This window comes from Myxocyprinus asiaticus, chromosome 6 (genome assembly GCF_019703515.2).
Source record: "Myxocyprinus asiaticus isolate MX2 ecotype Aquarium Trade chromosome 6, UBuf_Myxa_2, whole genome shotgun sequence".
NCBI classification, from domain to species: domain Eukaryota; kingdom Metazoa; phylum Chordata; class Actinopteri; order Cypriniformes; family Catostomidae; genus Myxocyprinus; species Myxocyprinus asiaticus.
In genome coordinates, this window is record NC_059349.1 from 2111222 (window position 1) to 2255400 (window position 144179).

The 144179-nt window shown below is 41.0% G+C and overlaps 1 protein-coding gene across 7 annotated transcripts; it reads right to left on the reverse strand.

The window, feature by feature from the left end:
* Positions 1-28512: 28512 nt before the first annotated feature.
* LOC127442885 (gastrula zinc finger protein XlCGF26.1-like) lies at positions 28513-109375 on the reverse strand. Of its 7 annotated transcripts, XM_051701186.1 has the most exons (4): positions 48012-48418; positions 47663-47695; positions 34260-34325; positions 28513-33563 (listed from the first exon to the last, which is right to left on the reverse strand). In XM_051701186.1, exons 3-4 carry the CDS (start codon positions 34279-34281, stop codon positions 32194-32196), a joined length of 1392 nt encoding a protein of 463 aa, XP_051557146.1. In that variant the 5' UTR covers positions 34282-34325; positions 47663-47695; positions 48012-48418; the 3' UTR covers positions 28513-32193. The 7 variants fall into 7 exon arrangements, with proteins under 7 accessions (XP_051557146.1, XP_051557144.1, XP_051557143.1 ...); XM_051701184.1 differs by lacking the exons at positions 34260-34325; positions 47663-47695 and adding an exon at positions 109018-109375 and having other exon boundaries at positions 48012-48155; XM_051701183.1 differs by lacking the exons at positions 34260-34325; positions 47663-47695; positions 48012-48418 and adding exons at positions 108784-108927; positions 109018-109375.
* Between the last annotated feature and the right edge of the window lie 34804 nt (positions 109376-144179).

A 144179-nucleotide genomic window follows, 5' to 3' on the forward strand; every position in this document is an offset into this window, starting at 1 on the left:
ACAGGAGTGAAGACAATGACGATGTGACAGAACCCCCGCCACCCATAGGGCGACTCCTGGCACCCAAAGACAGATGAGGAGGGCAGGATGAAGAAGATGATGAAGAAGGATCCAGGGGATGATTATGAGGCCAAGGAGGAATTGGCGGATGATCAAGTGGCCAGGGAGGAGTTTTCAGGGCAGGGACTGGGTCAGGGGGCCTAGGAGGTGGCCTCAGGGCAGGAATAGGGTCAGGAGGCCTGGGAGATGGTCACAGAGCAGAGACAGGGTCAGGAGGCCTGGGAGGTGGCCACAGAGCAGGGACAGGAGGCTTAGGAGGTGATTTGGTAACAGGAGGTGGAGACTTAGGGGGCGGAGCCTTAGGAGGATCGGGGATTTGAGATTTAGGAGGTGGAGACCGTGGCAGAGCGGGCTGAGTCATGGGAGGTGGAGTTTCAGGAGAGGATGAAGTCTCAGGAGGCGAAGCGGATGGAACCGCTGGAGGTGGAGTTTCTGGGGGTGAGGGCAGAGCCATGGAAGACTCTGAGGGTGGAGCCGAGGGAGGCTTGATGGAGGCAGGCGGGCATAGCGAAGTCCTTCATTTGGAATTTGAAACGTCCCAGATTACATTTCAACAAATTACATTGGCCGATTGACAAAGGTGGGCAAGGCCTACCCAAGATTCTGTTTTATTATTATGCATTCGGTCTCAGACATTTGGCTCATTGGTCGCTTCCACCTGAGAGAGCCCCTCCCTGGTTTTGTATTGAACAGGAAGTTCTTGCCCCATTTTACCATTGCAAAGCCTTTCTATTAAACTAACCGGAGAAGTCACACCCCGTTATCTCGCATTTGCACACGGTTAGGGTTAGGGTTACAAACATTAATTTAAATGTTGCCTCGAGCACATGGATGAACCCACAATTACGTATTAATAAGTCCCCTTTCTGCTAGTCAGAGTGGATTGTGAGGGAGGTTAATACGCTCGGTGACCTATATGAGAGTGGAGTGTTGAGATCTTTTGACAGTTTTGGTTCAACATTTTAGGATTCCCAGATCTCAGTTCTTTAGGTATTTACAGCTGCGCCATCTGCTCTGTACTATTTTTGGGAGTATTATACACCCCCCCTAAAGCGGCAGATACTCTGGAAGTGGTGATTACTGCCTTTGGAAAAGGTCATGAAGCATCAGTGTATTATTCCCTGTTAATTCAAAGTCTGGGGGACAGAGCTTCAACTTCTCTCAAGAGATTATGGGAGAAAGATGTAAACTTGGTATTTGGAGGAGGGAGTGTGGGCTGGGATTCTAAAAAATGCCAAGTCTACATCTAGAGATGCAAGATGCAATTTAAGATTTTACATCGATTCTATTGGACCCCCTCTAGATTGTATTGATTTGGTCTCAAAGACACTCAGAAGATGGGGACACAACCCATGTTTTTTGGTGGTGTGTTAAGATTCAAAAATTTTGGTTGAGGGTTCAGAAATGTATATGTGAGGTGTTGTGTGCTCAGGTTTCATTTTGCCCCAGGTTCTGTGTTCTAGGCGATGGGATGGTTATTGATGTAGGGGATGGGATCGGAAGACAGGTCATCCTTAGGAGATGGAAGTCAGCTGGAGTGCCCTCGTTTCGGAAGTGGTGCACGGAGTTGGGCAGGGTGGCGGCTTTTGAGGGGATATGATATATAGAAGACTTAATAAAAAATGGGGTAGATATTTGGGTTTTTTGGAGGGCTCTCAGGGGGAGAGGGTGGAGGGAGATGGGAAATGTTGAACATGTGTGTGCATTCTTATTGTTTTTTGTTTTTTTTTGTGTGTGTGTTTTTTGCTTCTGAATACTTTCTGTTGATTTATTGTTTATTTGTGTGTCATTGTTGGTTTGCTGTCGGGTTGGGTTTAGGTTCATGTAGTTTGATTCCATGTTTCCTGTCATGTTTGTTTGATCTGTCATTGGAATAAAAAATAAAAAAAAAACATGATTTAAACAGAACTCCAATAAAGTTGTTAAAGTTTTAAAAGGAATGTCCATACAGGGTTTGAAACACCAAGACATGTTTTCCATTTAATTTAAAATGCATTTGAATGTGTCATGTTTCAGACAATTTTCCAAAAAACATTTACCCCATGGTTATAAATGACGGCACCCAAAAAAAAGGTTCAAAGGTCATTGATTGAAATTGATTTTAGGCTTAATTATAATTAAAACATAAAGGTAATTAATTTTTTCCAGCTGTGATTTCATAATTAGTCCCATGGAGGGTTAAGCTATCTGGCCCTTTAAGACTTCAATGTAAACGCCCACTGTTCTGATTGGCTAACATCATGCAGCCCTTCCAATACAGCTGAATTTGAAAAGCAATCCGAAGAAAATGAACAAACTCCACACTACATTTCATGGTTAACACATATACCCAACTCATTTCATCTGAATATATTAAACTGTTCACTCAAGCAGCACCATAAAATATTAAACAGTCATGACATATGAAATATTCATGAATAATATTGTTTACTTACAGATTTGCAGTCCAATACAGTTCCTTTGCAAAGCTTGAATCATATTGTGACTGTAATACAATCCATGATGTTGGGTACTTCAACAGGCCAAAGCAGAGACGCTGGTCTTCACATCTCATATCTTCTGTGTTTGTTTACACACAGGACTGCATGTGTTTCACCCATCCAGTGGCAGTAGCAGAATGAGATGAGTTTTTAAGAGTTGTGCTTTTACGCTCTTAAAATGCGGCGCACATCGCCAGTTTTGTGCGGAAAGGCACCAATACTTTTAAAGACATCCATGTTTACAAAAGGCCAACAATAAAAAATAGCACAGATGGGTGCAAAAATGGTCCAGGACGTCTTCAAAACAGCACAACAGCATGACAGCACAGAATGAAACTGAATGAAACACAATGGGGGTCTCCATTTTAGAGTTATAACTTGGCATTGCGTCTTTTAAAAGTGGCATCAGACATATGATAATGGTCAAAGCCGTTCATCTAGTGCACATTTATGTAGAAAAACATTTAAATCCAGACAGGCACATTAAGGTGTCCTGTTGTAAGTCCACTTTGGATGAATCTCCTATGACAGGCCTCTCTTCTCTTCACCTGTGTGACTGACTGAGCACCAGTGGGCGGGGCCAAGGGTGCAATGAAAGAAAAATAGGTGTTGCATATTGTTATGGCTCAGCTTCCTTGGTCTAGGGGTATGGGAAGGTGGGTAACAAATGTTTTGGAGAGAGAGCGCAAAAGTGATCCTGTCTCCAGGTCCCAGAGCAACCACAAATTACGTCAACACGTGATATGGCAAAAATATAACAATTTATTAAAGAAACAAACAAACAAACATAGACGTCATGAGTGGAACCGGCCAAAATAAAGACATTCTTCCTAGAGGGAAGAATTGCCATTGTGCCAAAATCATTCTTTGAAAATCTTCTTTCATAAAACGTTATAAATAATCAGAAGCTTATTTGTTAAAAAATAATGAAAGGAAACATTTTCATTTAACTTTTGTTTAGCATTTTATTCAAAAAGTTCAAAAATTTATTTGATTATATCAAGTGATTACATATCAACCGCTCAGCCTCCGACATTATTATAGTTCTGTCACAGACACAGTCACATGACCAAAATGGATAGAGGAGGGAAGCGTTCTGGGGTGCAGAACAGAAAAAGAAAAAGGGAAAATTAAGAACAATGCAATAAAATGAGGACATCAATGTCCAAGTGAATAAACAGAGATTGGTACACTTAACCTATCATTTTTATAACTTTAAGTCTTGAAGTTAATCAACATTTAACATTGTTACCTGAGAGGGCAAAGTGATTAACGTTAATATCAGTTCATTTCCGAGTATCTCCGTCGCTCAAAAAAAAAAAAAAAGAAAAAAAACCCGGTATTTTTGTAAATGGGCATTCGATTTACATTTGAGAGAAACTGAGGATATTGTTAAAATTGTTAACTGAGCCTCCCACCACCAAACACAAACTAGTTATTGGGCTTTTCACCTCATCCTCTGTTATTGCAGAGGAGCATGTTATGTCTTGTAGCGCGCAGTCAAACTCGACATCTATGGCAAGCCAAAGGGCTCACAATACGCTATAGACTAATGGTGTTTTCTTCTTCTTCTTTTATTTTAATGGCAGACTGGTGTCTTGAGCACATGCTGCCACCTACTGTTCAGTTTAATGCATCGTATTGCATGCCTTTCTCTTAATCCCTTAAAAAAAAAAAAAAAAAAAAACTTTACCTCAAGTCTAGATCCATCAGGACCCAGGTGTCAGCTGGCGCTGCGTGTTCAGCTCCTCCATCTTCCACAATGAGTCCCTCTGGATCCAGACTTACACATTACAACACAAATCTGTTCTTTGATATATTTAAATTCTATCACTCAAACCTGTACTGTACATATATTGTATTAAAACCCTGTATCCTAACCTATCTCTATTAACCTCTATTCCTAATAGATACTCCAACTCACTATCTTTATGTCCATTATTGTTTAAATATTGTATTAATTCCCTTCTTTCCTGTATATACCTTTTACAATCAAATATGACATGCTCTACAGTTTCTTTTCCTCTACAATATTCGCATAAATAATTTCCTTGGATTCCTATTAAAGCCAATGAAGAGTTCAATCCTGTATGATCAAGCCTTAATCTAGTTATTATAACCTCTTCCTTCCTGTTTCTGCCACATATATTATATTCATTTCTACCTGTTTTTTTATTTTATATAAATGTCTTCCCTTCTTGTCCTTATCCCATATTTCTTGCCACTCTTTCTTAATATTTTTATTAATAATAGATTTTATTTCCCCCTTACCTAGTGGTACTCTAATATCCTCTTCATTTCTTTTTAAAGCCTTCTTCGCTAACTAATCAGCAGCTTAATTTCCATTAATCCCTTTATGTGCTGGTACCCAACAGAATCCGACTGACCCTCCTTTCCTTTGAATACGATACAAGAGCATGAATATTTCATTTATCAAATCTTCTCTGGATGATCTTCGGGTAGCTAATGATGTTAATACTGATGCTGAATCAGAACATATAACTGCTCTGTCAGGTCTTATTTCCTCTACCCATGTTAAACCTATTATGATGGCAGTTATCTCTACAGAATATGTAGAGCAGCTTAAATGACTGGCGTCCTGTTGCTCTGACCCCCATCATCAGCAAATGCTTTGAGAGACTAATCAGAGATTACATCTGCTCTGTGCTGCCTCTCTCTCTAGACCCATTGCCGCAACAACCGATCCACTGATGATGCCATTGCATCTACAATACACACTGCTCTCTTCCACCTGGAAAAAAAGAACACTTATGTGAGAATGCTGTTTGTAGACTACAGCTCAGCATTCAACACCATAGTGCCCTCCAAGCTAGATGAGAAACTCCAGGCTCTGGGCTTAAACATCTCGCTGTGCAGCTGGATCCTGGACTTCCTGTCAAGCAGATGCCAGGTGGTTAGAATAGGCAGCAACATCTCCTCATCACTGACCCTCAACACTGGAGCCCCACAGGGCTGTGTCCTCAGCCCACTCTTGTATTCCTTGTACACACGACTGTGTGGCAACACATAGCTCCAATGCCATCATTAAGTTTGCTGATGACACGACGGTGGTAGGTCTGATCACTGACAATGATGAAACAGCCTACAGAGAGGAGGTGCACACTCTGACACACTGGTGTCAGGAGCACAACCTCTCCCTCAATGTCAGTAAGACAAAGGAGCTTGTGGTGGACTTCAGAAGAAAAGACAGAGAACACAGTCCCATCACCATCAATGGAGCACCAGTGGAGAGAGTCAGCAGCTTCAAGTGCCTGGGTGTCCACATCACTGAGGAACTCACATGGTCCATCCACACTGAAGTCATTGTGAAAGCGCCTCTTCTTCCTGAGACGGCTGAGGAAGTTTGGAATGAACCGCCACATCCTCACACGATTCTACACCTGCACTGTAGAGAGCATCCTGACTGGTTGCATCTCCGCCTTGTATGGCAATAGCACCGCCCACAACCGCAAAGCACTGCAAAGGGTGGTGCGAACTGCCAGATACATCATTGGAGGTGAGCTTCCCTCCCTCCAGGAAATATATACCAGGTGGTGTGTGAAAAAAGCTCAGAGGATCATCAGAGACTCCAGCCACCCGAGCCATGGGCTGTTCTCACTGCTACCATCAGGCAGGCGGTATCGCAGCATCAGGACCCGCACCAGCCGACTCCATGATAGCTTCTTCCCCCAAGCAATCAGACTTTTGAACTCTTGATCTCCCACGATCAAAATACATCAGCACTGCACTTTATTACTCTTACTCTTATATCTCACACCGGACTGTCATAAATTATATTATTATTATATTATATTCTCTCTTAACAACTTACTATCAACCGATAGCCTGAATGTCAATACAGTACAATACAACCTACTGTACATTCTATATATACTACTATATATACTTTTTTATTTTTATTGAATAATGTGTATCTATATTGTGTGTATTGTATACTGTACAGTGTATGTTATTATTTGTATATTGTTGTGTGTAATTATGTGTATATTAGACTTTAAATTGTGCTGTGTTAATTTGATATCTTTGGATCAGAATGTCCTAGACACGTGGGTGGTCTCATTTGACTCGGGCTAGCAAGCCGTGTTCAAATATACCCTGTGTTTGGGGGTAAAATGTACCCCAGGGGGTAAAAAGGGGGGCAAAAAAACGTACCAAAAAGTCCCATAGGGTACTATGGGAAGATAATTTTGTTCCTACTATGGCAGTATATGCAAGAAAGCTGCCAGATCATATCTCCCAATCAGAATGACATAGATACATGGGGGCGGGCTCATTTCAATCGGGATACCAATCACTCTTAAGTATCACCTTGGAAATGGCATAGCCATGCCCTAACAACCATTTATGGGACCCTTGCAACCACCCCCCATTAACTTCCATTCTAAATGTCTCAGAAGAATATCTTCAGAACAGAATGTTGTAAACACTTGGGGATTACCCTAGCAACCAAGTAACAAATCACATATCTCTGCAGCAACCAAGTAACAAATCACATATCTCTGCAGCAACCAAGTAATAAATCACATATCTCTGCACCAGAAAATCGTAGAGACTTCCGGGTTGACTTATTTCACTCAGGATAGCAAGGAGCCTTGTTCAGTATCACCCTGGTAACTACCTAGCAACCAGATGGGGTTACCCTAGCAACCAAGTAACAAATAACAGGATAAGCAATCTATCTACAGGAGTCTGCAGTTGTGTGTAAGTGTGTTTATTTCATTGTTTTACTTTGTTGAAGAGTGGTATTCATTGCTAGACTTGTGCTGTTTGTTTACTGTCTTGAACTCACGTCGCTTATACGTAGGTTGGTGTGTGTGTGCTATTTTGTTTTGACTTGTCCCAGGTTATTCACTGCTAGATTTAGCATTGGTTGTCCAGTGTGTGTAAAACTATCGTGGGTTTTAGTGTTTATAAACAGTGCTTCACTTGTTTTAGGGTATTATTTATTGCTAAAGTGCAGTATCCTGCTCTTTCATTGAACGGCTCATTATCATCACGTATATATTTGACTTGAATGCTGAAGTGGTAGCCCTCGTGTAAAGCCCTCCTCGTGCGAAGACCTACTTGTGTAAAGACCAACGAGTCTACCTGTGCGAGTCCACCGAACAAGGACACCGACAAGGCGACACTCAGCATAGCACTTAAGTATCTTGTTATTGTATCTCTTTTATTATTTTCCTTCTATATACTAACATGTCTACTTCACGAATAACACATGCCTTCAAACACATCCCTGTTATCTGTTACAGACCGTTTACACGATATCGATGCAAGACCAAATGCAACCCACACAACCTACGGCCACTTTGCACTTCAGCACCTGCTCCGCTCTCTTTCTCAGTGGGACTCTGGAACTGCCAGTCAGCTGTGAACAAAGCTGACTTCATTCCAGCCTTTGCCACAAAGTCCACCCTCAGCATCCTGGCACTGACAGAAACATGTATACGTCCAGAGGATACAGCAACACCTGCTGCTCTCTCCAAAAACTTCTCCTTCTCTCACACCCCTAGACACACTGGTAGGGGCGGGGGAACAGGTTTGCTTATTCATAACAACTGGACTTTTTCACCACACTCTTCGCTATGTAACAATACTAGTTTTGAATTCCATGCTATTACTACAATGCAACCCACAAAAATACATGTTGTTGTAATCTATTGCCCTCCTGGTCAGCTGACAAACTTTCTTGAGGAGTTGGATGTCCTGCTGTCCTCCTTGCCGGAGGATGGTAGGCCACTTGTGGTCCTTGGTGATTTCAACATACGCCAAGACAAGCCCCAGGCCACTGAATTGAATACTCTCCTGGCCTCATTTGACTTGGAAAAACTACACACCACAGCAACTCACAGATCGGTCAACCAGCTGGACCTCATCTTTACATGTAACTGTACCAACTCAAATATTCTTGTTACTCCTTTACATGTCTCTGATCACTACTTTGTTCAATTCAACATGACCCTCCCATCTACATTAAAACAGACAGACTCCACCCTCTCACCCTCTAGCCTTTCCACTTCTGTCTCTACCTCTCTTCCTACACAAAATGTATTTACCACGCTTAATGTAAACACTGCCACAGACACAATAAGCTCTACTTTAACAATCTGTCTAGACAACATCTGTCCTATCTCCTCTAGGCCAGCACATGCTACACCACCCAGCCCCTGGCTGTCTGACGTCCTTCGTGAACATCGGACTGACCTCAGGACAGCTGAGAGGAGATGGCAGAAATCTAAAGATCCAGCAGATCTAGGTAAATTTCAGTCCCTGCTTGCAACTTTTTCAGATAACGTTAAGTCTGCAAAAACCTCCTATTACCAGAACAAGATCAACAGCACCACAGACACTCGCAGCTTGTTTAGAACATTCAACACACTTGTCTGCCCTCCACCTCCACCGCCTGACACATCACTGACAGCAGATGTCTTCGCCACATTTTTTACTAATAAGGTTACAACCATCAGCAATACATTCTCAGCACCACACCCTGTTAAACACCTGTCTCCTGTATGCAACTCCTCTGAATCTATGTTCTTTCCTCTGACTGACACTGAGGTCTCTAAACTCCTCCTCTCCAACCACCCCACCACCTGTTCCCTTGACCCCATTCCTTCTCACCTTCTCCAGGCCATTTCTCCTTCCATCCTACCTGCACTCACACACATAATTAACACATCTCTACTTACAGGCACTTTTCCCACTACATTTAAGCAGGCTCGAGTAACCCCGCTGCTGAAGAAACCCACACCACAGACCAGTCTCTCTCATCCCATTCATGGCAAAAACACTTGAAAGGGCAGTTTTCAATCGAATCTCTGCCTATCTCTCACAGAACAAGCTGCTGGATGACAATCAGTCAGGCTTCAAAAGTGGACACTCCACCGAGACTGCCCTGCTGTCTGTCACTGAGTCGCTGAGATGGGCGAAAGCTTAATCCAGATCATCAGTCCTGATTCTGCTGGACCTTTCTGCAGCCTTTGACACAGTCAACCATCAGATCTTACTCTCTACCCTCTCCTCGCTGGGCATCACAGGAACTGTGCATGACTGGTTTAATTCCTATCTCTCAGGTAGGTCCTTCAAGGTAGCCTGGAGAGGTGAGGTATCCAAGCCACATCAGCTACTTACTGGGGTAGCTCAGGGATCAGTGCTTGGGCCACTTCTCTTCTCTATCTACACAACATCACTGGGACCCATCATTCAGGCACATGGTTTCTCTTACCACTGCTACACTGATGACACGCAACTCTACTTGTCTTTCCAGCCCAACGACACCACAGTGACTGCTCGAATTTCTGCCTGCCTGGTGGACATCTTGGCCTGGAAGAAGGAGCACCACCTGCAACTCAATCTAGCCAAGACTGAACTCCTTGTCTTTCCAGCCAACCCTGCTGTTGAACACAACATCACCGTGCAGCTGGGTGCAACTACAGTAACGCCTTCCAAATTGGTCAGAAATCTAGGGGTAACCATCGACAACAGACTAAATTTCACAGACCACATCACAAAGACCGCAAGATCATGTAGATTTACACTCTACAATATCAGGAAGATAAGACCCTTCCTCTCTGAACATGCCACACAACTGCTTGTCCAGTCATTTGTCATAACTAGACTGGACTACTGTAATGCTCTCATTGCAGGCCTCCCTGCATATGCAATTAGACCCCTCCAAATGATCCAGAATGCAGCAGCACGTCTGGTCTTTAATGAACCAAAGAGAGCATGTTACACCACTCCTTGTCTCTCTCCACTGGCTGCCAGTTGATGCACATATCAAATTCAAGGCTCTGATGCTGGCATACAGAACAGTCACTGGGTCTGCTCCAGCATACCTAAAATCATTTACGCAGAGCTACGCGCCCACTAGAAGCCTGCGGTCGGCTAAGGAACGTTGCCTTGTTGTACCAACACAAAGAGGCACCAAAACACTTTCCCAGACTTTCAGCTTCATCGTACAACGTTGGTGGAACGACCTTCCCAACTCCATCCGTGAAGCTGACTCGCTCTCTGTCTTCAAAAAACGACTAAAAACACATCTTTTCCATGAGCACTTAACCAGTCATTTAAAAAATTAAAAAAACAAAACAAATTCTGTTGCACTTTATTCTGTTTTGAATACTATTATGATGCTAGTGATACTTTGTAATACAGCACTTTTCATACCACTGTCTCCTAAGATGATTTGCTTATGTTTTCCTCTTTTGTGTCACTTTGGATAAAAGCGAAAATGAATAAATGTAGATGTAAATCACATATCTCTGCACCAGAATATCGTAGAGATTTCCTGTTTGGCTTGTTTCACTCAGTTTAGCAAGGAGCATTTTGAGTCTCACCCTGGTAACTGCTTAGCAACCAGATGGAACACCCTAGCAACCATAGAACAACACCAATATCTCTGCACCAGAAAATCCTACTGTCATGAGGGTTGCCTCTTTCAACTTGGGGCAGCTGGTGGGACATTTTGTTGAGAAATTTTGCCACGGCAAGCACCACTCACATTTTCTTCAGCAAATGTACTTATCTAGTTATTCTTTTTATTATTCCATACAAAAATTCGGCAACTAACTCGTTCCGCACCGTTTGTAGTAGACCCATGAATTAGGTGTCAAATCGACCGGCATATTGACGACACCTGTGCTATGACTTTTCTAAGGGATTGGGGGTACGATGCAACCCTGTGGGGCAAAAAACTTCCCAAAGATTTCCCATAAGCATACTATGGTAAGGGTCTCACCCATGAAAACATTTTTTTCCCCTACTATGGCAGTCTATGCAAGAAAGTTGTCAGATCATATCTCCCAATCAGAATGACATAGGCTCATTTCAATCGGGATACCATCACTCTTTAAGTATCAACTTGGAAATGGCATAGCCACGCCCTAACAACCATTTATGGGACACTAGCAACCACCCCCCATTAACTTCCATTCAAAACGTCTCAAAAGGATATCTTCAGAACAGAATGTCGTACACACTTGGGGATTGGCTCTTTTGAGTCAGGTTAGTAAGCAGCGAATAAGAATCACTCTGTTCACTGGCTAGCCACGCCCTGGCAACAATTTAGAACACCCTAGCAACCAACTCTATTGCTTTCAATTAGAGTGTGATATCTTCATATCAGAATGTCCTAGAGACATGAGAGTTGGCTTGTTTTAATTGGGAGAGCAATCAGTCTTCAACTGTCATCATGGGAACTACTTAGCCATGCCCTAGCAACCATTTAGAGCACCCTAGCAACCAAACACCATTGACTTCCATTCAAAATCACTAAGATGGGTATCTCAGGATCAGAATCTCGTACAGACCTCCGGGTTGACTTATTTCACTCAGGATAGCAAGAAGCCATGTTAAGTATCACCTTGGTAACTGCCTAGCAACCAGATGGGGTTACCATAGCAACCAAGTAACAAAACAAATATCTCTGCACCAGAACATCGTAGAGACTTCCGGCTTCACTTATTTCATTCAGGATAGCAAGGAGCCTTGTTAAGTATCACCTGGGTAACTGCATAGCAACCAGATGGAACACCCTAGCAAACATGGAACAACATCAATATCTCTGCACCAGAACATCATACTGTCATGGGGGTGGCATCTTTCAACTTGGGGCAGTTGGTAGGACTTCGTGGTGAGAAATTTTGCCACAGCAAGCACCACTCACATTTTTTTCAGGAAATGTACCTATCTAGTTATTTTATGATCTTATTATTATTCTGTACAAACTTCGGCACCTAACTCGTCCCGCACCGTTTGTTGTAGACCCACAAATGAGGTGTCAAATCGACCGGCCTATTGACGACACCTGTACTATGACTTTTCTTAGGGGTTGGGGATATGGTGCACCCTTGGGGGGAAAAAAATGTCCTGAAAATGTCTCATTGACATACTATGGCGAGGGTCTTTTCCATGAAAACGTTTTTTTTTCCCCAACTATGGCAGTCAATGCAAGAAAGTTGTCAGATCATATCTCCCAATCAGAGTGACATAGAGACATGGGGGCGGGCTCATTTCAATCAGGATACCAATCACTCTTTAAGTATCACCTTGGAAATGGCATAACCACACCCTAACAACCATTTATGGGACCCTAGCAACCACCCCCATTAACTTCCATTCAAAATGTCTCAAATCAAATCAATGTGTGAAATTCTTGGGTGCAGTTCCAATCAACATAGCAGTCATGACAGTGATGAGACATATACCAATTTACAATAACATCAAATTAACACAACACAATTTAAAGTCTAATATACACATAATTACACACAACACAATATACAAATAAGAAAATACACTGTACAGTATACAATACACACAATATTGATACACATTATTCAATAAAAAAATAAAAAAGTATATATAGTATATATAGAATGTACAGTAGGTTGTATTGTACTGCATTGACATTCAGGCTGTCGGTTGATAGTAAGTTGTTAAGAGAGAATATAATATAATAATAATATAATTTATGACAGTCCAGTGTGAGATATAAGAGTAAGAGTAATAAAGTGCAGTGCTGATGTATTTTGATCGTGGGAGATCAAGAGTTCAAAAGTCTGATTGCTTGGGGGAAGAAGCTATCATGGAGTCGGCTGGTGCGGGTCCTGATGCTGCGATACCGCCTGCCTGATGGTAGCAGTGAGAACAGCCCATGGCTCGGGTGGCTGGAGTCTCTGATGATCCTCCGAGATTTTTCATACACCGCCTGGTATATATGTCCTGGAGGGAGGGAAGCTCACCTCCGATGATGTGCCTGGCAGTTCGCACCACCATTTGCAGTGCTTTGCGGTTATGGGCGGTGCTATTGCCGTACCAGGAAGTCCACCACAAGCTCATTTGCCTTACTGACATTGAGGGAGAGGTTGTGCTCCTGACACCAGTGTGTTAGAGTGTGCACCTCCTCTCTGTAGGCTGTTTCATCATTGTCAGTGATCAGACCTACCACCGTCGTGTCATCAGCAAACTTAATGATGGCATTGGAGCTGTGTGTTGCCACACAGTCATGTGTGTACAGAGAATACAAGAGTGGGCTGAGAACACAGCCCTGTGGGGCTCCAGTGTTGAGGGTCAGTGATGAGGAGATGTTACTGCCTATTCTAACCACCTGGCGTCTGCTTGACAGGAAGTCCAGGATCCAGCTGCACAGCGTGCTGTTTAAGCCCAGAGCCTGGAGTTTCTCATCTAGCTTGGAGGGCACTATGGTGTTGAATGCTGAGCTGTAGTCTACAAACAACATTCTCACATAAGTGTTCTTTTTTTCCAGGTGGGAGAGAGCAGTGTGTATTGTAGATGCAATGACATCATCAGTGGAGCGGTTGTTGCGGTAAGCAAACTGCAAGGGGTCTAGAGAGAGAGGCAGCACAGAGCAGATGTAATCTCTGATTAGTCTCTCAAAGCATTTGCTGATGATGGGGGTCAGAGCAACAGGACGCCAGTCATTTAAGCAAGTTATTTTTGATTGCTTTGGAACAGGCACAATGGTGGATGTTTTAAAGCATGTGGGGACTACAGACAAAGAGAGGGAAAGTTTGAAAATGTCCGTAGAAACACCAGCCTGCTGGTTCGTGCACGCTCTGATGATGCGGCCCGGAATGCCGTCTGGGCCCGCGGCTTTGCAGATATTCACCCGGGTTACATCCGCTACAGAGACGAAGAGTGAACTAACCTCTCTGTAGCTTCGGCCGCGAGAGCTCTCTCCGTGAGGGCGGTGTTATTTCCCTCAAAACGAGCATAAAATCTATTTAGCTCATCCGGGAGAGAGGCAGCGGTGTTCATGGCGGAGTTTTTATTCCCTTTAAAGTCCGTGATGATGTTAATTCCCTGCCACATGCTTCTAGAGTTGGTGGTATTAAACTGTTCTTCAGTCTTGTTCCTGTACTGGCGTTTTGCTGTTCTGATAGTTTTTCGGAGGGCATAACTGGCTTGTTTATGCTCCTCCGCGTTCCCGGCACATTAAGTGCCGCGAACATCGCTATTAATCCATGCTTCTGGTTCGGATAGATCCGTGTTGTTCTGGTCGGAACAACGTCCTCTACACACTTTCTGATGAAACACATTACGCTATCAGCGTAAAGCTCGATGTCATCATCAGAGGCAGACCGGAACATCTCCCAGTCCGTGTGATCAAAACAGTCTTGTAGCATAGAGTCTGATTGGTCCGACCAGCACTGGATCATTCTGAGGGTGGGTGCTTCCTGTTGCAGTTTCTGCCTGTAAGCGGGCAGAAGCAGAATGGAAGAGTGGTCCGATTTGCCAAATGGTGGGCGGGGGAGGGATTTGTAGCCATCCCGGAAGGGAGAGTAGCAATGGTCCAAAACCCAGTCCCCTCGTGTGTTGAAACTAATGTGCTGGTGGTATTTTGGTGCGACTGATTTGAAACTGGCTTTATTAAAGTCCCCGGTCACAATGAATGAGGCCTCAGGGTGCGCGGTTTCCTGCTTGCTTATAATCCCATACAGTTCCTTGAGTGCCCGGTCTGTGTCGGCTTGTGGCGGGATGTACACAGCAGTGATAATGACCGCTGTGAATTCCCTCGGTAGCCAGAATGGTCGACACAGAAGCATGAGAAATTCCAGATCAGGAGAGCAGAAAGACTTGATAGAATGTAGGTTCCTCTGATCACACCAGGATTTGTTGATCATAAAACATACACCACCACCTCTGCTTTTACCTGAGAGGTCTTTCGCTCTGTCCGCTCGGTGCACGGAGAACCCCGCGGGTTCAATGGCTGAGTCTGGAATCTCCACAGACATCCAAGTTTCCGTAAGGCAGATAATGCAGCAGTCCCTCGTCTTTCGTTGGAAAGAGAGCCGTGCTTTCAGCTCGCAGAGCTTGTTATCCAGAAACTGAACATTTGCCAGTAGAATACTGGGTAGCGAAGGGTCGATTTGCGTGGCGTCTTACTCTGATGAGAACGCCGGCTCTGTTTCTCCTTTTCCTCCTGCGTTTCCGCGGCCGTGCAGCACAGACAAAGGGCTCCGCTTGCATGTTTGTAAACAGCGGGTTGGCATTGAGGAATTTGAAGTCCAGTTTACGGTGTGTAATTGCTGAACCAATGTCCAAAAGTGTTTGTCTGTCATAGACAATAAGGCAGACAACATCCAAGACAAAAAACATAAGAATTGTAAACAAAACAAACAAAACACTACCATGTTGCGTCGGAGCTCACAACGCAGCAGCCATACTCGGCGCCATCTTGAGTATCCTCAGAAGGATATCTTCAGAACAGAATGTCGTAGAAACTTGGGGATTGTCTCTTTTGAGTCAGTTTAGTAAGCAGCCAATAAGAACTACTCTGTTCACTGGATAGCTACGCACTGGCAACCATTTAGAGTACCCTAGCAACCAAATCTATTGCTTTCAATTAGAGTGTGATATCTTTGGATCAGAATGTCCTAGAGACATGAGAGTTGGCTTGTTTTAATTGGGTGAGCAAGCAGTGTTCAAGTATCATCATGGTAACTACTTAGCCATGCCCTAGCAACCATTTATAGCACCCTAGCAACCAAACACCATTGACTTCCATTCAAAATCACTAATATGGGTATCTCAGGATCAGAATGTCGTAGAGACTTCCGGGTTGACTTATTTCACTCAGGATGGCAAGTAGCCTTGATAAGTATCATCCTGGTAACTGCCTAGCGACCAGATGGGGTTACCCTAGCAACCAAGTAACAAATCACATATCTCTTCACCAGAACATCCTACTGTCATGGGGGTTGCCTCTTTCAACTTGGGGCAGGTGGTGGGACATTGTGGTGAGAAATTTTGCCACTGCAAGCACCACTCACATTTTCTTCAGGAAATGTACCTATCTAGTTATTCTTTTTATTATTCCATACAAAAATTCTTGAGAAAGCCAACCTACTGAAATCCTATTTAAACTTTCTATTATTATTATTATTATTATTATTATTCTGAGACTAAAATTTCTGACTCTAACTCCTCCTAGAGCTTTTAAGCTACATGCACCAAAATTGGCACATACTTTCAGACTAATCCCGAATAGTGTACTATATCTTTTCTAACTGATCGGAATTACGGTATTCCAGTATCGGACTTCCGAATAGGCCTCATGTCTCTTTGACTTCCATTCATGGTATGAAAACTTTTTCCTGTAATAACTCCTTTAGAGGATTCAAGCTACATCCTATAACTCCACCACTCATACTTTCTATCTATCACTCAATCACTTTCTTTTTATATCTTTACATCACTCTCTTTATTCTTTCTTTCACTCTATCACTTTAACACCATAGCAACTGCATACAACCTAGCAACCATTTAGTGCACCCTAGCAACCAAAAACATTTGACTGCCATTCAAAATCGCTTAGATGGATATCTTCTGATCAGAATGTCCTACAGACATGAGAGTTGGCTTGTTTGAATTTTGTGAGCAATCAGTCTTCAAGTATCATAATGGACACTACTTAGCCATGCCCTAGCAACCATTTAGAGCACCCTAGCAACCAAACACCATTGACTTCCATTCAAAATCACTAAGATGGGTATCTCAGGATCAGAATATCATAGAGACTTCGGGGTTCACTTATTTCACTCAGGATAGCAAGAAGCCTTGTTAAGTATCACCTTGGTAACTGCCTAGCAACCAGATGGGTTACCCTAGCAACCAAGTAACAAATCACATATCTCTGCACCAGAAAATTGTAGAGACTTCCGGGTTGACTTATTTCACTCAGGATAGCAAGGAGCCTCATTAAGTATCACTCTGGTAACTGCCTAGCAACCACATGGGGTTACCCTAGCAACCAAGTAACAAATCACATATCTCTGCATCAGAACATCTTAGAGACTTCCGGGTTGACTTATTTCACTCAGGATGGCAAGGAGCCTTGATACGTATCACCCTGGTAACTGCTTAGCAACCAGATGGGGTTACCCTAGCAACCAAGTAACAAATCACATATCTCTGCACCAGAACATCGTAGAGACTTCCGGGTTAATTTATTTCACTCAGGATGGCAAGGAGCCATGTTAAGTATCGCCTTGGTAACTGCCTAGCAACCAGATGGGGTTAACCTAGCAACCAAGTAACAAATAACATATCTCTGCATCAGAACATCATAGAGACTTCTGGGTTGTCTTATTTCCCTCAGGATGGCAAGTTGCCATGTTAAGTATCGCCTTGGTAACTGCCTAGCAACCAAATGAGCTATCTATCTATCTATCTATCTATCTATCTATCTGATAGACTGAATGGCCTTATAATCTTTAAACTTTGAACTTTTATAACTATTACTTAAACTTGTAACTACTTCAAACTTAAAACCTTCAAGCTTTTACAACTACTTCAAACTTTCAGGCTAGGCTTTCTCAAGCCAACATCAAAGTTTGTCTTGATTAACTTTTTTTTCTAGTTACATTTACTGACTTTCCAAAAGATCAAGATGGCTACCCTTTAGCAGGCGGGAAGAATTTTGAAGTATGCAAATATCTGCAGGCTTTACCTTTCAGCCGTCAACAGTCATTATTTTCCAAAGTCTGGCACTGCTGCTTTTAATAAGCTTTCTGCTCTGGTAAGTAAAATGGTTTCCAGTTTTTACTGTTAACAGTTAGCTTAGCTGTCTGTTGGCAGCCACAGTAATGAAACAGTAGGGTAAATTAATTTAGTTGTGTAAGTCGTGGAAGCGTTAGCCTTCAGTTTGCATCTTTTATAACTTAATTCATAATAAATGATAGTAAATGAGCATGTCTATGTGAGTCAATTGGTAATGCAGAGTCCATAAAGAGTCTTCTAACAAGCTTGATAAAATTATTTCCATCTGCATCATGAAAAGATCATTTTAATCCGTTTCGGGGTTATTCCAAAACGAGCGTTTTTCTCGATAAAAACTGAGACTAGCCCAGAAACAGATTAAAAAATCTCTTTTTCGTGCTCCAGGCGAGATTCCTTTTTTATTCAGCTTGTTAGAAGTCTTTGGGGATTCAGTAAATATGTTACTTAACATGTTTGTGTGGTAAGTCCTTAATTTGTGATAAATATGGAAGCCCATTTCTGCCATGGAGGGAGAAAGGTAATTGTGACTTTATTTTTCACAATTGCGACTTTAAATTTGCAATTCTGACTTTATTTTTTGCAATTTTGAGTTTATATCTCACAATACTGACTTTTATTACTCACATTTTACACTTGCAAATGTGATGAACATCAGGTAATGTTTATAGAGAATGACTGATGCTTTGTTGGTGCATTCTTTGTAACTCACTAAATGTCAAGTATCGTCTAAATTTAGAGTAAAAAAAGTCAGAATTGCAAGATTTATTTTTTCCTCCATGGCAGAAATGGGCTTCCACAGATAAATCATTCATTAAGTTTAAATTATATTTGTTGTGACTGTTAAATTTTGTAGGCTCAAGTGGAAGTTCAGTGAAGTGGAATTTCCTCAATCTTAAAAAAAAAAAAAAAAAAAGACGTGCTGAAATACTGTTGTTAATAGAATGCTTCATTTTATTAGCAATGTAACTAAGAGGCAGCGTTTCCCATTCATTAACTAAACTATGGCGGCCCGCCATAGTTTATTTTGTCCCGCCATAGGGGACGTGTGTGTGTGTGTGTGTGTGTTTTGCGCCGCTGGGCTGGCGATGCTTTGGTAAAGCATCTCTCACTCTCTCAGTCAGCCTCCCCTCCCCCATGCGCATGCTTTTTCACACACACACTCGCGTGCGCACTGGAACCACCTGGCTGCATCCAACACACCCAAAGCATTTTTTAGACTGTACAGTGTATAGTCAAAGTGATTGAGGTAAACGTTAGCTAACACCGTTATCTGTCAATCTCCTTGTATATGTATGTGTTTGGACATTTGTGAATGGTATTAAACTTTTTCTTGTTCCAAGCTTTGTTGCTGAAACTTTTTTTTTGTTTTTGCCGTGTCATCACCATTCATGTCTACAGAGCCTATATGTTTATGATTAAATTACAACAAGAGAACAACATTTTTCATAGATCTAGCCTCTTAATTTTGCTCTCAAAGTGCGCCAGAGTGATGCGTTAACTTTAAAATGTACAAAATTTTCATGCCCTCGGACCGGAAGTCCACCCACCATAGTTTCACAAAATCCTGTGGGAAACACAGTAAGGGTTCCCTCGGCCTTCTACTGCAGAGACTGGTTGGCTCATCTGAGAGGTGCATGTGTCACACACTTGAGTGTCACATCTGTTTGAAGATGTTAAACTCAGTCAATTGCGAGTTAATTGCTCATTACAACAAACACTTTTATGTGGGCATTATTTATTTATTTATTTTTTTGTTTTACTTATAAAAGTTTTTGTTCATGTATTGTGTACACATCTAGGACTAGAGAGAGTGCTGCTGAATTCGTTCCAGCATGTTGAAAAATCACCTGAACTCAGAAACAGATCCACCGGAAAGCATCTAATAGTTGAGTTTTCTGCGAGATCATATTGATTATCAACCAGCAATTTCCCTTCTACAGCAACCTGAGATATGTTTTCAGTTTAATTAATTAATTACCAGCCCTTTATGGATAAGATTGGACACCCCTGGTGTAGAACACAGGCACTGTCCCACTATCACTATAGCTAATTTATACTTTGTCATTTAGCAAGCCAGCAAAATGATTGAAACAAGTAGTCATTTATTCTGTAGACATTTATATGCATTTGTGTGTCTGCAGGTGTTTGCTGAGTTCCACCACATTACAAATGTGAACCTACGCAACCAGTTTTACAGAGAGCTCGACCGACACACACCACGACTGATTGCCTTGTACAGGCAGAAGGCATCACGGACAGGTAAGACAGCAGAGGCACTGCGGGAGATCTTTGGTACTTATGATCTCAAGGTATGTTTAGGATTAACTTTTCCATCAAAATAACATTGATCACATTTTGTGCAGACATTTCAGAGTATTACAGCACAAAAACAAAGCAGCAAGCTGTTTTGTTTTATCAACTTTTACATTAGCTGATACAAATGATTCAAATGTAGTAAGACTGGCCCAGGCACTGAAATATCTCTACTATAAATATAAACTTATTTATTTTATCATCCTGTTGTTACTAGAATTGTATATAGCCATCTAAATATAGCGATCACATCTTATTTGTATGGTTCTTTAATTGTTTTCTTTACCAACACAAATCGCAGAACATTATCAAACTCGTAAATAATTCCTTTGTTAGGAATCCCTCAGGTCATATTGAATACACAATAGAAGCTTGAATATTTTACTCAAACATATCACAGATGTTGAAGGGATGGTTCACCCAAAAATGAAAATTCTGTCATCGATTACTCACCCTCATGTCATTCCAAACCCATAAGACTTTCATTCATCTTCAGAACACAAATGAAGACATTTTTAATGAAACCTGGGAGATTTTTGTCCCCCCATTTAAATATTTCTATCCCTCCATTTAAAGTCCAAGTAACCAAAACTTTCAAGCTCCAAAAAGTTCATAAAGGTACTATAAAAGTAATCCATGTGACTCCAGTGGTTTAATCCCAATTTTATGAAGTGATACGAATGCTTGGTATGTGCAAAAAAACGTCTTTGTTCACAAAATATCTTCACTTCCACATAGATCTCCGACACACATTCACAAGAGAACCACAACGCATGCGTATCGTGTTGACGCGAGAGTGGACAAAAAAAAAAGCAAGTCCGCCTCTGTCGAAATCTGCAGACATCTTTGTTACAAAGATTTTTCTATGTGACTCAGTTTGTGTACAGCATCCCTCTTCCTTTGCTGTAAACAGTGCAGTGCTTCCAGGTCCCGTTGTATCGCGAGAACGCCCGCTCTTACGAGAACACGATACAATGGGACCCGGAAGCGTTGCACAGCACAAAGATATTTTGTGAATAAAGACTTAATTTTCGTTTTTTTTTTTTTTTTTTTTTGCGCACACCAAGCATTCCTATCGCTTCATAAAATTGGGATTAAACCACTGGAGTCACATGAATGCCTTTATGAACTTTTTAGAGCTTTAAAGTTTTTGTTACTTGGACTGTAAATGGAGGGGCAGAAATATGTAAATGGAGGGACAAAAATCTCCCAGGTTTCATTAAAAATGTCTTAATTTGTGTTCTGAAGATGAACTAAAGTCTTATGGGTTTGGAACGACTGATGACAGGATTTTCATTTTTGGGTGAACTATCCCTTTTTAATTGTATGTTTTATGCACATCATTGGATCATTGTTGGGAGGACCTAGCCTGCAGTGAACAAGTGACAGGACAGTGACTGGAATTGCAGTCACTATCTTGTCGTTGGACTGTTTCTCACTTGTTTTGTCTCTAGGGCCAACCCAACCAAAGACCTCTACAAGAGTAAAGAAGCCTGTCGGTAACAAAAGTATTCAACTTTGTTTCTGGTTACAGGATATACATACAGTACAGTGCTCATGTGACACTGTGGTCTGATAAAATATGACCAATACTCGTTAATTAATTAGTTAATTATGAAAATTTTTTAAAAATGCTAATTTTGTTTTAGCATTTGATGGCATTTGGCAGACACCCTTATCCAAAGTGACTTACATTTATCTAATTCATACAACTGAGCATTTGAGAGTTAAGGACCTTACTCAAGGGCCCAGCAGTGGCAGCTTTGCAGTGCTGGGATTTGAACTCATGACCTTTTTGATCAATAGTCCAATGTCTTAACCACTGTGCTACCACTGCCCCAAAATTAATAATGTTCTGGCACAATTAAATAAGGCTCTGACAGCTATGGATGTTTTAAAAATATAACCTTCTTAAAATGGTTGAAGTTAAAATAAGATGAATTCATGTATTAGTGTGGAGCTGAACCACTTCACGGATTACTGCCAAATGACTCTTGATTGTCTTGTTTACCTTTCATTTCTCTCTCATTCTTTGTGTGACTGGGTTGGGTTCAATTTGACATCTTTAAGATAATCTATAATTGCTTCTGAAAATTAAATTGGAGGGATAAATTATTAATTTGTTGTATAGAAAATACATAGGTAGAACCAGTTTGTGCTTAAAGTATTTGTACAATAATTACTTTTGATTTGTCAATCAAGGAAGAACATGATGTCAATGTGAGACACACTTTGTCCCTTCGTGCACTTCCTGTCTACCTGCACGAGGATGAGTTATTCAAGACCTGCAATGTAAGCACTGTTATGTGTTAATATCAATTAATACAGTGTAAACATATCATAAAGTAAACAAACTTGAATGCATCTTCCAGCATTTTACGTAATGAAAATTATTACATTATAATTTTGTATTTTTTCAAGTCTGTCTTAACACAGTGTACAATAACTTCTAGAGCTCTCCTCATAATTGGATTGTTTGTATTTTACAGCAGGAAGAGGAGCCAGATATCACTGACACTCCTGTTGGTCTCCTGACTACTGGTGCAGACATCTTCAGCCCCGACAGCATCTTTGTTGTAGTTGAGGGGGATATTGTTGTGAGTGATCTCCCCAGGTTGCCTGATGCATTCATATTGTTGTTTGGCCTGACCTATGCATTCAATTTAGAGTATCCAAAGAAACATCCACACGTTCACCTTTATCCAGAAAATACTGATGTGTCTGGATGATAATAAACCACTGAAACCATGCCCACTGACTTACAACAGGCCTGAAAAATGATTTGTTGAAAGACTGAACCAAGCAGCAAGCTTGAATGCACATGTGTAAAACAGTCAGTGCATTATTACAGTTTAATTTTCTGCCAAACAAGCTCATAATGATTGTTAGTACCTTTGAAAAGGCAATGTCAGAATGCCATGTTATAATATTATAATAACAATAACGTTATTTATTGATTGTTTTTTCCCCATTTTCAGACTGGTGTTGAAAAGTGTTTACTGTGAAATATTCAATTGTATTTTATACAGTAGTTTCATGCTCTGATAATGATTGTTAATGCCTTTGAAAAGGCAGGATGTTAATAACTATATAAATATCTTGAACTGTAACAGTGAAGTCTGTCCATATTTTTGATTTTCATATTGTACTTGCTTAAAATTATGTTATCTTACATTCTTAATTTTAAAAAATAACAGAACTTTAAACACTAGCAAGTCTCCTACTTGTTTCATTTTGTGTAGAAATACATTAAAATTACAACTAATTTCAAAATGTACTCTCCCAATCCAGTCCCATGCAAAGAATGCTGGGTATTGCAAATTCCTTGCCTGGTTTCAGCAATAATTTGATGCAAAAAATATTATTCACATTGTTCCAACACAACTGGATTAAGTAAACATACTTATTGTACACGATTAAATTAAGACCAAATGCGAAAGAAATGTGTTGGATTAACTCATTTTAATTAAGTAAATTGAGCAAGCAGTAAATATTATGTTGAGTGAACACTATCCATTAGAAGTCTAAATCCATTTAATCATTTTATACCAATGTAATCATATCACTTTTTGATGACTGTGTTGAATTTTACTTGGAATTTACGCAATAGGATTATGTTCTCATCTCAATGTTTTAAGTTGATTTTATGTATACTAGTTTAGTATTTTCAGTAGAGCTGCTTTCCATTTTTTTTCCAGTGTAGGCTTGTATGATATAGTATCGTATTATAACATTAGTAATTCTTACTATAAAAATATGTTCACTATAAAAATGTATATACACTCATTGAGCACTTTATTAGGAACACCATGGTTACCGTAGCCTTTCTGTCAGCTCGAACCAATCTGGCCATTCTCCGCTGACCTCTCTCATCAACAAGGTGTTTCTGTCCACAGAACTGCCGCTCATAGGATGTTTTTTGTTTTTGGCACCATTCTGAGTAATATACACTGATCAGCCACAACATTAAAACCACCTGCCTAATATCGTGTAGGTCCCCCTCGAGCCACCAAAACAGCATTGACTTGTCGAGGCATGGACTCCACAAGACCTCTGAAGGTGTCCTGTGGTATCTGGCACCAAGACATTAGCAGCAGATCCTTTAAGTCCTATAAATTGTGAGGTGGGGCCTCCATGGATCGGACTTGTTGGTCAAGCACATCCCATAGATGCTCAATCATATTGAGATCTGGGGAATTTGGTGGCCAATTCAACACCTTGAACTCTATGTCATGTTCCTCAAATCATTCCTGAACAATTTTTGCAGTGTGGCAAGGCACATTATCCTGCTGAAAGAGGCCATTGCCATCAGGGAATACCGTTGCCATGAAGGGGTGTACATGGTCTGCAAAAATCTTTAGGTAGGTGGTACGTGTCAAAGCAACATCCACATGAATTCCAGGACCTGAGGTTTTCCAGCAGAACATTGCCCAGAATATCACACTGCCTCCGCCGGCCTGCCTTCTTCCCATGGTGCATCCTGCTGCCATCTCTTCCCCAGATAAACGACGCACACGGCTGTCCACATGATCTAAAAGAAAACATGATTCATCAGACCAGGCTACCTTCTTCCATTGCTCCATGGTCCAGTTCTGATGCTCACGTGCCTATTGTAGGCGTTTTCGGTGGTGGACGGGTCAGCATGGGCACTCTGACGGGTCTGCAGCTACACAGCAAGCTGCAATGCACTGTATGTTCTGACAACTTTCTATCATGGCCAGCATTAAGTTTTTCAGCAATTTGTGCTACAGTAGCTCTTCTGTGGGATCGGACCAGACGGTCTAGCCTTCGCTCCTCACGCGCATCAATGAGCCTTGGGCACCCATGACCCTGTCACCGGTTCATGGGTTGTTCTTCCTTGGACCACTTTTGGTAGGTACTAACCACTGCATACCGGGCACACTCCACAAGACCTGCCGTTTTGGAGATGCTCTGATCCAGTCGTCTAGCCATCACAATTGGGCCCTTGTCAAAGTCGCTCAGATCCTTACGCTTGCCAATTTTGCCTGCTTCCAACACATGAAATTCAAGAACTGACTGTTCACTTGCTGCCTAATATATCCCTCCCCTTGACAGGTGCCACTGTAATGAGATAACAAATGTTATTCACTTCACGTGTCAGTGGTTTTAATGTTGTGGCTGATCCGTGTGAACACTATATGGCCAAAAGTTTGTGGACACCCCCCTTCTAATTAATTAATTTGGTTAATCCATTAAATCCAGTGAAGAAAAATCTTAAAGTTTCTTTACGTAATGACTTGGGCTTTGTGTGCTTCCAAATTTGTGGCAACTGTTTGGGGATAGCCCTTTTCTGTTCCAGCATGACAATGCCCCTGTGAACAAAGTGAGGTCCATAAAGAATTGGTTTACTGTGTCTGGCGTGGAAGAAATTGACTGGCCTGCACAAAGCCCAGACCTGAACACCACTGATCACTTTTGGGGTGAACTGGAACAGCATCTGTAAGTCAGGCCCCATTAACCAACATCAGTTCCTGACCTCACTGATAGCCTTGTGTCTGAATGAGAGCAAATCCCTGCAGCCATGTTACTACATACAGTATAGTGGAAAGCCTTCCCAAAAGAGTGGAAGCTGTTATAACAGCAAAGGGGGAAATTAATGCCTAAGGTTTTGAAATCAAATGTTCATCAAGCACATATGGTGTCCACAAACTTTTGGCCATATAGTGTATGTATATTTAAACTCAGCAAAAAAGAATCGTCCCGTTTTCAGGACACTGTATTTTAAAGATAATTTTGGAAAAATCCAAATAACTTTACAGATCTTTATTGTAAAGGGTTTAAACAATGTTTTCCATGCTTGTTCAATGAACCATAAACAATTAATGAACATGCATCTGTGGAACGGTCGTTAAGATACTAACAGCTTACAGACGGTAGGCCATTAAGGTCACAGTTATAAAAACTTAGGACACTAAAGAGACCTTCTACTGTCTCTGAAAAACTCCAAAAGAAAGTTGCCCAGGGTCCCTGCTCATCTGTGTGAACGTGCCTTAGGCATGCTGCATGGAGGCATGAGGACTGCAGATGTGACCAGGGCAATAAATTGCAATGTCCGTTATGTGAGATGCCTAAGACAGCGCTACAGGGAGAGAGGAAGGACAGCTGATCATCCTCGCAATGACAGACCACGTGTAACAACACCTGCACAGGATCGGTACATCCGAATATCACACCTGCAGGACAGGTACAGGATGGAAACAACAACTGCCCGAGTTACACCAGAAACGCACAATCCCTCCTTCAGTGCTCAGACTGTCCGCCATAGGCTGAGAGTAGCTGGACTAAGGGCTTGTAGGCCTGTTGTAAGGAAGGTCCTTCCCAGACATTACCGGCAACAACGTCACCTATGGGCACAAACCCACCTTCTCTGGACCAGACAGAACTGGCAAAAAGTGCTCTTCACTGACGAGTCACGGTTTTTTCTCACCAGGGGTGATGGTCGGACTCGCGTTTATCCTCGAAGGGATGAACATTACACCGAGGCCTGTACTCTGGAGCGGGATCGATTTGGAGTTGGAGGGTCTGTCATGGTCTGGGGCAGTGTGTCACAGCATCATCGGACTGAGGTTGTTGTCATTGCAGGCAATCTCAAAGCTGTGTGTTACAGGGAAGACATCCTCCTCCCTCATGTGGTTTTCTTCCTGCAGGCTCATCCTGACATGACATTCCAGCATGACAATGCCACCAGCCATACTGCTTGTTCTGTGCGTGATTTCCTGCAAGACAGGAATGTCAGTGTTCTGCCATGGCCAGCGAAGAGCTCTGCTCTCAATCCCACTGAGCATGTCTGTGTCCCCTTTGTTCAGGGACACATTATTCCATTTCTGTTAGTAACATGTCTGTGAAACTTGTTCAGTTTATGTCTTAGTTGTTGAATCTTTTTATGTTCATACAATTATTTACATGTTAAGTTTGCTGAAAATAAAAGCAGTTGAAAGTGAGAGGACGTTTCTTTTTTTGCTGAGTTTTATATATATTCTGAGTTTTATTTTGGCCTGTTCTCACCCAAAATCAACTGGATTGCTTCAGAAGACATTAATTAATCCACTGGAGTCTGATGGATTATGTTTATGCTGACTTCATCTCCTTTTTGAAGCTTCATAGGCCTGATCACCAATCACTTACATTGTATGAGATATTCTTCTAAAAATCTTCATTTGTGTGCAGCAGAAGAAAAAAATCATACACCTCTTAGATGCCATGAAGGTGAGTAAATAAGAGAATTTTAATTTTTGGGTTAACTATCCCTTTAAACTTTCTAGATATTAAGATTTTAAAATGTATAGCTGGTGCTTACAGACTCACTTTTATTATGCTCAGTCCTTCTGGTATAGCAGCATATCTCAACGTACTTAAGGCAAATGACAGAAAGCTCAAAACAAACTGCTCAGGGTAATATTAAAAACTCATCCCTGTACTCAACTGGATACAAAATATTTGAGGGTCTTGGTTTCTTGCCAGTAGAGAAAAGAGTTATTTTAATACCCATTAAAATGTTAAATAATTCTGTGCTCACTGGTATTTGGCTTACTACCTCAACTAGGTAAAAGATAATAAATAAGCCACAAGGGGTAGTAATAGAAATATTTACTAGTGAAGATTTAAGAATTTCATGGGGAAAAATAGCTTTATATACAATTATCTGTAATAAATTACCAGTGTCTCTAAAATGTAAACTTTTTGATAAGTTTTTGAATGGCCATAAAAGATGGCTTGTTGTAACTGGGTATAGATTTTTGTGAAAGTTTATACTAAGTATTTTGTGTGTGTGTTTTAGTTGCCCTCTTTCACCCAAGTTTCCATATTTTTTAATCACATAGAGGACCACAAATGATGTAAGCCTTTGGAATTATTATGTTTGTTTAATCCACAACATTTGTCTTTTTTTATTTTATGGAATGGTATTTTATATTATCAAATCTAGTAAGAATTATTATTATATATTTTTTTTTATTTTACAAATAAAATCAAATTCAAGTTTGAGACTGCACAATAAGGTAGAATGAATGACATTTTTTGGGTGAACTATTTCTTTAAAATGAGCTCTGAATGATCACTACGTGACAAAAAAAAAAAAAAACAGTGACAACAAATACGTATTTTAATTGTTTATCTTTTTCGACATAGCTGTACTTTAACTGACTGCACACTTTGTTTCAACTTGTATTCACTTTTGTTAGTTTGCCCAAATTGAATCTGTTTAATAAATAATTGTACATGCTGTGCTTTCTCTTAAAAAGAAACCACTCTTTACGTTTACCATCATTTAATGGATTTTATGTTACAACAATTTTTAAAGTGGGTCCCATTTTCATTGTTCCACAAACCCACAGGCCACCTTGGACATACATCTTCTTTCCTGTAGATACAATTGTGCTCAAAAGTTTGCATACCCTTGGAGAATTGGTAATATATGTACCATTTTTAAAGAAAACATGAGTGAGCAGGCAAAACACATTTCTTTTATTTCTTATGGGATTCATATTCAACTGTAGGTTATAACAGAATGGCACAATCATAAAACAAAACATGGCAACAAAGAAAAAAAGTCTGCATACCCTTAATTCTTAATATTGTGTATTGCCCCCCTTTAGTATCAATGACAGTGTGCAGTCTTTTGTAATAGTTGTCTATTTCATCTTGGCAAAATGCCTACAGGTCATGCAAAGTCTTTGGTCGTCTTGCATGGACCGCACGTTTGAGATCTCCCCAGAGTGGCTCGATGATATTAAGGTCAGGAGACTGTGATGGCCACTCCAGAACCTTCACCTTTTTCTGCTGTAACCACTGGAGGGTCAGCTTGGCCTAGTGCTTAGGGTCATTGTCCTGCTGGAAAGTCCAAGAGCATCCCATGCACAGCTTTCGTGCAGAAGAATACAAATTGTCTGCCAGTATTTTCTGATAACATGCTACATTCATCTTGCCATCAATTTTCACAAGATTCCCCATGCCTTTAGAGCTCACACACCCCCAAAACATCAGTGAGCCACCACCATGCTTCACAGTGGGGATGGTATTCTTTTCACTATAGGACTTGTTGACCCCTCTCCAAACATAACGCTTATGGTTGTGACCGTAAAGCTCTATTTTGGCCTCGTCACTCCAAATTACAACGTGCCAGAAGCTGTGAGGCGTGGCAAGGTGTTGTCGGGCATATTGTAACCGGGCTTTGTTGTGGCATCGGCGCAGTAAAGGCTTCTTTCTGACAACTCGACCATGCAGCTCATTTTTGTTCAAGTATCCTCGTATTGTGCTCCTTGAAACAACCACACCGTCTTTTTCAAGAGCAGCATGTATTTCTCCTAAGATTACCTGTAGGGTTTTCTTTGTAACCCGAACAATTCTTCTGGCAGTTGTGGCTGAAATCTTTTTTGGTCTACCTGACCTTGGCTTGGAATCAAGAGATCCCCGAATTTTCCACTTCTTAATAAGTGATTGAACAATACTGACTGGCATTTTCAAGGCATTGGATTTCTTTTAATATCCTTTTCCATCTTTATAAAGTCCCATTACCTTGTTACGCAGGTCTTTTGACAGTTCTTTTCTGCTCCCCATGGCTCAGTATCTAGCCTGCTCAGTGCATCCACGTGAGAGCTAACAAACTCATTGACTATTTATACACAGACACTAACTGCAATTTAAAAAGCCACAGGTGTGGGAAATTAACCTTTAATTGCCATTTAAACCTGTGTGTGTCACCTTGTGTCTGTAACAAGGCCAAACATTCAAGGGTATGTAAACTTTTGATCAGGGCCATTTGGGTGATTTCTGTTATCATTATGATTTAAAAAGCAGCCAAACAACTATGTTATAATAAAAGGCTTCATATGATCACTATCCTTAAATAAAAGGCAGTTTTTTTTGTATGATCAGTCGTATTTTCAAAATCAATGCCAAAATTTCACAATTTCTGCCAGGGTATGCAAACTTTTGAGCACAACTGTAAGTAAATGACCCACAAATAAATTTAAAAAAATTAAACGTCACCAGACGCAACACATTCCATAACAGATGCAATTCACGAGAGTTTTCATGAACATTCAGCACAATGTACAATGGGATTGATAAATTTCATAATTATTAGTATTATTATTTAGCCCAAAACTAGACTTAATTTTTGAAAAGCAAATACTGGAATGCAAAAAAAATTAAAAACACTGTTAATGCTTGGACTTAGCCTTTATATTTCAGAGAATTAAAGTCTTTTCTCCATGTATCACCCTTCAACAGCTAACAAAATAAAATTGAATGAAGAAATAATCAACAGTAAAATGGTATCAGTGTTAACATAATTTAGCACTCTTGCAACTCCAAATCAGAAAGAATTGATTAAAAACAAATTATGGAGCTCACAGCAATAGTTTTATACACTACCCATTTTAATTAGGGGCCAAGCACTGCTGTGACACCTGTTCTTTCTGTTAGATGATGATGAAGAAAACTAATTATTATTATTCTGCTCTGGAACACTATGGCAGCCCATAGAACCGTACATAGGAAATTTCTAAAATTTGGAGCATTGATCGAGGACAGTCTGAACTGTAAGAGGCCGACATTTGGGGTCTCTAACACCACCAACTGTTCAAATTTGCACTTATGTTTATGTTAATAACCGCAAGGCCTAGAAACTATATTCTTTTTTACCCTTATTCCTTGGCCAAGACAAACGGATTCCATGGTTACAACTTCCACCTAAACAGATTTTTTGCCATTTTTAATTTTATTTGAACTCCTCCTAGACTATGTCACATAACATGATGCTACCACCAGCATGTTTCACTGTAGGGATGGTGTTATGTGGCTGATGTGCAGTGTTGGATTTGTGCCACACATACTGTTTAGTGTTTAAGCCAAAAGTTTCCACTTTAATCTCGTCTCATCAGAATACAATATCTTCTGCCACATCTTTGCAGTATCTTCCAAGTGAAGTATTGCAAAGTCTTTTACAGGCAAACATGCTTTTTTCAGCAAAGGCTTCTTCCTAGCCACTCTCCTGTACAGCTTGATCTTATAGAGGGAATTTATTTATGCTCAAGAAGTAATTGAAAGCAGCTGGTCCACTAATTTCCAACATTAGTGGAGATAAGAGCATCAAATTGGATGTGTTCATAAGACAATATCTTGCTCCTGAACAAGGTTAACCTAGTAATTAGGAAGGGTATGAATACTGTTATTCTCAGAATTGTATTTTTTATTTAAGAGATTTTTTTTTATTTGTCATGATTAATAATACTGTGTACCAGGTGTCGTTAGCTTCCATGGTTCATGCAGAGTTTGGTGATACCAAATTTGCCATGGTCCGCAATTTTGAATGTAACTGAAAACCTCCTTTTTGAACTCCATTTGGCATGTATTATCTATGTATACTCATGACAAAAAGTTATGAAAAGTTTTCTATTAAAACAAACCATTCTTGTGTAATGCATCAACGAGTTTCATTGAGAGGTGCCAATAAGGATTTGATGCTGTATATCATGTATGCTCTGACGTACTGAAGCTGACAGCTTGACCTATTGGTTGAATGTTATAAGTAGTTGTCTTACACTATAAGTAATTCAACATGTCTTTTTTTACAACTCTACTTAAAATCATCCTCAGAACTCTATATTCATCAAAATGTTAGCTATTTGTGTGGTTGGCCCTGTGATTGCTGCTTGCAGCTATATTTGTAATTGTAATCATTTGGGAGAAATTCCATCTTTTGGTTTTTCGAAATACTATTTACATTAAACAAAAATGAACTTTAACCATTGTGAAAACTCTGGACAATGCTTTTTTATGAGTCAGAAGAGAGCTTTGCTTGGGTTAAACTCTTCTCACATGAAGTGCAGTTGTATGGCTTCTCTCCAGTATGCACTCTCTCATGGATTTTCAGGGCTGCAAACATAGTGAAACTCTTCCCACATGAAGTACAGTGGTATGGCTTCTCTCCAGTATGCACTCTCTCATGTGCTTTCAGGGCTCCTGACTGACTGAACCTTTTTCCACAATGTGAACACTTGTAAGGTTTTTCTCCAGTATGGATTCTTTCATGACGTTCCAAATCATAAGCTCTGTGAAAAGCCTTACCACACTCAGAGCACACATGATCTCTCACACCAGTATGTATGTTCTGGTGCTCTTTTAAAGTCTGCACATGTGAAAAACTCTTTCCACAAAGTGAACACAAGAAAGGCTTCTCATTTGCATGAATTTTCATGTGTGTTCTTAAGACTGATCCTGAAGAAAATGTTTTGCCGCACTGATCACAGCATGACTTTTCTCCAGAGTGCAAGGACAGATGATTTTTGAGACCACATGCCTGTCTGAAACTCTTCCCACAGTGAGGGCACGTGAAAGGCTTTTCATCAGTGTGAATTCTCATGTGCTTGGTAAGACATTCATTACGTGTGAAAGTATTCCCACACTGATGGCATGTAAAAGGCCTCTCACCTTTGTGAATTCGAATGTGCATAATAAGACTTCCTTTACGTGAGAAACTCCTCACACACTGATGGCAGGTGTAAGGTTTTTCTCCTGTGTGAATTCTCATGTGATTCTTAAGATGACATCCCTCTGTAAAACTCTTCCCACAGTGAGGGCATCTGAAAGGCTTCTCTCCAGTGTGAATTCTCATATGCTTAGTAAGACTTCCTTTCTGTGTGAAAGTATTCCCACACTGATGGCATGTGAAAGGCTTTTCTCCAGAGTGAATTATCATGTGCTTAGTAAGACTTCCTTTCTGTTTGAAAGTATTCCCACACTGATGGCATGTGTAAGGTTTTTCTCCAGTGTGAATTCTTATGTGTCTCTGAAGGTGACTTCTCTCTCTGAAACTATTCATACAATGAGGGCAGGTGTAAGGCTTCTCTCCGGTGTGGATTCTCATGTGACTCTGAAGGTGACTTTTCTCTCTGAAACTCTTCATACAATGAGGACAGGTGAAAGGCTTCTCTCCAGTGTGGATTCTCATGTGATTCTTAAGGTGACATCTCTCTGAAAAACACTTTCCACACAGAGGGCAGGTGAAAGATTTCTTTACCCGATGTCTTTGAGTCCTTTTTTGTGAGTTTTGTCCAGTTATAAAATCATCAAATCTCTGACATGTATGGTGCTTCTGTTCCACTTCATTCAGTTCTTGACTTTCCTCTTTCACTTCCATCAAGTCTAAAATGAGAATATTATTGTCAACATTAATTTCAAGATTTGCAATTTAATAGCAGAGCGCTGCAGGGTCTATTTCAGTGTGATCTTTGATGTGTAAATGATTAATTCTACCTTGCTCATGTTAACGCCATCAAATAAGGGACTTCCCTGCTAACACACAATGTACCAGTTACATAATTTATTTGTCCTATGTGGTAATTTTATAACTTAGTAATTTGCAATGTATTTCATTGCCATTAAATGACCAATTCACAACGTCGTCTTTACTTCCACCTAATATCCCAAGCTAACCAAAAATGGTCCAGTTACATAATATATTTGTAATATTTAAGTAACTCTGACTTACTGGCTGAATAACTGCAATGTAACAGGCCCGTAATGCCATTACCATTAAATGACCAACTCGCAGTGTCTTACCGTCCTCCTCACGTCTCAAGCTAACCCAGAATGGTCCAGTTACATAATGATGTAATGTCTATACGTCCTCCTAATGTGTTATGATGACCAGAATATGCCATTTAAAAAATTTTAAACGTCTCCAGTCGCAAAATAGGAAAAGTACATCTCTCTTAGGATAAAATGTGTTACTTTTCATCAAGTGTAAATATATTTAACATAATATGCATAAACAATGGTCTTTTATATAGTGACAGATGGGAAATACACAATACATAATGTAATAAAAAAAGCACGTGCCTCCAACTGGACTATTGCACATGCATCAGCTGAACTCAGAACAGCGCGCACACAGTGGAACTGTACCTGAAAAAGGGAGTTTGTATTTCTGAGGCAAGACTTTATATTTCACAACAAAACATTTTTTGTCTCAAGTTATGAAAATAACATCTGACTGAAGATAAACAGGACAACTCCTATTTCTGAGGCACATTTTATTACTACAACCCTCTATGTACAAGTTGGAGAAAGAATCGTCAAGCTATTGTCACTGTTTAAAAATGTCATACACATTTTTAGCAAAAAGAATTCACAAGGTTGGAACATAATATTGAAAATAAAATAACAATAATTCAGTAGTGCTACTATATCAAAAGTACCATGTAAAAACATTAGGTTTTGTAATAACCCCTGCATAGATGCTGCAAGAGCATATTTATCAAATTCCTCCATATTTATGTTTGTTGAAGTTAAAATATTTCATAGTGTATGACTGTCCCTTTAAACATATGTACACATTTATTACACTTACAAGATTACTACAATGTGTTACATGTTTTTATATGCATTAGTACGATTTACAAGTATTTACATTGATATGTATAACAAACGCTAAAATGCTACCATCTCTTTAAGAGAACCGACAGTTCCGCGAGCAAATATTTATGGTTGTGGTAACACGCTAGTTGACCATTTAAATCTCTCCTACGGTAAAAACGCAGATGTTGCTATCTTGGCATTGAAGATTTCTGGCGCATATTAAGGAGAGAGACGATGCAGGGTGGTTTTTCTCTCTTCAGTGCAATGTATGATTAGAATTATTTGACCTGATTCTGTTTATTCCAGTTCACTTAATCTTACATATATATTTCTTCCTCTCTTTTTTAGACCACACACACACACACAAACACACATCACTTTAATGGACATTAAAGCCCTTTAAACTTAGATTGTCAGTAAGGACCTGGAGACAGAATCCATGGCGATGGACAAATATACATCAATATAAGAACCAGTTCACTCTCACCTAAAGTGTTGGCCATTCAAGCTGGAAAGAGTCATTATCATGGCAACACCAGAGCACAGCATCCCAAAGTCTGCATCTGCTTCCTCCCATCTTCCACACAGAGCAGTTCAGAGGCCTGCTCACTTAGATGACTACATGGTTAATTATGCTGGTAAACCATCCATACAGACTGTCAGACCCAAAGAGAAGTCAATGGAGACTTCTACCCCCAACTCCTCTGATCACCACTTGGAACAGCTGGTTTACAAGATGACTATGCTGCAGATTACAGAAATGACTAGACAGCAAAGCAAGACTTCTAGACACTAGACAAAGCTTTTGGATAGAGTACTACTACATAGCACTCTTCAAGAATCTCCCCAGTCTTCACGAGCATTATCACAGCATCAAATACCTCAGACACAAATCCTGCAATAAGTGGAGAGGGAACAGCCAAAACGTGATGCCAGACCAAGTGGTTAGCTCATACCTTCCTGGCTGCAGTCTGCTATACCCCAACCCCCATTCTTTGAGGAGCTGTCCCAAGTACTGACAATAACCTAAATCAGGAGCTCTCATTTCCAGTCACCAAAGTGAGTACACAGTCCACCCTGTCCATGCAGCGGTATGCCTCACCGTGCAGCACATTATCGTCTGACACAATCTGAAACCCAGCCACATGACAGAAACCATTGCCACCTGTCCCTGAACAGAAACCGAGCAGACCCACACAGCTTCCTTACTACCAAGAACCAGCCCAGGATACTCCTCAAGTTAATAGTCAGTCTGCTTCAGAGACTTGGCCAATGCCACACCTTTCACACCCATTTACAAGCTCTCAGCTTAATGCTGATGGTTCCCAACATTAGAAGGCTCCACCTTCTCAGACTTCGTTAAGGAGGAAAGAGCCCAATATGTGGAACTCCGGATGGCTCTAGGCAAACTGCTCCATCCTCCACTACCAGAGCATTATAAATACTCCATCCTCCTCAAGCACGTGAAGGTGCCCAATGCCCACAGAGTGGTATTAGCACATGCAGAGTCAGACTGTATGGCTGGCCTAACCAGTTTGTGTTAAGGAAAATAGAGACTCTGGAGAACCTACCACCAACCGTGCTGGTGATGAGCAGGCGTTTGATGATTTTTCCCTCAGAGTTCAAGCCATAGTCGGCATGCTCCAAGCCCTGAAGGAGGATGGGGTTGAGGAGCTGCACCGTGCTCACAACAAGCACAATTCAGGAGCCATCACCTCAAGGCCAACCCAGACATGGCTAAGTTTCTCCTCATTGAGTTTGCATATTGGCTGCAGCTGGAAGCCTACTGCATAGAGTTTGACCCAAATGATGAGGCCAGAGCCACAAAGATGGATCAAAGAGCATCAACTCGGGGACAGAGCAGGCAAACCACCATACTGCATTGAGCAGAGCAGGGGCCACAGAACCACCATCTAAACCCAGTGCGGCGCAACCCAAAGCACTCCCCAAGCCCAAATCCATTTGTACATACTGCAGTGCAGAATACTACCTCAGCCAGTCTATCACTTTTGCAGCACTCACTAAGGAGCAAATAGTTGGCTGGATTAAAGACAATATGCGGTGCTGGAGATGTGCATGCCACCATGTGGCCAAAGACTGTGACCTTAAGAGGCCCTGCCATCTATGCCAAGCTAAGCACCTTTCCATACTCTACAACATCAACCAGAGGAAAGACCAGGTGACTAATGAAAGCTGCAGCCTTTCCAACTGCACCACAGTGAATCTCTACCTAGACCAACCTTGCTGTGGTGGCAAAGTGTTCCTGAAGGTTGTTAAGGTTACTCTTCATCAACAGCAGAGAGCTTTAGGAACATTAGCTGTACTTGCTGACTCGGAGCGCACCATTCTTCTCGCCACAGCTGCACAACACCTCAGCCTAAAGGGCAACCCAGAACAACAAGTTACAGATGGTGTACTAAGTTAAGAACACTGCATGGCACCTCCATAACCTTTACCTTTTTCAGCCCAAGTAACACTCCAAAAAGGTTTAAAATCTAGGGAACCTTTCAGTGGATCAACTTGGAGTAACGTAGTCCACATTCTCAGTTACAGCTCTCGAGGAGGGATACAGACTCTTCAGAGGAATCCCAATACCCCCTCTGGTAAAGGCACCCCCCTGTTACTCATTGGTTCAGATCACACTGAGCTCATCACCCAAACGGAGCCAGTGCGACTGGGCCAACTTACAAGGTCCACCCAAACACCTTCAGGAAAGACTCCCAATCTCATAGTATCTGTTCACATCCAGCTGCTTTTCATCCACTGTATTGTCAAGTCGAAAGGTTATGGCAGATGGACTTACCATTGTGAAAAGGTTGTGACCTTGTCACTACAAGACCAAGAAGCTTTGAATATGCTGGAGACTAGAGGTCTGCACAGGCCTTAAAATGAATCCTAAACCCGACCATGTGGCCCGACCCTACCCAGCAGATTTTAAGCCAGAACCTGACCCGAAATTGCTTACTATCTAATTTCTTCTCCTAGCAAGTACTGTTGCAATAGGCTGTATTTTATGTAAGCATATGGGCAACATTCGTAACAGTACTGAACCAGAAAACATACACTGTTTTAACAAGGCACAGCAGCCCCTTAGTACACTAGAGCAGAAGGGGAGAAAATCACTGCCTTACCATTTATTTGCAACAGTCCCCTCTTGGTGCAGAACAATCTGGAATAATATCAAACACTGCAACAGTCCCCTCTATGCAGCTTGAACTTGTTTAGAATGTTGAATCTTTGTGACAATTGCGCTGAAAACAATTCAGACACAGCGTAAAGAATGAAACAGAGTGCAGGTGTCTTAACATGCATTTTTGACAATTTGAAGTTCTTTTTAACTTGACATGGTGTTTCAAATATGCTAATCCTGTGCGAGACACTGAAGAAAAAGCAAGATGAGGTTCAAATGTCAAAGATATTTGTCCAGCATTTGTTTAACAATAGGAAAACAGAACAGATGCACGCAAAAACACATTCGGTGAGAACGGCTCCTAACTTGTCCATTCGCGCATGTCTGCGAGTAAGCACGCAAGCACGAAACAAGTTTGGTAAGCTGTTTATTTTTTCATTAATTACAAACCTGAACCCGACCTGAAGTCCTATTGAAAAACTGACCTGAACCCGGCCCGAAACCCGTCAGGTTGCAGACCTCTACTGAAGACACAAACAGTATGGGTGAGAGTGGATGGAGTTGACCGATATGCTACTCCTCTCTTGCAAGTCAAAAACATGCCTCTGCTTCAAAGGAGGCTTTGATGTGTCACCTCCATAGCACTGAATGTTGGCTAGCAAAGAACTCACAATTAGCTAGCAAGTACCAAGAAGAAATCCAAAACTAGAGAAAGCAGAGTATACAATTAAGATACCACCTCAAGAAGCACTCCGGTGTGAGGAATCATTGTATATGCCTTGTCCTTGCTATCTATTCCATTACATTTGTTGATTTGTGTGCACCCACGATTGAAAGCGTTTATTCATCTTGCCTTTGCTGAAGCTGTTGTTATTGTTTAAATTTAGTCATTTAGCAGACGCTTTCATCCAAAGCGATTTACAAATTAGGAATATAGCAAGCAATTTGTCATACAAAGTTCAAAAACATCTACAGTGTTGTACTGCCAAGCTCTCAATGTGGCTGGAGTAGTATACAGTTGAAATAAAACATTTTACATACACTTAGGTTGAAGTCATTAAAACTAATTTTTTAACCACTCCACAGATTTCATATTAGCAAACTATAGTTTTAGAACATCTACTTTGTGCATGACAGGAGTAATTTTCCAACAATTGTTTACAGACAGATTTTCACTTTTAACTGACTATATCACAATTCCAGTGGGTCAGAAGTTTACATACATTAAGTTAACTGTGGCTTTAAGCAGCTTGGAAAATTCCAGAAAATGATGTCAAGCCTTTAGGCAAGTAGCCAATTAGGGTAATTGGCTAACTAAAGTCAACTGGAGGTGTACCTGTGTATGTATTTATACCTTCAAACTCAGTGCCTCTTTGTTTGACATCATGGGAGAATCAAAAGAAATCAGCCAAGACCTCAGAAAAAAACTGTGGACCTCCAGAAGTCTGGTTCATTTCCAAATGTCTGAATGTACCACATGCATCTGTACAAACAACAGTACTCAAGTATAAACCACAAAGCCATCATACCACTCAGGAAGCATTCTGTCTCCTAGAGATGAACATAGTTTGGCTCGAAAAGTGCAAATCAATCCCCGAACAACAGCAAAAGACCTTGTGAAGATGCTGGAGGAAACAGGTAGACAAGTGTCTATATTTGCTTTACCACAGTAAAACAAGTCCTATATCGACATAACCTGAAAGGCTGCTCAGCAAGGAAGAAGCCACTGATCCAAAACCACCATAAAAAAGCCAGACTACAGTTTGCAAGTGCACATGGGGACATAGATCTGTCCTCTGGTCTGATGAAACAAAAATGTAACTGTTTGGCCATAATGACCATCGTTATGTTTGGAGGAAAAAGAGTGAGGCTTGCAAGCCGAAGAACACCATCCCAACCGTGAAGCATGGGGTTGGCAGCATCATGTTTTGGGGGTGCTTTGTTGCAGGAGGGACTGGTGCACTTTACAAAACAGATGGCATCATGGGGAAGGAAATTTATGTGGATATATTGAAGCAACATCTCAAGACATCTGCCATGAAGTTAAAGCTTGGTCGCAAATGGGTCTTCCAAATGGACAATGACCCCAAGCATACCTCCAAAGTTGTGGCAAAATGGCTTAAGGACAACAAAGTCAAGGTACTGGAGTGGCAATCACAAAGCCAATCCAATAGAAAATTTGTGGGCAGAACTGAAAAAGCATGTGCGAGCAAGGAGGCCTACAAACCTGACTCAGTTACACCAGTTCTATCTGGAGGAATGGGCCAAAATCCCAGCAACTTATTGTGAGAAGCTAGTGGAAGGCTACCCAAAATGTTTGACCAAAGTTAAACAATTTAAAGGCAATGCTACCATATACTAACAAATTGTATGTAAACTTCTGACTCACTGGGAATGTGATGAAAGAAATAAAAGCTGGAATAAATCTCTCTCTACTATTATTCTGACATTTCGCATTCTTAAAATAAAGTAGTGATCCTAACTGACCTAAGACAGGGAATGTTTTCTACAATTAAATGTCAAGAATTGTGAAAAACCGAGTTTAAATGTATTTGGCTAAGGTGTATGAAAACTTCTGAATTCAAGTGTAGGTGCTAGCACAGACAAGAAAGAGAGAGTTTTTTTTGTGTACAGTAAGTGCAAGTTAAGTTCAATAGTAAGTGCAATTAGTGTGGATTGGTTAATTGCTCATGGAACAGATGTGTTTTCAGCTGGTTCTTGAATGTTGAGATGGTATCAGCAGGTCGTGTGGAGGTTGGAAGCTCATTCCACCACAGTGGAACTGAGAAAGTGAAAGATCGTGAAATAGACTTTGAGCCACTTTGTGATGGGACCACCAGGCGCCGCTTGTTCATAGACCGTAGAGAGCGAGTTGGAGCATAGACCTTGAGAAGTGAATCGAAGAGGGTGCGGTTCCATTGGCTATCCTGAATAATAAATTTTAGCACTAGAAACGCTGGTGGAAAAAGAGGAGAGAAATGATTGATACTTGCTCAGGTCCACAGGGTCTTTTGACTTGTGCCGCTTTCTCTCCACAGCCCTCAGCTCGGTATGGTGTTCATAAAGTGTCTATGACAGGCAGTGGCTGGAAGTTGTGGCACGTGCTGGCCTGGTGGTAAGAGGGCAGACTCTATCAAGAAAAGAAGTTAATGTTAAGCAAAGAGCATTTGTAGCTCCATTTAAATCAAGTGAAGATAAATGCTTAGTGGAGGGAAGGGATGCAGAGACTATGAAAGAGAAACGAGTGGGTGAGAGAGAGTGAAGGTTGCGGCAGAAGGAGACCTTAGGTGGAGTGAGAGGTAAAGAAGAAGGTAGAGTAACAGAAAACTGGATAAAGGAGATATGTAGAGTGATAAGGGGATTAGTGGTGATACAATTACATGTAAGGATAAGATCTAGCTTTTTCCCTGCTCTATGAGTTGCAGGGGTGTCCAATCTTGTAAGGTCTAATGAGGTCAGAAAAGCTAGAAAGTCAGATGCTTTAGGTTTGTCCAGGTGGATGTTTAAGTCCCCAAGGACCACCAGCGGAGTGCCATCCTCAGGTAATGAGGACAGCAATACATCTAGCTCTTCAGTAAAGTTGCCTAGTTGACTTGGGGGACAACAGATTACCAAAATGTGAATTTTTGCAGGATTAGTGGTAGTAATGGCATGATATTCAAAAGTTATGTTATTGCAGAGAGATAAGAGCGGAGTGAATTTTTGCTGGAAATGAGCAAACCGGTGTCCCTACCCAGCCCAGTTAAATGAAGTCAGTAGAGAGAGCTGAAGGAGTTGCAGTGTTTTTTGTGCAGATCCAGGTCTCAGTCAGAGCCAAAACATTGAGTTTTGACTGACTGGCAAAGGCTGGAATGAAGTCAGCTTTGTTGACAACCGACTGGCAGTTCCACAGTCCAACAGAGATGAAGAGGGGCTGTGAAGAGGCAGTGCTAAGTGACCTTAAGTGCTCTGGAGTGTGTAGCGTATGCATGTAGATTTTTGCATACATGAAACAACTGGAATGTACTGAAAACACATAATATTGTATAATAAAAGAAATAGAAGTAATATGTGAAAAAGGAAGAGAGAAGGGGGATAAAACTTAGCGTAGTGGCTGGTGCCTTGCCAGTGTCCTTGCTCGGTGGACTCATGCAGGTAAACTCGTAGGTCTTTATGTGAGATGGGTCTTCACATGAAGAGGGCTGCACACCAGGGCTGACGCTAATGTTCTCTCACTACTTAAATACTAATTTCTGTCCAGCCCACAAATTAGCAACTCAAAGTCAAAAAGTGTCAAATGCCTGAAACTTCAGCTGGATTGCTCTAAAATATTCACATTGTTGCTGTCTAGAATTTATATGTTGAGTATTGCTTTATATACTTATGTTTAGGTGGAATCACAGAAGACTCGCAATCTCGCACAAATGTCTGTTTACTTAAACACATGCACTTGTTCAAGAGATACACTATATTGCCAAAAGTATTCGCTCACCCATCCAAATAATTGAATTCAGGTGTTCCAATCACTTCCATGGCCACAGGTGTATAAAATGAAGCACCTAGGCATGCAGACTGCTTCTACAAACATTTGTGAAAGAATGGGCCGCTCTCAGGAGCTCAGTGAATTCCAGCGTGGTACTGTGATAGGATGCCACCTGTGCAACAAGTCCAGTCGTGAAATTTCCTCGCTACTAAATATTCCACAGTCAACTGTCAGTAGTATTATAACAAAGTGGAAGCGATTGGGAATGACAGCAACTCAGCCACGAAGTGGTAGGCCACGTAAAATGACAGAGCGGGGTCAGCGGATGCTGAGGCTCATAGTGCGCAGAGGTCGCCAACTTTCTGCAGAGTCAATCGCTACAGACCTCCAAAGTTCATGTGGCCTTCAGATTAGCTCAAGAACAGTGCGTAGAGAGCTTCATGGAATAGGTTTCCATGGCCGAGCAGCTGCATCCAAGCCATACATCACCAAGTGCAATGCAAAGCGTCGGATGCAGTGGTGTAAAGCATGCCGCCACTGGACTCTAGAGCAGTGGAGACGCATTCTCTGGAGTGACGAATCACGCTTCTCCATCTGGCAATCTAATGGACGAGTCTGGGTTTGGCGGTTGCCAGGAGAACAGTACTTGTCTGACTGCATTGTGCCAACTGTGAAGTTTGGTGGAGGGGGGATTATGGTGTGGGGTTGTTTTTCAGGAGCTGGGCTTGGCCCCTTAGTTCCAGTGAAAGGAACTCTGGGAGGGAAGAAAGGAAGAGATTTTGGACAATTCCATGCTCCCAACTTTGTGGGAACAGTTTGGGGATGGCCCCTTCCTGTTCCAACATGACTGCGCACCAGTGCACAAAGCAAGGTCCATAAAGACATGGATGAGCGAGTTTGGTGTGGAAGAACTTGACTGGCCTGCACAGAGTCCTGACCTCAACCCGATAGTGCACCTTTGGGATGAATTAGAGCGAAGACTGCATTGTGCCAACTGTGAAGTTTGGTGGAGGGGGGATTATGGTGTGCCTTCTCATCCAACATCAGTGTCTGACCTCACAAATGCGCTTCTGGAAGAATGGTCAAAAATTCCCATAAACACACTCCTAAACCTTGTGGAAAGCCTTCCCAGAAGAGTTGAAGCTGTTATAGCTGCAAAGGGTGGGCCGACGTCATATTAAACCCTATGGATTAAGAATGGGATGTCACTTAAGTTCATATGCGTCTAAAGGCAGATGAGCGAATACTTTTGGCAATAAAGTGTATATGTATAACAGAAATCTTAGTGTTCCTTTCTGCAAACTGTTGAATTGAGAAAATATTGATTGGGTTATAATTTCTGCTTAATTTAGTCTGTGTATTGGTTCATTTAACTTATCTGTCAAACTTATCTGTTTAATGTATATTATCTCTTTCATGCAAGGTTTATTATAATTAGTCTAAAGGAATATTTTTTTTATCCATGTTTAATGTTGTTTATTTGGTGTACAATCTAAATGCTTATTAGTCATTTACATTAGTTGTGTATATTTAGTATTAAGCTTACAAAGCCTTTAAAGACACAGTATATTGCATTACAGTGTTTTTCTGCGATCATGTTATTCTGTTAATTCCAGTTCACTTAATCTTGTGTATATACTGTCAAAGTCAGAAGTTTACATACACTTAGTTTGAAGTCATTAAAACTCATTTCCCTCCACAGATTTCATCTTAGCAAACTACAGTTTTGGCAAGTCATTTAAGACATTTACTTTGTGCATGACACGAGTAATTTTTCCAACAGATTGTTTCACTTTTAATTGACTAGATCACAATTCCAGTCAGATGTTTACATACACCAAGTTAACTGTGCCTTTAAGCAGCTTGGAAAATTCCAGAAAATGATGTCAAGCCTTTAGGCAATTAGCTTCTGATAGGCTAATTGGAGTCAATTGGAAGTGTACATGTGGATGTATTTTAAGGCCTACCTTCAAACACAGTGCATCACACTAGCAGACTCAGAACAACTCTAATTGGGCAGGGGTGTCACACTTAGTGACTGTTGTTGCTGATTAGGGTTGGGTGATCTTCTCCATACTCAGATCATCCTATCATCAGCCTGTGAGATTGCCAATACCTGATATGATTATCTGTGCATTCTCTACCGGTCGGGTATTTGATTGTCCGGGAAAATACATCATGAGTGTGAATAAATTTGTTTTGTTCTCTCCTTCACGATATTATATATATATATATATCCAATTACATCGGCAACCCCCGGGCTGAGGGATCGGTTAATATTCTTACTTTAGTGATTTTGCATTTAACATTACATTTATTTATAAAATGAAAAACTTAAAGGTGCAGTATGTAAGATTCAGAAACCCTTGTTATTAATGACACCTGTGGCCGTTAAGTGAACTGCAGCCAGCTACTACACTCCATAGGGACGCAAGCGAGCGAGCATCGGCCAAAACAATGACATAACGTACAAAGAGACTGAACGTGATCCACCGGCATCATGCTGACAGATGAGGTAGCATAATTTAAATTACACAGTTATGATTGTTTTACTACAAACTTTGTTACTTATCAGCTAACATAGCATACTGACACACACATACAGCTACATTCTACCGAACTATACCAGACAGTTTACTGTTGCACTGCAGTTATGTTGCACTATTGTATGTCATATGTTGTACTACGATCAAGAAACCAGCATATTTGCTTAAATTTATCCTGTATACCTGACTGTTAGTATAAAGAGAAAATCATTGAAATTATTTGAAAGTTATGATGCAAGGTTGCTTGCAATTCCTCAGCGTTAGCAGGCAATATCAAGTTAGCCAAAATTACACAGATCAATCCTTATGGCACTATATTTCACATGCTTTGCAGTTATGTAAGCTTACCTGTCAAATAAAAGAATGCCAATTCAGGGTCAGTTTTGATCACCAAAACCGAACGAATTCCCTCCAGAAATCAAATGCCCTGCTGATGTTCACTCTAGTTTTCCCTCGACCACGATCACGTTCACACTTAGCCAGACGGGATTCAGTAGAAGGCTCTCAGGAGCGCGCATAAACGTCACATCCTTTGGATTTTCCCGGCAAAACTGACCCACTCTCTTAGCATGAAAATCAGTCTAAAGGCTATGATAGGCAACCCAGGAAGTCCGGGAAGGGCTCATTTTCAAGTTGCGTTACAAGCCGTTCACACGTTGGCAAAAAAAAAAAAAATAAAAAAAAAATAAAAAAAAGGTGAATATTACATGAAGATTGTTACATACTGCACCTTTAAATCAAATACATTTCTAAATTCAAATTGCACTCCAAATTAAATGAAAAAGCAATTAAAATAAAGTGATTAAAAAAAAAGTAACCACTTTTCCATTTACCGTCAGGCAAGTATCTGTCTAAACATGCAGGCGGAAAATTACTAACACAAATGAAGACAAAAACAATTATAAATGTAAAAATAATCATTATAATGATGATAATAATCACTGAAATTTAATCATGGTTCAATGAACTGCTCTGTGGAAATAAAGTGAACTGAACTCAAAGCACTCCTGAGCTGAGATGTCTGAGGTCATTTGCAGCACTCACAGATGATCCTGTTCTTACAAAAGAAATTCAGAAAACCGAAACAAAGAAAGAGTGAGAACATGCGTGTTCTACGAGACTGCATGCCTCCGTACAAACAGTGTGGCATACATGCGTTTACATACACCTTAACCAAATACATTTAAACTCAGTTTTTTACAATTCCTGACATATAATCGTAAAAAACATTCCCTGTCTTAGGTCAGTTAGGATCACTACTGTATTTTAAGAATGTGAAATGTCAGAATAATAGTAGAGAGTATGATTTATTTCAGCTTTTATTTCTTTCATCACATTCATTTACATTCAATTTGTTAGTATTTGGTAGCATTGCCTTTAAATTGTTTAACTTGAGTCAAACGTTTTGGGTAGTCTTCCACAAGCTTCTCACAATAAGTTGCTAGAATTTTATCCCATTCCTCCAGACAGAACTGGTGTAACGGAGTCAGATTTGTAGGCCTCCTTGCTCGCACGCTTTTTCAGTTCTGCCTACAAATGTTCAATTAGATTGAGGTCAGGGCTTTGTGATGGCCGCTCCAATACCTTGACTTTGTTGTCCTTCAGCCACTTTGCCACAAATTTGGAGGTATGCTTGGGGTCATTGTCCATTTGGAAGACCCATTTGTGACCAAGCTTTAACTTCCTGGCTAATGTCTTGAGATGTTGCTTCAATATATCCACCTAAGTTTCCTTCCTCATGATGCCATCTATTTTGTGAAGTGCACCAGTCCCTCCTGCAGCAAAGCACCCGCAACATGATGCTGACACCCCCATGCTTCACGGTTGGAATGGTGTTCTTCGGCTTGCAAGCCTCACCCTTTTTCCTCCAAACATAACGATGGTCATTATGGCCAAACAGTTCAATATTTGTTTCATCAGACCAGAGGACATTTCTCCAAAATGTGCACTTACAAACTGTAGTCTGGCGTTTTTATGCCGGTTTTGGAGCAGTGGCTTCTTCCTTGCTGAGCAGCCTTTCAGTTTATGTCGATACAGGACTCTGTTTAATGTGGATATAGATACTTGTCTACCTGTTTCCTCCAGCATCTTCACAAGGTCCTTTGCTGTTGTTCTGAGATTGATTTGCACTTTTCACACCAAACTACGTTAATCTCTAGGAGACAGAATGTGTCTCATTCCTGAGCAGTATGATGGCTGCGTGGTCCCATAATGTTTATACTTGCGTACATTTGTTTGTACAGATGAACGTGGTACCTTCAGGCATTTGGAAACTGCTTCCAAGGATGGACCAGACTTGTGTAAGTCCACAATTGTTTTTTTCTGAGGTCTTGGCTGATTTCTTTTGATTTTCCCATGATGTCAAGCAAAGAGGCACTGAGTTTGAAGGTAGGCCTTAAAATACATCCACTGGTATACCTCCCATTCAATACACCTCCTATCAGAAGCTAATTGGCTAATTGTCTAAAGGCTTGACATCATTTTATGGAATTTTCCAAGCTGCTTAAAGGCACAGTTATCTTAGTGTATGTAAACTTCTGACCCACTGGAATTGTGATATAGTCAATTAAAAGTGAAACAATCTGTCTTTAAACAATTGTTGGAAAAATTACTCATGTCATGTACAAAGATGTCCTAAACGACTTGCCAAAACTATAGTTTGCTAATATTAAATCTGTGGAGTGGTTAAAAATTATTTTTCATGACTTCAACCTAATTGTATGTAAACCTCTGACTTCAACTGTACTTGTTGTTGGTCTCCTCTTCTAGCCAGCTGCCACTGAAACACATTTCAAACCATGAAAATATAACTGTGAAAACAGAGCATTTTCCAAACTCCAAGTCTACAAGGAGAATATAACATTGTGAACATTCATTTTTAGATCTGCAATTTAATAGCAGAGAGCTAGAGGGGTCTGTCTATAGCAATGTGATCTTTGATGTACAAATGATTCATTCTACCTTAGGCTACTCCTGCCACCAAATCTGGTTGTTACTTAAGGTTCAATGAGTATTAGATGTATTTTTCAAAGGACATTTTACCTTCATTTCCATAAATAAATAAATAAAAACAAGAATGAAGAATGAACACAAACCTCTTTGTTCCTCAGTATCTTCATCTTTCATGGCATTTGAACTGCATGGTTCTGGATAACTCATGTCCTCACTCTCTTCTTTAATAAACATCATTTTACAATGATTTATCACGCAGATCTCAGTTGTAACACCTGGAGTTATTCCTGTTCGTGTTGAAACAAGTCTTCGTCACGTTTAGGATGATAATATTCGCGGGATTTTTACGGATGAACTTCCATACTTCTATACGCACTATGTAAGTATCGCGCTGCTTAAACTTTAGTTAGTCCGGATTACACTGTGTTAAAGTCTGATGTTGGATATTCGGACTCCGGTTTGCGACTATACCGCTACATACTGTCCCATGCTCGGAAGATGGTATATAAACAAACAAATTTTCTTTTGTGTCATAGTCTTCCTCATCTTCTTTTTTTAATGGCGGATCGCAAACTACAAAACTGCATTACCGCCATCTACTGCTGTCTCTCGCTTAAACCTCATTCTTTATCATAAAAAAAAAAGTGACAGTGCCATATAAATGTGTAACTGAAAATGAAATATACATCCATAACCTCATAAATATTTTAGCAAAGTTTTATATTCACAAAGCAAGAGTCACTCAGAAAAAGCCTCTTCATAGGGGCTATTATATATTTTTCTATTTCATTTTATTTCACATTTTCTAGACTTTTATGTAGCCTACTTGTTCCCTCAGTTTTAATATACTTCATGTCGTTACTGGTTCAAACGTAAATAAAGTTTAAAAAAGGTAAAAAAAAAAAAATAAAAAAAAATTTAAAAACATTATTTAGTTGTTGAATTTTAAAGCGCATTATTTGATTTAGATTTTTGTAAAAACTTTCATATGTCCATTAGGCCAATAGCAACTACCAGTTGAGGCATAAAAAAAAAAAAAACCTGAGGCTACACCTTAACAAGAAAAAATTCCATCCGTCTATTGAGAAGCCTCCACACACCACCCTGAGCCTGTCCGCTGCTCCCTGCAACTTGTATTGAAGGTTCTACCGAGTCGGTGGAATCTCCATCAGAGGTCATTGTACCTTTATATACTGCCCACATTCTGTTATGTGGCGTCACCATCACTATGACGCAATAATCAGTAAGCTCTTCACATTCTTGTTGGCGTTCTATTGTTGTCATAGAAACGCAATGTTCCATAAAAGAAGCGGAGCACATCGGCTCAAATGCTATCTTGATATTATCTAATCATCATACGGTCTATCATTTTCAACTCTTTTAGTATCTTCTAAGGCTGATTGTACCCAAATAAGAAATTATTAAATAAATGTTGGCCTAATTATTTAAGATGTGAAATCCATAATAAGCGTGATATGAGGTCTTGGAAAAAAAAAAAAACTCAGTTTTAAGCCAATAGATTCGTTTTTTCCCCAGCTTTGAAAGGTTATTGTAAGATATAATATACAATTTTGTGTAGTTTTCATTTTGTGAATGTAACACTTAAAATAATTTAAACACTAAAATAAATGTAAATCATTTGAATAATTTTAAGTTTACAAAATGATCGATAGTTTAAGAGCGTTTCATCTGGAAAGCATCACGTTCCAACTTTTGTGCTCAAACATCTGATACACATCTTATAAAGAGCACATTTACATATTTTCAAAATCATATTTGTCTCAAAGACATCTGTTGAATGCCCTTTTGAAATCTCAGAGGGAACCAGGGATGTAACTAGGCCTTGGCTATTGGGCTATAGCCCCAATTTAGTTTCTATAGCTCATCAAAATGGATCTCATTTTCTTTTTTTTTTTCCTTTTTTTTTTTTTTTTTGGTGCTGTTTTTATTTTTGTTGTTTTCAGTTTCATATGCAGTTTATCATTTCTTCCTGTGCAATTGTTTTTATGTTTTTTGTTTTCATGGCGGGAAAGGCATATTTATGGCGGGAGAGAAAGGTTTTTCATATAAAATGAGAACATAATGATCACATTTAACAACATTAAGCAACGCATATTTTACATATTTAAGATATTTATCTATGCAAGGTGGAACATAAAGTGTCCAAGAGGTGAAACAACTAGAAGAGGCTGTTCGGTAACGTTCGGGAAAATGCAGCTGTGTTGGTCCAGGCCGCAGCGGCGGACCGTTGATCCCATTCTGATCACTCTGGTCCTCTGTACAGCAAAGTCAACGTCTTTAGCCAGCTACTTCCTTTTATAAAATATTAAAATTAGTTGTTGATTTTTTTTTTTTTTAGGCAGAAATTAGACTGGTTTTTTTACATCACGGCAGCAGGGAGTCTCAGTGAGAACAGGATTCAATACATTTAAAGGATGATGGCATCAAGAAATGGTAGGCAGGAGCAGGCACCACATGATAGGGTACAACAGAGCTAAATGCACACCTTAAGGAAAATGTGTTGTTTACTAATCTCACAGTGAATGATTACAGAAGAAATATATATATATTTTTATAGAGCATTGATGAAGCAACAAAATTTGAGAAGGGGAAATTATAAAAGTGGTTTGTTTTGATTAAAAACCATATAAATATAAAGGCGGCAAAGAGGGCCTTTTTACCCCCCACTCCGGGTTAAAGGCCCACCAGCATGGGGCAAAAGGCCCACTGTCTGCAGATAAAGTGCCACAGATGTATCTACATATACTCACATATACTTAGAAAACCTCTATTGGCTGACCGTTTACATAATTGTCACGACATACACTGATGGCCAAAAGTTTGGAATAATGTACAGATTTTGCTGTTACGGAAGGAAATGTGTACTTTAAGGGTGTGTTCACACTTGGCAGGTTTGGTTAGATTAAAACGAACCCTGGTGTGATTGCTCTGTTAGTGCGGTTAATTTGAACAAGTGTGAATGCTGCCATCCGAACCTTGGTGTGCACCAAACAAGCGGACTAAGATCCCCTGAATAGTGGGACTCGGTCCGCTTCCAAACGAACTCTGGTGCGGTTCGACTGATATATGAACGCAGCATGGACCAAAGACGTCTAAACGGACCAATAACAGGAAGTAATTTGCCTTTAATACTGACCTCAAGCATACCTGGTTCTTCTCACTGTCAGCCGTCCTTGCGGTATATCTTCATTTGTGTGTGCAGCGGAGGAATTTCTGGCACTGCTTTGACTCCTTTACACATTTTATTAGCTCTTCGTTTGTTCTCAGCTGGTAAAAATAGAGCGCATTTAGCCCAGCAGCCAGCATTGTTTTGGATGTTCGGCAAGTTCCGTCACAAAATATACATCATAAAAGCTGTCCAATCAGGTTGTGACCTTATCGTTATGCCTTTTGTTTTGTATCTTTAGGTTTGGTGTTAAAAATGCCAATGTGAACGCTAAGCGAACCAGACTAAATGTATCATTTTAATTTTTGGTCCGGACCAAAGGAACCAAGAGAACCGAACTACAAGTGTGAACACACCCTAATTCACCAAAGTGGCATTCAACTGATCACAAAGTATAGTCAGGACATTACTGATGTAAAGAAACAGCACCATCACTATTTGAAAAAAGTCATTTTTGATCAAATCTAGACAGGCCCCATTTCCAGCAGCCATCACTCCAATACCTTAACCTTGAGTAATCATGCTAAATTGCTAATTTGGTACTAGAAAATCACTTGCCATTTTATAAAACACTGCTGAAAGCTATTTGGTTCATTAAATGAAGCTTAATATTGTCTCTGTGTTTGTTTTTAAGTTGCCACAGTATGCAATAAACTGGCATGTCTTAAGGTCAATATTTGGTCAAAAATTGCAGAAAAGAAACAGCTTTCTCTAGAAACTCATCAGTCAATCATTGTTTTGAGGAATGAAGGCAATACAATGCTTGAAATTGCTAAAAAAAATTAAGATTTCATACAAAGGTGTACACTACAGTCTTCAAAGACAAAGGACAACTGGCTCTAACAAGGACAGAAAGAGATGTGGAAGGCCAGGTGTTTAACTAAACAAGAGGATAAGTACATCAGAGTCTCTAGTTTGAGAAATAGATGCCTCACATGTCCTCAGTTGACAGCTTCAATAATTGCAAAGAAAAAGCCACTTTTGAAACAGAAAAACAAAACAATAAAAAGGTTAGAGTGGGCAAAGAAACTCAGGCATTGGACAACAGATAATTGGAAAAGAGTGATATGGATCTTAAACCCATTGAGCTTTTGTGGGATAAGCTAGACTGTAAGGTGTGTGAGAAGTGCCAGACAAGAAGTGCTACAAGAAGCATGGGGTGAAATGTCACCTGAGTATCTGGACAAACTGACAGCTAGAATGCAAAGGATCTGCAAAGCTGAAAAAAAAAAAAAACAACAAAAAAAAAAAATTGTAATAGTAATTTTTCATGTTATTTTATTTTTATATTTTCTCCCCAATTTGGAATGCACAATTCCCAATGCACACTAGGTCCTCGTGGTGGCGTGGTGACTCACCTCAATCCTGGTGGCGGAGGATGAATCTCAGTTGCCTCTGTGTCTTAGACTGTCAATCTCATCATGTGGCTTGTTGAGTGTGTTACCGCGGAGACCTAGCGTGTGTGGAGGCTTCACGCTATTCTCTGTGGCATCCATGCACAACTCACCATGTGCCCCATTGAGAGTGAGAACCACACATTATGGCGACCATGAAGAAATTTAACCCACTGTGACTCTACCCACCCTAGCAACCGGACCAATTCATTGCTTAGGAAGCCTGACTGGAGTCACTCAGCATGCCCTGGATTTGAACTTGCGACTCCAAGTGTGGTAGTCAGTGTCTTTGCTTGCTGAGCTACCCAGGCCCCCCAATTTTTCATGTTATTAATATCCTGACTATACATTGTGATCAGCTGAATGCCACTTTGATGAATAAAAGTACCAATTTCTTTCCATAAGAGCAAAATATGTACATTATTCCAAACATTTGGCCGCCAGTGTATATAACCATATCACACAGCCCAAACACTGTTTGTGGCATGGGGGGGTGTGGTCATGTGTCGGTCTGTGGGAGAGGGAGAGCGGTAGGCTCATCACCTGGGCCGTAATTATCTCTAACACCTGTCTCTCATTATAGTGATGGCGGAGGGAGACCTGAAAAGGCACGCCAGAGTGTCAGAGCAGGGAGAGAGACCAGAGTCACCATGTGAATCCCTGTGTGTTTGGCCATCAAGAGCCCTTTTTGTTTGAGTTGTTCTAAACACTGAGAAAGAGTAATAAAACTCTCACCTTTGACTGTTCACTGTCTCCTGATTCCTCCTTTCCCCAGAACTCAAAAACATTGTTACAGTGGTGCCGAAAACCCAGCTTTGGAGGAGTACGCCATTATGAAGTCTTCAAAACCCTCGCCAGCATCCAGCAGACTCAACACCAGGCCCTCATGGACGTACGCCTAGAGCAGGAACAACGTTTCCAAGTCCTGCTCCAGGCACAAGCAGAGGATTGGCAGGTGCTCCAGAGCCTGATTGCCAGAGAGGGGGCTGGCACTGCAACCTCCCTGGAACCCACCCCACCCGCGGCCCTAATGAAGATGGCAGCGATCCAGTCTTTTTTCTTTTCTTTCTTCTCCCTCTTCTCTCTCTCCAAACCCTGTGTCTCATGTCCCTTCCCCCTACCCTCTCCCCAACCCCATCCCAACCTCAGTCCAGAGGAACCTTCCCCTTGTCTGTCACTCCTACTCCCCCTGTCTCCCTCCGCTGTCCCCCCCAGGTTGGCGAGCCCACCACCACGAGTGCGGAAGGAAGACCTGGGCTGGTCTGCTGGAGCTGTGAGGAAACCGGACACGGTCAGGATTGGTGTCCGGTGATGGAGGTGGGGACACTGGTCCAGATCACCGACACTCCACAGGCCGCCCCCGATCGGGCAGGGGTGTATCGGATACCGGTAAGAGTAAAAGGGGATACATATCAAGCTTTGGTGGATACAAGTTGTTCTCAAACCTCGATCCACCAATGCTTGGTGCAAGGCGGGGCATTGGATAAGAATAAACAGGTGACAATGAGGTGTGTGCATGGTGACATTCACCAGTATTCAGTGGTTACCACTGAGATAGGATTCAGGGGAAAAAGGCATAGAGTTGAGGCTGTGGTTAATTCCCACCTCACCCATCCACTAATTCTGGGAACCAATTGGCCTGGCTTTAAAAATGTATTGAGGGTAATGTGTGTGGATGGGTCCTGAAAATTAGTGTCGCGGTGCGTGAGGTGCGACACTATGGCTGGAGAGGCGGTGCCAGGGCTGTCAATGTCTGCTCCGTGTCAGGATGATGCAGACAAGGGAATTCCCGTACTCAGGGGCTTCCCTGAGGGGGATATCCCTCTGGAGCAGTCCCTTGACGAGACCCTCAAGCACGCCTTGACCAAGTGAAAGTAATTGATTGTCAAGTGCTCCAGCCTAATGTGGCGCTCACATACCCGTACTTTTCTGTTATCAAAGAGCAGTTGTATCGAGTGACGCAGGACACTCAGACCAAAGAGAATACAACTCAGCTGTTAGTACCAAAGAGCCACCAGGAAACACTCTTCCAGGCGGCTCACTATAACCCAACAGCTGGTCACTTAGGTCACGAAAAGACTTTGAACCATATAATGGCCCATTTCTTTTGGCCGGGCTGTGAATGTCAGCTGTTGAATCCACCGGCCAACCCAAAAGCGCCATTGCGCCCTCTGCTGTTGATCGAGGTCCCCTTCGCGAGAATTGGCATGGACCTTGTTCGGCCATTAGAGCGGACTGAATGTGGCCATCGCTTTGTATTAGTTCTGGTGGACTATGCAACACGATATCTGAAAGAAGTGCCCCTGCGCCACATCTCAGCATATAATGTTGCGGAGGCACTCTTCAGAATTATCTCCTGAGTGGGGATTCCAAAGGAAATCCTCACTGATCAAGGCACAACATTCATGTCATGCACACTACGTGAACTGAACGAGTTATTAGGCATTAACTCAATTTGCACCAGTGTTTACCACCCGCAAACCGACGGGTTGGTCGAACAATTCAATAAAACCTTAAAAAACATGATTCATAAGTTCGTACATGAAGATGCTAAGAATTGGTATAAGTGGCTCGAACCCCTGCTGTTTGCAGTACGAGTGGTCCCACAAGCCTCCACAAGGTTTTCCCTATTTGAGCTACTATATGGGTGCCGGCCGCACGCCGTGCTCGACGTCATATGGGAAGGTTGGGAGGAAGGACCTTCGAATAGCAAAAACCAAATGCAATACGTTCTTGACCTAAGAGCAAAACTCCACACTTTGGGGCAGGTAACACGGGAGAATTTGCTCCAAGCACAAGAACATCAATGCTGACTGTACGACAGGGCACTAGACTATGGGAATTCACACAGGGAGATAAAGTGCTTGTATTGCTGCCCACCTCGAGCTCCAAATTACTCGCCAAGTGGCAAGGACCCTTTGAGATCACACGATGAGTCTGAGATCTCGATTATGAGGTTAGGCAAACGGATAGGAGAGGGGCATGTCAAATCTATCACCTCAACTTCCTCAAACCATGGAGGGAGGTGGTGCCTGTAGCCTTGGCGACGGTAGTTCCGGAGATGGCGGAGCTCGGGCCGGAGGTACCTCCCAAATCAAATACATTCACCCCAGTCCCTTGCGGAGACCACCTCTCAGCTTACAGACATTGCCCGATTGGAAGCGGAATTCGCAGATGTGTTTTCCCCCTTCCCAGTCGCATGAACCTTATAGAGCACCATAACGAGACCACCCCGGGGATGGTGGTTCGTAGATGCCCCTATCGCCTTCCTGAACACAAGAAAAACATTGTTCAGGAAGAATTAGAGGCAATGCTTGAAATGGGCGTAATACAAGAGTCGCACAGCAATTGGGCTAGTCTGGTAGTTCTGGTACCAAAGAGCGATGGTTCGGTCCGGTTCTAAGTTGACTACCGGAAAGTAAACGCGTGTCCAAATTTGACGCTTATCCAATGCCGTGAATTTATGAGTTACTCGATTGGTTGGGCACGGCTCAATTTTACTCAATGCTGGACTTAACAAAGGGTTATTGGCAGATCCCTTTAACTCCAATATTCCAAGAAAAACTGCTTTTTCCACACCGTTCAGACTACACCAATTTGTGACACTTCCGTTCAGTTTGTTCGGAGCCCCGGCCACATTTCAGCGCCTTATGGACAATATGACCTTATGGCATATGCCGCTGCATATCTGGACGATATTATAATTTATAGCAATGATTGGCGGCAGCATATGCAACATCTGAGGGCTGTCCTGAGAGTGCTGCAGCAGGCAGGACTCACGGCCAACCCGAAGAAGTGTGCAATTGGGCGGGTGGAAATTAGGTATCTAGGGTTCCACTTGGGTCACGGGCAGGTGCGTCCACAGGTTATCAAAACCGCAGCCTGTGCCCAAGACCAAAAAGGAGGTAAGGCAGTTTTGGGGCTGCCTGGCTACTACCGGAGTGCCTAGTTATTCTGATGTGTCCAGTGGACAGAGTCGTGCCAACAGGCTTTCCTTAAGGTAAAGTCCGCACTGTGTGGGGGGCCGCTTTTGCATGCACCTGACTACCCTCTCCCCTTTATTTTGCAGACTGATGCATCTGACAGGGGGCTGGGCACGGTGCACTCGCAGGAGGTGGGAGGGGAGGAACGGCCAGTGCTATTTACTGTTCCAATCATGCTCCTCTGCAGTGGCTCCACCACATGAAGGATACTAACGGGCAGATCACCCATTGGTATCTGGCTCTTCAGCCCTTTAAATTCGAGGTGGTCCACAGACCGGGGGCGCAGATGGTCGTGGCTTTCCCTCCAGAAATGGGGGGGAGTAGGCAGGCCGGATGTTGCCCTGGCCTGAGTCGGCGGTGGGGGTATGTGGCATGGGGGGGTGTGGACATGTGTCGGTCTGTGGGAGAGGGAGAGCGGTAAGGCTCATCACCTGGGCCGTAATTATCTCTAACACCTGTCTCTCATTATAGTGATGGCAGAGGGAGACCTGAAAAGGCACGCCAGAGCATCATAGCGGGGAGATAGACCAGAGTCATCACGTGAATCTGTGTGTGTTTGGCCATCAAGAGAGCCTTTTTTTTTTGAGTTGTTCTAAACACTGAGAAAGAGTAATAAAACTCTCACCTTTGACTGTTCGCTGTCTCCTGACGCCTCCTATGCCCAGAACTCAAAAACATTGTTATACTGCTTGTAAAGAGGAGGCGAGAAGCAGCTTTTCCTGGTTCAGGTAAGCGTTTATTTTCCTTACTGCAGCCAACACAGTCTTTCAAGGCTTTTACACTGTTCAATAATTCAGTCTAAAATCCACAAGCTATTCCACACATAAACTCTCAACTTTGTAACAACAGACTCTTGGCTTCACAATCATTGCCCAGGCTCCCTCGTCTACTTGCGGTGTGGCTCTATTTATGCCGCTCTCCCCGTGCTCACTGAAATTAGAGACAGGTGTTAGACATAATTTAGCTCAGGTGTAAGCGCCCTTACCACTTTCTCTCTCCGGAGAGATGCTTGACCACGCCCCCGCTGCCACACTGCTCAATGTAAAGTATAAGACAGTATGACATTTAGACATCATCAAATGATAACTTCCTGTAAAGCTGCTTTGAAACATTCGGGGCTGTTGTGAAAAGCGCTATACAAATAAAAATGATTTGAATTTACTTGATTTGACACTGTCATTAAAATATAAATACACATAAATTAAAATATCACAAAATTTCAAGGATTATGAAAGCTTCTTACACTGCTTTTAGTAGATACAATTATAATTCCATATGGTTTTACATTAGTATTAACAATAAATGTGATACTTTGAAAAAAGGTGTATTCATTGTAAATATGCTGATTATCTCTAAGATGGACACCATCATCTAAACTTAATAAATTATATTGACCTTTTTAACTAATCTATGTCATGACAAAAAATGAAAGAGTCAGCTAACAATTATATTTAGCATCTATTTATTTTGAATCTTTAGTGTTACAGAGATCATATGGGGCTAACAACAAAAACTACATAAATCTACAACACATTAAATATTACATCAAATTACCTCAGAATCTACTTCTGCATCTCCGCTCTTCCACTCCAGACACCAATGTTACAAATGGAATACATGTAATGGGATTACGTATTTAAAATACAAATAAGTAACTGTATTCCACTACAGTTACAATTTAAATCATTGGTATTTAGAATAGTTACATTCAGAAAGTATTTTGATTACTGAAGAAATTACTTTGCATTTTATTGTCATTTGTTTAATTTAATATTTAGTCCTTTCAGATGGAAAAATATATACATATAAATGATGCAATCAAAGAGTGTTTGAGCAGTGGTGAAACACATTCTTATGGATTCATACGAGCAGACAGATGAGTAAGTTTGGAGCAGAAGAAATAGAAATAAACCTTATGTAAATTGTCAGCTTTACGCCAAGCTAAAATGCTATTTCTAGCCATTTTACATGCACATGTTACCAGGCACGATCATATTTGTTTATCAAGAAAATTCAGGTTGGATCATAATTTCTTTTTTTCTAGTAAGACCTTTGATATTAGGGCAAAAATCGTATTCTTGATAATTGTTGTATTGTTTTCCTGTAAAAATATATAAAAATCCTTAAAACAAGGTCAGTTTGATTTATCTTGTTTTAGAAACAACACTACATAAGAGATTTTTCAGAGAATGTATATTTTAACATGTGTGTTTTGTCTTACTGTACTGGCAGTTTTTATAGTCAAAACAAGTGAAAAAAATCTATCAGTGCTGAAGTGGTAATCCAAAGTATTTATAATACGTTACTGACTTTGGGTAATCTAACGGAATACGTTACAAATTACATTTTACAGCATGTATTCTGTAATCTGTAGTGGAATACATTTCAAAAGTAACCCTCCCAACCCTGCCTACTATAACCTACCTATCCTAACCTACACTACCCTACCTACCCTAGCCCTAACCATAACCCCATACCCTATCGGGGCTAGGGGGAAACAGATTCCGACATGGAACACAATTCAATACAACACTGGCATTTTTAATTTTCACAAAAACCTACTTTTTCAAATTCCTCCCTGACCACATGTCAGATTCCCTTGTAATTTGGCATATTTCATCTAGAGACACTCATGAATTATGATAGATCAAACCATTCTCGTATACTGCATCAACAAATTGATGGTGACCAGAAAAAAACTGACTGTATCTTCGCAATGCTTTGGCGTATTGAAACTAAACTTGGTATTCGTCAGGGCTAGTCAACTGGCAGCCCGCGGGCCAAGTCCAGCCTGCCAATCATTTCTGTCTGGCCCTCCGACTGATTTTTGATCAAATTGTCTTGCTATCTGAAATACCAGAGTGCTCTCTGTGCAAAACTCAGCATTCACAAGCGTAAACCTCAGCAATCAGCGTTGAGTTTAAAAACATTCATTGGCACGTGCAACAGCATTCAGCTGTTATCTGTTGTGTGGACCGGAGCATGCGTTTAAGATTTTCTGGTGATAGTTTAGTTACACTGCTTTGCTAAACATGGATCACACCATTTAGGTGAGCATTTGATAACATCATTTTCAATCAAATATTTATATACATTTGCTTAGTTGTGTGGAGTGCGGTCAAATGTACAGATGTAGAAAGTGATCACCGCAGTTGTTAAAGAAATGTTGTCAGCACATATGCACATTAGGCAACAAAAGCAATCGATTATGAAACCTGAACATTCAAAGAAAATGTGCTGAGAAGTTTGCTTTTATTCACTATTCTTGAAGTGTCAAAGAATCGTGTCCCATCTGTTCAGGGTCTGTAGGGCTTGGAAAAAAATGATAATGTGAAACTGAACCTGCAAATATCCTGATTATATTTGGTTCTTTAGTGCTGCGAGTCAGCCCTCTCAATCACGAAAAGCATCAGCTCAGTTTGTTCTTCTTTTGCCAATGATTACAAAAATGTTGCTCCTTCACAATATTTGCAGGACTATTTTTCCTCACTGAGTAGGATGATACCTTGCAGAGAAAATGGAAGAATAGACATTTAATTTAAATGCATACTTAAGTAAACTTGACATTTTAATATTACCGTTGTTTTCATATGTGTGTTGATATTGTGAGAGGGCTTTAGCAGGTATAAATGTTTATATATGTTTTAATAATTTGTAAACAATAGCCCTAACATTTTAAAATGATTATTATGTTTTGTCTTTTCAAAGTAAAGTTGATAAAAAAAAATGATTTGTTAGTTAAGAGTATAAGTCATGTTTGTAGTTCAGCAAGATATTATGAATTTATGGCCAGACCTCAAAAAATTATAATCAATATACAGTATACTCTGTGACTATTTTAATATGAACAAATGCACAGTATTAAGAGTGTTTTTTTTAAGTAACATGTTAGTTGCGATGAAAGTGTTAGCTAAGATAAATATGGAAAACAAATTGGCCCCTGCCAAGTTTTCATCTGGATGATCTGGCACCCACAAGAAAGTAGTTGATGAGCTCTGGTATATGTAATAAACATCATTTCCTGAGGGTTAGCAGTTTTGCCACAGTGCTACCTAGTGGTAAAGATATATAAAAACAGATGACTGTTATTGCTCATTACTTCTGAATAGTTTTAGGACAATTGTTTGTCCTAAAATCATGCGACTAGTCTCTTTAGATTCTTTGGGGCACATGGAGTCAATTGATACCCTATTTTCCTATGTCGGCCATATTGGCTGTCTGCCATTTTGAATTTTGCTGTAAAATTCTGTATTTTACCAACGCATTGGTGTATCGTTACAAAATTCGGTATGTGTGATCGGGGCCATGCTCTGAAAGTACTCAAAATGTTTGAGGACAGTGCCACTTAGTGCAGAGTATGAAGATACTGTCACAACCTCGGACTGACAGCCATCTCCTGTCTGTTAATGTGTTTGAGTCTGTCTTGTGTTTGAGCGCATGGCTCTATTTTGTTTGTCTGCCATGCGCTCTCCTAACCCTGCCTGCTTGTTTCCTCCTGCCACGCCTCCTTATTTAGTCCTCCTCATGTTGATTGTCTGTACCTGTTCCTCATGTGTTTGGTTCAATATATTGTGCCCTCTTTCCTGCATGTGTTTGTTGAATCATTTTGTGAGATTGTCAGTATGTTTGTCAGCTCCAGTCCTGTTCATGTTTCCGGTCGGTCGTAGTTATTGTATATTATTCTGGCCTATGTTTGTTTGTTTCCTCTCCCTCGTGAGAGTTTTGTGTTGCCTGTTTGTTTCTGTTCGATAAAAGTATTTTATTTTTACTCATTCCTGTGCTTGGGTCCTTCTACCTGCTTATGTACCATGACAGATACCAGATTTGCCATGGTTAGCCATACTTCCCGTCTGCCTGTTTGAATGTAATTAAAAACCTTTTTATCCCCTCCTAGACCCTATATCTGATTTGCACAATATTTGCTGTGTATCATCTAGGTACACTCATGACAAAAGTTATGAAAAGCTCTTTAATAGACCAAACCATTCATATGTAATGCATCAACTAATTTCATGGCAAGGTGCCAATAAGGATCTGAGGCTGTATATCATGAACACTTTGGTGTCCTCATATGAAACTTCATATTTGTCATTGTGACCAAGCCGTGACGATACTATATCAATTTGTTGACGGTTCAACCTATTTATTGAATGTTATTAGCATTGTTGTGTTACACTATAACTAATTTAACATGTATTTTTTCAACAATCTACTTAAAATCATCCTCAGAATTCTATATTAAATCAAAATGTTTGCCATTGGTGTGCTTGGCCCTGTGATTGCTGCTTGTATATATATTTGTAACTCTAATCTTTTGAAAGAAATTCCATCTTCTGGTTTTTCAAAATGCCATACCATTTACATTACACAAAGATATATTTTGCTCATCGTGATAACTCTGGACAAAGCTTTATTATCAGTCAGAAGATTACTTGCTTGGGTGAAACTCTTCCCGCATGAAATGCAGTGGTGTGGCTTCTCTCCAGTATGCACTCTCTTATGTACTTTCATGGCTCCTGACTGACTCTTTCCACAGCGTAAACACTTGTAAGGTTTTTCTCCAGTATGGATTCTTTCGTGACATTCCAAATCAAAGCCCTGTAAAGGCCTTCCCACACTCAGAGCACACATGTATGAATGTTCTGGTGCTCTTTTAAAGTGTGCACATGTGAAAAATAGTTTCACAAAGTGAACACAAGAAAGACTTCTTGTTTGCAGGAATTTTCAGCTGTGCTCTAAAGGCTGATGCTGAGAAAAGTGTTTTGTAGCATTGATCACAGCCTGACTTTACAACAGAGTGCAAGGACAGATGTTTTTTGAGACTACATGCCTGTCTGAAACTCTTCCCACAATGAGGGAATGTGAAAGGCTTCTCACCAATGTGAATTCTCATGAGATTCTTAAGATGACATCCCTCTGAAAAACTCTTTCCACAGTGAGGGCATATGAAAGGCTTCTCTCCAGTGCACAATCTTATGTGTCTCTGAAGGCAACTTCCCTCTCTGAAACTCTTCATACAATGAGAGCATGTGAAAGGCTTCTCTCCTGTATGAGTTCTCATGTGCTTAGTAAGACTACCTTTCCCTGTGAAAGAATTCCCACAAATGGCAGGTGAAAGGCTTCTCCAGTGTGGGTTCCCATGTGATTCTTAAGGTGACATCTCTCTGAAAAACTCTTTCCACACAGAGGGCAGTTGAAAGATTTCTTTACTCTCTGTCTTTGAGTTATATTTTGTGAGTTTTGTCCATTTATAAAATCATTAAGTCTCGGAAAGTATGGTGCTTCTCCACTTCATTTAGTTCTTGACTTTCCTTTTTCACATCCATCAGGTCTAAAATGAGAATATTAATTGTCAAAAAGATTTGCAATTTAATAGCAGCGAGCTACACGGTCTGTCTATTTCAATGTGATCTTTGATGTGCAAATGGTTAATTCTACCTTGCTCATCAAATCAGGTTCTTTCCTGCTAGCACAGAACAGAGGCCTACCAGTTACATAGTTTATTCATCCCTTTTTGGTAATCTCATGACTTACTAATTGTCATTTTATACTGTGATCATCAAATTGTCTTTTATATAGGGATGGATGGAAAATACACAATATATAATGTAATAAAACAGCACGTGCCTAAAGCTGAACTATTGCATGCGTGTCATCTGAACTCAGAACATCGCGCACAACGGAACTGCATCTGACAGGAGTTTTTCTAAGGTAAGACAGATTAACTCACAACAACAACAAAATGCCTTTTATTTAAAAATAAAATAAAAATGGAAATAACGTGTTTAAAGATTCACTTACATTTTGAAAGCACTGGGGGCAATGGAGTAACCATGGAAACAAATGGGACCTAACCCAGACTTGAGAGGATAGCAACTTACATCTCCGTCTCTGCTCAGTTATACCACAAAAGTTCAACAACAACATCATATTGGTTAAATAGCATTACTTACCTTCTAGTTGAAGCAGTTTTGTTAATATTTATGCATCTGTGATTATTTTGTAGCTTTAAACATCTGAAATGTCTGCTAGCATTATGCCAACTGTTTATAATGGAAGTATATAATCCAGTATGGCCACAAAACTTTTAAAGCTCTCATGTATGTAAATATGTTTGAAATGATATAAATGTTAATACTTCTATGGTACAATTATACAGTACTGTGCAAAAGATTTAGGCACTTGTGAAAAATATTGCATAGTGAGGATGTCTTCAAAAATAATGACATAAATAGTTTTCATTTATAACTTAATGTCAAACAAAGTCCAGAAAACATAAAAATGCTAAACCAATATTCAGTGTGACCACCTTTGCATTTAAAACAGCACCAATTCTCCTAGGTACACCTGGACACAGTTTTTCTTGGTTGTTAGCAGACAGGATGTTCCAAGCTTCTTGGAGAATTCACCACAGTTCTTCTATCTATTTAGGCTGTCTCAATTGCTTCTGTCTCTTTATGTAATCTCAGACTGACACGATGTTCAGTGGTAGGCTTTGTGGGGGCCATGACATCTGTTGCAGGGCTCCCTGTTCTTCTATTCTAATCTTTTCTAACTGCAAAAGTAAAGTAATGTCAATAAAAGTATTCCTGAACCCATACATTTCCAAAATCTTAAAAAGATAATCCCATTCTACTTTATTAAACACTTTTCGGCGTCAAGTGAGATGGCAGCGACCAGAGTCTGATCGTTTGCCACTGCCCACATTATATTAATGAAACGCCTAATGTTATTAGAAGAGTTACGGCCCGAATAAACCCCACCTGATCTATCTGTATAAGAGATGTCATAACATAATTGGTTAGCCAAAATTTTTGACAATATTTTAATGTCCAGCTGGATCAGGGAAATTGGATGGTAACTCTTACACTCACTTGGATCTTTGTCCTTTTTAAGAATCAGACCAATCTGGGCTTGTGTCATGTCTGGCGGAAGCTTTCCATCTTTAATGATTCCGTATAAATGTCTAGCAAAAGTGGAGCCAGCTCTGTAGCATAAGATCTAAAAAATTCAGTGGCAAAGCCATCTGGCCCAGGAGCCTTGCCTGTAGGCAAGGCCTTAATTACCTTGCCAAGCTGCTCCAAGCTTATCTCAGAATCAAGAGAATGTTTTTGCTCAGTCGTCAGTTTAAGAAGTTTTAATGGTTCCACAAAGTTTCTAATATCCTCATCAGTAGATGAAGACGTGGAACTATAGAGATCAAGATAGAATTCTTTAAAAGCATTATTAATATCAATGGCCGTGGTAACTATATCACCTCCAGCAGATTTCACTGAGGGAATGGTAGAAAAAGACTCTCTCTGTTTTATATATCTAGCCAGAGTATGGCAGCGGGGGCGTGGTCGAGCATCCGTCAGAAGAGAGAGAGCGGTAAGGGTGCATCCACCTGAGCCAAATTATGACTAACACCTGTCTCTAATTGTAGTGAGATTGGGGAGAGCGGCATTTAAGGACTATGCCAGCACCAGACCGAGAGAGACTGGGTCGAGAGCCTTACTGTGAAGCTGATGTGTTAGTGTAAAGTTGATGAGTTAGTGTGAAGCTGATGTGTTATTGTGAAGCTGTAAACCAGAGAAGTGGTCAATTAAAAGTTCCCTACCTGTGTTTGAAGAATCCAGTTCCCGGTGTCCTTCCTTGTTACACAGAGGTTTCCCTGCCTTGTCCCCTGACTCAAAGTATGACTGTCTTGCCCTGAATAGCCAAAACTCCACCTTCCATGACAAAATGGTATTAAATCTTATTTCAATCGGGTCAATTCCCTGAGGCCATTCGACGACATTCGGCACTTCAGCTCTTCCTTAGCACTTTCAATATTCCCTTCCAATTCCATAACTGCTTGTGCTTTGGATTTTTTGGTGAAAGAGGCATTCTGAATGATCCAACCCCTAAGAACCGCCTTAAGTGCCTCCCAAACCATGCCCACAGAGGATAATGAGGACCAGTTGGTCTCCATGTAGACATTGATTTCAGCCTTTAGTATTTGTTGGAATTCAGGATTTTGCAAAAGGGATACATTAAAGTGCCAACTATATGATTTCCTTTTCTCCATATGTGGCAACACCTCTAAACACACCAGGGCGTGATCTGAGACTAAAATGTTTCCAATTGAGCAATCAGCAACTGATGAAATGAGGGACTTAGATATTTAAAAAATTCTAGAGTAAATCTTATGGACTGATTATAGTCCCTCCCAGATGGGTTCAAAAGTTTCCAAATATCTGTAAGACCAAGATTGTTACACATCTTGTGAAGTGTCAATGCTGCTCTATGGGGCTTGCACATTTTGCTTCACTATGATCAAGGACTGAGTCCATCAAAAGATTAAAGTCTCCCAATATTATATCATGAGGGGTGCCAGTGGCTTGCAACATCCCTTCAAGATCTATAAAAAAGCCCTGATCATCAACGTTAGGTGTATAAATATTGGCCAAAATAAGACTTTGTCCCTGAATTTCAGTTAAAACAATAATGACTCTTATTAATTTAGCTTTAATCTGTTTGAGACATTTGAATTGTAGATATTTACTTATCAGTGTAATGAATCCCCTGCTCTTACTCATGCCAGCACTATAGAAAACATGCCCACTCCATATCTTCCCAAATTTTTCAGCTTCCTGCAGAGAAAGATGCATTTGTTGAAGAAATAGTATATCATATTTCTTACGCTTAACCACCTTTTTATGGGGTGCCCCAACCCATTCACATTCCATGTGGAGAGAGACAATCCACTCATATTAACATTTGACATTTTGACATATAAGAAAAAATAATCATGTGTCAAAAACAAGATTATAGAGACCACATTCCAACATTAGTGCAACAATCAAAACTCGAACATCCCCCAGAACAAAACAAACAGCAAACTCAAACAGTCCATGCACGCCTACGAAAACCCCCACGACAACCTTGCCGTCAGATTGCTCAAGCCCGGTGTTTCTATATAAATCTTGTGAGACAGAATTACACAGCAAAGGATAATCTATAAAACAAACTCCAGCCACTAGGTAGAACAAGCACAAAGAGCGTGTAGATTCATATATAAAACTGTCCTGAAGGTTTGATACTCTACAAAATAAACTCCAGCCGATAGGTGGAACCAGCACAAAAAGAGGGCACAGATTCCTCAGTCAAGCGAATATTCAGTGAGCCAGTTCACTCAAGCTGCAACGTGAGTTCAAACAAATGACTTACTCCAATGACTTTGCAAGAAATACTCCACAAAATTAACTCCAGCCAATAGGCAGAATAAGCACAAAGAATGTGTAGATTCATCCATAAAACTGTCCTGAAGGTGTGTTACTATACAAAATAAACTCCAGCCGCTAGGCGGAACCAGCACAAAAAGAGTGCGCAGATTCCTCATACAGCCAAGTGAATGTTCAGTGAGCCGGTCCACTCAGGCTTGCAACATGAGTACAAAAAGATGACTTATTCACTCCATTGACTTTATGAAGGACATCGATTGCTGTGGGCATGTGGATGTTTTACGGCCATCCCTAGCATCCATTCTCAATTTGGCCAGGAATATCAGTGCAAAAGCGACCTTCCGTTGATGTAAAATTTTCTTGCATTCCTTGAACGCTCCAAATCCACCTTGGTCGCTAACGGATTAGCAGATAATCTCCTCTCCGATGACTCCAGGTAATCGATCCGTTTCTCGTCATCCCCTACTCTAGTAACCACATCATTGAACTTCGCCTCTGTGGCAGTGATCGATCGACATATCACAGCAAGATCCTCCAAGTCAGCAACGACCTTCGTTAGCATTGCCGACATGTTCAGCATCTCTTGCCGCATTTCCTGCACCTCCACAACTACGTCGACTCCCAGGCTAGTGGCCTGCTTAGGGGCATCAGCTTGTGCACGTATGTGTCTTTTAATGTCTGCAGAGCCCGAGGATTTTGAATTCTTTGACATATTCTCCTCCTAGAACAGTTATGGAATAGTGTATCGAATCTCACCAGTTTATGTCATTAAAAGTATTAAAACTAGCAAAGTGCTCAGAGTTCACCGTTCACACGTCGGATCCTCGCAAGGCGCCTAGTGACTCCTGACATTTCACATTCTTAAAATAAAGTAGTGATCCTAACTGACATAAGACAGGGAAAGTTTTCTATGATTAAATGTCAGGAATTGTGAAAAACTGAGTCTAACTGTATTTGGCTTAGGTATATGTAAACTTGACTTAACTTTACACTGATGAGCCAAAACATTATGACCACCTGCCTAATATGCTGTTGGTCCTCCGTGTGCCACCAAAACAGCGCTAACGCACTGAGGCATGCACTCTACAAGAACCCTGAGGGTGTCCTGTGGTATCTGGCACCAAGACATTAGCAGCAGATCCTTCAAGTCCTGTAAGTTGCGAGGTGGAGCCTCTGTGGATCGGACTTGTTGTTCCAGCACATCCTACATATGCTCAATCGGCTTGTTGTCTTCACATAGTGCATCCTGGTGCCATCACTTTCCCAGGTTAACAGTGCACACGTACATGGCCATCCATGTGATGTAAAAGAAAATGAGCCAGCCTTCTTCTACTGCTCCAAGGTCCAGTCCTGATGCTCGGGTGCTCATGGTAGATCCTTTGATGGTGGACAGGGGTCATCATGGGCACTCTGATTGGTCTGCGGCTACGCAGCCCTATTCACAGCAGGGTGCCTTGCACTGTGTGTTGTGACACATTCCTCCCGTAACCATCTGTGACACTCTCAGGTCAGTTCAGGGGAAATGAGGAAGCGGGAACCAGCTTACACACTTTCATGTTATTTATTTAGTGCCGCTTTTCAGCGCACACACAACAAAAATTCAGCAGCTCAAACACAAATGAAAAGAAGCACTCTCTGTTACTGCAGTCTGTGCCATTGTAGAACTCAGGTCCCTCTTTCCCCCAGCTACAGCTCTGGCTGCTATTTATCTCTCTGCAGCTCTCACTGTAACACAAAAGAGCTGTTAAAGATAATTCCCCCCAGGTGTCAATCCTTACCGCTCTTCCTCTTCCGGCCTCGCTCTCCACAGATGTCGCTCGGCCACACCCAAATCACCACATGCCCCCACCGCCCGACCAGGAAGCCATCCAGCCTGTCACTTTGGAGCCCCCATTTCGGGAGAGGAAATCTGCAACAGCCATCTGTACCCCCGGCCTGTGGACCACCTCAAAATTAAAGGGCTGGAGAGCTAGATACTAACGGGTGATCCGCAAGTTGGCATCCTTCATGTGATGGAGCGACTGGAGTGGGGCGTGGTCCGAACAGAAGGTGAAAGCATGCCCCAACAGATCGTACTGGAGGGTGAGGACAACACACTTGATTGCCAAGCACTCCCTTCTTTGGGCTTTCCTTGAGTCCCGCCCATCTCAACGACCTCAGGACAGACCTCAGATGCTGAAGGTGCCACTTCCAATCATTACTCTAAATAATTATGTCATTCAGATAGTTCAGCAGTGGCGTAAGCAGCGTGTGGTCTGAGGATTCTGTCCATGAGCCGCTAAAATGTAGCCAGGGCCCTGAAGAAACCGAACGGAAGCGTCATGAATTGGTGTAATCTGAACGGTGTGGAAAACACAATTTTTTTCACAGGACATGGGAGTTAAAGGGATCTGCCAATATCCCTTCGTCAAATCCAGTGTCGAACAAAAATGAGCCACGCCTAACCAATCGAGCAGTTCATCAATCTGAGGCATCGGGTACGCATCAAATTTAGACACTGCATTGACTTTTCTATAATCCACACAGAACTGGACTGAGCTGTCGAACTTAGGAAGCAAAACCACTGGGCTGGCCCAGTCACTGTGGGATTCTTCTATTACCCCCATATCTAGCATGGCCTTTAATTCTTCCCGAACCACTTCTTTATCCTTAATAATTCGTACAGTTCGCATAGTGTACTTGACATAAACGTAGTGTCTTGATCAGTGAGGATTTCTTTCAGAATCCCCACTCGGGAGATCATTCTGAAGAGTGCCTCCGCAACACTTTGCGCTGAAATGTTGTGCAGAGGCACTTCTTCCGGATATCACGTTGCGTAGTCCACCAGAACCATCACAAAGCGATGCCCACGTGCCAACCACTCTAATGGCCCGACGAGGTCCATACCAATTCTTTCTAATTGGATCTCTATCAAAGGAAGTGGGCGCAAAGGCACTCTTTGGGGTGGTTGGCGATTTCACCAGCTGATATTCACGGCATGCCACACACCATCTGCAAACATCCCCGTGAATGCCCAACCAATAGAAATGGGCCATTAGACATTTCAGTGTCTTTTCCTGCCCTAAGTGACTCGCCATCGGATTATAATGAGCCGTCTGGAATAACATTTCCTGACGGTTCTTCTGTATCAATAACTGGGTTGTATCTTTCTTTGTCTGAGCATCCTGCATCACTCGATACAACCGGTCATTTATAATAAAAAAGTACGGACAGGTGAATGCAATGTCTGGCTGAAGACGGTGACCATCAATCACTCTCACTTGGTCAAAGGCGTGCCTAAGAGTCTCATCTCGCATCTACTACAGAGGGAAATCCTCTGCAGGAAATCCTCTAAGGGCTGGGGAAGCAGAGACTTCCCCCTCCCTTACGTCATCCTGACTTGGAACTGACGTAGACGGCCCCAGCTCTGCCTCCCCAGCTAGCGCATCACAAATCCTACACCAAAGCACTCTGTAACAGGACCCATCCACACAAATTTCCCATAATAACGTGGAAAACGCGGGCCAATTCATGCCCAAAATTAGCAGATGGGTGAGGCACGAACCAACTGCAGCCTCGAAACTATGCTTTTGTCCCCGAAATTGAATCAACATGGTCACTACAGGATAATCATGGATATCCCCATGCACACACCTTACCTTCACCTTGTGACTTGCAAAATTCACACTTTTCAGCGGACACACTCAAAAACACTCAAAAACACACTTTTCAGTGGATACAGATCAATACAGTCTCTTTGGCTTGCGTCTCGTAACTCTTTCCCCGCTCACTTGACAAACAGCTGTAAGAGACAATCATTGCCAAGTGATGATCCTTACCATTCTCACCTCCTGATCTTGCTCTCCATTCACAAGCCGGCTCTCAACCATGCCCTCATCACCACAAAGAGTAAGAAGGATTTTTCTTTATATTCCGAGGACTGATAACCATTTTTTTTTTTTTATCTTGAATTCCACTTTAGAAGGATGAACTGGAGCATACTTTTGAATGAGATCAATTTGGTATGAATTTAAAAAAATAAATTAATACACATATTGTTTAAAACAAAGTAAAGAAATGGACACTGAATCTAACATTAATACCTTAATAGACCAAGGCCTCAATACTTCACATTTCAAAACACAACACGACACATTTCTATGCCAAATTCTCCCAAGAAATATATATTTTTAATAATCTTAATCCTCATGTTGTGTTCCGGTCATTTTGACCTGAAGAGGATTTTGTTTTGCCTGAAAATGCTAGTTAATGTTGTGCTATTGGACTAAAAGTTACTGAGTCACACAGGGTATCACATCTTCCCAAAGTTGGGGGGGGGGGGGGCAGAAGAGTCTCACTCTCATGTTGTTACACTTTTGGTGTTGCCGGTCAAAAATTACTGGCCTATAAATATTGCTTATAAAGCAATCATTATGCTATATTATAACCAAATATTGGATTAGATCTTTTTGCCAATTTGTTTTCTTTCAATTACCAGAGATTTTGTATTTCTTTTTGGAACTTCTTGATTGTAGGTCTCATTGACCTGAGCTTATGCACATTCATTTTTGAGTGAAAAAATCATTATTTGTGGATAATTTTGGCATGAGCCAGCGGCCATGCCTGCCACGGTCCACAAACCAGCGGCCAAGCCTGCTACGGTCAACGAGCTAGCGGCCATGCCTGCCATGGTCAACGAGCCAGCGCCCATGCCTGCCACGGTCAACAAGTTAGTGCCCACGCCTGCCATGATCAACGAGTCAGCGCCCACACCTGCCACGGACAATGACCAGCGCCCATGCCTGCCACGGTCAACAATCCAGTTCCTGAAGCCTCAACCATCCCAGAGCCAGTGCTTGAAGCCTCATCCATCCCAGTGCCAGCACTTGGAGCCTTGTCCATCCCAGTGCCAGCGTCCTCGGCCATGGAGGCTGTTTCTACAGCAGTGCTCACAGCTGTCTGGAGGAGGAGGAGGAGAAGGGCTCCTACTCCCCAGTCACTGCCAGTGTTCACGGCCACAGAGGTCGTTCCCATCACTGCATGCGCTCACGACCACGGAGGTCATTCCCCTGTCACTGCCTGTGCTCACGACCATGGAGGTCGTTCCCCTGTCACTGCCTTTGCTCACGACCACGGAAGTCATTCCACTGTCACTGCCTGTATTCATGTTCATGAACGCTGTTCCCCGAATCTGTCGACGAGCCTGTCCAGTTCCATGAGGCTGTCCAGTCCCTCGAGTCTTCCAGGCATCCCAATGCTATGCTTCCCTTTTCCATGCTCCCCAGTGCCTGGTTCCCCAGTGCTATGTTTCCCAGTGCCATACTCCCTAGTACCATGCTCCCTAGTGCCTTGCTCCCTAATCCATTGACCTCAGAGTCCCCAAGTGCCTTGACCTCAGAGTCCCCTAGTGCCTTGACCTCAGAGTCCCCTAGTACCTTGCTCTCTGAATCCCCAGCAGCTCTGACCTCTGAGCCTTCCACGGCTCCAACTTCTTCGGCTCCAATTCCTGCTGTTCTGCCTGATGTGCCTTAGTCTCCTGGCCATCTGCCTGATCAGCCATGGCCTCCTTGGTCTTCTGGCAAACTGCCTGATCTGCCCTGGCCTCCTTGGTCTCCGGACCGTCTGCCTCATCTGCCCTGGTCTCCTGACCGTCTGCCTGATCTGCCCTGGCCTGCTTGGTCTCTTGGTTTACATTGGTCTTCAGACTCCCCGCTTGCTCCGTCTTAGCTGCCTGGTCCGTTTTGCCCTCTCATTTCCCCAGTGCTTTCTTGGACTGCCTGTTCCATAATGTCTTGCTCCTCCCATGAACAATTTTTTGGTGTTATGTTTAGGAGCACCAGGAGTCGCTCCTTAAAGGGGGGGCTATGTAACACCTGAGATTTTTGCCCTAGCGGCCACCAGAGATCGCTAGGAGTTAAGTGACTTTTAGTTTTAAGTTTTGTGTTTACCTTCTTGTGTCTCTGTTCCTGCCCTGATTGTTCCCAGCTGTATCTCGTTTACCTTGTTTGCCCCATTGTATATAATGTCCTTGTGTGTGCTCAGTCTTTGTCAGTTGTTGTTCCTGTTTACCTTCATGGATGTAACATTTGTTCTGTTCCCAAGATTTGGTTTTGTTTTGTTCCAAATGTTGTATCTGGACCCGTTTTCTTATTAAATTTTCTTATTTTCTTATTAAGCTGCACTTAGATCCTGCTCTCTTGACTTCGTCCTGCAATCGTTACAGGAGCGTACTTTTAAATGAGATCAATCTGGTGTGAATTCAAAAAAATTAAATACACATTTTGTTTAAAACAAAGAAAGAAACTGACATTAAATCTAACATTTGCATCCTTAATAGACCCAGGTCTCAATATTTCACATTTCAAAACACAACATGACACATTTATATGCCAAATTCTCCCAAGAAATAACATTTGTTAAGAATCTTAACCCTCATGTTGTGTTCTGGTCATTTTGACCTGAAGAGGATTTTCTTTTGCCTGAAAATGCTAGTTAATGTTGTCCTATTGGACTAAAACTTACTGAGTTTGCTCACACAGGGTATCACAACCTCCCCAAAATAAATGTATAATTTTTTTTTATTTTTGGGGGGCGGTTTTTCACATTGTTACACTTGACTGGCCTATAAAAATTGCTTATAAATCTCTCATTATGCTATATTATCACCAAATATTGGATTAGATCTTTTAGCCAATTTGTTTTCTTTAAATTAGCACAGGTTTTGTATTTCTTTTTGGAACTTACTGATCGTAGGCCTCATTGACCTGAGCTTATGCACCTTAGTTTTTGAGTGAAAAAAGTATTATTTGTGGATAACTTTGGCAATATTATATAAAATATGAAAACATTCTGTACTACTTATCACACTAGTGTGCTTTAATGTTTAACCAGGAAGTTTGTTTTGAAATGCTTTTATTTTGTACAAAATGGAACAAAGGCACACTTGTGGTGTTCTCAGTCAAACATGACCGGCCACTGAAAATTAAAGGGGGAGATCAAAAATAAGAGAAAAATTTAGTGTATATAAGCATAGAGGCTTCAGACCTGTGCACGTACACAAACACACACACATGCTCATGTACACGCACAAACTCTTTGAGGATGTGGAGGCGAGGGTGTGGTTGAGCATTCGTCTGGGGAGAGAAGAAGCGGTAAGTGTTTTCATCTGAGATGAATTGCTGGTAATTGCTGTTTCTATGTTCGCAGTAAGAGATGGGGGAGATAAAAGGTGCCCAGTCCATAGAGTGCTTGAGAGAGAGAAACAGATGCTGCAAAGCTGTGTGTGCGCGTGTGACTGGGAAAAAAACCAAAGCTACTTTGTGTGTTGGCCATTGCCGTGGTTCACTTTCCCTTGAAGCTTCACTGTTACGCCTTGTGCTAATGCGTTTGTGTTTATAAGAATAAAGAGTGACATACCTGAGTTGGAATAGCCGTCTCTAGCTTCCTCATTCATTGAATCTTGTTACTGAGTATTACATGTTCTTTTACATGTTGGTGTTCACATATGTGCTTGCAAATATAAAGGCCTCGGATCTGTGCACATGCACATACACACACATGCACACTAACACACACACACACACACACACACACACACATGCGTGCACACATGATCACACACTTACGTACATGCACAGACTCTTTGAATATTACATGCTTATGTTCACATATGTGCATGAACCGGGAAAACCACAAGTGTGACTTTGTGCCATTTTGTACAAAATAAAAACATTTTTAAAAAAAACTGGTTAAACATTAAAACACACTAGTATGATAAATAGTACAGAATGTTTTCCTATTTTATTTAATATTGCAAAAATTATCCAGAAATAATACTTTTTTCACTCAAAAATGGAGGTGCATAAGCTAAGGTCAATGAGGCCTACGATCAATAAGTTCCAAAAAGAAATATAAAACCTGTGCTAATTGAAAGAAAACATGAATGGAAGACCGCTTTCAACACGCCCACTGGTCACTATGAACACCTTGTAATTCCTTTGGTCTCACAAACACTCCAGCTGTGTTCCAGTCCATGATCAGTGACGTTTTAAGGGATATGATCAACAATTTCGTCTTCGTCTTCGTCTATCTCAAAGATATCTTCTATTCTTGAGGTCTCAAGGAACACATTTATCATGTCAGGCAAGTTCTCCAGAGCCTTTTGCAAAATAATATTTTTCTTCCATCAGCACTATCCTGATGCTCTGGCTAGGAAGCCTGGTGGTGTCCATAGAGGGAGGGGTACTGTCAGGTTTCCCCCGGTCTCCTAGGCTTGTGTGTGTCTGTTTCTCTCTCTCTCATGTTCCAATTTTCCCACCTCTGGAGATCACATGATGAGTTTTTCTGCTCTTGGAAGTCACATGACTGTTCAGCCTATCAGTTTCTTTCCCCGATTGTTTGCCTCACCCGCCCCTGGTTTGTTCATTGTCTCCCCTGTGTATTTAAGCTCTCAGTTCCAAGTCTTTCCTTACCAGATTGTCTTGTACTCTAGCATAACTTTCTAGTGAATCTCTTTGTCTTCAGGTAGTTCAGAGTTTGTATACATTTTTTAAGTTTGTTTTCCCCCTATTTTTCTGTGGAGTTTTTCTTGCCTGGACATTTCCTATTTTTGCCTCTTTTTGGAGTGCTGGACTGAGTTTTATTACTATATCCATTTTATGTATTATTTTTAATAAATCCTTTTGCTCTAACCACCTCCATCCTAGTTTGCAATTTGAGTCCACTTCAAATCAAGCAGTAATCAGGTACCATTTTAATAAATATTTCCTCTAGAATGCAGTGACTGCACTGTTTATAACAAATATGATAAGATAACATTTGTTTGAAACTAAATACAGTAAATCCCACTATAGATTTATATAGATAGGAAACATCACGGTAATTAAACTCCTTTTACATAACTCACATGTTATCAGACACAGATTGCATCAGAAACTCTTAAAACTCTTAAAATATCCAACTGAACTGAGCACAACGGTATTAAACTGAGAACAGATGCATTGATACAATATATATGATTTCAAATACACACTTGCCTATCTAATATTGAAGGAAATAATAGGCAAAATTGAAATTAAGTGCGTGTGATGTGCAGCAAAGACCTTGCTGATAATCAACAGCAGCGATGGCTGCAATATGTCTTCTCGGCCACAACCTCCTTAAAGGGATACACCGCCATTAACTTTGTAACACTGAATTAGTACAAATAAACCCCCTGGGTTACAAAAGAGCACCAAAAAAAATGACGTGCTGTTGCTCCCAGATGCGGTTGGCATTTAGAACCCGTTTCCACCTGGTATTACAATGCGTCTCAGGTGGTCCGATCACATGAGGTCAGGTGAGATACATCACTGTTTACACTCCTGTGACAGCTTGTGTTCGGATTTGGAGGGGAGGGTCTCTGTTTCATGACGACATACATCAATCACTATGTCAGTGTGTTACTGCATGATATTAAAGCACAACAAAATCAGAAAAGACAAAGAAAGTGTGAAAAAACTGTGCGCTGTTTCTCCCAGATGCTGTTGAAATTAAATCTAAGCACAAATGCAAAATGTCAAGCAGAATTATCCATTATTTTAGTGGATTACCTGTATTAAAGGAGCTTCAGGTGTTCGTACTTCTCATCTGTTTTGATATCAGACACACTTAAGAAGATATGTGAAGCTCTCGTTACTGTGTATGTATCCACTTTTTAAATTTTTCCCATCAGACAGTTCTTTCCTTTTAAAGCTGCTCGTAAACAGTGAACTTTAAACTCTTAAGCGCAGCAGTTGATTGACAGGTGAGGGGTGGTGCTTAACTGCTGCCGGGACGCATACTGGATGGGTTAGCTTTTACACCTGAAATGTGATGCAGTGACATACTTTTTATTTACCATATTCGTATGTGGTTTATGTGATCCGATCACAAAACATTTTAGACCCCATTTAGACCTGTATTTTGGGCTGACCTCATGTGATCGGAACACCCGAAATGCATCTTAATACCAGGTGGAAACGGGGTCGATGAGATCACAAACTAATCACCAGACAAAGAAGTCTGTTTTTAGAACTAACTTGGCAACAAGTCAAAAATTATCCTGGACCACAATCATTTATTTGGGCTTTAAGTCTTTTCTCGAAAGGAGACACAGAGCCTCCTTAAGTCAGCACCATAAATACACATTTATGCAGTTCAAGAGAGGCTGGGACTCCTCATAAATTTATTCAAAATTAAGGTAACAAAATTGTATCAACAAAAGTGATACAATTAAATGTTATTTTAATAGAATCACCTACTAATGTGAATTTCTCACATGCATCTAATATACAATAAAAAAAATATTATTTCTCGGCTGGGGAAGTGATGGCAGTTCAGTGAGTTCCAGTTCAGAACAGCAGAGGGGAGGACAGAAGTTTGGATGAATGTTTTACTGTTTGGTGAAGTTGTTTACTTGCTGTAATGCTTAGATATGTTTTCTAGTTGAAGCTACAGTAATTTTGGTTGTCATTCTATAATGAATCATGAGTATTTTACAACATTACTGCAGTTTCAAGATACCCAGAGTGTGTTTGGGTGCCACTGTTTTCTCATTAATTTTACGCCAGTCACAGAAATGCTCTTTCCATTGCCCTTTCAGCAGATCGTCTGTTTAAACAGAGTGGACAATTTAAAACTGCATCTAAAAGCCACTGTATAGGAGTTTGAGATGAGAGGTAAGTAAATGATCAGAGAATTTAAATGTTTGGATTAACTATCCTTTTAATAGTCACTGTCATTCCATGATAGCACACATACATCACCCAGATGTATATTTGATTGTGTGTTTACATCTAGAAGATAGATACGTTTAGATGGATGATTTAAAACAGAAGAAAAAAAATCTTTTTTTTGCATTTCACAGCATCAACAACAGTTTTCTAAACTTATACTTTGACCTTTTATTTTGTTGAAAAGTACAAACATCCCTCTACTCCATAAGGCCGGTTTATCATTAGCTCTGCGCAGGTTTGCATTCATAGTTCTGCATTAGTGTGACTGTGTCGTTCTGCAAGAACACAGCCAAAGTGCTAGTTTATTGAGAGACAATGCCTTTATGTCTGGAAAAATTATAAATTTCATAAATAAATGTAATTCATGGATTCCAACTTATTTATTACATTATTGTATCATTAATAACAAGTTCAAAGTATTGGAACATGTTGGTACATACAAATAAATCAGTCATATACTGCTTGCTCTTGAGTTGCTAAAATCATAATACATAGTACGTATAAATCTTCTGGCATACTTATGATGCTTGGTGCTGGGAAAAAACAATTAAGAACTACTTCCTTGACCAACATATAATGGGTGTTGTTTTAATGCTTAGAAGCAGCACTTTACAATGCATATAGGCAATTTAACTCTTAACAGATGCTTTTTAATATGCTAACACAATAAGTGTTCTGTTCTCATAACTTCTGAAATGATTGTGCACTTTTTATCATACTGTCAAACATATGGTCAAAACATAATACAGATCGGAAAGTTCTTGAGTAGAATACAACAAATGTTGTGTCACTCACATACAAAATATATATGAAATACAAATATATAAAAGCCCAGAGACAAAAAAAAAAAAAAAAAAAAAAAGCGGGTTTTACGAGATGTCTTTGTGTCGCTTGTAACTTCATTAAACTTAAACAGAATATAAAAAAAACAGCATATGCCCCAAAATTAAAAGAATGCTAAATGCAATGTGATATGATGCATAGCTTAAAATAATCTTGGAGAAATGCAATGCTACCCCCTAATATCTTTATTTGTTAAAGTGGAAGACAGTCTCCAGTTACAAAACAGACCAATTACAGTTGTTGTGGTCAGTGTCAACGCACAGTTTTTACGTTTTTGAACAGCTGCACAATAGGCTATTGTGTGTGTTCGACGCAGATGTATACATCAGTCTTTACACAGAATTACATCCACTTAATTGTAATTGTTCTTTTGAGAGAAACTGATCTTTAATTTTTCCCCTGAATTTCATCCCATTTACATAGCGAATAAAGAGGAACTCTGCTCACTGTGATGACCCTGGACAATGATTTTTTCTATGAGTCAGTAGAGTGCTTGATCGGGTAAAATTCTTCCCACATGATGTGCAGTAGTACGGCTTCTCTCCAGTATGCCTTCTCTCGTGTGATTTCAGGTGTCCTGATGTAAAGAAACTCTTCCCACATGAAGTGCAGTGATACGGCTTCTCTCCAGTGTGCATTCTCTCGTGTTTTTTCAGGTTTCCTGATGTAATAAAACTCTTACTGCATGAAGTGCAGTGGAATGGCTTCTCTCCAGTATGCCCTCTCTCGTGTGCTTTCAGGTTTCCTGAACTACTGAAACTTTTTCCACAATGTGAACACTTGAAAGGTTTTTCTCCAGTGTGGATTCTTTTGTGGCGTTCCAAGTCATAAGGTCTGTGAAAGGCCTTCCCACACTCAGAGCACACGTGATCTCTCACACCATGTAAGTTTTGATGATCTTTCAAATTTTTCACATGTAAAAAACTCTTTCCACAAAGTGAACACAAGTAAGGCTTCTTAATTGGATGAATTGTCCAGTGTGTTCTTAAGAGTGATGCTGAAGAAAATGTTTTGCAGCACTGATCACAGCTATATGACTTTTCTCCACAGAGAAAGGACAGATGATCTTTGAGACTATATGCATATCTGAAACTCTTCCCACATTCGTGACATTTGAAAGGATTCTCTCCAGTGTGAATTCTTACGTGGACATTAAGGTTTCCTTTATGTGTAAAACTCTTTCCACAATGAGGGCAGGTAAGAGATTTTTTTGCTTTTGTTCTTCGAGTTCTTTTTTGTGAGCGTTTCTTTTCAGTCTGAGAGCAACTAAAAGATTTGTCTTCAGTTTTGTAATGATTATGTTTCTGATACTGATGTTTCTCCTCTTCTTCATTCAGTTCCTCACTTTCCTCTTTCACTTTCATTAGCTCTAAAGAGAACACATGGTCATAAGTCAATACATGAAAATAAAGTGAACTGCAAACAAATAGCACAAACAGAGATCAAGTATTCATTTCTATGTGATCTTTGACATACTAAAAGTTTAATTCTGTCATTCTCATGTTCAGTGAATTATCCTGGAATAGGCAACAAAGTTCGGCCTGCACCTCTGATTGAAAATAAATTATACCCTAGTGTTAAGACTGCACAGCGGATCAATTTTCTGTATTTTAGAGATTTTACGGCGCATAGCACATTGTCAATGGACTATTCACAATGTGAGTTATAGCACCCAATTTAGTTAATGTTGCAACAAGATTAGCTGTGCATTCACTTCATTGTCTGTGCAGATGTCAGTTGTAATATTATATTTATATTGCTGACATAGCTGATTAATGTCATATATATGATTCATTAAGTAAGATTAACAGTGTTCAGCTCTTTCAACTCAAAATACTATGACTGGATCATATAAATATGGTTTTATTCAAAAAGGTTTTTCTTCTTATAAAACTATTTTAAAACATAGATGGATAATTCCAAAATGCTGTCCGTCATTTTGATGGATGAGAGTAAAAAAACTAATGACAGATAAAAGTAAATTTGAGATACAGTATATACAAATATAATGATTATAATTATGACTATTTGTAGCGCAGACACTGCTGTCACACCTCCTTTAAGAAGTTCCTCCTCCTCCGTTTGATTTGTCCCATACTGTGTGTTTATTTCTCTCCATGTTTTTAGTCAATCTCAGTCTCAGCAGGTGGAGCACTATATTCACTGTATAGCAAAATCTCTACAGTTAACAATTTATGCCGTTGCCCTGATATATATACACAGGTGAGCCAAAACATTATGACCACCTGCCTAATATGCTGTTGGTTCTCTGTGTGCTGCCAAAATAATGCCGACCTGCCAAGGCATGGACTCTACAAGACCCCTCAAGGTGTCCTGTGGTATCTGGCACCAAGACATTAGCAGCAGATCCTTCAAGTCCTGTAAGTTGTGAGGTGGAGACACCGTGGATCGGACTTGTTGGTCCAGCACATCCCACGGATGCTCAATCGGATTGAGATCTGGGGAATTTGGAGGCCAAGGCAACACCTTGAACTCTTCATCATGTTCCTCAAACCATTCCCGAACAATGTGTGCAGTGTGACAGAGTGCATTATCCTGCTGAAAGAGGCCACTGCCATCAGGGAATACCATTGTCATTAAGGAGTGTACCTGGTCTGCTACGTTTCGGTAGGTGGCACGTGTCAAAGTGACATCCATTTGAATGGCCGGACCCAGGGTTTCCCAGCAGAACATTGCCCAGAGCATTACACTCCCTCTTGTCGTCTTCCCGCAGTGCATCCTGGTGCCATCACTTCCCCAAGTAAATGGTGCACACATACAAAGCTGTCCACGTGATGTAAAAGAAAAAAGGACTCATCGGACCAGGCGACCTTCTACTGCTCCAAGGTCCAGTTCCGATGCTCGTGTGTCCATTGTAGGTGCTTTCGACAGTGGACAGGGGTCATCATGTGCACTCTGACCGGTCTGCGGCTACGCAGCCCCATATAGGGTGCGATACACTGTGTGTTGTAACACATTTCTCCTGTAACCATCATTAAAATTTTCCAGACAGGACACTGTCCTTGGACCACTGTCAGTAGTGTTAGGGTTTTGATGGGGATAACTAATACACTGACACAAGAGGCTGCAAGGGAGGAGCCAGCTGATTGGCTGGTGCGGTCATTAAGAGGTGATGAGAGGCAGTTGGGACGAGTTAGATAGGAATTTAAATACAAACTGAGTAAGAGTAGCTAGGTTTCCCTGGTGAGTTAGTTTAACAAGTGGATAGCTCATCTGAGATTATATTATTACAACCTGTGGTGGGTGTCTGAGGTGGCGTTTGTATTAGTTTTGGTGGTTGCATACCATTGTCTTGTGATTGGTAGCATAAAGGTCATTAAATGTGTTTGTGCGTGAAATGCGTCTGTTTGTAAATGAAGCTGGTTAGTGTATTAGTGACTCACCGAAATTGTTGATCCTTACGTTTGTGCATTTGTGTATAAAGTTCAGCAAGTTGGTTTCCTTTCTTAGTTTTGTTGTGCTGATTTGTTGCACTTCATATTTGCATTCTATTTCAGCTGAGTTTTTTTGGTTTTCTCTCTTTGGCTGGTGTTAGTTTTGAGAATTCTGTATACCTTGCTTCTAATTTATCTGTTTACACACAGCGTGATTTTTCATAAGTCGCTGTGATTAACAGTTTTGTACATAAACTGAGTGTGTTTATTCCTCAGTTTAAGTTGATTGGTTGATCTTTTTGTCTTGTGTAATGGTGATTTGTGAATTTAAACAAGACTGAATTCAGTGTTGAAGAGTTTTTGGAATGAGGTCACTAGGGGTCGACTCGTGAAACTCGTTAAGCCTCAAATACTGTAGATCTTCGATTTCATGAAGATAGGCCATTCAGAGGATATGAAGAAAGTGCAGTTGATTGATTGTTTGGCTTTAAAGCTTTGGTTAACAGATGAACGAACGGGTGAAATTAGGAAAGAGTGAGAAAGGGAATTTGAGGCAGACTTGTGAGCAAGGAAGGAGGAAGAGCTATGGGTAGAGCTTAAAGTAGCCAATGCGAAATTAGGGCAGACAAGGAGGGATAATCAAGAAAATCAGCAACAGCGTAAGTGAGGGCTGGGCGATATATCGAATACTCACGATATTATCGCGATAATTTTGCTGATGTAAAATTATGCAATATCGTGAATATCATGATCATTTGAATGCCCCTTTAAATTGGTCCCAGCGTTTCCTAAAGAGCACATCTTAAGACTCATTTCACAGTCCTTGAGGGCAGCACAAACAATAAAAAGCATCAGAAATGTGATATGGTCATGTGTCAATATTACACAGCAAAAGGCTGTGCTTTAACTACAAGAATGCATGGTCTGTGTGTATTGCAGAGTAAACAGGTCACGTGCTCCTCTGTGTGCTCGAGCGGGACACGTGATGCACCATTTGTGCTCTCGGAGCGGTTTTATAAGCAAAGTGTTACAAGATCACGCATTTGCACAATTCCAGACATTTGTAACCATTACATGTTATTATACAAACCTAATAATGCGATACAGTATCCAGGAGTGTCTACATGTAGGCATTGCCCACCCTAAAGTTTCGTCCGTCCACCTAAAATAAACAAACTAGTGGCAAAACAACCAGGGCAGGGCTGTACAGTCAGTGAGACAGTTTAGTTCGTTTAGTTTAGTCTCTAACGCTAGGAAAATTAGCAAATCATGTCTATTAAGGGCATTGCAACAAAGAACATGTACAAATAGTCTTATGTCTACTTGCTTATGCTATTTCGAAATCTTGAGCACTCAAACCTTAGCGCAGGTATGACACGCTTTCAGGGTCTCCTCTGTGCTGCGCGCTAGAGCCACGTGCTATACGCAAAAATGAGAGCGTCAAAAGCTGAGAGGCGATCACGTCAAAGGTATTATTATTTTCGCCTAGAAAGTCCGTGAATGTCTAGATGATTAGGTGAAGAGTTTTAAAAGTGGTGAGTTTATGACACTGAAATCTGAGATTCAGAAAAACATCACAGTGGGATGAGTTCCTCTAATATTCTATTCATATTAGTGCTCGACAGATATGTTTTTTCCAGTGGTCTATTTATAAATCATTACAATGAATATGTTAATTAAAACATTTATTCAAAATCAAGTGTTTAAGTGTTTTTAATTACAAAACAAGAAAATAAGCCTAATCTGTGGTGTGTTCTTTTAATTTAATCATGACATGAATATAAATAGTAATAAAATATGTAATGATATCAATGTGTTTGTAAATGGGTTTAAATAAAAGGTGACTGATTTATTTTGCTCCCTCATATGTTTTAGTTTTTTCTAAAACTCACAAAAAACAAACATTGTAAAACACTAAACATTAAAATGAGGACAAGGAAGTTTCAAGAAGATTTAAACTTGCTTAATGCTGAAGTTTAAAGTATCAGCCTCAGACTTTATGTCCATGGAATGCCCACACACCATAAGGGCTGCAACTAATGATTATGTTGATAATCGATTATCCATCCGATTATTGCAACGATTAATGATTAGCTCTCAACCGACTATTCAGCATGTTCCTTGACTTGACAAGAGATTGTATTAAACGTGCTTACTAACAATAAAGAGGATGAAAGCATCTTTAAAAAATACCTCTTAATGACCTTCATTGAATTACAGGAGATAAAAAACAATACAAATCCTCAAGGTTTTAATTCAGTAAAAACATTCACTGCACAAAAGCCATACTGTTATCAAATGTTTGTCATTTTCCATTTAAAAATATCTAAACATCCTTAACAATATACATTTATCTGAAACGCAACATATTTCAAACTTAAATTCAGAGAATATATCTTGAATGTTAGCATTTTGTGTATAAGTGTATTTTTTTCACTTGTTTATATTTCTGTCAGTGCAGTAAACTACACCTATATAAGATTATATTCAACATTCTCTGAAAATAAATGTTTATATCTTCTGCAGAATAGCTCCTAAAGTAAATATCTTGTTTTAGATAAATAAATGGGTAAAAATCATAGTATTTTGCTGGAGTGTATAATGGGCTACGACTACTGTTTCACCTTTTGGTTCACTTGATTTCTGTCCATTTTAACTAAAAAACAAACAAACTCTCTTTTCTTAATAGAGAAGAGAGTTTTTATTTTTTTTCCCTTTTTCAACCAATTTGGAATTTGAAAACCTAGTGCGCTTTTAAGTCCTCGTGGTCACGTAGTGATTCACCACAATCCGGGTGGCGGGTCACGTCTGAGACCATCAACCCGCGCAACTTATCACGTGGCTTGTTGAGCGCGTTGCCATGGAGACATAGCACGTGTGGAGGCTTCACGCCATCCACCGCGGCATCCGCACTCAACACATCATGCGCCCCACTGAGAACGAACCACATTATAGCGACCACAAGGAGGTTACCCCATGTGACTCTACACGCCCTAGCAACCGGGCCAATTTGGTTGCTTAGGAGACCTGGCTGGAGTCACTCAGCACGCCCTGGGATTCGAACTAGCGAACTCCAGGGGTGGTAGCTAGTGTCTTTTACCACTGAGCTACCTACGCCCCCTCACCGCTTTATTCATGATAAGGCTATATAATGATGCAATACGTCGCAAGCCGCAGACAGCGGGTGTGAGAGATGAGTGTCCCTGTGTTAGAGTGCGCATCAGCCGGCTGAACTTTCAATCTCTCCCGCTCCAGACTCCCGCTCAGATTGGGTCAACTCACACGACTCGTTGAAGTTATGGAGTTTGTGCTTATTTAGATGTCACGCTTCTGTATTTTTTTTTTAACTATAATAAATGATTAAATAAAGATATATTGCCAAGATGTTTTCTTTTTAGATGCTCTGACATGCTAGTTTTGCTCCAGCACAATGACAAAATGACATTTCGGGCTGCTTTATTTCACAACGACACTGCTTCTGTATTTAATTTGTTGGTATTTCTGTATAATTCCCTCATACTTTGCGATCTACACCAACTTTGGAGTGTGTCTGGACTGTGAGCTGCGTTTCTATAAGACACTCAAGCTGCAGCGCTCCTCTCGCGCGTCATCATTACAATTTCAAATTATCTCACGTTACGTTAAATGACATCAAACGACTATTCGACAATGGAAATTTGTCAATTTTTTTTGACAACGCTGTCGATAACGTCGACTAATCATTTCAGCCCTACACACCATTCATCATAAACATGATGCATTTTGCAGCACAATAGCAAGAGCTGGCAGAAAGTCCATTCTGATTAGCTGCAAGGAATCTCTTGTGAGAGAGCACAGGTTTATATCAGTTCATCAGGATCGAGATATATATCGATTACTGTCTATTAGCTAAGAAATATTGAGATTTAATTTTTGTTGCCATATCGCCCAGCCCTAGCGCAAGTATGATAGTCACTTTGAACTTTCTAAATGTTTCAAAATAATGCCTTGTTTTTGTCCAGAATCTCCTGACTTTTTTGTTTTGAAACCTTTGAGCATAATGCCAGTGAAACGTTTTATTGCACTTGGATTTGCTAAAACTGCAGATTACAACACTGTAAAGAAGGCCTATGTACTTGTGCCAGAGGCATATAGGCAGCACTTTTGGACCAGAAAGCTGAGGTAGGTCAGACCTATGTAGATCTCGCCAGGCAGCCGGAACTGGTTTTTGATAAGTGGCTGCAAGCCTGTGAGGTGCATACCTTTCAGGATTTGCGAAAATGTATTCTACTTAAGCAGTTTAAAGACAGTGTACCTCATTATGTTTAGGTTCATTTAATGTAGCAACAGGTTAGAGAGCAGAGAAAGGCAGCAGAAATGCTCTTATCCATAAGGAGCCCTGGAAATGTAGGTCTTCTGTGGTAGGAAGCAAGCAGTTTCCTGAGCTGAAGAAAGCTGCTGAAAATATAGAACAAACTCAGCCTAGTTCTGAGAGAACCCCATTTGTGGGAAAGTCTGTACACCTATTCAGTCAGTTGACAGAAGTGATATGTCACTATTGTAAAAAGCCTGGGCACATGAAGTCTCTGTGTCATTTACTAGCAAATAAAGTTGGCTCCAACAATGTTCATTCAGAATCAGAATGATGTTCAAGCACACAAGGTTTTTTTTTTTTTTGGTGATAGGAGAAACAATTGCACACAGAATATTACAGGGAGACACGGAATATAAAACAAGGTAAGAGTATAAATAGACACAAATAATGGGACATAACAGAATGGCGTACATTTGAAGTCAGAAGTTTACATGCACCTTAGCCAAATATATTTATAAGTTTTTCATAACTCCTGACATATAATTAGGGCTGGGCGTTATGTCAAAAATATTATCACGATATTCTTTTTCATATCATTCGATATCGATATTTATCACGTTATTCATTCACATTTGCACATTGCAATTTTTTTTTAATTTCCAAGTTGGCAGAAGAAGAGAAAAAAAAATCCTAAACAGTCAAATAGTCTATACAAAACTGCGTTGGGGGACCAGAGACAGCCAAAGCAGTGGGGTCTGAGGGAACTTCTATTAAAATATTACAATATTTTATAGAGTTTATCAATCTTGTGCAGTTGGATATGAATGTTAAGATTTTTTACATTCAAATTATTTTCATATTTCTTTACATTCAGATATCCAAGTATGGGGGCATATAAGCCATTGTGACTGAGGAATGATACTGTATGGGGGGTCAGGGGTATCTCCTGAGAGAAACTTTAGAAAATGTAAAAGTCTGAATGGACCATTTTTATATTTTCATTAAAGTGAGAAAGACTAGGCTACCAACTAGTAATTGTTTTGTCTTTCATCCATGTCAGAGATAATGACATCTGAATAATTTCACAAAATTAGAACAGAAATCTATTTGTTTATTATTAAAGGCTTGTAACATGCTGATTAATAAAACTAAATTTAGAAAGAAAATACTTTATTGTCTAAAGGCGCACTGGAAACACGCCTCATGTCTACTCACATCCAGGGAAAAGAGGCAATGCATGCGGAGCGGGACAGGTCATCAGTGAAGCGGGTTTCAGTGCTAGTGAAATATATTCAAGAATACAGCACAGAAAGATCAGATATGATGTAATCAGCACTGTTGTTTTGTCGTGCTGCTCACTAGAGACGATGAGGGCGCAAACGTCATCATGATGTCTTGCAGTCAGGATGGAATCAATCCGGGGTCTGGACCCGGAACGCGGTGACTGGCGTAGCGGGGACATAAGCAACTTCATACAATCTGAGGCTGCGTTTCCACTGACGCTGAAGAAATCTGCTCAAAGCTACTCCCAACGCTAGGGAACCGCTTGCCCCGTGCTGCTGTCAATTCTACAATCCACCTAGCGAGCGTAACGCTCGGCTTCCATAGGAAGGAACTGAAAGCGCTCGCTCACCACACACCAGTGGAAACGTAGGATAAGAAAGCCGAACTGCTTGTGTTTTTAGCAACGCACCTGATCATCTACATCTAGATGCAGAGCACAGGCTAAATATAGAAAATTACTCAAAAGCTTATCATCGATCTTGTGGAGTTTGTTTATCGTGATAAATATCGATACGTTTTATCGCCCAGCCCTACATTTAATCGTACAAAACCTTCCCTGTCTTAGGTCATTTAGGATCACTACTTTATTTTAAGAATGTAAAATGTCAGAATAATAGTAGAGAGAATTATTTATTTCAGCTTTTATTTCTTTCATCACATTCCCAGTGGGTCAGAAGTTTACATACGCTTTGTTAGTATTTGGTAGCATTGCCTTTAAATTGTTTAACTTGGGTCAAACATTTTGGGTAGCCTTCCACAAGCTTCTCACAATAAATTGCTGGAATTTTGGCCCATTCTTCCAGATAGAACTGGTGTAACTGAGTCAGGTTTGTAGGCCTCCATGCTTGCACATGCTTTTTCAGTTCTGCCCACAAATTTTCTATCAGATTGAGGTCAGGACTTTGTGATGGCCACTCCAAAACCTTGAATTTGTTGTCCTTAAACCATTTTGCCACAACTCTGGAGGTATACTTTGTGTCACTGTCCATTTGGAAGACCCATTTGTGACCGAGTTTTAACTTCATTGGTGATGTCTTGAGATGTTGCTTCAATATATCCACATTATTTTCCTTCCTCATGATGCCATCTATTTTGTAAAGTCCTGCAGCAAAGCACCCCCACAACATGATGCTGCCACCCCCATGCTTCACAGTTGGGATGGTGTTCTTCGGCTTGCAAGCTTCACCCTTTTTCCTCCAAACATAACGGATGGTCATTATGGCCAAACAGTTCAATTTTTGTTTCATTAGACCAGAGGAAATTACTCCAAAAGGTAAGATCTTTGTCCCCATGTGCACTTGCAAACTGTAGTCTGGCTTTTTTATGGCGGTTTTGGAGCAGTGGCTTCTTCCTTGCTGAGCAGCCTTTCAGGTTATGTCGATATAGGACTCATTTTACTGTGGATATAGATACTTGTCTACCTGTTTCCTCCAGCATCTTCACAAGGTCCTTTGCTGTTGTTCTGGAATTTATTTGCACTTTTCACACCAAACTATGTTCATCTCGAGGAGCCAGAATGCATCTCCTTCCTGAGCGGTACGATGGCTGCGTGGTCCCATGGTGTTTATACTTGTGTACTATTGTTTGTACAGATGAACGTGGTACCTTCACTCATTTGGAAATTGTTTCCAAGGATAAACCAGACTTGTGGAGATCCACAATTTTTTTCTGAAGTCTTGGCTGATTTCTTTTGATTTTCCCATTAAGGTAGGCCTTAAAATATATCCACATGTACACCTCCAATTCAGTACACATCCTTTTAGAAGCTAGTTGGCTAATTGTCTAAAGGCTTTCCAAGCTGCTTAAAGGCACAGTTAACGTAGTGAATGTAAACTTCTGACCCACTGGAATTGTGATGTAGTCAACTAAAAGTGAAACAATCTGTCTGTAAACAATTGTTGGAAAAAATTACTTCTGTCATGCACAAAGTAGATGTCCTAAACGACTTGCCAAAATTACTGTTTGTTAATATAAAATCTGTAGTTGTTAAAAAATGAGTTTTAATTAATTCAACCTAAGTGTATGTAAACTTCTGACTTCAACTGTACTTCAGTAAATGCTGAATTCAGGAACACAAAACTACTCAAAACAAATATTGCACTTATAAACGGCAAACTGTTACGAAAATCTGAATATTTCTTTCGACGCTGAAATTTAAATAATCCTTCAGACAAGTTGAATTTGTGTCATGACGGTGATAATTCATGAATATATTCTAACACCGCATTGCATCCATTGTTAGAAAACGATTTACGCAGTAACTTTTAGATGTATTTTTCAACCCTAACTTTTATCAACAGACAATAATGAAGAATGAACACAAACCTCTTTGTTCCTCAGTATCTTCATCTTTCATGGCATTTGAACTGCATGGTTCTGGATAACTCGTGTCCTCACTCTCTTCTTTAATAAACATCATTTTACAATGATTTATCACGCAGATCTCAGTTGTAACACCTGGAGTTATTCCTGTTCGTGTTGAAACAAGTCTTCTTCACGTTTAGAATGATGATATTCGCGGGATTTTTACGGATGAACTTCCATACTTATATACGCACTATGTAAGTATCGCGCTGCTTAAACTGTAGTTAGTCCGGATTACATTGAGTTAAAGTCTGATGTTGGATATTCGAACTTTATATTTCCGACCATGCCGTTGTCTATTGTCTAATGCTCGGAAGGAGTATAAACAAACTAACAGCGCTAATATTCTTCTGGATTATCGTTTTCTTTTTTTCTTCTTATTGTTTTATGACGGTTGGAATACAACGAAAGGTGCATTACCGCCACCTGCTGGTTAGGAGTGTGGGTCGGGATCAAATCACGTTATTCTTAGTGTAAATGCACTGTGTCTCCTGACTGAGATTTAACTCTGTCGCTTTCAGATACTGCATTAAAAATGTAAAACATTCAAAATAAATCATAATTCATTCATCAACACACATATGCGGTTTTTGTGGGTGCTCCTAACACCCCAGTATAGTGAAAGCGACACTTTACTGTAAAAAGGCACCGTCTTTTTTCCTCAACCCGCTGTAAAGCCATTAAGGTTGCTACCATTTCTCCAGTGTACACTGAAAGATTATCTGAGATTATTTTATTAACCTGAATATTGAAATCTAGAACCGTGAATGCCACACCTTATTTGTTTTCTATATTTTTCGATGCATCTGAATATGGACATAATATGGAGATAATAATAATTATCATGAAAGCACTTATATGTTATTTGGGCATTTGGTTTAGACCCCTGATCCTTGTTTTCCTTATCTAACAGTGTCATTTCTACAGGTTGACCATGGTACTGTTGGACTAATGGGAGTCTTATTTACTTCCATTTCTTGTTATCTTAGGTATTTTCCATCCAAAATTTCCAGCTTTTCTTTTCCCCAACATGGTTTTATAGTGACACTTGCTGGGTGTTCTTGATTGCGACCTTGTATATTGACCCAATAATTTAATGACAGTTGTATTCTTCTGAGTTCTAAAGGCATTTCTCCCATTTCAATCTGTAATGCTGTGGTTAGTGTTGGTCTAATAGCCCCTGTACATACCCTCAATGCCTGAAATTGAATTTTGTCTAATTCTTTCAGCATACTATTGGCTGCAGATTGAAACACTATACACCCATAATCCAAAACTGATCGTACTAGTCCAATGTAAATACTTTTCAGAGCCGACCTCTCAGTTCCCCAATCTTTACCCACCAAACATCTAATTAAATTCAGTACTTTTTTGCACTTATCAATAATATTCTCAATGTGTATTTTAAATGTGTGTTTTTCGTCAAACCATATCCCCAAAAACTTAAAGCATGAATCTCTTTCTACCTCCTGACCATATAATTTCAATTTTAACTCCTGGCTAATCTTCCGTTTTGAAAAAAATACTGTTTGTGTTTTATCAACAGAAAATCTAAACCCCCATTGATACAACCATTTTTCTACTTTTGTAATTGCTTCTTGTATTTTCTTACCAATATATTCTAAATTATTTCCTCTTTTCGAAATCGCTCCATCGTCTGCAAAAAGAGAGAACCCTATTGTTTCTTTAATATTTAAAAACACATCATTAATCATAATATAAAATAATAAAGGACTGATTATACTTCCCTGTGGTGTTCCATTTTCTACAATCAAATACTTTGAGTAATTCTGCCCAATTTTAACTTGAATAGATCTACCAAATAAAAAATATTTAATCCATCTAATCCTTTTTCCTTTGACTCCTGCTTTTCGTAGTTTAAGTATCAATCTCTCTTTCCACATCATATTGTACACTTTCTCAATATCAAAAAATACTGCCACTACGCTTTCCCTGTTAATCTGTGCTCTCCTTACTTCATATTCTAAACACACTGTTGGATCCATTATACTTCTACCTTTTCTAAATCCACTTTGATCATTTAAGATATATCCTTTAGTTTCCATACAATATGTTAACCTTTGATTGATAATTTTTTCCATCACTTTACATACATGAGATGTTAAAGCAATTGGTCTGTAATCACTTGGGTTACTACCTTCCTTCCCTGCTATACGGACTGGTACAACTACAGCTTCCTTCCAGCAACTAGGCAATTTCCCCAATTCCCACACCTTATTATATAACTCAGAATATTTCTGGATAATTCACTTAGGTGGTTTTCACACTGGGCATGTTTTCTGTGGTCCGAATCCCAGCGCAATTGTTCCCGGCACCCCCTGCAGCATTGGTCTGGTTTCAGACTCATATGATTCTGTCAAACCCTGGTGCTTTTACGTCATCAACTTGCATCATCACAATTATTAATTGTGATTAATTTTGTGTCTATGCACACCAGAGTGAACAACACATGCGCCTCTGTGCTTCGCATGCTGTAATTCAGCAGTTGTACATGTCCAGGGGAAGGATTTTTTGAGGACACAGCTTGTTGCACGCTCACTCACTCACATACAGTTGTGCTCAAAAGTTTGCATAACCTGGCAGAAATTGTGAAATTTTGTCATTGATTTTGAAAATATGACTGATCATGCAAAAAAACTGTCTTTTATTTAAAGATAGTGATCATATGAAGCCATTTATTATCACATAGTTGTTTGGCTCCTTTTTAAATCATAATGATAACAGAAATCACCCAAATGTCCCTGATCAAAAATTTACATACCCTTGAATGTTTGGCCTTGTTACAGACACACAAGGTGACACACACAGGTTTAAATGGCAATTAAAGGTTAATTTCCCACACCTGTGGCTTTTTAAATTGCAATTAGTGTCAATACTTGTTGACCCCTCTCCAAACATAATAAATGGCTTCATATGATCACTAGCCTTAAATACAGGCCCGGATTAAGATTCCAGAGGCCCTTAGGCACAATGTCTTGTAGCCCACCCCCCACCCCAAACACACACACACACACGTGCGCACAATCAAGGTTTTGAATTATAGGCTACTATTTGTTGGAAACACCTCTAGCTTATACAGGATTTACACTGACAGGTTACAACCTATGATCACAACCTGAAGGACAATATCAACACCTGTAGATATTCTCCATCATACAGGATTTACACCACATGATTGCAACAATGCTTTCCTGGACCAGCAGCAACAATATCAAGACATTTCCCTGCATAGTGTAACTCACACACAAACACACAAACACACACCTGTTAATGATTCCTTCCTGTCTGTCTCTCTCCTCCTCAGCTCTGTCTCTCAGGGGCCCTCTGTCTGTCTCTCTCCTCCTCTCGGGCTCTCTTGCCCTTAGAAAGACTTCTTCCTGGCTTTCCTGTTAACAAACTCAGCTACAATGTCATCAAATTTCAAGTCCCTGACCTGCTGAGATTCTATGGCCATCAGTGACAGTGCACTGAGGTGCTGTTGCATTTGCGTTGTTCTGAGTTCATTTTTAATTCTTGCCATCTGTGAAAATGATCTTTGTCCTTCACAGTTTGTAACCGGCAATGTCAAAAAAATACGTAGGGCTACAAACACATTGGGGAAAGCTGATTGCAGATTATGTTTCAAGAGCATCTGCAGCAGTTTTTGAGGAGACTTATCCTGCTCGCTCTCTATGAAGCATCTGAACTGGATAATTTCTTCTGCGAGGTTCTGATCTAAATCAGAATGATATGAAGCGCAGAGTGCATCAGCCTGTTTACAAACATTCGTCAAATCCTCAGATTCCATGTTCAGTAGAATCCCAAACCTGTTATTAATGTTCCGGTATGCATCCACTCTATGGTCTAAACAGCTAACTAGCTTTTCAATAATGACATTGAATGTTTCTACCTGGTAATGCTCCCGGCCTTTCAGAGTTACTTCATGCTCTGTAGATTCATCTGAAAATGCTTTGCGCTTTTTGGCCCGCTGCAGTTCATCTTTAAATGACTGGCACACACCGGGAACTTTCTTTGCAGATCTTTCAAAATGGTCAAATTGGTCTCGAAGTGATACAACCCATGATCTCAAAGACTCAAACAGACAAATTGCAGTCATCAGATCCATGTTGGTCTTTTGTAATGCCTCACTTGTCACTTTGAAACTGCTTAAGACACAGTGCCAAAACTGTGCCATAAATTACGTCAAGAGTGCCCAGTTTTGAGCACAGTGCTGCGGTGCACTTCAGTACTTTTCTCTTGTATCAGACGATATGCTCTGAAGTATATCTCTGATTTGTGCATAATTCCCACAAAGGGCTTTAGATGCATCTGCACAGCAACTCCAACGTGTTGATGACAGTGATTTCAATGTCATGTCTACCTTGATGTCTGCATTATTAAAGAATCTGTTCCATCTATGAGTGGAACCTGCACAAAACGCATATAGGGACTGCATGAGGTCAAAGAACTGACTTGCATCTTGACAGCTGCCTTCTATACTGTTGACACCCACCAAATTGAGAGAATGTGCTGCGCAGGGTATGTAATGGATTAATGGATTTTTATTCTTCAAGTGAGCCTGCAGCCTGTTATAACGCCCCGACATATTGCTTGCATTATCGTATGCCTGGCCCCTGCAGTTTGCGATATCTAAGCTTAAACTGTCAAGCATAGCCATTACAGTGTCAGCCAGACTCTCTCCTGTGTAACTCTCAATTGGTTCAAAGCCAACAAATCGTTCGATTATTTTCCCCTCTTTACTCACAAATCTAAAAATGAATGTCAGCTGTTCAGTATGTGACAGGTCAGGAGTAGAGTCCACAATCACAGAAAAATACTTTGCCTGCTGTATCTCTGCAGCTATGGTAGCTTTCACTTTGTCGCCCATTTGCTGAATCAAGTCCTCGCATATAGTGGATGAAAGATAGGATGTGCTGCCCCTACCATTCTGTCCATACTTATTAATGTGCTCAGCGAGGAAAGGATTTGAACTCGGGTCAAATGTGTCAAAAGTTACTTTCAGGAGCCACACGCCCTACAGCATACGCCACTGCAGACATAAGGTGGCGCGCGTCTTTTTTAAAATTGTTTGGCCCAACCAGACATTGCCCTCTGTTATCAGCAATGTAAAAAAAGAAAAGAAAGAAATAAAGAAAATGTTTCTTCCCCTCGCTTGGGCCTCAAGTGCGCATGGGCCCCTGGGCCCGTGCCCATAATGCCCATTGGATAATCCGACCCATCTTAAATAAAAGACAGTTTTTTTTGCATGATCAGTCATATTTTCAAAATCAATGCCAAAATTTCACAATTTCTGCCAGGGTATGCAAACTTTTGAGCACAACTGTATATAAAAGGCACCTCACCTTTTTGGGCAAGCTACTCAAAACATTTAGCAAGCTAAGCTACAAACTACTCAACAAAAAAATTAGCTAAGCTAAGCTAAAAGCTGCACTTCAGAGAAAGTAGCAAGTTACACTACAAGCTACACGCCTAAAGTAGCTTGTTACATTTAAGCTACTTCATTTTTTTTCAACCACAGATGCACGGAACTTCCCGTCATAGACAAAGCATCTAAAAGACTTATTCACATGATGTTTATCAAAGCCTTGGTACAGTATATTACAGTTTAGTGCAATACAGTATACAAGTATAAAGTATGGTGCAATACATGGGCAGGTAAAAAAATCATATTTAGACATGCAACTTATACAAACCCATGTGTTAAACATTTAAAGTTACTATTTTTACATTTTATTTTTCAAATTTATACTACTACCTCTGCAAACATGTTCAATATGAAAAATCACTATTTTTACATTTTATTTTTCAGATTTAGACAACTACCTCTACAAAACCATACCCATTTAAACAATTACATTTGCACATTCCTGTATAAAAACTCTGTGTACTGTACATACATTATACTATAGCAAACCAGAAGAGTTGTGCTTATGTTCTGTATATCTGTTTAAGAGTTTTCTTGGGTCCTCTGGGGGGGTGAGGCTTTTGAGGGTTATAAAAGTGGTGTGTGTGAGTTTTAGCACGCAGTTCTCACCAACAAGTGTACAGAAAGTGCACACAGGTGCCCATGTTAATAAATTCTGAAGTGAATTTGAGTCTCTGAGTGCTTCCTGTGAATGCTACATTGGTGTCAGAAGTAAACAATTGATCTTGACCGGTTTGCGTGATTCATTAGCGTCACGGTGGCACTATGTGGGAGCAGAGCAGGGAGAAAGTTAAATCTGAGCTGAATACAGATGGGATGTTTCATGAGGCTCTGGGTGCTTAGGCGTGGGCAGCTGATCAGTTTGCTGTGGGCGGAGAATGTCTGGAATCACAGAGGGCTCACGTGAGAGAGGCTGCAAGAAGGATGGCCGCTGACGCCGGGTTTCCACTGCCTGAGTCGAGCCGTCTTCAGATGTCAACAAATATGGTGGCTGTTCAGACTCAAATTCTCAGGTAAAGCTGACTGGGAAGCTTTTCATTTTCAATTTGAACTGTTAGCTCATGCTGGAGGCTGGTCGGAGGAATTAGCGATGTGCCTTGCAGAGGATGCTCTGAACTGTTTGTTACTACTTAACCCTGAAGACAGACATGATTATCAGGCACTGTTGGGGTGCTACGGAGGCGATTTGGATAATATGTGCAGGGCTCCTGCGTTCAGAACCGAGTAACAGGCACAGGCAGCCTATTAAGATAAGAGCAAAATCTGTACATTATTCCAAACTTTTGGCCGCCAGTGTATATATACACTACCGATCAAACGTTTTGACTTGACTGAAATGTTTCTCATAATCTTAAAAATATTTTGATCTTTAGGCGTATACTTAAATGTTTGAAATTTGTTTTGTAGACAAAAATATAATTGTGCCACCATATTAATTTATTTCATTATAAAACTAAAATTTAATTTAAAAAAAAGTTTTTGAAATGATGTCTTGCACCAAATAATAAAGAAAAGGAGCCAATAAGTGCCCAACATAGATGGGAACTACTTCAATACTGTTTAAAAAGCATCCCAGGGTGATACCTCAAGAAGTTGGTTGAGAAAATGTCAAGAGTACATGTCTGCAAATTCTAGGCAAAGGGTGACTACTTTGAAGATGCTAAAATATAACACAGTTTTGATTTATTTGGGATTTTGTTTAGTCACGACATAATTCCATTTATGTTATTCCATAGCTTTGATGACTTTACTATTACTCTAAAATGTGAAGAAAAAAAATTATAATAAAGAATGAGTAAGTGTTTCAAAACTTTTGACCGGTAGTGTGTGTGTGTGTGTGTATATATATATATATATATACACACACACACACACACACACAAATACATATCTGTTATATACAGATAGTGCAACGTAATGTAATGGCAAAAGTGGTAGGATATGTTGGATAAATATAATAAAGACTAAACTGTGTATTGCACATAATTATTTCTCAGTGGGGCCATTTTAACTGTTCATGAGATGGATAACCTGAGGGAAAAAACTGTTCTTGTGCCTGACAGTTCTGGTGCTCTGTAGCGCCGGCCAGAAGGCAACAGTTCAAAAAGGTAGTGGGCTGGGTGAGTGGGTTCCTGAGTGATTTTTCCAGCCCTTTTCCTCACTCTAGAAGTTTACAGTTCTTGAAGGGAGGGCAGGGGGCAACCAATAATCTGCTCAGCAGTCTGAACTGTCCTTTGTAGTCTTCTGATGTCCAATTTCATAGCTGACCCAAACCAGACAGTTACTGAAGTGCAGAGGACAGATTCAATGACTGCGGAGTAGAACTGTATCAGCAGCGTCCGTGGCAGGTTGAACTTCCTCAGCTGGCGAAGGAAGTACAACCTCTGCTGGGCCTTTTTCACAATGGAGTTAGTGTGTGTCTCCCACTTCAGGTCCTGTAAGATGGTAGAGCCCAGGAACCTGAATGACTCCACTGCTGCCACAGTGCTGTTCAAAATGGTGAGTGGGGTCGATGCTGGGGTGTTCCTCCTGAAGTCCACTCTCATCTCCACTGTTTTGAGTGTGTTCAGCTCAAGGTTGTTTTGACTGCACCAGACAGCCAGCTATTCAACCCCCCTTCTGTATGCAGACTCATCATAATCCTGGATGAGGCCGATGACAGTAGTGTCGTCTGCAAACTTCAGGAGCTTGACAGAGGGGTCCTTGGCAGTGCAGTCATTTGTGTACAGGGAGAAGAGTAGTGGGGAAAGCGCACATCCCTGCGGGGGCACCAGTGCTGATCATACAGGTGCTGGAAGTGAATTTCACCAGTCTCACTAACTGCTCCCTATCTGTCAGAAAGCTGGTGATCCACTGACAGATCGAGGTGGGAACAGAGATTTGGTTTAATTTAGTCCGGTGAATAGCTGGGATGATGGTGCTGAAAGCCGAACTGAAGTCCACATAAAGGATCCTTGCATATATCCCTGGTCTCTCCAGATGTTGCAGGATATGATGCAATCCCATGATGACTGCATCATCCACAGACCTGTTTGCTCGATAAGCAAATTGAAGGGGATCCAGAAAGGGTCCAGTGATATCCTTCAGGTAGGCCAACACCAGTCTCTCAAATGACTTCATGAACACAGACATCAGAGAGATGGGTCTGTAGTCATGAAGTCCTGTAATTTTGTGTTTCTTTAAGACAGTGATGATGGTGGAGCATTTGAAGCAGCAGGGAACTTCAAACTGCTCCAGAGATCTGTTGAAGAATTGTGTGAAGATGGGGGCCAGCTGGTCAGCACAGGATTTTAGACAAGTGGGTGAAACACCATATGGGCCCTGTGCTTTCCTTGTCTTTTGTTTCTGGAAGTCCCAGCATATCCTCTTCACAGATCTTAAGTGTAGGTTGAGTAGCAGGAGGGGGGAGGAGGATGGTTGCAGGAGGTGTTGTTGTTTGTGTGAGACTGGGCTTTTCAAATCTACATTTAAACACATTCAGGTCATCAGCCAGTTGTTGATTCCCTACATTGTTGGGGGGTGGTGTCTTGTAGTTAGTAATGTCTTTCAGGCCTCTCCACACTGATGCTGGGTCAAAACTCTTACATTACATTTTGCTAATGGCAGCATACTTTAATATGGTACCGAAATTAACAACTGGATGATATTGCACCATTTTAAATATTTTGGTATTGTGATATTTTATTAGTACCGGTATACCGCGCAACCCTACTTTGTAGTGCACTATTATTACCAAAGTAAGGTACATGTTATATTAAAGTACTGTATATATGTCACAAAGTTTCTGCGATGCTCTGTGCATTCATAAGCAAACAAAATTGCTCACTTGTTTTGTTCACTCCTTGCCAATATAGTGCACTCATTGCCATTCACTTTATAGGAAACAGTGAATGAGTAAAAGAGTGAACAAATGAAAACTTCAGAAACAGCTTTGGCCTCAAGCGCTTGGAAGTGTAATCGAGTTTGAAATCATAAAAGTTATACAAGGTATTAATTATAAATTTCAAAAATAAACAAAAGCAATGTAATTCATGGATTCCAACTTGTTTATTGCATTATTGTATCATTAATAACAAGTTCATCAAAGTATTGCAACATGTTGGTACATACAAATAAATCAGTCATATACTGTATGCTTGCTCTTGAGTTGCTAAAATCATAATACATAGTACGTATAAATCTTTTGGCATACTTCTGATGCTTGGTGCTGGGAAAAAAACAAATAAGAACTACTTCCTTGACCAGCATATAATGGGTGTTGTTTTAATGCTTAGACGCAGCACTTTACAATGCATATAGGCAATTTCACTCTTAACAGATGCTTTTTAATCTGCTAACACAATAAGTGTTCTGTTCTCATAACTTCTGAAATGATTGTGCACTTTTTATCATACTGTCAAACATATGGTCAAAACATTGTAGAGTAGAATACAACAAATATTGTGTCACTCACATATCAAATATATATTGCACAGATTGGAGTGTTTTTGAGGCTGCAGCCACCGACCTGGATGAGCTTACAGATACTGTGACGTCATATATCAGTTTCTGTGAGGATATATGCATTCCTACTAGGACTTATTTAACGTTCAACAACGACAAACCATGGTTTACAGCAGGGCTCAGGCAGCTTTGTCAGGCCAAAGAGGATGCTTACAAGGGTGGGGATAAAGTCTTGTACAATCAGGCCAGGAACACACTGAATAAGGGAATCAGAGTGGCTAAAAGAAGACACTCTGAGAAGCTGAAAAACAAGTTTTCAGCTAACAACCCTGCATCAGTGTAGCATGAAACAACTTACGAATTACAGGACTCCTACCCCCAAGCCTGTGGTGGACCAGCAATTGGCTGACGACCTGAATGTGTTCTACTGTAGATTTGAAAGGCTCAATCTCACACCCAACACCCGCTCTGACATTCACTTCACACAAACACCAACACCTCCTGCAAACCCCCTCCTGATACTCATCCTGCACTTAAGATCTGTGAAGAGGAAGTGTGCCATGTTTTTCAGAAACAAAAGACTAGGAAAGCTTCAGGCCCAGATGGTGTTTACCCATGTGTCTTAGATCCTATGCTAACCAGCTGGCCCCCATCTTTACACTGATTTTCAATAGATCACTGGAGCAGTGTGAAGTCCCATACTGCTTCAAATGCTCAATCATCATTCCCAAAGAAACCAAAAATCACAGGACTTAATGACTACAGAGCTGTCGCCCTGACGTCTGTGGTCATGAAATCATTTGAGAGACTGGTGTTGGCCCACCTGTAGGACATCACTGGACCCTTTCTAGATCCCCTTCAATTTGCTTATCGAGCAAACAGGTCTGTGGATGATGCAGTCAACATGGGATTGCATCATATCCTGCAACATCTGGACAGACCAGGGATATGCAAGGATCCTTTTTGTGGACTTCAGTTCGGCTTTCAACACCATCATCCCAGCTATACTCTAGAATAAATTACACCAACTCTCTGTTCCCATGTCTATCTGTCAGTGGATTACCAGCTTTCTGACGGACAGGCAGCAGCTTGTGAGACAAGGGAAATTCACTTCCAGCACCTGTACAATCAGCACTGGTGCCCCCCAGGGATGTGTGCTCTACCCACTACTCTTCTCCCTGTACACAAATGACTGCATCGCCAAGGACCCCTCTGTCAAGCTCCTGAAGTTTTCAGATGACACCACTGTCATCGGCCTCATCCGAGATGACGATGTGTCTGCATACGGAAGGGAGGTTAAACAGCTGGCTGTCTGGTGCAGTCAAAACAACCTTGAGCTGAACACGCTCAAAACGGTGGAGATGAATGTGGACTTTAGGAGGATCACCCCAACACTGACCCCCCTCCTCACCATTCTAAACAGCACTGTGGCAGCAGTGGAGTCATTCAGGTTCCTGGGCACTACCATCTCACAGGACCTGAAGTGGGAGACCCACTTCACCACAGGCGCTGCTGATACAGTTCTACTCAGCAGTCATTGAGTCTGTCCTCTTCACTTCAATAACTGTCTGGTTTGGTTCAGCTACGAAATCAAATATTATTAGACTACAAAGGACAGTTCGGACTGCTAAGAGGATTATTGGTTGCCCCCTGCCCTCCCTTCAAGAACTATACACTTCCAGAGTGTGGAAAAATCACTCTGGACCCCACTCACCCTGCCTACTACCTTTTTGAATTGTTGCCTTCTGGCCGACACTTCACAGCTCTGAGCACCAGAACCGTCAGGCACAGGAACAGTTTTTTCCCTCAGGCTATCCATCTCATGAACAGTTAAAATTGCCCCACTGAGCAATAATTATGTGCAATACACAGTTTAGTCTTTTTATATTTATCCAACACATCCAACCTCTTCTGCCATTACATTCCCTTGCACTGTATATAACAGATTTGTATTAGATTTGCACTACGTATGTGTATATGTGTATGTATGAGTGTGTGTGTGTGTGTGTGTGTGTGTGTGTGTGTGTATGTATTTATACACTACCGGTCAAAAGTTTTGAAACACTAGACTGAAATGTTTCTCATGATCTTAAAAATCTTTTGATTTGTAGGCATATGCTTAAATGTTTGAAATTTGTTGTGCCACCATATTAATTTATTTCATTATAAAACTAAAATTTTATACAAAATAAAAAAAAAAAAATTAAATTGATGACTTGGACCAAATATTAAAGAAAAGCAGCCAATAAGTGCCCAGCATATAGATGGGAACTCCTTCAATACTGTTTAAAAAGCATCCCAGGGTGATACCTCAAGAAGTTAGTTGAGTAAATGTCAAGAGTAGACAAGTGGGTGACTACTTTGAAGATGCTAAAATATAACACGGTTTTGATTTATATTGGATTTTGTTTAGTCATAACGTAATTCCCATAGTTCCATTTATGTTATTCATAGTTTTGATGACTTTACTATTATTCTAAAATATAAAAAAAATTATAATAAAGAATGAGTAATTGTTTAAAAACTTTTGACCAGTAGTGAGTATATATACACACACACACATACATATATCTATATTTATATCTATATCTATATATGTATATATTGTCTATTGTGTATTCTATATATACTTTATTTTCTATTCAATTTTTATTTATTACTATTTTATTTTTTTTATTATTCAATTTTTAATTATTTTTTTATTATTATCTATGTCTTGTTGCTGTTTTTGTATTGTTGTGCACTGGAAGCTCCTGTCACCAAGAAAAATTCCTTGTATGTGTAAGCATACTTGGCAATAAAGCTGATTCTGATTCTGATATCAAATATAAATATATAAAAGCCCTGGCTTTTACAAGATGTCTTTTTGTCACATTTTCATTTGCAACTTTATTAAACATAAAAAGAATATAAAAAACAGAATATAAAAAACAGCATATGCCTCAAAATTAAAACAATGCTACCAAGTCCAAATGCAATGTGATATGATGCATAGCTTAAAATAATATTGGAGAAATGCAATGCTACCCCAAAACAGACCAATTACAGTTGTTGTGGTCTGCGTCAACACGCATTGTAACATTTTTGGAGAGCTGCACATCAGGCTACAGCGTGGGTTCGAAGCAGAAGTATAAATCAGTCTTTACACAGAATTACAGCTCAATCCGTACAACAGGTTATAAAGCAATTCATCCACTTAATTGTAATTGTTCTTTTGAGAGAAATTGATCTTGATTTTTTTTTCTTCTTTTTTTCAGAATTTAACCTCATTTACATAGCGAGTAAAGCTTTGTTCACTGTGATGGCCCTGGACAATGTTTTTTTCTGTGAGTCAGTAGAGTGCTTGATTGGGTGAAACTCTTCCCACATGAAGTGCAGTGGTACGGCTTCTCTCCAGTGTGCACTCTCTCGTGTGATTTCAGGTGTCCTGATGTTATGAAACTCTTCCCACATGAAGTGCAGTGGTGTGGCTTCTCTCCAGTATGCACTCTCTCATGTGTTTTCAGGTTCCCTGAATTACTGAAACTTTTTCCACAATGTGCACACTTGTAAGGTTTTTCTCCAGTATGGACTCTTTGGTGGCGTTCCAATTCGTAAAGTCTGTGAAAGGCCTTCCCACACTCAGAGCACACATGAGCTTTTACATCAGTATGTTTTCTCTGGTGCTCTTTTAAACTGTGCCGATGTGAAAAACTCTTTCCACAAAGTGAACACAAGTAAGGCTTCTTAATTGCATGAATTGTCCGGTGTGTTCTTAAGAGTGATGCAGAAGAAAATGTTTTGCCGCACTGATCACAGCTGTATGACTTTTCACCAGTATGAAAGGACAGATGATTTTTGAGACTGCATGCCTTTCTGAAACTCTTCCCACACTGATGGCATTTGAAAGGCTTCTCTCCAGTGTGGATTCTCATGTGCTTAGTAACATTTTCTTTACATGTAAAAGTATTCCCACATAGATGGCAGGTAACAGATTTTTTTGTTTTTGTTCTTTGAGTTCTTCTAAAAGATTTTTCTTCAGTTTTGAAATCATGTTTCTGATACTGATGTTTCTCCTCTTCATTCAGTTCCTCACTTTCCTTTTTCACTTCCATCAGCTCTAAAAAGAACACATGGTCATCAGTCAATACAAGAGGGACTAACACAATACAAGAATTAAGCCCTATACGGACGGGATTAGATTTATATGGGTGACATGGGATATTGTAATAATGACCATAGCTTCTCAGTAATTTTAATCCCGTGAGAATCGGTCATGTCAGTGCTGGTAAAGGTTACAGCGCGTTTTACCTACTATAAAACGGCCTGTAAAAAGAACCCCTGGTAATATTAATACCGTGCAAATTTACATATTTGTAAAAACCCGTAAATCTGCACTTTCCAGCCCTTGAGCCCTTTAAATATCACTGTTTCTTAAGTTGTACGAGTGTCTGAACTGGATGTTGGTCAAAAGAAGACGCCTGAAAACGACGAGTTTCAGAACATGATAACGCTGGCTGTTGCATTCGAACTGATGCATGTTTTTCTCAAGCTCTTTATGCTGTTGAGTGTTTACTTATGCATGTAAAAGAGAAAAAAGCAGTCTTATTTTTTGGGGGGTTAGGAAAATTGGAAGGAGCACAAGCATGATTTTTTTTTTTTTTTATTTGAGCAGAGTGCGTAAAATTGTGTCAAACCCTGTGTTTCGGAACATATATTCCAGAGGGACAATTAAGGCTTTCATCACATCTTTCATCACATTCCCAGTGGGTCAGAAGTTTACATACACTGTGTTAGTATTTTGTAGCATTGCCTTTAAATTGTTTAACTTGGGTCAAACGTTTTGGGTAGCTTTCCACAATCTTCTCACAATATGTTGCTGGAAAGAACTGGTGTAACTGATCCAGGTTTGTAGGACTCCTTGCTCGCACACGCTTTTTCAATTCTGCCAAAAGAAATCGGATTGAGGTCAGGGCTTTGTTATGGTCACTCCAGTACCTTGACTTTGTTGTCCTTAAGCCATTTTGCCACAACTTTGGAGGTATGCTTGTGGTCATTGTCCATTTTGAAGACCGAGCTTTAACTTCCTGGCTGATGTCTTGAGATGTTGCTTCAATATATCCACATAAATTTCCTTCCTCATGATGCCATCTATTTTGTGAAGTGCACCAGTCCCTCAAACTCGATGCTGCCACCCCCATGCTTCACGTTTGGGATGGTGTTCTTTGGCTTGCAAGCCTCACCCTTTTTCCTCCAAACAAAACGATGGTCATTATGGCCAAACAGTTACATTTTTGTTTTATCAGACCAGAGGACATTTCTCCAAAAAGTAAGATCTTTGTCCCCATGTGCAAACTGTAGTCTGGCTTTTTATGGTGGTTTTGGGGTAGTGGCTTCTTCCTTGCTGAGCAACGTTTCAGGTTATGTCGAGATAGGACTTGTTTTACTGTGGATATAGATACTTGTCTACCTGTTTCTTCGAGCATTTTCACAAGGTCCTTTGCTGTTGTTCTGGGATTGATTTGCACTTTTTGCACCAAACCATGTTCATCTCTAGGAGACAGAATGCATCTCCTTCCTGAGCATTATGATGGATCATGGTGTTTATACTTGCATACTATTGTTTGTACAGATGAATGTGGTAACTTCAGGCATTTGGAAATTGCTCCCAAGGATGAACCAGACTTGTGGAGGTCCACAATTTTTTTTTTCTGAGGTCTTGGCTGACTTTTTTTCTTTTTTTTTTCATGATGTCAAGCAAAAAGGCACTGAGTTTGAAGGTAGGCCTTAAAATACATCCAAAGGTACACCTCCAATATACTCCAATTAGCCTATCAGTAGCTAATTGCCTAAAGTCTTGACATCATTTTCTGGAATTTTCCAAGCTGCTTAAAGGCACAGCTAACTTAGTGTATGTACATTTCTGACCCACTGGAATTGTGATATAGTCAATTAAAAGTGAAACAGTCTGTCAATAAACAATTCTCGAGTCATGCACAAGGAAGATGTCCTAAACAACTTGCCAAAACTATAGTTTGCTAATATGAAATCTGTGGAGTGGTTAAAAATTTTGTTTTAATGACTTCAACCTAAGTGTATGTAAACTTCTGACTTTAACTGTAGGTATATTTACCAATTATGTAAGTGATCACTGTGTCATTGCTGCTGTGAGGAATTTAAAGTTGAGAAATAAGTTGAATAGCTGATGAATAGTTCATAACTTCCATGTCACTGTCTTATGTTAAAAATAGTACAGAATTTCCTAGGAAATCATACCTTGAGAAGTCTGCTAAGACAACTTAAATGAGCATTTTATATCTGCAAGTTGTCTTTAAATACCAGTCCAATGACTGTGAAAATATTTTTGCCCCTTTAGAACAATTTGAAGATGTTGCACACAATTGTATCACTCATCCATTCGAATTTATCCCATTTACTGTGTCTGACATCAAAATAGCCCTGAGTCAACTTTAGTGGTCAACCGATGCCGATATCCAGAGAGCATGGTGGCTGATAGGCTGATACAATGCCGATAAATCACACAATTTAATATAGTAAATAACATAAACATAAAATTGCTAAAAAAATTAGTAAACTCTTATTTAGCACTATTTACTCAATATCACATTACAATTTAACTTTGTAAAAAATAATCTAAAAATTTGTATTTTAATTGGTAGATAGCAGTTTCTTCTGATTTATATTTAGTCATCAGATATTATTAATTTATTTGCACATGAAGAAAGTTTTAATATATTAGGAAGAAGGAAATAACAGTACACACTGTAGTCCAGCAACCATGGATGGCATGTCCATATTAGCAATTGCATTTTATAAAAAAAAATAAAAAAAACAGAATCAAACCAACTGTACATACAGTGCATAGCAAATATGACATATACTTACAGCACACATGAAGCACTTTTAATTTGATGTTTTAATTTGATGTGTGAACCAGCATGAGCAGCAATCTCCTGACAGTTTAAATGGGCTGGATCACCTACTTGGATTGACACAGACTGACTGTCATGATTTGTAAATCAGAGGACTTTTGATCCTGATCCTGAAGTTTTTTATTCTGGCTGATGGAATAGGTGCTTCAGATGAAGATATTAGATGAGCGCTCCACGGAAAGAAAATACTGGATTAAACGAGATATCTGCATATTTGCAGATGGTATATAATAGAAGTTTCATTGAGATTTGCCTTTTATCATTAGAAAAGTTACAGGGAACAGTTGAGGACTGTTAGAATACGTGCTTCAGAGGAAGATTTATGAGCACTCCACAGGATGCTGCATCTGCTGAAGTTGTGTGATGTTGGTTTATTACATCTGTTTAAACGAGATATGCGCATATTTGCAGATGGTATATGATATTAGTTTTATTGATATTTGCTTTTTTATCATTAGACAAGACCATTAAATGTTACAGGGAATTGTTGAGGAGAGGGAGGGAGAATGAAACAGGCGAGCACTTTAACATTATGAGCTTAAACGCATCTGCCGTGGCTCTGATATGCTGTAGCGGTGGCGGAAAACCCGATATATGAATAAGAAAATAATTTGAATGAAGAAAGAGTTCAGGCACCAGGCAGAGTTTAGATCTCCACCATAATATAAAAGAAAACTCTGCTACATACTTCAAACTACAGTTCCACACTAATCCCTTTTATTTAGTCCTTAAATTAGAACAAAATACAATAATTTTCAAGTAGTTTAATTTGGGTATTTAACGAAAAATAAATCCTCTAACAGGTTAAAATGAACTTTCATTGAACTATCTTTTACCCAAAAATATTACAGCCCACAAAAATTCACATTAAAGAAACAAATGAAAACAAAAATATAGTATATGCAAAATAAACAGAAATAGGGAGACAGAAGAACAAAATCACAGAGTTGTTTTAGCGTGGGGAGAAGAAAATAGTGCAAGACAGTGCATTCTGCTGCGAAGACTCACTACACTCTCCTACCCCTGAGAAGACAACCTAAGGTTGTAAAATTAATCTTTGAAACCAAAAAAATCTGAAGATTCATTAAAGAGGTCTACAACTTTTTGTCTTTAAAAAACAACAAATACAAAATATAAATATTTACAAGTTGTAACAAAAATTAATTACATTCCCTTACTTCCCCAATGTAGCCTATGACAAATTTAATAGAGCTGAAGAAGTGATATGATAATATGTATTATGAATCTATTTCTGCCTAAAGTACAGTTAGTGTTACTATAGTAAATTCAAGGGTGGTCATGTAGAATTCTGTGCCGAATTCAAATGGTTTCCACGTCTTGCGGCGTGCTTCTCACTGGTTCTCACAGTGCTGCAATGATCAGAGGAGCACGTTTAAGAGCTCGAGACCAGTCTGTGAGTAAAAACGCATCTGTTTTTGTGCTCAAGCTGCTCTGTCTATTGAGCCGTATCCACCTACAGAGCCATACAGGTGCATTAGCGGAGGTTGTGCCTCCGCCTGTGTATTTGACGCTGCTAGACCAGAGACTTCAGATGCATCACTAGACTTCAGAATTAGATGATCCGTGGTATAAATGCATATCAAACCATATAATTGAGAACCAACTGATATACTCCCAAGTCTAGATAAACGTTTTAATGCAAAGAGGAACTTAATGATAGATTTGATTATGACTGATAAACGCCCCCATTTGTAACCTAATGCCCCCCTCTCTACTAATTTGCTCTTTGTGCCGCCGGCATCCTTTGAACGCCCCCACTGAGAACCCCTGGTCTATAGTAATTATTGGCTAATGCTTGGAAAGATCAGCAGCAACAGGCTCAGTGTTGAAATTGCATAAACTTTTAGCAGATCATTACAATGCTTAAACACTAAAGCTGGTGCTTCACTTCATTGAGCTCAATGTATTTGGCAATGCTGATGTAAGTGATGTAGTGATTCACACCAGATATCCAAAGAATATTACTGAACTAAAACAGCTTTGTAAAGAGGAATATTACAAAATCCCCAATAGTCCACATTCCACCCTGCATTGTGAATGTTTACACAGCATGTTCAATAAAGACATGAACACGTATCATTGTTTGTGTTAAGCACCCATCTTTTGAGACATAGTTGAAGATCAGATCGAATTTTATGTCAAGGGGTACACACATTTTTGCTATTATATATTCATGCCATCTTCAATGAACAAAAATTACATTTAATAATAAACACTGACTCTGCTTCATATTTATTAGTCATTAAATGGAGGAGAACCCCACAGAAATGCTTGCTTACACAGCCATCATAGATAACATTAGGTATCATCATCCATCATCTCTGGTGAACAGACTGAAACTTTAATACTTTAATCCTCATCAACAGACAATAATGAAGAATGGGCACAAACCTCTTTGTTCCTCAGTATCTTCATCTTTCATGGCATTTGAACTGCATGGTTCTGGATAACTCATGTCCTCACTCTCTTCTTTAATAAACATCATTTTACAATGATTTATCACGCAGATCTCAGTTGTAACACCTGGAGTTATTCCTGTTCGTGTTGAAACAAGTCTTCGTTTAGGATGATGAGAATAATGCAGCATTTATAAACATGAATCTCAATTTACATACTTCTACTCACTTCTTATTTACAGCACTGTTTAATCTCTAATGTACGTGTATGCAGTTAGCCCGTATTATTCAATGTCGGATGCTGGATATTCCTACTTGATCCGGTTTTCAAACATGCGGCGGTCTATTGTCCGTTACTCGAATAATGTAGAAACAAACAAAACTACAATGGCAGTAGTTTTTACAGGTTTATGAGTATAAATAGAGAAGACCGTTTACCGTTTTTCACGTCTCTGCAAACGTGTGCTAAACATCATATAATACGTAAACTTTGGTGCGTTTATTTTACTCACTGATGGATTTTATTCTCTCAAAAGTGAATGTTTATAGTTACTCTGCAAATCTCCCAGAGCGCCGCCATGTTTGCGTGACGTCATACAACAGCATCTCGGAGGGGACATTCTAAACTGCTTGTAGTAGAAAACGCCAAATATGACTTAAAGGAATAGCTCAACAAAAAATTAAAATTCTCTCATTTACTCACCCTTATGCCATCCCAGATTTCATGACTTTTTTTCTTCTGCAGGGCACAAATGAATATTTTTAGATGAATATTTCAGCTCTGTTGGTCCTCACAATGAAAGTGAATGGTGACCAGAAATGTCCAAAAATCACATAAAGGAAATAGAAAAGTAATCCAAAGACCCCAGTGTTTAAATCTATATCTATCTATATATTTTTAATATTAATGGGTTTCCTATGAATCTCAACTTTTACTTTCATATTCACATTTGAAAGTCACGTGGCACCTGTTTAGTTTAATTTTCACATCTGAAAGTGAAAGTTTAGACTGTACCGTAATAAGCAATATTCCTTATATCTTAGCAATTCAACCATGGAGTACCACCTGTTTTCTCCAGGGGGCATTAAGTGAAACTCGCTGTATAGGCAACGCGCAACTTATACAGAGAACAAACCACACTTACCGAGAGCAGACAGCACAAGATGAGAACACGTTCTTGCATACAAACACAGCTTGATGGAGCGCAAATCCGAACACAGGGATCTCAAGACTTTTTTTTCTAATTATTAAACTACATTTAACTTGACACAGCAACCTAAAACTGTACGTTTATGACACAGTGCAACCAAGACGGTCCAAAAGAATCTGTCTGATGCAGATGTGCATTGGTTACGTTTACATGCACCCTCATAATGCAATTATAATTCGATAAAGCCAATACTGCAATTAAACTGTAGCTCATGTAAACAGAATATTGTGATTATGATATTGCAATTATGCTAATAATCAGAGTAATAATAATCTCAGTAAGATATGTAGAGTACTCCTATTTTAATCGCTTTATACTGGCATGTAAACGCTTTAATCACATTTCTTCCACTCTGACCAAAGTGCACCTGCATCAGCAGACCCAGCAAACAGGGGACATCCCCCGGACGTTCACCAATGTCTGCTTAGGTGAATAGATGTTAAAACTGTCATTACTTTCTCAAAAAGACTGTGTTTTAATTTCAGGGAAAAACCCTGTGGCATTTTCTGCACTAAGGTTCATAGGGGACCAAATGAGCACGGCAAGGTAGAAGTCTAAAGATATCTTTATTATATTACAGTTGTATGTCTCATAGCAGTATAACATATTTAAATACATTGTCATCTGCTCTACCTATAAATTGTATTGAGAAACAGTTAGTGTCTTTTGTGTTTTATCTAAATGCTTAAATATTATCTTTGATGATGATCATTAGTAGTACATCTGTTTAATAATACTGTAATAATGTCACTTGTATGTATGTCTTCATTTCAGAAAGTCATGCAGTGCCTTACTCCTGTGTCATTTGCTTAATGCTTCAGAAGGTAATAGTTTTTAGACAATAATATATTTTGCATTGTTATAACTTTTCGGCAGAAGTTTTGTTAGGGATTGTCTTTGTGGTAAATCCACCCCTAAGAGGCTCAAATACAGAACACAGTGGTATTGTATTCTAAAGGTAATTAAAGGACATAATGTTTGATTTATGATGGAGTTAAATAGGATAACCTGTTATTTCTGTTTAATTCTAGAGTTTACATTAATAAGATTTGACTTTATTATGAAATGACCCACTGTTGAACATCCTGGTTACTTGCATAACCTCCATTCCCTGATGGAGGGAACGAGACGCTGTGTCGATGTAGTGACACTAGGGGTCACTCTTGGGAGCCTGAGACACCTCTGATCTTTGATAAAAGGCCAATGAAAATTGGCGAGTGGTATTTGTGTACGGGTATAAAAGAAGCTGGTATGCAACCACTCATTCAGGTTTTGTGCTAAGGAGCCAAGATAAGGTCCCGGCCATTTCAGCAGGTAGTTCAGCATTGTGGCAGGAGGGACACAACGTCTCGTTCCCTCCATCAGGGAATGGAGGTTACGCAGGTAACCAGGACGTTCCCTATCTGTCACTCATTCAACGCTGTGTCGATGTAGTGACACTAGTGGTCCCTATACGAAATGCCGCAACTGGCTGAACTGTGTTACGTGAACTGGCGGTGTGTGATGGGCAGACCACTGTGTGCCTCGTAGCCAGCGCACCATGCCTACACGTAACCTCCCCCAACACTGTTATGAGTTTTGAACGGCCCTTTGGGGACAAGTCGACCGCCCAAAAGATAGAGATAGGCTAGCCCAGTCGTGGCCTCTTATCCTCTTTTTTCCTCTCCCCAAAAAAAAGGAATTAACCGACTGGGTCCACCAGGTCTAGTCGGGGGGGGTGGGGGTGTCACTCCCAAGGGGAAGACACCGTGGAGACCACACCTCGCCCAAAGGGGGGGGGGGTATTTTGAGTGGAAATACGTCACGTGGTCTTGCCGAGCTTTGTCGGAAGTATGTCATGTGGAGAAGTCCCATGGTAGGTCCTACCCTGCGGGGGAGGAGTTTCTACAAGCATGGTGACTGGGGCAGAGGGGACTCTGCCCGAGGAAGACGCAGTTTACCAACAGGGAAACGAATTAGCGGAAGATATACGTTGCATGGGGTTACCTACGGGGAACCACCACATGCGGAGCACCTACCCCAGTAAAGGGCTTAGTTAGCACGTGTATTAAGCCAGCAGCGAGTTTCTCAGCAAACTCGTCTGCCACAGGGCTTGGAGGAAATCATCCAGGGAACACAGTTTGTGAACACTACTGGGAGTAAACAGCGCACGTCTTCAGCTCAGGGGAGGTGAAAGGCGCTATGCACAAGTGATACACCAGGCCAGCTGTCCTGAACTTACCTGCTTGTGCGTGCCACTACACGGGACGAAACCGGTTCCACCCGGAGATTGTAGAACCTCGCAAAGGTGTTGGGTGTTGCCCAGCCCGCTGCTCTGCAAATGTCTGTTAGAGAGGCACCACTGGTCAAGGCCCAGGAGGCCGCTACACCCCTGGTAGAATGGGCTCATGGCCCTATCGGGGGCGGCACGTCCTGGGCGTGATATGCCATTGTTATGCCGTCAATGAGCCTCTGCTTGGAGACAGCGCTTCCTTTCCGCTATCCACCAAAGCAGACAAAAAGCTGCTCAGAGACTCTAAAGCTCTGTGTGCGATCCAAATAGATGCGTAAAGCGCGCACCAGACACAGCAATGTCAGGGCTGGGTCTGTCTCCTCCTGGGGCAGCACTTGCAGGTTCACCACCTGATCCCTAAAAGGGGTCGTGGGAACCTTGGGCACATAGCTCGGTCGGGGTCTCAGGATCACGTGAGAGTAGCCCAGACCGAACTCCAGGCACGTTTCACTGACAGAGAACGCTTGTAGGTCTCCTACCCTTTTGATGGAAGTGAGCGCAGTCAGGAAGGCAGTTTTCAAAAGATAGTGCCTTAAGCTCAACTGACTGCAAGGGTTCAAAGGGGGCTCTCCGTAGACCCTGAAGAACTACAGAGAGGTCCCATGAGGGAACGAGGCGCGGTCTGGAGGGATTCAACCTCCTGGTGCCTCTCAGGAACCTGATGATCAGGTCGTGCTTCCCTAAGGACTTACTGTCCACTGTGTCGTGGTGTGCCAATATAGTGGCTACATACACGTTCAAGGTGGAGGGGGACAGCTTCCCTTCCAACCTCTCCTGCAGGAAAGAAAGCACTTATCCGACTGTGCATCTCTGGGGGTCTTTGCGTCGGGAAGAACACCACTTAGCGAACAGACGCCACATAAAGGCATACAGGCGCCTCGTAGAGGGGGCCCTAGCCTGAGTGATCGTGTCTTCCGCGTCCCATCCAGGGGCCAGACATGGAGATTCCAGAGGTCTGGTCGCGGGTGTCAGATGGTGCCCCGTCCCTGAGAATGAAGGTCCTTCCTCAGGGGAATTTGCTGGGGGGGGCTGTCGCGAGGAGCGTGAGGACCGAGAACCATGTCTGGGTGGGTCAGTAGGGTGCTATCAGGATGACCTGCTTCTTGTCCTCCCTGACATTGCACAGGGTCTGTGCAAGTAGGCTCACTGGGGGAAATGCATATTTGCGAAGTCCAAGGGGCCAGCTATGTGCCAGCGCATCTATACCGAGAGGTGCCTTGGTCAGGGCGTACCAACAGGTCTACCTGTGCCTGCCTGAATCGAATCCAAATCAGCTGGACCACCTGAGGGTGGAGTTTCCACTCTCCCCTGAGGGTAACCTGCCATGACAGCATGTCCGCTGCAGTGTTGAGGTTGCCCGGGATGTGAGTGGCTTGCAGCGACTTGAGGTGCTGCTGACTCCAGAGGAGGAGACGACGGGCGAGTTGTGACATACAACGGGAGCGCAGACCGCCTTGATGGTTGACATATGCTACCGTTGCCATGTTGTCTGTCTGAACCAGCCCGTTTTGGAGGCATCTGTCGTAACCACGACGCGCCTGGAGACCTACTCGGGCCGAAGGGGTGGGCTGCGGCGGAGCCGGTGCAGTCAACGTAGGGGGACACCCTTGGTGACGGGCAGGCGGGGTGTGGGATCTTGAGCCACGCCGGGGCAGGATGTGCCGGATAGCCTCTGTCTGCTGCTTCACCGTCGAGAACTGCTGGGCAAAGTCCTCGACGGTGTCGCCGAATAGGCCAACCTGGGAAAAGGGAGCAGCAAGGAACTGTGCCTTGTCGGTCTCTCCCATCTCAACCAGGTTGAGCCTATGGTTGCGCTCCTGGACCACCAAGGTGGACATTGCCCGCCCGAGAGACCGCGCTGTGACCTTCGTCGCCCAGAAAGCGAGGTCGGTCGTGGAGCCCAGCTCCTGCATCAAATCTGGGGCGGAACTACCCTTGTGCAGTTCCTTTAGCGGCTTGGCTTGGTGGACTTGCAGGAGAGCCATGGTATGCAGGGTGGAGGTGGCTTGTCCAGCAGCACTGTAGGCTTTGGTCATCAGGGACAACGTAAACCTACAGGCCTTGGATGGGAGCTTTGAGCACCAACGCCAGGTGGCGGCGCTCCATGGGCCTAGGTGCACACCGAGGGTAGTGAGGGCGGGGGAGCTGAAAGATTGGGACCGGGCAGTAAAAGGTGCCTCCCACCTTTGCACTTCCGGGAAGAAAGGAACTGGAGCGGGGAATGGCTGTGAGCGGCGCAGCGAGCCCAGGAACCAATCATCAAGCCACGAGGGTTCAGGGGAGAACGGAGGGTTCCACTCTTGCCCGATGCTTGCGGCAGCCTGGGAAAGCCTGTGACTGGGTGACTGGACCCGAGGGGGGGAGCCCAGCTGAGGCTTCTGCGTCAGACTGGATGAGCCCGCTCTCCGAAGCTGCCCTCGAGAGCTCATCAGCTTCGTGGTTCCGAACAAGAGGTCGAACTCGCCGTGAGACGAGTCGGCGGACTCATCCGGAAGCCCGATCGGGGCAGACGAGCAAGCTGGGGAATGGGAGGTCCGCGGGGGGATACCCTGCGGAGGCGGTCCCGTTGGGGTCCCCAAATCGCCCCTAGTGCTAGCCGTGCTGGCCTCAAACCTGTAGGTAGAAGGACTGAGGCGGGGAGCCGCTAGGGTTGCTTGCTTTCTTATGAAAGCAAGCCATGACCGCAACGTTACCATGGTCATGTTCTCGCAGTGAAAACATGAACCATCCACGAACCCTGCCTCCATGTGGGTCATGCCCAGACACGAAAGACAGCGATCGTGACCGTCTGCAGTTGAGAGGTAACGACCGCAACCAGGAATAACGCACAATCGGAAAGGCATCTTTAAAAAGACGCATCTTTAAAAAGACGTTCCGTGTGTGCTGCTCTTTTAGAGAAATATACTCTTTCAGGAAAATATACTCTTTTTTTTCTGCCGAAGTGCCCAGGGGCATTCTCTGCAGTGCACCAGTGCAGAGGAGGGAAAAGCTGCTGAAATGCGCTGTCAGATCCAGCAGAGGTGAATGAACAGTCGTGAGAATTCAGCTCAGTGAGCATGACCGTTCAGCTCCGAAGAGAAAATCTGAATGAGTGGTTGCATACCAGCTCCTTTTATACCCGTATGTCCGGGGGAGTGGCATGCAAATACCACTCGCTAATTTTCATTGGCCTTTTATGAAAGACCTGAGGTGTCTCGGGCTCTCAAGAGTGACCCCTAGTGTCACTACATCGACACAACGTCAAGTGAGTGACAGATAGGGAAACAGTGATATTGTGAAATATTTTTACACTTTAAAGTAACTGTTTTCTATTTGAATATATTGTAAAATGCAATTTATTCCTGTGATCAAAGCTGAATTTTCAGCATCATTACTGCAGTCTTCAGTGTCACATGACCCTTCAGAAATCATTCTAATATGCTGATTTTCTAATATGGGCATATTTACAGCATATTTTACACATTTACACCTGAACAGATATTTGCAAGCACAAGCTTCCTTGATAATGAGGCACCATAAACACTAGTTAAAATATAATCTAAACATTCATATTATTTTTATATCATATTAGATATCATATTTATATCATACAGCATACAATTTAAATACCTGCTTTAGCCGAAACAACATTTAAATGTAACTAAATCTTGCCTATAAGGACATATTTCAAATTTCAATACTCTGAATACTGGCTGGCAAGTCTGGAAATAGTCCAACTAGTAAAATATGTCCATGTTTATATAAAATAGCATGTCAACTAATATGTAATTAAAACTAAATGACTTACTCATCCGAAATTGTATCCTCGGCTGGATCAAGTCACTCTTCAAAATGCAAACGTTCCTCGTCGGATTCCAGCTCTTCTTCTGAGGAAAATGTAAACTCTTTGTTACTATCCAGGAGCTTCCTCATCTGTGTAGCGTGCCATCTTCCAAACACACAGAAAAGTGAATGAACTTGATGTTTTTTAAGGCTCTGTTGGGGGCGTTTACCATTTGCATTGATCACCTCACTACATTACCGTATGAATAGCACGCTCTGCTGGTGGGTGTGATCACATTAGGGATAATTAGCTGAGCCAGGAGAAACTGTACATCACTTTGTTTCATACAGATTACATTGCAGGAGAATATTTGTTTTAAATTTGAATTGTTTTATTTAAAAGGAGACATTTTAAGCTTTCTTTAGACATATGATTCATGTTTGTCTGATAAGTATTCGCAGAGTTTCAGTTCATTTTTGTGACATGTTTCAGAAAGATGCTCGTGGAGACAGAGATGGCTGAAAGCGCACCCTGTTTATTTTCTTTATTTTACAAAAGCACAAGGTTTTGTTGTTATTGTGAGTGTACACAAATAACAGTAGACCCTTTATAGTTTCTAATGATGTCTTGCACTTATCTGTATGCCCAAATATGACGGAGTATTTTAAGTTGTTTCCGCTGTTGTGAGGAAAAAATCCAGCAGGACGTGTTGGCAATCAATGCAAATGGTAAACGCCCCCGACAATGCATTAAAAAGCATCAAGTTCATCATCAGATTCATTCACTTTCCTGTGTGTTTGGAAGATGGCACGCTACACAGGTGAGGAAGCTCTACAGATGGTCCTGCATAGTGATGAAGAGTTCACATTTTCCTCAGAAGAAGAGTGGGACTCAGATGAACATTTGCATTTTGAAGAGTGACTTGATCCAGCCGAGGATACAATTTCAGATGAGTAAGTCATTTAGTTTTACTTACATATTAGTTGACATGCTATTTTATATAAACATGGACATATTTTACTAGTTGGACTATTTCCAGACTTTCCAGCCAGTATTCAGAGTATTGAAATTTGAAATATGTCATAATAGGCAAGTTTTAGTTACATTTAAATGTTGTTTTGGCAGGTATTTAAATTGTATGCTGTATGATATAAATATGATATGTAATATAATATAAAATAATATGAATGTTTATATTATATTTTAACTAGTGTTTATGCTGCCTCATTATCATCAAGGAAGCTTGTGCTTGCAAATATCTGTTCGGGTGTAAATGTGTAAAATGTGCTGCAAATATGCCCATATTAGAAAATCAGCATATTAGAATGATTTCTGAAGGATCATGTGACACTGAAGACTGCAGTAATGATGCAGAAAATTCAGCTTTGATCACAGAAATAAATTGCATTTTACAATATATTCAAATTGTAAAAATATTTCACAATATCACTGTTTTTGATGTATTTTGGATCAAATAAATGCAGTCTTGGTGAGCAGAAGAGACTTCTTTTAAAAACATTACAAAATCTTACAGATCTAAAACTTTTAAATGGTAGTATAGGTCTAAAGTTTTTAAGTTAAGTTTTTATGTAAAGAAAATGTATATTCAGATTACTTCTTTTAACTTAAACTTGATTTTGTGAATAAGCTACAAACAATACATTCAATCATTAAGTCTCCTCATATTCATTCTCTCTCAGGGGAGGGGTCTTTGTCTCCTCAGGTGTGAATCACATAAATATTCATGATCATCCACGCCTCCTCGCATATGGCCTTTCTAACACTAAAAGTGTCTTACAAAAGTTAAATGACTATATTGTTTTGTATGAATGAAAGATCAGGATGGTTTTCACATCATTTTTGTAGCAAAAACTCTGGCTACAAGATCCAGTTCTCAAAAGTCTCGTGAACAAATATTTAGTATGTGTTATATGGCCTTATTTCAGTGACTTAAAATTTTTGTTTTTTCAAAACGTTATTTTCTCAAAAATACAAACATGTACATACGTGTTGTTCACATATTATTGTAGCCCAGTTTGTGCTGAATACAGTGTTATCAGACTTTATCCATTAATATGTTTTTAAGCAACTGAAAAAAGCACAAATGTCAAGGCATGTCAAAACTTCTCCAGGGCCCAAAACACCCTCAGACCAAAAGAAGTATCGGTTTGGGTATCGATATCGGCAATATTGGTCTAAAAGTACTTGGTATCGGATTGAAAAGTAAATAAGTGATATCGTCCATCATGCCTTCAGAATCCCTCAACAGTGCACGTGAATAGGCATCTAAAGTCAGTTTGTCAGATTCATCAGCCAATCAGATTGATTTATTTGTTCTTGTGGATGTGGTCAGTCTGAACTTCGGAGATCACAGGGTTTATTTATTTATTTATCTTTTCAAATATGGAACGGTCAATAAATGTGTCTGTGTTTCTGCTACTCTCATCTCCCTGCATCTTTTATTGCATTTTATTTTTAAAGTGTAACACCCATCCACTGACATACAGTGGCAGACGTATTCATTTCTTTGTATTTAACAAGACAGCTTTTGGGAGCCGTGAAATTATTTTTCGCAGGTGAACAAGTTTCGCAAGTTTTTTCGCAAGTGAACAGCCACAGCGTTCAGCTCTGAATACGTTTATTAGTTTTAATTCTGCTAGAAGCTGGTGCGACTTGTGTTGACAGTGTTTGTGTAATCACATAGTCCTATATATTAGCTAATAAAAAAAAAAAAACATTTATATATATATATATATATATATATATATATATATATATATATATATATATATATATACATATATATATATATATATATATTTCATTTCAGCATAGTGTTTGAAATCATTTTATATGCCGTTCACATGCTTTAATGTGTTTGTTTTTGCACTAAAAGTACATGCAGTGCCACAAAAGAGCAAAATGTATTTCTTGACTGGAGACGTTTTACAGTTTAAGTTCTTTTTAACTTGAAAAGCCATCAAAGACGTCTATCTAGCGCACGTTTACATTGAAATCATTTTTTAAAACAGCACAGACGGACACAAACGCCCTCAATGTGAACGGCCCCTCAGTGTAAGACTAGAAGTCAAGTCAAGTGAGCTTTATTTTCATTCCGCTATATATAGAGACATACAAGGGAACGAAATGTTGTGCCTCACAGGACCATGGTGCTACATATATAAACATATTACACATAGACCTATCTAACTTACATACTTTACATATACTTTACATTGACTATACTTTATTATTTGCTACTGCACATCTTCACCCTGCGTGCTGAGAATGACACAAAATTATGACACACTTATTATTTAGATTACATGAATATTAATGCATCTCATAAGCTTCGAAGTGGAAAAAAGAATTAAATGAGCGAATTGTTGCATGACACCGGAACTATTGTTTCTTCCGCTCATCTTGATGCGCAGAAATGCTAAAATACACCAGCAGTCACAGCACTTGTTCAAAGAGGGAGCAGTGCTTTCCTGAGGTAATGACAGAAAAACAGCATCTGGAGTTATTCACACTAAGTAATTACAAACCTAGACATGACATGTATTATAATGGGCTTGTTTGACAATCTTTAATCCTCGTTAATAAATTATACCCTTATGAAAACTTACCATGGCTTTATTGTATTAGTAACCATGACTGTAGTAACCATTTTTTTTTTCAGTAACCAAGGTTTTGATACAATTAACCATGGTTTTACTACAGCATTACTGTAGTATCCATATGATAACTTTTTATCCATGTGGTTTCAGTAATAGTAACCAAATAATAATATCAATGGTTCATTTTGAGGTTTTATATATGGCTTATACTAACAAATTTTTTAAGGGTTATCAAACCAGCCTAATAATTTTCTGTTTAGGCCCATAGATATACACTATATTGCCAAATGTATTCGCTCATCTGCCTTTAGACGCATATTAACTTAAGTGACATCCCATTCTTAATCCATAGGGTTTAATATGACGTCGGCCCACCCTTTGCTGCTATAACAGCTTCAACTCTTCTGGGAAGGCTTTCCACAAGGTTTAGGAGTGTGTTTATGGGACTTTTTGACCATTCTTCCAGAAGCGCATTTGTGAGGTCAGACACTGATGTTGGACGAGAAGGCCTGGCTCGCAGTCTTTGCTCTAATTCATCCCAAAGGTGCTCTATCGGGTTGAGGTCAGGACTCTGTGCAGGCCAGTCAAGTTCTTCCACACCAAACTCGCTCATCCATGTCTTTATGGACCTTGCTTTGTGCACTGGTCCGCAGTCATGTTGGAACAGGAAGGGGTCATCCCCAAACTGTTCCCACAAAGTTGGGAGCATGGAATTGTCCAAAATCTCTTGGTATGCTGAAGCATTCAGAGTTCCTTTCACTGGAACTAAGGGGCCAAGCCCAGCTCCTGAAAAACAACCCCACACCATAATCCCCCTCCACCAAACTTCACAGTTGGCACAATGCAGTCAGACAAGTACCGTTCTCCTGGCAACCGCCAAACCCAGACTCGTCCATCAGATTGCCAGATGGAGAAGCGTGATTTGTCACTCCAGAGAACGCGTCTCCACTGCTCTAGAGTCCAGTGGCGGCGTGCTTTACACCACTGCATCCGACGCTTTGCATTACGCTTGGTGATGTATGGCTTGGATGCAGCTGCTCGGCCATGGAAACCCATTCCATGAAGCTCTCTACGCACTGTTCTTGAGCTAATCTGAAGGCCACATGAACTTTGGAGGTCTGTAGCGATTGACTCTGCAGAAAGTTGGCGACCTCTGCGCACTATGCACCTCAGCATACTCTGTCATTTTACGTGGCCTACCACTTCGTGGCTGAGTTGCTGTCATTCCCAATTGCTTCCACTTTGTTATAATACCACTGACAGTTGACTGTGGAATATTTAGTAGTGAGGAAATTTCACGACTGGACTTGTTGCACAGGTGGCATCCTATCACAGTACCACGCTGGAATTCACTGAGCTCCTGAGAGCGGCCCATTCTTTCACAAATGTTTGTAGAAGCAGTCTGCATGCCTAGGTGCTTCATTTTATACACCTGTGGCCATGGAAGTGATTGGAACACCTGAATTCAGTTATTTGGATGGGTGAGCGAATACTTTTGGCAATATAGTGTATATAAAACAATTGAGTAATAATAAAGTTACTAATTTATCCAAAGAATTCATAAATATTCAGTTTAATAGAGATATCGGTTTTGGTAGCGATATAGGCGATATTCGCCTAAAAGTACTTGGTATCGGATTGAAAAGTAAATAAGTGGTATCATCCATCTCTACCGTCATGCCTTCAGAATCCCTCAACAGTACAGGTGAATAGGCATCTAAAGTCAGTTTGTCAGATTCATCAGCCAGTCAGATTGATTGATTTGTTCTTGCGGGTGTGGTCAGTGTGAACATGCAGTATTCTAAAATAATCTATGTCCTCATTTGCCCTACATTAATTTATAGGCTATTTAAACAGTTGTGCGTATGAACAACGAATGCAGACTCAAATTTAATATACTTTAAATTTATTTTGAAAGTTCACAGAGAAAAAAATGCAACAACAGAATTGCAACAAAATTACAAACCTAAATGACTTAAGTGCTCATATTAAAATCTACTTAGACACCTTAACACCTAATGCCATGAATTACATTTGTTAATTTAATTTAAAGCCAGTTTATGGATAAATAAAAATGGTAAATAATTTCATTGCAATATAATCTTTACATCTACATATTTTTTTTTCAATAAATAATTATATTAAATTATAGCAAACATTTTTAAATAAATCAATTAGCAAAAAATTTAAAATTACAATAAAAAATTTATATAGATAGACAGATTCTCTGAATGGTGATTCATGAGACTGTCACCACATTTAGACAACATTATGCCAAGACATCGAAGATGCTAAATTGCAAACAGAGTTTTTAAATATCGAACGGTGTTGCCATGGCGATTCACTAAATTAATGCAAAATAAGGCAGACAGGAAGTGTCTCATATCTTCTGCGTGCATTGTGTGATTTAGATCAAGATTGAGCTGTATGTTTATTCTTGGGGGCTATTCACATGGACATGGCTATTGTGGGTTACCACCAACTGGCAGCAGGAAGTGTGGCACTTAAAACAGACTTTGAAAAAGATCTCTTACATTTATCCAAATTGCTTAAATTGTTTAGACACTGCTGATGGAACATTTTGAAGGGATGGTTGATAGCTTTAATAGTGTTGTCATGGCAGTGGATTAAATTACATTAAGTTGTAGTCAAACTGGAATGGTGGCATATATCTAATACACATTGTATGTTTAGGGTCCAAGTTTACATTAATGTTGAGTTGTTGCTGTGTCCATCATGCTTTGTTTTCTGAAAGCCACCGAGTGGAAATGGATCCATGGTGCTTGGGCCCGTCAATGCTGCTTGCAGCTATATTTATTATTATTATTATTATTATTATCAAGGTTTTCAGTACTTTTGGGTTACATAACATGCGTGAAAACTCTTGAAAGTTTGCACACACATTAGAGTGCAATAAAATAACAAACAATTGGAATAAGGAAATGTCTCATATCTTCTGCATGCATAAAATTTAAAACATCAAAATTAAGACAAATGTTTTTCTTGCAGGCTGATCATATTGATGTGGCTATTGTGGGTCACGGTCATAGTGCCACCAACTGGAGGAAGGAAGTGTGTCACTTTTAACAGACTTTGAAATATCCCTCTTATTTTTTACCTGAATTGCTTCAAACAAAATTTGAATAATGTCAAGACAGTGCAGATTTAAATTCTGAAGGGATTCTTGATATCTTAAATACTGTTGCAATGGTAATGCATTAAATGTCATCATTCATTTTTGTGTATATTCACATTTTATCATTCACATGAGGTATTTGCCATGCTTTAATTTTCACGTTTATTGTTAAACATATTTCTTATCTTTTATATAAAAATATATGTTTGATGTGGTGAAAGATTAAATCTTTGCCAAAAATTAATGTTTCAACGATACCAAACACGGCACAAACCAGAAGCGAGCACAAATGAAGACAGGTGAGAGTGATTGACAGGTGGTTTAAATACTTGTTAAATACAAAGAAAGGAATATGTTATGATGTTTGTATCATCTCCATAGTAACAGTGTAGCGTCTCCTCCACTTTGTGTTTTCACTATCAAAATCCTTCTTAACATTCACACACCGCAGACAGCACTCTTACATCACAGATCTTGTTTAATCTTCACCCTGCATGCTGAGAATGAGACACAAAACCCGCATTTATACAAAGAATCCCTAACATTCACTTAAAATCCCCATTAGTTGTGTAATAAAATATGATTAGAATTTGATCAAAATTGAGACAAATGTTTGTCCTTGCAGGCTGATCACATTGATGTCAATTATATACAGTAGATATATACAATATACAGAATATGACAATATGACAAAAATGACCATTTTCATATATGTTTCTTGTTTTTTAAATTGTGGAATTTAAATGTGTACATAAATGCTCAAATACCAGTCCAAATAGAGATGTGACCCACTTTTGGGTCACGACCCATCAGTTGAGAAACACTGCACTAGACCAATCAGTCATGTTCTTGATTAAATTGCTGATCTATGTGTTCATCTACTGACTAACAAAATCCCAAGACTAATAGTGGCAGATGTAGAGATAAAATTCCATATTATGTGAAATATATATTTGAGTGATTGGATAGGTCATTAAGAACGACTGTTTATCAAAATAGGTGATTTAAAATAATATCTTATTGTGGATAAAATAATTAATATTCATGACTTTCGCAGCACTGCCTCCCAAGGTTCAGTTTTCCTAGAGTTTATTTTTATTTAGAACTAACTTTGTGTTAATGTTCCCTTTCAAATGGCTTATTCCAGCTATTAAAAAGTTGATAGGCCTACAGGATTTTATTAGCAGAATAACATTGGTTCCCTATCTGTCACTCACATGACGTTGTGTCCATGTAGTGACACTAGGGGTCGCCCTTGGGAGCCCCAAACACCTCTGATCTTTGAGAAAAGGCCAGTGGGAATTGGCGAGTGGAATTTGCATGCCACTCCCCTGGACATACGGGTATAAAAGGAGCTGGCTCGCAATCACTCATTCAGATTTTTTCTTCGGAGCCGAGTGGTTGTGTTCAGCGAGCTGAATCTCTCTGCCGTTCCATTCACCTGTAAAAAAAACTGTTGGAGTTTACGCTGCATTACAGCGGCTTTTCCCCTTCGTGCAACGGTGGAGTGCACAGAACGCCCCTGGGTGCTTCGACAGTCTAAAAGAGTATATTTTCTCTACTAAAAGAGTGGCTCTGATGGAGAGCGTCTTTTTAAAGATGTCTTTCCGTCTGTGTTTAATTCCTGGTTGTGGTCGTTACCTCTCCGCTTCCGATGGCCACGATCTCTGTCTTACGTGATTGGGCGCTGCCCACACGGAGACAGCATTTGTGGATTCCCTTCGTTAGAGGGAAAGCCACCCCAGCGGCTCCCCGCCTCGGTCCTTCTACCTATGGCTTCGAGGCCGCATCGGTTAGCACTGGGGGCGATTTGGGGACCACGCTGTCATTGATGCTGAAGGGGGCAATACACAGTATTAAGAACTAAGGGTATGCAAACTTTTGAACAGGGGTCATTTCATTTTTTTCTTTGTTGCCATGTTTTGTTTTATGATTGTGCTATTCTGTTAAAACCTACAGTTGAATATGAATCCCATAAGAAATAAATGTGTTTTGCCTGCTCACTCAAGTTTTCTTTAAAAATGGTACATATATTACCAATTCTCCAAGGGTATGCAAACTTTTGAGCACAACTGTAATACATATATATATATATATATATATATATATATATATATATATATATATATATACACACACACTACCGGTCAAAAGTTTTGAAACCCTTGACTGAAATGTTTCTCATGATCTTAAAATCTTTTGATCTGAAGGCATATGCTTAAATGTTTGAAATTAGTTTTGTAGACAAAAATATAATTGTGCCACCACATTAATTTATTTCATTATAAAACTAAAATTTAAAAAATAATAAAAAAAAGGTTTGAAATTGATGACTTGGACCAAATAATAAAGAAAAGCAGCCAATAATGCCCAACATAGATGGGAACTCCTTCAATACTGTTTAAAAAGCATCCCAGGGTGATACTTCAAGAAGTTGGTTGAGAAAATGTCAAGAGTACATGTCTGCAAATTCTAGGCAAAGGGTGACTACTTTGAAGATGCTAAAATATAACACAGTTTTGATTTATTTGTGATTTTGTTTAGTCACAACATAATTCCCATGACTTTACTATTATTCTAAAATGTGGAAAAAAATTTTATAATAGAGTAAGTGTTTCAAACTTTTGACCGGTAGAGTGTGTGTGTGTGTGTATATATATATATATATATATATATATATATATATATATATATAGGAAGAAAAATGTACTTTAACAGGTACCCGTATTTGTGTCCATGCGTCACACCTTACTTAGTGAGAGTAATATATGAATAGTAGGCAAAATTGAAGAAATTAAGAGCGGGGAGAAGTGTGTGGGACCTCGCTTATAATCAACAGCAGCAATGGCTGCAATACTTCTGATTAACCTCCTCACAGCAATCTCACATTACAAATAAAAAAGAAAACACACACTCAAACTTTAGATCACTTCAAATCAAGCAGTAATCAGGTACCATTTCAATAATGATTTGCTCTAGAATGCAATGACTGCACTGTTTATAACAAATGAGACAAGATAAGATATGTTTGAAATTAAATACAGTTAATCCTACTATAGATTAATATAGTTATAGGAAACATCACTGTAATTAAACTCCTTTTACATAACTCACATGTTATCAGACACAGATTGCATCAGAAACTCTTAAAACTCTTAAAATTCCCAGCTGAACAGAACACAATAGTATTAAACTGAGAACAGATGCATTAATACAATAATATGATTTCAAAAACACACTTGCCTATCTAATAGGAAATAGTAGGCAAAATTGAAGAATTAAGAGCGAGAAGTGTGTGTGACGTGCAGCAAAGACCTGGCTGATAATCAACAGCAGAGATGGTTGCAATATGTCTTATTGGCCACAACCTCCTTAAAGGGATACACCACCATTAACTTTGAGACATGCAACATGTCAAGCAGAATTATCCATTATTTTAGTGGATTACCTGTATCAAATGAGCTTCAGGTGTTCGTACTTCTCTTCTGTTTTGATATCAGACACACTTAAAAGATCTGTGAAGCTCTCGTAACTGTGTATGTATCCGCTTTTTAAATGTTTCCCATCTGACTTTATTTCCTTTTAAAGCCGCTCATAACCTGCAAACTTTAAACTCTTGTTTAAGCGCAGTAGTTGATTGACAGGCAAGGGTGGTGCTTAACTGCTACCAGGACGCATATTGGACAGGTTAGCTTTTACACCTGAAATGTGATGCGGTCACATGTGTTTTTGACCACATTCGTATGTGGTTTATGTGATCCGATCAAAAAACTTTTTAGACCCCATTTAGACCTGTATTTTGGGCTGACCTCATGTGATCGGAACACCCGAAACACATCTTAATACCAGATGGAAATGGGGTCGATGAGATCACAAACTAATAACAGCACTCATAAATACTTGATACAGCAGAACAACACCAGACAAAGAAGCCTGTTTTTAAAACTAACTTGGCAACAAGATACAAACGATCCTGGACCACAATCATTTATGTGGGCTTTTCAGTGAGTTGCAGTTCAGCACAGCAGAGGGGAGGACAGAAGTTTGGATGAATGTTTTACTGTTTGGTGAAGTTGTTTACTTGCTATAATGCTTAGATATGTTTTCTAGTAGGGTTGTTGAAGCTACAGTAATTTTGGTTGTCATTCTATAATGAATCAAACATCATTTGGGGGATAAGTTTTATAGGTTGCAAAGTCTTTAAATATAATATGAATATTAATAGTCTAATATTCATGACTTCTGAGTATTTTATAACATTAATGTAGTTTCAAGATTCCCAGAGTGTGTTTGGGTGCCACTGTTTTCTCATTAATTTACCCCAGTCACAGAAATGCACAAGTTATCTCTTTCCATTGCCCTTTCAGTAGATAGTCTGTTTAAACAGAGTGGACAATTTAAAATTGTATCTAAAAGCCACTGTAGGTACAAGGTTGTTCCACACGAATGAATACTCAACTCAAAATGTTTGTAATGTACCGAATTCATAGCACAGTAGTGTACATATTAATTTTAGCATGTAACAATCTCTCTATTAAAACTTCCAAAGAAACAAATAAGAAAACTGTTTATTATTGTAATTGTTATATTGCATACTACTTTTTCATGTTTAATAAAGTATATTTCATACCCATCATTACTGAATCCTCTTTCTGTGTTTTAGATTACAGTCTTATACATTTTACATTTACTCATTTGGCAGACGCTTTTATCCAAAGCGACTTACAGTGCATTTAAGGTACACATTTTATAAATTTGTGCATTCCCTGTGAATTGAACCCATGATCTTGGCATTGCTATTTCTGTGCTCTACCAGTTGAGCTACAGGAATAGGTAAAGCATGGGCTTATTGTTTGCAGACCATAGACCTACTATTGTAGTATTACAGTTCACTTGCGTTGTCCACTGAGGGTGAAGATTACAATATAAAAATGAAGTGTATTCAATTAAACTCATATCAGCCATATCAAGAGTTTCACCTCTTAAATTGATATGTTTAGTACAGCACAAGATAATAAAACACTTAATTAATCATTCTAAAATATGTAAGAGTGTTGTTTATATTCTTCAAAGCAAGCAATATTATGGTTATAAATGTTTAAGTGAATAATAGTCTATTAACATGAAAATAGCACATCATGACTCCAAGATCAGAGTGATCACAAGCAATGTCCAGGTAACCTCAAACCATGAGATTCATCTGCGCAGAAGAGCAGTGCCGAAACACAATTGAGTAAAATATTCCTCTGCAAATTGCTTGCATTTTAGGTTTTAACCACAGATGTCGCTAGAGATCCCAAAGTTCTGAAGTGCCATATGTGCCTTTTCAATATCTAAGCAGACATCAAGCGACATTCATGTGTTGCAGTGGAGAGATCCATGAGGGGTTCTCGTAAATAAGTTGCAGATTGTCAAACAACTGACACGTTGAGTGACAGTGAAATGAGTGAGTTCTGAAACGTTAGCTGTGTCGCCCCCTATCCACTATATAGTGCACTATTATTATTATTATCCAAAGTAAGCTACATGTTAGATAAAAGTATATATGTGACAAAGATTCTGCGACAGCTCTAGGGCACTCTATGATGCTCTGTGTACAGCTGAAGTCAGAAGATTACATACACCTTAGCCAAATACATTTAAACTCAGTTTTTCACAATTTCTGACATTTAATCATAGAAAATATTCCCTATCTTAGGTCAGTAAGAATGTGAAATGTCAGAGTAGAGAGAATTATTTATTTCAGCTTTTATTTATTTCATCATATTCCCAGTGGGTCAAAAGTTTACATACACTTTGTTAGTATTTGGTAGCATTGCCTTTAAATTGTTTGACTTGGGTCAAACATTTTGGGTAGCCTTCCACAAGCTTCTCACAATAAGTTGCTGGAATTTTTGACCATTCCTCCAGACAGAACTGGTGTAACTGAGTCAGGTTTGTAGGCCTCCTTGCTTGCACACGCATTTTCAGTTCTGCCCACAAATTTTCAATCAGATTGAGGTCAGGGCATTGTGATGGCCACTCCAATACCTTGACTTTGTTGTACATAAGCAGTTAAGTATAAAAATAAAAATAAATTTGATATACAGTTGTGCTCAAAGGTTTACATACCCTGGCAGAAATTGTGACATTTTGGCATTGATTTTGAAAATATGACTGATCATGCAAAAAAACTGTCTTTTATTTAAGGATAATGATCATATGAAACCATTTATCATCACATAGTTGTTTGGCTCCTTTTTAAATCATAATGATAACAGAAATCACCCAAATGGCCCTGATCAAAAGTTTACATACCCTTGAATGTTTGGCCTTGTTACAGACACACAAGGTGACACACACAGGTTTAAATAGCAATTAAAGGTTCATTTCCCACACCTGTGGCTTTTTAAAATGCAATTAGTGCCTGTGTATAAATAGTCAATGAGTTTGTTAGCTCTCACGTGGATGCACTGAGCAAGCTAGGTACTGAGCCATGGGAAGCAGAAAAGAACTGTCAAAAGACCTGCGTAAAAAGGTAATGGAACTTTATAAAAATGGAAAAGGATATAAAAAGATACCCGAAGCCTTGAAAATGCCAGCCAGTACTGTTCAATCACTTATTAAGAAGTGGAAAATTCTGGGATCTCTTGATACCAAGCCAAGGTCAGGTATACCAAGAAAGATTTCATCCTCAACTGCCAGAAGAATTGTTCGGGATACACAGAAAAACCCACAGGAAACCTCAGGAGAAATACAGGATGCTCTGGAAAAAGATGGTGTGGTTGTTTCAAGGAGCACAATACGACGATACTTGAACAAAAATGAGCTGCATGGTCAAGTTGCCAGAAAGAAGCCTTTACTGTGGCAATGCCACAAAAAAGCCCGGTTTCAATATGCCCGACAACACCTTGACACTCCTCACAGCTTCTGGCACACTGTAATTTGGGGAGAGGGGTCAATAAGGCCTATAGTGAAAAGAATACCATCCCCACTGTGAAGCATGGTGGTGGCTCACTGATGTTTTTTGGGGGGGGGGGGTTGAGCTCTAAAGGCACGGGGAATCTTGTGAAAATTGATGGCAAGATGAATGCAGCATGTTATCAGAAAATGCTGGCGGACAATTTGCATTCTTCTGCATGAAAGCTGCGCATGGGACGCTCTTGGACTTTCCAGTATGACAATGACCCTAAGCACAAGGCCAAGTTGACCCTCTAGTGGTTACAGAAGAAAAAAATGAAGGTTCTGGAGTGGCCATCACAGTCTCCTGACCTTAATATCATCGAGCCACTCTGGGGAGATCTCAAACGTGCGGTTCATGCAAGACGACCAAAGACTTTGCATGACCTGGAGGCATTTTGCCAAGACGAATGGGCAACTATACCACCTGCAAGAATTTGGGGCCTCACAGACAACTATTACAAAAGACTGCACGCTGTCATTGATGCTAAAGGGGGCAATACACAGTATTAAGGTCTAAGGGTATGCAGACTTTTGAACAGGTGTCATTTAATTTTTTTCATTGTTGCCATGTTTTGTTTTATGATTGTGCCATTCTGTTATAACCTACAGTTGAATATGTATCCCATAAGAAATAAAAGAAATGTGTTTTGCCTGCTCACTCATGTTTTCTTTAAAAATGGTACATACACTACCGGTCAAAAGTTTTGAAACACTTGACTGAAATGTTTCTCATTATCTTAAAAATCTTTTGATATGAAGGTGTATGGTTAAATATTTGAAATTAGTTTTGTAGACAAAAATATAATTGTGCCATCATATTAATTTATTTCATTATAAAAAAAAAAATTTAATTTTTTTTTAAATTGATGACTTGGACCAAATAATAAAGAAAAGCAGTCAATTAGTGCCCAACATAGATAGGAACTCATTCAATACTGTTTAAAAAGCATCCCAGGGTGATACCTCAAGAAGTTGATTGAGAAAATGTCAAGGTACATGTCTGCAAATTCTAGGCAAAGGGTGACTACTTTGAAGATGCTAAAATATAACACAGTTTCCCTATCTGTCACTCACTCGACATTGTGTCGATGTAGTGACACTAGGGGTCACTCTTGGGAGCCCGAGACACCTCTGGTCTTTGATAAAAGGCCAATGAAAATTGGCAAGTGGTATTTGCACGCCACTACCCTCGACATACGTGTATAAAAGGAGCTGGTATGCAACCACTCATTCAGATTTTCTCTTCAGAGCCGAACAGTCATGCTCACTGAGCTGAATTCTACTGTTCATTCACGTCTGCTGGATCTGACGGCGCATTTCAGTGGCTTCTCCCTCCTTTGCACTGGTGCACTGCAGAGAACGCCCCTGGGAGCTTCGGCAGAAAAAAAGAGAGTATATTTTCTGAAAGAGATTTTTCCTCTAAAAGAGTATATTTCTCTAAAAGAGAGGAATGTCTTTTTAAAGATGTGTCTTTTTAAAGATGCCTTTCTGATTGTGTGTTATTCCTGGTTGCGGTCGTTATCTCTCAACTTCGGATGGTCATGATCGCTGTCTTTCGTGTCTGGGCGCGACCCACATGGAGGCAGCGTTTGTGGATGGTTCATGTTCTCACTGCGAGAACATGACCATGGCAACATTACGGTCGCGGCTTGCTTTCGTTCGAGCACAGCATCAGAGGGCGGGCTTGTCCAGTCGGACGCAGAAGCCTCAGCTGGGCTCCCCCACTCGGGGACGATTGCCCAGTCACAGGCTGATGCAGAAATGATGGACATGCTTTCCTGGGCGGCAGCTCAAAGCAGCCATGCCCCACTCCAGTGCTTTTCTTCCCGGAAGTGCACGAGGAGCTGAAGAAAATGTGGGAGGCACTTTTTACTGCCCAGCCCCGATTCCGCAGTTCCCCCGCCCTCACTACCCTCTCCTGGCGGGGACGCCCTAGGCGCCCGTCCAAGCCCTGTAGTTTCACGCCGTCCCTGACGGCTAAAGCCTACAGCGCTGCTGGACAAGCCGCCTCTGCCCCGCACGCCATGGCTCTCCTGCAGGTCCACCAAGCCAAGGCGTTGAAAGAAGTGCACGAGGGTAGTTCCGCCCCAGATTTGATGCAGGACTGCGCTCGGCGACCACCCTCGCTCTCCGAGCGACGAAGGTCATGGCGTGGTCTCTCAGGTGGACGATGGCCACATTAGTGGTCCAGGAGCGCCACCTTTGGCTCAACCTGGTCGAGATGGGTGAGGCCGACAAGACACGGTTTCTTGCTGCCCCCATTTCCCAGGCTGGCCTAATCGGCGACACCGTCAAGGACTTTGCCCAGCAGTTCTCGGCGGTGAAGCAGCAGACAGAGGCTATCCGGCACATCCTGCACCGGCGCGGCTCAAGATCCCGCACACCGTCTGCTCATCACCAAGGGCGTCCCCCTTGCAGGAAGCAGGCGCCACCCATCTCAGTCGGCTGCTAAGAACCCACAGAGGTCGTCAAAGAGCCCCTGAGACGGGCGACCCAGGGACGACGAAACCCACTCACCTGGAGCTGGTAAGAAGACCACTCCATCCCCCGGTTGAGGGCCGGGTGGAAAATCTTTTGTTGCCTTTTTCTTTGATTTTGCCGCATGCCCAAATGGCTGCGGTACCCAACAGTTCAGCAAAAGAGCGGTTTCCTTCCTACCTGGGTCACATACCCGGTGTGCCGGTCGTCATCACGACTACCGTCCACGGGTTTTTCCTTGCAGGATTGGCACTCCAGCGGTGGTCTTCCCACCCCTGAGCGCCCAGCTGTGGCACACAGCCACCCCAATGTGGCAGTCTCCATGGGTTACAAGGACAGGCCTCTTCCTCCCCCATCCCAGGCTGTTCCGGGGTGGTCACAAGGAGCCAGGTAAGTGCTTCAATGTCCCTAGATTCAGCACGGCCATGACGTGGTGTGGCACCTCGAGCTCCGCCCCGCCGTGAGGCCCCACCTGCCGGTACGTCCGACAACATTGCCCCTTGGTCCCCCTTGCGCAGAATTTGGATGCGTGGCTTGCTCTTTTCAATCCGTCGCGTTGGCTGATTCGGACCGGCAGACTCGGCTACGCAATTCAGTTCGCCAGGTGCCCGACCAGGTTCAGCTGTATCCACTTCACCTTGGTCAAGGACGAAAACACTGCTACCTTGCGTGCAGAGATCGCTACCCTCCTACGGAAGGGTGCGATAGAAACTGTCCCTCCGGCCGAGATGAAGAAGGGGTTTTACAACCCCTACTTCATCGTACCGGAAAAAGGCGGTGGGTTGCGGCCAATCTTGGACCTGCGAGTACTGAACCGGGCCTTACACAGACTCCGTTCAAGATGCTGATGCAAAAATGCATTCTGGCGAGCGTCCAGCATCAAGATTGGTTCGCGCCGATAGACCCGAAGGACGCATACTTCCACGTCTCGATCCTACCTCGACACAGACCCTGTGGTTTGCATTTGAGGGTCAGGCATATCAGTACAAAGTCCTCCCTTTTGACCTGTCCCTGTCTCCTCGCATCTTCACGAAGGTCGCAGAGGCAGCCCTTGCCCCATTAAGGGAGGTGGGCATTTGCATTCTCAACTATCTCGATGAATGGCTAATCCTAGCTCACTCTCGGGACATGTTGTGCGCACACAGGGACTTGGTGCTCTCACACCTCAGTCAACTAGGGCTTCGGGTCAACTGGGAAAAGAGCAAGCTCCTCCCGATTCAGAGCATCCCTTTTCTCGGTTTGGAGCTGGACTCAGTCTCTTTGACAGCGCGCCTTACGAACGAGCACGCCCAGTTGGTGCTGGCCTGTTTGAAAGCGTTCAAACAGAAAACAGCGGTTCCACTGAAAATTTTTCAGATACTCCTGGGGCATATGGCATCCTCAGCAGTAGCCATCCCACTCGGATTGATGCATATGAGACCGCTTCAGCACTGGCTTCAGACTCGAGTCCCGAGATGGGCATGGCACCACGGGACACATTGCATGGTCATCACGCCGTTCTGTCACTGTCTTTTCAGCCCTTGGACCGACCTCTCGTTTCTATGGGCAGGTGTTCTCCTAGAACTTGTCTCCAGGCATGTCGTGGTCACGACGATCGCCTCCAAAGCGGGCTGGGGCACTGTTTGCAATGGCCTGCATCACGGCCTGTGGACGGGCCCGCGACTGCATTGGCACATCAACTGCCTCGAGTTGTTGGCAATTCTGCTCGCCCTGTGGAGGTTTCGGCCGTTGATCCAGGGCAAGCACGTGTTACTTCGGACAGACAACATGGCAGTGGCAGCATATGTCAACCGCCAAGGTGGTCTGCGCTCTCGTTGTATGTCACAACTCGCCCGCTGTCTCCTCCTCTGGAGTCAGCAGCACTTCAAGTCTCTGCGAGCCACTCACATCCCGGGCAACCTCAACACTACAGCGGATGCGCTGTCACGGCAGGTTACCCTCAAGGGAGAGTGTAGACTCCACCCTCAGGTGGTCCAGCTGACTTGGAGTCGATTTGGACGGGCACAGGTGGACCTGTTCGCCTCCCAAGTATCCGCCCACTGCCCGCTCTGGTACACCCTGACCAAGGCCCCCCTTGGCATAGACGCGCTGGCACACAGCTGGCCCCCTGGCCTGCGCGAAAATGCGTTTCCCCCAGTGAGCCTACTTGCACAGACCCTGTGCAAGGTCAGGGATGATGAGGAGCAGGTCGTCCTGGTAGCACCCTACTGGCCCACCCAGACGTGGTTCTCAGACCGCACACTCCTCGCAGACAGCCCCCCACCTGGCAAATTCCCCTGAGGAAGGACCTTCTTTCTCAGGGACTGGGCACCATCTGGCACCCGCGACCAGACCTCTGGAATCTCCATGTCTGGCCCCTGGACGGGACGCAGAAGACCTAAGCGGTCTACCACCTGTGGAACCTGCAAGCTCTGCCCCAGGAGGAGGCACACCCAGCCCTGTCCTTGCTGTGTCCGGTGCACGCTTTACACATCTATTCGGATCGCACGCAGAGCTTTAGGATTTCTGAGCAGCTCTTTGTCTGCTTTGGTGCACAGTGGAAAGGAAGCGCTGTCTCCAAGCAGAGGATCGCCACTGGCTCATTGACGCCATAACTATGGCATATCATGCCCATGACATGCCGCCCCCGGTAGGGCTACGAGCCCATTCTACCAGGGGTGTAGCGGCCTCCTGGGCCCTGGCCAGGGGTGCCTCTCTAACAGACATTTGCAGAGCAGCAGGCTGGGCAACACCCAACACCTTTGCAAGGTTCTACAACCTCCGGTTGGAACCGGTTTCATCCCAGGTAGTGGCACACAATACAAGCGGATAAGCCCGGGATAGCCGGCCGGGTGTATCGCTTGCACATAGCGCCTTCCGCCTCCTTTTGAGCTGAAGACATGCACCATTAATTCCCAGTAGTGTTCACAAACTTTGTTCCCTGGTTGTCTTCCTCCGAGCCCTGCGGCAGTCGAGTTTTCGGAAAGACTCACTGCCGGCCCAGTACACATGCTAACTAAGAGTCCTGTTCTGGGTTAGGTGCTCCGCATGTGGCGGTTCCCTGTAAGGCTAACCCCATGCGATATATATCTTCCGCTAATTCTTTTCCCTGTTGGCAAACTGCGTCTTCCTTGGGCAGAGCCCCTCTGCCCCAGTCTCCATGTTTGTAGTAACTCCTCCCCCGTTGGGTAGGATCTACCTTGAAGACTCTCCACATGGTCGGAAAGACCATGTGACGTATTCTTCCACTTAAATATCCCCCCCTCTCTTTGTGCTAGATGTGGTCTCCACAGTGTCTTCCCCTTGGGAGGGACACCCCCGACTAGACCTGGCGGCTCTCTTGGATAATCCCCCTTCTTTTTTAGGGAGTGGAAAAAGAGAAGGGGAAAAGAAGCCACGACTGGGTTAGCCTGTCTCTATCTTTTGGGTACTGGACTTATCCCCAAAGGGCCGTTCGACACTAATAATTATGTTGGGGGAGGTTACGTGTCGACCTGGTGTGCTGGCTATGAGGCACACAGTTGTCTACCCACCACACACCGCCAGTTCACATAACACAGTTCAGCCAGTTGTGGCGTTTCGTATAGGGACCCCTAGTGTCAATACATCGACACAACGTCGAGTGAGTGACAGACAGGGAACGTCATGGTTACTTGTGTAACCTCCGTTCCCTGATGGAGGGAACGAGACGTTGTGTCCCTCCTGCCACAACGCTGAACTACCCGCTGAAATGGCCGGACCTTGTCTCGGCTCCTCAGCATAAAACCTGAATGAGTGGTTGCATACCAGCTCCTTTTATACCCGTATGTCCGGGGGAGTGAAATGCAAATACCACTCTCCAATTTTCATTGGCCTTTTATCAAAGACCAGAGGTGTCTCGGGCTCCCATGAGTGACCCCTAGTGTCACTACATCGACACAACGTCTCGTTCCCTCCATCAGGGAACAGAGGTTACACAAGTAACCATGACGTTTTATTTATTTTGGATTTTGTTTAATCACAACATAATTCTCATAGTTCCATTTATGTTATTCCATCGTTTTGATGACTTTACTATTATTCTAAAATGTGAAGAAAAAAAATTATAATAAAGAATGAGTAAATGTTTCAAAACTTTTGACCGGTAGTGTATATTACCAATTCTCCAAGGGTTTGCAAACTTTTGAGCACAACTGTATATAAAAATATAATGATTATAATTATGACTATTTGTAGTGCAGACACTGCTGTCACACCTCTTTTTAGAAGTTCCTCCTCCTTTGTTTGATTTGTCCAATTCTGTGTGTTTAACTTTCTCCATGTTTTTTTAGTCACTCTCAGTCTCAGCATATGGAGTGCTATATTCACTGTATAGCAAAATCTCTATAGTTGACAATTTATACAGTTGCCCAATATATATACCACCTGCCTAATATGCTGTTGGTCCTCTGTGTGCTGCCAAAACAATGCCAACCCGCCAAGGCATGGACTCTACAAAACCCCTGAAGGTGTCCTGCGGTATCTGGCACCAAGACATTAGCAGCGAATCCTTCAAGTCCTGTAAGGTGCGAAGTGGAGCCACCATGGATTGGACTTGTTGGTCCAGCACATCCCACAGATGCTCCATCAGATTGAGATCTGGGGAATTTGGAGGCCAAGGCAACACCTTGAACTCATGTTCCTGAAACCATTCCCGAACAATGTTTGCAGTGTGGCAGTGTGCATTATCCTGCTGAAAGAGGCCACTGCCATCAGGAAAAACAACTGCCATAAAGGAGTGTACCTGGTCTGCAACAATGTTGCTGGCACGTGTAGGTGGCACGTGTCAAATTGACATTCAGATGGATGGCCGGACCAAGGGTTTCCGAGCAAAACATTTCCCAGGGCATCACACTCTCTCTTGCCATCTTCCCACAGTGCATCCTGGTTCCATCACTTCCCCAAGTAAATGATGCACACGTACATGGCCGTCCACATGATGTAAAAGAAAACAGCACTCATCGGACCAGGCGACCTTCTTCTACTGTTCCATGGTTCAGTTCCGACGCTTGCGTGTCCATTGTAGGTGCTTTCGACAGTGAACAGGGGTCATCATGTGCACTTAGAAAAACGCAGGCCAAAATTATCCGACATTTTTATTGGCCCCAGATACACAAAGATGTAGATGCTTTCTGTTGCACCTGCCATGCATGTCTGGTGGCGAAGAACCAAACCAGAAAATTCCAGTAGCCCCTTTGTGTCCTCTTCTGGAAGTAGAGGAACAATTTTCTCATGTGATAGTTGACTGTGTAGGGCCGTTGCCCCGAACAAAAAAGGGCAATGAGTTTTCGTTAACTATTATTGATGCTGCAACCCACTTTCCCGAGGCTGTGACCTTGAGGAACATCCAAGCAAAGACCATTTTGGATGATCTGCTTCATTTTTTTTTTCTAGGTTTGGCTTGCCAAAGCAAGTGCAGTCAGACCGTGGCACCAATTTTGTGTCCGGTGTCTTTCAGTAGGTTGTGTGAGCTTGGAATAGAGCAGATCACTTCGTCAGCTTACCACCCATAGTCGCAAGGAGCAGTTGAAGGTTACCATCAAACTCTAAAAGACATGTTTAAGACATAGTCAGTACAGCACACTGGGGATTGGGACGTAGCCCTGCCCCTTTTGCTTTTGCACTGAGGGATTCAGTGAATGAGTCCACAGGGTGCTATCCATTTGATTTGGTGTTTGGGCACGAGGTGAGTGGACCAGTGAAAATGGTGAAGGAAAAATTGGTTAAGCAGACAGGTGACAGGACCTTGCTACAGTATGTTGCCAACTTCAGAGATTGGCTTACCTCCGCTTGTGGGTTAGTTAAAAAAAAACTTGAAAGGAGCACAGGCTCGTATGAAAGCACAATACTATAAACAGGCTGTGAAGTGCTACTTCAAGGCAGGTGATCAAGTTTTGGTGTTCATGCCCATGAGGGGTGATAGTCTGAGCACACATTTCTGTGGGCCTTACACAGAAGAGAAGAGAGTGGGAGACTGTAATTATGTAGTTAGCACTCCTGATCGAAGGAGCAAGACTAGACTGTCATGTCAACTTATTGAAGCGCTATTATGATCTCAGATCTGGGGGTGCCGGCAGTATGTATATCTGTGAAGGAAATGCAGGGAGAGGAGGATGATGGAATAGAAGCATTTGAACCTGTTAGAGCTCTTCTGAGTAAAGCTGCAGCCTTTTCAGCAGGTCATAAACATGGGGACCTCTGGGCTTATCAACGTGGTTACATTGTTTTGTTGTTTTTGTTTGTTGTCCTGTGTTTAGTAATCTTTTTCCAGTCAGTTTTACCAGAAACAAACTGCTGAACATTCGACAGCTTATACCAGACAGTCTTTTCCTGGTTTTTGAATATTCAGATGTTTTGCTAGACATTTTAGTTGGAGGCGCGTCTTTGTTGTTCAGGAGACGCAGGCAAGGAAGAGGAGCTGATGCGCTGGTCAAACTCCATTGGCGGGGGTTTCGAACAACGCTGCTGAGCATTCGTCTTGCGAATCTCTGCTCTCTTCCTAACAAAACGGACGAACTATATCTCCTCACCCGCACAAACAAGGACTTTTCAACCTCTGCTGCCTTGTGCTTCATGGAAACCTGGCTGAGTGAAGCCATTCCGGACAGCGCATGACATCTGCCGGGCTTCCAGCTGTTCAGAGCAGATCGCATCGCAGAATTAACGGGAAAACGAGAGGCGGTGGAACGTGTTTTTACATCAATGAAAGTTAGTGTACAGATGTAACAACGTTAAAGAGGATGTGCTGTCCTAATTTGGAAGTGCTCTTTATTAACTGTAAGCCTTTCTACTCGCCGCGGGAGTTTTCCTCGTTTATTCTGGTGAATGTGTATATCGCGCCAAACGCATGTTTGAATGCGGCACTGCAACAGCTGGCTGATCAAATCACAGACACGGAACAACAATACCCGGACTCAGTTATTATTATTCTTGGGGATTTGAACAAAGAAAATCTCACACGTGAACTGCCCAAATACAAACAGCACATTACATGCCCCACCAGAGACAGGAACATACTGGACCATTGCTACACAACAATAAAGGATGCATATCGCTCTGTCCCTAGAGCAGCTTTGGGACTCTCTGATCACTGTCTGGTTCATCTTCTTCCAACCTACAGACAGAAATTATAATCAACCAAGCCAGTAGTAATGACTGTAAAGAGATGGACCAATGAAGCAGAGTGGGAACTACAAGCCTGCTTCGATTGCACAGATTGGAGTGTTTTTAAGGCTGCAGCCACAGCTCACAGATACTGTTACATCATATATCAGTTTCTGTGAGGATATGTGCATTCCTACTAGGACTTATTTAAAGTTCAACAATGACAAACCATGGTTTACAGCAGAGCTCAGGCAGCTTCGTCAGGCCAAAGAGGATGCTTACAGGGGTGGGGATAAAATCTTGTACAATTAGGCCAGGAAAACACTGAACAAGGAAATCAGAGTGGCTAAAATAAGATACTCTGAGAAGCTGAAAAACAAGTTTTCAGCTAACGACCCTGCATCAGTGTGAAGTGGCATGAAACAACTCACAATTTACAAGACTCCTACCCCCAACCCTGTGGTGGACCAACAACTGGCTGACGACCTGAATGTGTTCTACTGCAGATTTCAAAGTCCCAATCTCACACCCCACACCCACTCTGACCTTCACTTCACACCAACACCTCCTGCAACCCCCCTCCTGCAATTAAGATCTGTGAAGATGATGTGAGCCGCATCTTTTGGAAACAAAAGACGAGGAAAGCTTCAGGCCCAGATGGCGTCTCACCAGCATGTCTTCGATCCTGTGCTAACCAGCTGGCCCCCATCTTCACACAGATCTTAAATATATCACTGGAGCAGTGTGAAGTCCCATGCTGCTTCAAACGCTCAATCATTATTCCTGTCCCAAAGACACCAAAAATCACAGGAATTAATGACTACAGACCTGTCGCCCTGACGTCTGTGGTCATGAAATAATTTAAGAGACCGGTGTTGGCCCACCTGATAGAACATCAATGGACCCTTTCTAGATCTCCTTAAATTTGCTTATCGAGCAAACAGGTCTGTGGATGATGCAGTCAATATGGGATTGCATCATATCCTGCAACATCTGGACAGACCAGGGACATATGCAAGGGTCCTTTTTGTGGACTTCAGTTTGGCTTTCAACACCATCATCCCTGCTACACTCCAGATTAAATTACACCAACTCTCTGTTCCCATGTCTGTCTGTCAGTGGATTACCAGCTTTCTAACGGACAGGCAGCAGCTTGTGAGACAGGGGAAACTCACTTCCAGCACCTGTACAATCAGCACTGGTGCCCCCCAGGGATGTGTGCTCTTCTACAGCAATGACTGCATCTCCAAGGACCCCTCTATCAAGCTCCTGAAGTTTGCAGATGACACCACTGTCACCGAGATGATGATGAGTCTGCATACAGAAGGGAGGTTGAACAGCTGGCTGTCTGGTGCAGTCAAAACAACCTTGAGCTGAACACACTTAAAACGGTGGAGATGATTGTGGACTTTAGGAGGAACACCCCAACACTGACCCCCCTCACCATTCTAAACAGCACTGTGGCAGCAGTGGAGTCATTCAGGTTCCTGGGCACTACCATCTCACAAGACCTGAAGTGGGAGACACACTTTTGACTCCATTGTGAAAAAGGCCCAGCAGAGGTTGTACTTCCTTCGCCAGCTGAGGTAGTTCTACCTGCCACAGGTGCTGCTGATACAGTTCTATTCAGTTGTCATTGAGTCTGTCCTCTGCACTTCAATAACTGTCTGGTTTGGTTCAGCTACGAAATCAGACATCAGAAGACTACAAAGGACAATTTGGACTGCTGAGACTGCTGAGAGGATTATTGGTTGCACAACCCCCCCCCCCCCCCCATACACTTCCAGAGTGAGGAAGAAGGCTGGAAAAATCACTCTGGACCCCACTCACCCTGCCCACTGCCTTTTTGAAATGTTGCCTTCTGGCCGATGCTTCAGAGCTCTGCGCACCAGAACCGTCAGGCACAGGAACAGTTTTTTCTCTCAGGCTATCCATCTCATGAACAGTTAAATTGCCCCATTGAGCAATAACTATGTGCAATACATAGTTTAGTCTTTTTTTTATATTTATCCAACACATCCAACCTCTTCTGCCATTTCATTCCTCTGAAAAAAAAAAAAAATTGCACAGATCTGTATTTGCACTGTACATAACAGATAACAAATTTGTATTAGATTGCACTCCGTATGTGTATGTGTGTATGTATGTATGTGTGTGTCTGTGTGTGTATGTACGTATGTGTATAACTATTTTTTATTATTATCTATGTCTCGCGGCTGTTTTTGTATTGTTGTACACTGGAAGCTCCTGTCACCAAGACAAATTCCTTTAAGTTTAGCTGGACTGAAGCCTGTGAAGATTATTTTGTTATTAACAATTTTTATTGATTCCGTATAACAAATAAAGAAAATATAACAGAATATTTGGAATCCCATTATATAAATTTACATCCCTCCCCACCGAACATTAACCCCCCCACCCCACACAAACAGGCACCCCAGTGGTCAAATGCTAATTGACAATGACAAACAAACAGACAATAAAACAGTAGAAAATACTTAAAACATAAAAAACATAAAAAGTATACATTCAGAAACAAAAAACAAAAAGGTTGCAACACACACATTTAAAACAACAAGTCTCCCTCCACTGCCCCTCCCCGAGAGCCTTCTAAAAAGGCTAAATAGCTGCCCCATTTCTTGATGAACAAATCTATGTTGACTAGCCTTCTATGTGACAACTCTTCAAATGCCGCTACCCTACCCATCTCCATGTACAACTCACGAAACGAGGGTACTCCAGCCGACTTCCTTCCCCTAAGGATGACCTGTCTGCCTATCATAACACTGGCCAGGAACCAGTTCTTCATGCGTTTATCCCCTACATCAATGACCGCCGCATCACCTAAAATACAGAGTCTGGGGCAAAATGAAATTTGAGTACCCAATACGTCACACATAAAACTCTGAACCCTCAACCAAAATTCTTGGATCTTAACACACCATCAAAAAACAGGTTGTGTCCCAATCTTCTGATTGGCATTGCCAGCAGGTGGGCGTGTCTTTAAGGCCAAGCCTATACAATCTAGAGGGGGTCCAATAGAATCTATGTAAAATCTTAAATTGAATAAGGCGCACCCATGCATCTCTATATGTAGACTTGATGTTTTTTAGAATCCTAGCCCACACTCCCTCCTCCAGTACCAAGTATAAATCTTTCTCCCATAATCTCTTGAGAGAAGTTGAAGCTCCGTCCCCCAGACTCTGAATTAGCAGGGAGTAATACACTGATGCCTCATGGCCTTTTCCAAAAACACTAATCACCACTTCTAGAGTATCTGCTGCTTTAGGGGGGTGTATGCTACTCCCAAAAATAGTACAAAGCAGGTGACGCAGTTGTAAATACCTAAAGAATTGAGACCTGGAAAAAATTTTGAATTTTCAAAAGATCTCAACACTCCACTCTCATATAGGTCACAGAGTGTATTAACCTCCCTCATAATCCATTTTTAATTATTAATACATAACTTTGGGTTCAGCCATATGCTCGAAGCAACATTTAAATAAATGTCCGAATTAAACACTCTATCCATACCGCATGCAAATGTGAGATAGCGGGGTGTAACATAGGGGCAAGAACTTCTTGTACAATACAAAACCAGGGAGGGGCTCTCTCAGGTGGAAACGACCAATGAGCCAAATATCTGAGACAGAATGCATAATAATAAAACAAAATCTTGGGTAGGCCTAGCCCACAACTGGCCTATGCAACTTACTGAAATAAAATCTGGGACGTTTACCATTTCAAATGAAGGACTTCGCTATGCTATCAAATTGCTTGAAATAAGAGAGGGGGACATCTACAGGGAGAGATTGTAGCAGGTAGTTGAATTTTGGAATACAATTCATTTTAATAACATTAACCTTCCCAATCATAGATAAATGTAATGAAGCCCAGCTGCCCACATCACTCGAAGTTAACTCTAACTAAATCACTCAAAATTTGCTGGGAATAAAATGCCCAAATACTTAATGCCCTGTTTGGGCCACTGGAAGGCACCCGGCTAAAAAGCCATTACTGGACAGTACGCTGTCAGAGCAAAAGCTTCGGATTTAGACCAATTGACTCTCTATCCTGAGAACTTAGAAAAGGAATGAATAATTCTGTGGAGGCAAAGATCCTCATTTGGATCTTTGTCCTTTTTAAGAATCAGACTGATCCGGACTTGTGTCATGGTTGGCAGAAGCTTTCCATTCTTTAATGATTCCATATAAACTTCTAGCAAACGTGGAGCCAGTTCTGTAGCATAAGATCTTTTTTTTTTTTTTCATTAACAATTTTTATTGATTCCACACTCAAATCAACATAAACAGCACATGAAAACACAGAATCAATTTTCAACAAAATATACCCCGCTCCCTCCCCCCACCCACCCAACACACATCCCAGTGGTCAGACACTGAATAATAACAGACACACATACAAGCAGACATTCCAAAAAAATACTCAGACATAAAAAAAAAAAAAAAAAAAAAAAAATAGCCCAACAAAAAAGAAAAAGGGTTCCACACATCAATTAATTACATACACACCATTTAAACTGTCCCTCTCCACTGTTCCTCCCTGGCACCCTCTAAGAAGGCCAAATAAGTGCCCCACTTCTTCTCAAAGGCACCCAAGCTGCCCAGCCGCCTATGCGACATCTTTTCAAAGGCCGCCACTGTGCCCAATTTGGTGCACCACTCATGAAATGAGGGTGCACCAGCTGACTTCCATCCCCCAAGGATCACTTTCCTGCCGATCATCACACTGGTAAGGACCCAGTTTTTAATGTGTGTGTTCACTAAGTTAACCCCTGCCCCATCACCCAAAATACAAAATCTGGGGCAGAATGAAATCTGAGTGCCCAGGATCTCACAGACATAACT

Bases quoted from the DNA above. Each gene is read 5' to 3' on its own strand.
- LOC127442885 (XM_051701184.1), bottom strand. From the start codon at position 48,105: ATGATGTTTATTAAAGAAGAGAGTGAGGACATGAGTTATCCAGAACCA. The intron at 33,564-48,011 runs GTTTGTGTTCAT...TTCTCATTTTAG, and splicing joins AGATACTGAGGAACAAAGAG to ACTTGATGGAAGTGAAAGAG.